The sequence below is a fragment of the Nuphar pumila genome, chromosome 4, assembly GCF_984573655.1.
Source record: "Nuphar pumila chromosome 4, dmNupPumi1.hap1.1, whole genome shotgun sequence".
NCBI classification, from domain to species: Eukaryota; Viridiplantae; Streptophyta; class Magnoliopsida; order Nymphaeales; family Nymphaeaceae; genus Nuphar; species Nuphar pumila.
This window is the reverse complement of record NC_143252.1, coordinates 132,658,461-132,802,639: the sequence shown is the minus strand read 5'-3', so window position 1 is coordinate 132,802,639 and position 144,179 is coordinate 132,658,461. Positions and strand designations below refer to the sequence as shown.

General features: G+C 37.8%; 6 protein-coding genes, 1 long non-coding RNA gene and 1 pseudogene across 7 annotated transcripts in view; 4 read left to right on the top strand and 4 right to left on the bottom strand.

The window, feature by feature from the left end:
- The first annotated feature begins 5,078 nt into the window (after nt 1-5,078).
- On the top strand, nt 5,079-6,272 carry LOC149841120 (protein BIG GRAIN 1-like A). The gene has a single exon (XM_090005194.1). It carries the CDS (start codon nt 5,079-5,081, stop codon nt 6,270-6,272), a length of 1,194 nt encoding a protein of 397 aa, XP_089861320.1.
- Nucleotides 6,273-28,962: 22,690 nt separating this feature from the next.
- LOC149841119 (GDSL esterase/lipase At4g10955 pseudogene) lies at nt 28,963-33,033 on the top strand (annotated as a pseudogene).
- Nucleotides 33,034-41,489: 8,456 nt separating this feature from the next.
- Nucleotides 41,490-73,550, top strand: LOC149841117 (ribosome biogenesis protein BOP1 homolog). The gene is made up of 17 exons (XM_090003596.1): nt 41,490-41,562; nt 41,776-41,874; nt 41,961-42,115; nt 67,625-67,742; nt 67,886-67,987; nt 68,113-68,272; nt 68,657-68,765; nt 68,876-68,978; nt 69,128-69,278; nt 69,380-69,512; nt 69,593-69,699; nt 69,772-69,842; nt 69,958-70,018; nt 71,579-71,806; nt 71,881-71,965; nt 72,218-72,396; nt 73,091-73,550. The coding sequence occupies exons 1-17, from the start codon at nt 41,560-41,562 to the stop codon at nt 73,174-73,176; spliced, it is 1,950 nt and encodes a 649-aa protein (XP_089859722.1). The 5' UTR covers nt 41,490-41,559; the 3' UTR covers nt 73,177-73,550.
- On the bottom strand, nt 47,563-48,041 carry LOC149841118 (uncharacterized). The gene is made up of 2 exons (XR_016431426.1): nt 47,970-48,041; nt 47,563-47,877 (listed from the first exon to the last, which is right to left on the bottom strand). It is a non-coding gene; the product is annotated as an uncharacterized LOC149841118 (long non-coding RNA).
- A 1,806-nt stretch (nt 73,551-75,356) lies between the features above and the next one.
- Nucleotides 75,357-113,941, bottom strand: LOC149841116 (short-chain dehydrogenase ptmH-like). Its single transcript, XM_090003597.1, has 3 exons — nt 113,496-113,941; nt 92,870-93,029; nt 75,357-75,889 (listed from the first exon to the last, which is right to left on the bottom strand). The coding sequence occupies exons 1-3, from the start codon at nt 113,839-113,841 to the stop codon at nt 75,553-75,555; spliced, it is 843 nt and encodes a 280-aa protein (XP_089859723.1). The 5' UTR covers nt 113,842-113,941; the 3' UTR covers nt 75,357-75,552.
- Nucleotides 113,942-123,581: 9,640 nt separating this feature from the next.
- LOC149841115 (short-chain dehydrogenase ptmH-like) lies at nt 123,582-126,717 on the bottom strand. Its single transcript, XM_090005193.1, has 3 exons — nt 126,369-126,717; nt 125,989-126,148; nt 123,582-123,918 (listed from the first exon to the last, which is right to left on the bottom strand). Exons 1-3 carry the CDS (start codon nt 126,715-126,717, stop codon nt 123,582-123,584), a joined length of 846 nt encoding a protein of 281 aa, XP_089861319.1.
- Nucleotides 126,718-130,030: 3,313 nt separating this feature from the next.
- LOC149841114 (short-chain dehydrogenase ptmH-like) lies at nt 130,031-134,173 on the bottom strand. The gene is made up of 3 exons (XM_090005192.1): nt 133,825-134,173; nt 133,473-133,632; nt 130,031-130,367 (listed from the first exon to the last, which is right to left on the bottom strand). Exons 1-3 carry the CDS (start codon nt 134,171-134,173, stop codon nt 130,031-130,033), a joined length of 846 nt encoding a protein of 281 aa, XP_089861318.1.
- Nucleotides 134,174-142,394: 8,221 nt separating this feature from the next.
- LOC149841113 (phosphoribosylamine--glycine ligase-like) overlaps nt 142,395-144,179 on the top strand; it is a 21,306-nt gene continuing 19,521 nt past the window's right edge. Inside the window, exons 1-2 of the mRNA XM_090004672.1 lie at nt 142,395-142,736; nt 143,150-143,523. Coding sequence (XP_089860798.1) covers nt 142,517-142,736; nt 143,150-143,523 — 594 coding nt within the window. The 5' untranslated portion in view covers nt 142,395-142,516. The remainder of the gene's footprint in view (nt 142,737-143,149; nt 143,524-144,179) is intronic.

Here is a 144,179-nt window from a genome sequence, read left to right as displayed (position 1 = left end):
TTAACATTTAGGTTTAAGGCTTTTTGTGTTTTTTCCTCTAATTAGCATTTAGGTTTTTAATGAGGTGAATATTAATTAGTTATTTATATATTTGTTATTCAGCATTATACATAATCCACATGCCTCTTTTGTTTCAATTAGTGTATGCATGAAAACTATGAATGATGTTTGATAGGATTAATGTTTTTATTTAGTTTTTTTAAATAACATGAATATTTAATTAGGCTTTAGAGTTTTTTGTATTTTTAATAAAAATTGATTTTTATTTTAATTTTAAATAATATGAATATTAATTAAAGTATTTTTATGTTTTTAAATTAACATTAAACATGATTTTAGATGCTTGAATAACATAAATTCGCAATTGATAATGTAAAAATTGGGGTTTTGATTATCATTTAAGTTTAAGGCTTTGCAATTTTTTCCCAAATTAGCATTTAGATTATACTTTTAGGATGTTATGTATTTTTTCTTTTTAGTACTTGCCTTTGATTAGAACTTAGAATTGTAGGTTCTTTTTGTTCCAATTAGCATATATGAGAATTTTAGTTTTTTTTTTCAATTAGTGTGTATTTATCTTTTTTGTTTCAATTAGCATGTATTTTAGGTTATTAAATATTGTTGATGATCCTTTTCATTTTGAGTGGCTTATATTTTTCTAATTATTTATAAAACATTTATGATGTCCTTTTAGATTTTTGAAAGATTGACTAATTTATTGGGTATTTATCTGTAAGGTATTTATATTTCCTTCGCTACGTCTTATTAAATGCATTTCCAGATTGAAACTTAAGCTTACTCACACTACATTATCTATGAAAGGTACTTTATTTGGTCTTTATATTAAACAAAGCTAAATTTTGAAGTATATATGTATGTTATTATAATACTTTATAGCTTTTAAATTATTTTTTTATTACTTAAAACATGTTTAGTTTTAAGCAAGGTTCCTAATTATGAATATGACACTTTATAGTTTCTTAATTTTTTTTGCACTTGATAGTTTAGTTTATTTTCATATAAATTATTTTTCTATATCGAGAAAGACATATTTGACACTGTTAGTAATGAATCAATTATAAATGATTTTCAAAATATGAGAAATTGATTAGGCTAATTGTAAAAGGTATTCATTAGAGTAACTATTTGATCTTTTTTTTTAAAATGTTAGTATATTTTAGTTTTAAATTAGTTTTATTATCTCTTGTTCATTGGGTTAGTTATTTCATTTATTGACCTTATCATAAAGATAAAATAGTAAAAGACATAAAATTTTTAAATATATGTTATATTTTTCTTTTTTGAGTGGCTTGTACTTTTTTTAATTATTTATAAAACATTTATGATGACCTTTATAGATTTTTTGAAAGATTAACTAATTAAATTATTATTTATTTGCAAGATGTTTGTGTTTCTTTGCCATGTCTTGTTTAATCATTTTAAGATCGAAGCTTGAGCTTAGTCACACTGCATTATTCATAAAAGATTTTTTAAATGAATGGGTTTGTGTTTGAACTTTGAATGTTTGAATAAATTTATAAGGACTAAATTTATATTTTAGAATGAATTGATGGGGCACGTTATTAAGTTACATGTTTGATACAAAAAATAAAATGTGTTTGAATGAATTTACATTTGCATTTAAATACTATAAGAAATTTATGTTTGTGTTTGAATTATATGTGTTTGTGTTTGAACTTTGAATGTTTGAAAGGATTTATAAGCAGAGAATAAATTTATATTTTTGAATGAATTGTTGTGCAAGTTATCAAGTTACATGTTTGAATGTTTGATGGACATATTAGAATGTGTTAGAGTGAATTTAAGTTTATGTTTCTATGTTAGTAGAAGGAATTTATCTTTGTATTTGAATTATATAAGTTTGTGTTTGAACTTTGAATGCTTAAAGGAATTTATGAGAACAAAATAAATTTTATAATTTTGAATGAATTGATGATCATACTATGAAGTTACATGTTTGAATGTTTGATGGACATGTTAAAATGTGTTTGAATAAATTTATGAATGTTGAAAGCAAGATTGAAGTTAAAATGAGTTTTGTGGATGTTGTTAGACTGTATAGTTGAAGAGATTAGTTTAACTATTTGATACTTCATATTTTTGTTAATAAATGACTATATGCAATTAGCGGAGTCACTAAGTTGACTCTACTGATTCATGAGTCACTAGTGGGCGAGGAGAATCTCAGGTCACTATGCATTTATGCCCACCTTAGCTTAAATTATTGGCTCCGCCCTTCTTTCATGGTGTGTCATGAATCAAAATTTTGAAGCAGATCTTTGATTAATTTTCAGATGAGTGGTAGCCAATTTAGTCAAGCAGTGGTTGGCAGGGGAAATTGCATTCATATTGGACATGAGTAGTTTTCAAGAAAGGTAAATTGGTCTTGACTCTTAAAGAATTTAATAATGGATTCAAAATGACAAAAAAAACAACCTAAAAATTACAAGAAAAACACTATCAAAATCATAATGTGTCATAATATCTTTTGTGCATGATGTTACAATGCACAAATGGTTGTGGTTAGTAACTTTTCCATATATATATATATATATATATATATATATATATATATACCGATTCTTCTGACTCATTTTGAAAAAACGGTTTGCTTCAAAAATCAATTCTGGCAATACTAGTGTGATTTATAGCAAACAAATCATGTTGAACATAACTATGTTTTAGTGAGAACTAGTCAAAAGGGGATTTTCATCAGTGCCACTCTCACCCTCTTTCTCTCCCAAACTTTATTGTAGGTACCACCGACTGTAAGGGCCTGTTTGCAATCTTGGAACTGAGATAGGAGTTAATGAATTGTGCAATCAAACCACCACCTGGTGGCTGTTTGGAAACTAGTAGCTGGGATGGGAGTTAATGCATTTGGGATGAGAAGAAAAGTGTATTTACACTGAATCATGGAATTGACAGCTGTAGCTGTCAAATCCAAGATTTGGCAGCTGTCACTTCCTGAAATGCCACTTACTAGTTTCCAAACAGGGTGACTTTCATTAGTTTGGACATAAATGTGCAACAATTGTTTGCAGTTGGGATCTCACTGTCATTAATTAGGATATATTTTGCGACAGTTGTTAGTAGTTGTGATCTCACTATGCAAGTCAATTTGACTCAACATAATCTCACAGACATGTTTAGCATAGTTGGTTTGCTAAGGATCGACTCTTGGATCATGTTTTTTCAATAAAAAAAAAAATATGTTAAGTTGCCAGGACAGTGATTGTAAGCCGAGCCATGGCTAGGTCTCTCATCTTGGGGGCTGAGAAAAAGTCAAATTTAGGTAACGTGACCTGGACATGGTATGCTAAGTTGCTAGCATGACTCCAATACGTCGAGACATTATTTTAATATCTTTAATAGTTTTTTAATAAATTTAAATAAAGTGGTAAGGTGGGGCAATGCAAATCCTTTCTCCTCCTGTTCGAATCCATGTGTGGCCTCCTGATCAATTTTTAATAAAAAATACACTTTATGGTTTATGCATTTCAATAATTTATTTTCTATTGATTAAAAAAATACTGTAGCATGTTCTTATTTTTCAAAATGACTTTTAGACTTGCGTGTTGTACTCGTGCTGCGTGTCGGGTCGTACACCGTACTTTTGTGACGTAATAGTATGCGTTGTCTACAGCTTTTATAAAAGCCGCCGTATGCAGCAACCCTAAATGCAGCATACTTATCATTTATAACATCAATAGTAGAGCCAGATTCTGCTGCATGCTCTTTTTTCGTAAAATACTATTCGCCCCCCTTTAGTTGCGAGGTAATTGGTTGGCTATTACATTCAAATAACTGGATGTTGGCTAAACGGATTTGGATTTGGATTTGAATAATGTCAAGGATGAGGGCATTGCTCCGTTTATCTCACCATACATGCACGGTTAAACTTCTTAGGTGTGACCAGTAGAGAAAGAAAAAAATGATATTGAGATTAGAGAATTCTAATAAAAATAAAAGGAGAGAGATGATGACCTCTACTTATAGATGTTGTCAGCTATGATTTTGGCTTATCAAATGTAACTCAATGGAATCTAAATTATCGTCATATATTATATTAAGAGTAATGTTACCGTGAGCACTTACTCCCACCTTCTAGAAATTATAGTTTTGGGTTAGGAATCATGTTTTGGATCATCAAAATAGGGTTTTTTAAGTTATGAACAGTTGATATTTGAAGATCTTAAAAACCCTACATGTATATTATAGTCACATGAAATCAAATTCATTGACATCCTTACAAATCAAATCAATCCGAAAAAAGAAGAAAATTTCACCAAAAAGAAACTCTAGATTCAACTCTCAAAACTGAGAAAACAGCTACGGAAAATACAAAGTACACCAGAGGTTCTAAGGTCGCAGCATGTCATCATCAACCAAGACCAACGGGCACGCACCTTTTCCCACGCCCGCCGTGAAAATCGCGAGGGAATTCGTTTTCCAAAAAACTCCCCCACCCCTTCTTTCCTTTTCACTTTATTATCGAGTGACAAGCCTTGGGAAAAAACACTGGGGAAATCAACACCCGCCCCGTCAAACGTAGAAAGCACAGCGTTGGGACGGGGAAAGACACCCCTTCTTCGTCCACTGACCGAATATTTTTCGTAGGACCAAAGAACAGTGGGAACAATTTCGTCATTTCATGGAGGCCTTGTGTAAAATTTAAGAAAAGAAAGGAACAAAAAACGTTTATATATGCTAAAAAGGAAAAGGAAGAACGCGATCACACTCGATCTTAAAAAAGGACGAAGGCGTGAGCCTCTGCTTTTATTATTACGACGCCTCTCTCCCCCTCTCTCTGTCTCGCGGCATACTCTGTCTGGTGAGGCTCATCGATTGCGCTCTGTATCTCGATGGCGTAACCTTCTCTCTCTCTCTCTCTCTCTCTCTCTGACCACAGTGCAAGGAAATATAGACGCAAGGATGTCTCACTCATCCTCTCTCCAATTCCCACCGCGGAACAACTCTCTGCAGCTTTTGATTCTCTCTTAGCAGACAGCATATCTCTCTCTCTCTCTGGATATATATATTTTTAAGGCAAGAGGATGGAGAGATGGAGGTCGGAAATGAAAGAGGAAAGGTACCCGAGAAACCCATCCTTTTCTTCTGCTCTGCTTGACGCCATCTACAGGTCCACCGACGACGTCGACGGGGAACTCTACCTTTACCGCAACACCACCACCGGCATGCGAGACAAGCAAGCCCCACAAGTCGACAAATGGGCGACGACCCACGAGAAGAAAGCAACCGAGAAGCTCGACCTCCGCCGGAAGGCCTCCGAGCTCGGCGTCTTCGACGCTGGTGGGTACAGATTTAACTCCAAACCAGCCACCTTCACCACTTACTCACGCTCCGCCCGCCCCAACTCCACCACCACTACCTCGTCGTCTTCCGAGTCGAGCAGTCTCTCCTCTTCCGAGACTGAGTCGGTCTACCTCTCCAAACCATCGGGAAAGAAGCACCACCACCAATCTCAAGGCCACCACCCTCCTCCGCTGGTCATCCCTCCAAAGAAGCACCCGTCTGCCACCGATTTCTTCCCGAGTCGGAAGCCCGAGGAACTCGGGAAGAGCCGAGGAATTCGCGCGTCGAAGCTCTACAACGAGCTGAAGAAGGCGAAGCAGCCCATCTCCCCCGGCAGCCGAATCGCCAGCTTCCTCAACTCTCTGTTCGCCACCGCCAAGAAGGCCAAGCTCTCCTCCACCACCACCACCAACAACAACAACAACAACCCGTCTCCCTTCATCACAGACACGTTCGACCGCGGGACGTACGCGTCATCCACGACCTCCACCACCACGACGCCGTCGTCGAGGTCGTGTCTGAGTAAGACGCCTTCGACGAGGGGGCAAGGAGGAGTTAGGAGGTCGGTCCGGTTCTACCCGATGAGCGTCATCGTGGGGGAGGACTCACGTCCGTGCGGCCACAAATGCCTTTACGCCGCCGGAGAAAAGCCGGAGAAGGCGCCGCCGACGGTGATCATGAGCGAGAGGGCGAGGGCGAGGGACCTCATCGCCGAGTACCAGCGGAAATCGGCCGCCCTGCTCGTCGACCTCTCGCCCATTACCAAATTGGACGATGACGATGATGAGAGCGACGACGACGACGCGGCGAGCTATTCGAGCTCCGATCTGTTCGAGCTCGAGAATCTGACGGCTGTGGGCTTCAAGGACCTTCCCGTCTACGAGACCACCAGCCTCAAGACGAACCACGCCATCGCCAAGGGGTTGCTTCTGTAATTACGGGTAGGATAGGGGTTGGTTATTTTCTCCTTTATTTATTTTTCTTTTTCCCTCTAATTGGTGATCTTTTTCTCTTCTTTTATGGGCTTGGTCTTGGGGATAAACATTGTGGTTAGGGTTTAATAATATTTGAGTACTTATTGAGGGGGGTTTTTGAATGAGGTTTTTAGAGTTTTATCTTATATTTTGTAGTTAAGAAAACTATGGTAAATACATCTCTCTCTCTTGGTGAAGGGCATTTTGGTCATCATCACAACTGGTGGTTGATTGGCAAAAGGGGTGTCAGGTTGGTAGATGTTTGCTTTAAAATCTGAATAATTGAGGGAATATTGATTGCATGACAGATCTTAAAGTAAAAATGTGAAAAAATAAGAGAATTTGTAAGGTTCCAGATGGTGTTCAGACATAGTCTGACCGTTTAATAGGACAGGGAGACTGAGTGAATATCACGTCAGAGCCCCCCGATTGAAATCGACTCGCTTCTCGTCTTTTGACAAATGTTGTCAGTATCGGAATCGGACCTGTATCGTTTGGCCAACGATACAGGTGAATCGGATCGGCCATGCCGATTCTCAAGTGAATCGTTCCGGCCAAAAAAATACTTAAAGAATATTATGTGTCAATCAGAATGTAATTAACACGTGTTAAATCCAATAAAATAATATTAAAAAATTAATTTTAAGTATTTTTTATGTTATTAAAAAATAGCTAATTCAAATCAGTATTGTATAGATTTTCTGGAGATACGATACTTATCGGCCGATTCATGACAACACAGCTTTTGACGTTTTGAGATCAAGGGAATTGTGATGTTTGGGCATTAAGCAGTGTTAAAAGAGTTGATCTGCCCAAGCTCGTGATTAGGGATGAAAATGGTTCGGATCCGAGATGGTGGTTTTAAGATATTTGGCTGTTCCGGATCTGACCTGATCCACTCTCTCTCATGTATTTGGCTGGTCTGGATCTGACCCGTTTGCATAATGACTTTGGCCATGTTTCTTTTTTGTAAATGTGTCTTCAAGTGTCCACTAAGGCACTATTCATCGGGCTAGGGGAAGGTCCCGAGGTTTTAAGTTGAAAGGATGTTGTGAGTTCGATGCCCGATGTGTGCAGAGCATAGTGACAAATATCACGAGATCTATGAAAATCTTGCGATAATATCACAAGAAATTGCTTGAAAGTTTAAAACAGCAATTTCTCGTGAGATTTTCAAAGTATTATGAGATTTATGAAAAAACATAAAATACTGCTATTTAAATGTGAGGTTTACATTTTAAACGGTTATTTATCTTTAAAAAACCGTGTATTTTTATTTTAAAATAATTTTTATTAATATTTTCTTATAATTTTTTTTTATATTTTTTAATTTATTTTTTTATTGCCAAGATTTTGCCAAAAAAATTGTTTGTCACCATGGGTGCAGAGAACTTGAATGGGTGTTTGATTCGCAGACCTGCCTCGACAAGATAGTGCATCCTGTCATGTACCATCCGCGAACAGGATAGGAGCATTGTTCTTCTCTGTCTAACACTTAAAAAAAAGAATTTTTCTCATGCACTGTCCAGCCTGTCCAGCTCCGTACCTCCTTGTTCCGTTCCGTTTGAGGGGGATGGGGTGGGGATGGAACAGCAGCAGATGCCTGCATCCCGCAGACAGCGATGCAAACTAGGGCCCAACCCATACCAAAACTTATAGGGTCCGGGTATGGTGATAAATAAGAAGACCCAATTAAGACCCGGGTACATGGATCCGGGTATAGTTTGTAAAATTTTATACCAGACCCGAGCCCGACCCAAGTTCCCATTAACACCCTTAATTTTTCAATGTAAAAATGATAAAAAAAAAAATAGTCCTTTACCAGGTATGGTTTGGGACTGGTTCATATAGTTCTTATCATGTATGGGTATGGGTTGTCTTATGGTAAGTTCGATTAAACCCTAATCCAGACCCTATACCATACCTGAAAATGGATGACAGGTCTGGTTCCTCCAGGCTCTGACCCAAACCCGACCCGTTGATACCCCTAATGCCCCCTGTGGCGAATAGAGCAAAAAAAGATTGCATTTTTGCAAGTGAAGGATAAGCGATTCTGAACGTAAGCATTATTACCCACGCAGTCGTATGGGTAAATAAGTCAGTAAATTAAGAAGGGAAAGAGAGGCTTGGTAGATGAATCACACAGTGTTAGTATTAAGTAATACGCTTCCGAACGTGCGCAAATTCTTTTCTTAACTAGTCAAAAAGAGTTTCTTTCTTTTTCTTTTTTCTCGATTTCTTTTTCTTCTGTTCTTCAAGTCCCTCATTAATAATCATTCCATCCCCAAATTTGCCAAAAGAAGAAGAAGAATGAGATGATAAGAATGTGCACAGCAGCACAGTGATGGTCAGAATACAAATGAAATCAAGCCATTTTCTTATTAAAAACGAAGCTGCTGCCATTGCTAGCTATTAGGGATGCACACAAGTCGAGCCTGGGCTGTTCGAAGTAGGTTCGGTTCAAAATCACTTTGTCCAAGCTCAGAGCCGAGCTTGTAAGGTGTCCGAACTCGGCTCGGTTCCGAGTTTGAGCTGAGCCGAGCTTAAATAAGATTTTATTAAAATATTTTTTTGCAAGAAAAGATTTGATCCCTTGACCTCCTTATTGAGGACCAAAGGACCTACCGTTAAGCCAAAACATATCTTTTAATTATTATTATTGAAAAATTTGTATACAAATAAAATTCAAACCCAGCATGTTTTTAATAAAGACTAACACCCCACTCATTACAGTAATAATAGAGTTCTAATTTTTTTTCAAAAATATTATATATATGGGGTTTGCAATGAACCGAGCCTTATGGACCATGTCTCAGTCTAATAAAGCTCAACAGATCGTTCAAGCTCGGCTCGATAGCTCGTCCGAGCTTCATACCCCTGGTTGAAGCTTGGCTCATTTACTAAATAGACCAGCCCAAACCAAGCTTTAACCGAGCCGAGCCCGAGCCAGCACCGTTAGGTGTACATCTCCCTACTAGCTATACTATTCTTATCGCTTGTTATTTTTATTGTTATATTCTTGCCATTATTAATATCATAGAATGGTCTAAATAGAAATTGCCCTACGGTTGGTTAGGGGAAGAAGGATGGGCCTAATGATGGAGGGCTACGACCCTAGGTCAGAGACCACCCTACCCTACACCACATTGGCGTTGACCTAGACCCACTTGTGAGGGCCGTAACTAATTATTCCCCTAATTATTAAGACCGTGCGATGCTTTGGCATAATTAAATTGGGAGAACAGGCTAGCCCTTAAACATTAAGATAAAGTCAAGGGCAGGCGAGTGCGGTGGCAGTTTATCATGGTTGGCTTTTTCGTTTGGTGAAAATGGTTTCATATTCCCCCTTCTCAAGAATGCTTGGAGTCTCAGATGACTTCGGCAAAAAGTTCAACTACCTCCTCATCTCCTCAGTGAACTGCAACAAAGACGACCTCGGCCTACTCATCTGCAAGGTCTTCAGTTCTGGGAAGCCCAATCACCTCCTCCATCAGCTTTGCCCGCTCCAAGAAGGGCTTCGAGAATTGCGAGAGCCGAGAGGAGAGGGACCGAAATCGCTCGAAATAGGGCTTCTTATCGGCTTAGGGTTTCCGTTTTAAAAATTAAAACAAGAAAGAACACTCAAAAGTCTATATTTTTTAGCTTGAATCGGACAAGTTTTGGTTTACAGTGAGTGAGTCATACATGGTTTTTGGCTCGGATATGTGCCGATCGATCCGAGTTGTCTTGGTCGAGTCCTGAGTCAACTCGATAAGAAATCCAACCATGGTTGCGATTGGTTCCTGGTTGCTCTCTCTTTCTCTCTTGAGGATGTAAATGGATCAGACTCAGGTCGGGTCTAAATATTACCAAGCCCAACTTAATCGGATCTAGCATAAACCAGTTCAGTTTTAGATTCAGAGTAAAATTGGAGATTAGCCAAAACCAAATCCAGATCCAGTTTGCTTAAAATCTGACATTTACATGTATTCAGATGCAAAACTCAAAATTGAATCTGGATTTGAGAATTAAACGGATCCCTTTTTGGATATCAAATCCGACTAAATGGATTCAAGACTCAAGTTGGGTATCTGGTTTGAATCCTAATATTTTACATCCCTTCTCTCTCCTTTTTTTCATTATGTTCACCATTTTTCCATTCATAGTTACAGTACAACTGGCTTCTTAAAAATCTTGAAATCTCGCTTCTAAGGAAGCTCACTCGGAAATTGTGAAACTATAAGCTTTTAAGTGCGCGTTTAGGCCCCCCCTTCCCCCACTCTAGCTGGGTCAAATATACACATAGTTTTCAAGGTTTTAGGGATCCACCAATATGGGATCTCCAATTTGCTTGAACATGAGACCCATTCCAAATTGCTGGTTTTGCAAGCCGATAGACGGCGGTTTGGATTTTGGATCACAAAATACATTGGGGAGTTGGACCAATTTGGATTTTAGAACCACCAAAATTTGCAAAAGCCCCATCCTGAATCCAACCTGTTCCGTTGGCAACCCTACAAGCAGAGGACACAGATTCGGATTTTGGATCACAAAATACATTGGGGGGTTGGACCAAATTGGATTTTAGAACAACCAAAATTTGGACCTCATATCTTTGGGTTTCAAATCATTAGATTTGAGTTCCTCCAAAGTTCCCAACTCCCTAAACACTTCCATCTTTGATCCGATTTTTGAGGTATCAAATCAATGTAATGCTAATAATAATACAAGGAGGTGAGATCTCCTGGAATAGCATTGTCATGTGCTTACCACTTTGATCTTAGTTTAATACAAATTATTTTTTAGTCCAAAAAAGGGTGCTGGACCCGAAACCCCATCACATGCACAGCTATTCACTGTACTTGTGTTCCCAGGACACACGTGCGGCCAGCCCACTTTTGTAACTTGCAGCAGACTGGTCTGTGCACGTGTGGAAGTAGTTAGTGAGCAGAGCTTAGCGTGTTCATGAGGTCGTTTCCTCTTACCGTGCTTCCAAAAAGAGCACATGCAACACCCTCCTTAGAGAGTGTACTGCCATCCCCTCCTTTTGAGGTTTCACATTCGCCCAATGTGAAACCAAAGAATTGAATTTTTTTTTTTTATGTAGGCCCCGGGGCAGGGTCCTAGCTTCGGAGTTTTGCGCCCGCCGGCACGACCGCTGTAGGTCTGAGTCAGGGCGACTAGGTCTTCATGCCGGGTGCGGTTTCTTGGGGTTATAAATCCGAAAAAATAAAGGTTCCCCCTTCTTTTGCATGATAATATGTATGTACTAGTTCAAACTTGCCTTCAATGGGATGCTCAATATGGTAAATAAAAGCATATGAATTTCATCCGGATGCACAACACATTAACAAAAGCATGGATGGTATCAACTGGTTTATTTATTTAGAAGTCCATTAAACAGGTACAGATAAAGCTTGTAAACAGTGAAGATGGATTGTTCACCAAGGAGCCGGTACACTGATCGACTAGAGTGGTGTGTGTGTGTGTGTGTGTGTCAATGTTGCCAGAATCGGTATCAAACCCGAATCGATTTTCAAAATGATCCAGAGAATCAGCTGATTCAAGCTCTAATTGGTGGATTTATTTATTTTTTTTAATTCAAAAAATGAAAAAGGAAGATTCAACTCTGGATCAGTTTTAATCTGGCCAATGCTGCCAAGTGCCAAATCGGGGTAGAATCGGATGATTTTTTTCAGTATGGCCCGATTTGATCTTGAAGTGAATCTATTTGGGGCTGACTTGATTCGAATCTGACTGATTCAGCCTGATTGGATTCAATTCTGACAACGTTCATATGCCTATGACAGGCAACATACTGGAGCACCATATCACATGCAGCAAAAAAAGAAACGGAGCATCCAAGTTTTTATATCAAAAAGTACGTACATGTATGTAAGATCTGTGTTTGTTTCTTGGAACCATAGGGAAAAGGAAACTTGTGCATACTTCTAGATTATTTTTTTCCTTTTTTCTTATTTAAAAATAAAAAATTGATGTGGAGAACAGCTCAACTGAATGACAACGGAAAAGAAGAAGATACCACCTTGAGAGAAAAAGAGAATGAAAAACAGAGGAAGAAATGAAAGGTAAAAAGGACGAGAATTCTCAGAATGGAAGAAGGAGCTTGTAAGTTCTAAATTCAAATAACAACAGCAGGAGAGAATGGCAGCTTTAGTTGCAGGTAAAGGAGATAAAGGAAGAAAAATAAAATTAGATTCTCTCCCTCGATATATTCCTTGATGACTGGTGCACTTACGTAGAGAGAGATGGGTTTCCTTTTTCCTTTTATTTTTTTTCTTTTTTCTTCTTATCTTTTTGAAGATCCCGAGAGAAGGAGGGAGATGTGGGAGTGTTGGGGTTGCTGGTGTCTCTCTTTCATTTTTTGGGATCCTGTGCCGGACAAGGACAGGTTGTGATCATGCCTGTTGGGGTCCCTCACCTGCCTCGTATGCCACTGCACTCATTAATTGTGGGGAGGGGGGGGAGTGATTGTGACTCAACCTGCCCTTCAATCAATTGGACCCTCCCCAGCCTTTTGTCTTGAGATGGGATCTGGTGAAGAATGGGATGCCCATCGCTTGGATGGGCTCTAATCTTTTTTTTATCGATGTCGGATGAACGGCATCGGAATGGCTTAAAATGAACGGCTCACGATGAGCTTGTTCATTGTTTTTATGGGTGCCGTTCATTTTTTAGATGAACGACATGCAAGGGGCCTCTGACGTGATTCTCTCTCCTTTGTCTTGAGGGAGTCTTTACTCTTTAGTCACTCTCTTTGAGGGCATTCCCTTAGCTTTCTTCTTCTTTCTTTGGATGCTTTTAAGGATCGTAGCTCATCATCCGGACAGACCAGTGGTTGTCCTCAGGGCTCTGACTGTGGGGAGGGTGGTGGGGGCCTACTGCCCTTGTTTTATGTGTTCATTTATTACGGGGCGTATAAAGGATTCACTACAAGAAAATTGTTAATTAGCGACGGAAATTAGCGACGGAAAACATCCATCGCTAATTAGCGACAGATTAGCTAGAGATAGAATCTGTCGCTAATTCGCGACGGATTAGCGAAGAAACAAATTTTATCGCTAATCTGTCGCTACTTAGCGACGGATTAGCGACTAAATTTTTTGTCGCTACTTTTTATTACAAGAACACCATTTTAGCGATGGATTTAGAGAGGGAACTCTGTCGTCGCTAATTCGTCGCTAATTAGCGACGGAGTAGCGACAGTATATATTCCGTCGCGGTTTTTGTATTTTGATTTAGCGACGGCTTAGCGACGGAATGTTTCCGTCGCTAAGCCGTCGCTAAATATCGCGTAAATCCCTAATCTCATCCCTCTTTCTCTTTTTCCTGTTTCGCTGTATTGCTCCCGCCCGCCGCCCTCTCCCTCCCGTCGCCCGTCGGCTCTCGCCACCGTCCGGCCGCCGCCGCCGCCTCGCCGACGATCCTCGCTGCCGACCTCCCTGCTTGGCTAGCGGCTGCGCCAGGGACCCCGAGCACCGGCGACCCGCCGCCGACCTCTTCCTCCTCCCTGCTGTTCCTCTGTGGCTGCTGCCGGGAGGTGTTGTCTCCCCTTCGCCGGCGACTCGCAACCGGCGTCCTCAGCCGCCGACGACCGACGATCCTCCCTGCAGCCACCTCTTCGCCTCCGCTCTGAGTTCCGGCGACCCAGTGGCCCCCGAGCTTCGCTCCAGGTCTCCCCCTCTCTGCTGTCGACTGCGCCGGCCACCGGCGACCTCGCCAGCCGCCGCTCCCCGTGCTTTCCGGCAGGGGGGTCGACCCCCTGCGTTTCCGGCAGGGGTGGTCGACCCCCTGCCGGAAAGGCATGGGGGGTCGACCCCCTGCCGAAAACGCAGGGGGTCGACCCCCCCTGCCGTAAAGGCACGGCAGGGGGTCAACCCCCCATGCCGGAACTGCCTTTCCGGCAGGGGGTTTAACCACCTTCCCTGCCGGAAAGGCAGGTGGTTTAACTGGCTAGGTTGAGATTTAAAATTCAAAAAAAAATTTAATTATAAAAAAAAAATTCAAATCGAAATCAACTGGCTAGGTTGAGATTTAATCAACTGTGGTTAGTTAGAGTATTTCATAAATTTTTATCAATTTGTTAGTTTGTTCTAGTTAGAGTAGTTCATAAATTTTTATCAATTTGTTAGTTTGTTAATGTCTACTGGTAGTTAGTTTTACTTCAATTTGTTTTCTTGAAATCTGGTTAGTTAGAGTATTTCAATCTATTAGTCTTTTATAATTATATTTTTCTTAGATAGATTGGTATTTAATGTTCTAACAATCAGTTAGTTAGATTAGGGCTATTTGAATTCTTTATGATAGTGGTGGTTAAACGGAGTTCACATCTTTTCTAGTAAACTAATTGATTGATTTACTATTCCTTTGCTAAGTAGTTCAGATTAGAAATTGTCTATGACTTTATGTTAGTCGACTGGTTCAACATGTTATAGCTGGTTTGTTAAATTAGCATCTTCTAGTTAGATTTGGCTTAACATATATACTATTTTTCTTTTCTCTTCTTTCAATTAGTTAGAGTTGTTTTAATTTGTTTTAATTTTTTTAGTTAGTGTTTCATCTTGTTTCATGATTAGTTAGTTTGTTACTTAATTTGTTTTGTTTTTGTGCAGATTTTTCAACGGAACCAACTCGTGCTCGGCCACCTGTGGTAAGTAAATGACAAAAACAATGCAAATCGGGTAAATACCCGTGGTGAGTAAGTGATGCAAACGTATCACATGTTATTTAATTTATTGAATGCAACACTTTATTGTTCACACACTCACTTAGTTGTTGATATCTAGGACTGCTTTGTTGGAGTTCGGAGATCATGCTGAGCATGATTTTAATGTAGAAATATGGAAGTGTTCTTATTTTTGGAGTACGGAGTCCATGCTAAGCATGGTAGTAGTTAGTGAGATATTGAAGTGTGTTTGCTGCAGGTACATGTTTGCCATTTATTTGATATGAATGATTATGATGTATTGCAATGTTTGATGTAATTGTATCCATGCTTGCATGTAGTTACTTTCAATTTGATTTTGACTTCCATGTGAAATTTTATAATAAAAGCATGCTTCAAATGATTGTATCATGTCATTAATAGTTTGCACATGAAAATATTAAGTTATCAATGCATGCATCAAAATTCTTGTTATTGTTTGACATAGTATATTGCATGATAAATTTGTTATTTTCTTCATCGTAGCATTCTGATTGTTTTTTTCTTAATTCGTTAGGATACTATTCGTAACATCATACGACAGAATGACTGCAAACCGTGAATGGATGTACCGTAGGATAGTGGACAATGAGTTATCGCATGAATATATGGATGGTGTCGATAGTTTTATTGAATTTGCAACGGCGAGTGTCAGTACGGTAGATCCCACAGGTCGGATTAGGTGTCCCTGCAAGATTTGTAAGAATAATCGATTTGTAGAACCTCATGGCGTTAGACATCACCTATACAGGAAGGGTTTTGTGAGTGATTATCAGAACTGGGCGTTTCATGGAGAAGAATTTAGAAACGATTTTGATGCACAGGTGAATGTGGTGCACGATAATCCATATACGAATTTGATATTTGATGCTGCAGGAACAGAACTGGGTTCTGCTATGAGTTCTAGTGATGTAAGAACTGTCGTAGATGAAGAATCACCAAACAATGCAGCTAGTAGATTTTATGATTTACTTAAAGATGCTGATGAGTCACTTTGGAACGGTTGTGAGAGTCACACTATCTTGTCTGCAGTTCTTCAACTAATGAATTTGAAGTCCGAGTATAATTTGAGTCAATCATGTTTTGACCGTTTGTGCATGATTGTGAAGAGTATGTTGCCTAAAGATGAGAAATTGCCACAAAATTTCTATCGTGCGAAAGTTATGGTCAACGCTCTAGGTATGGGTTACAAAAAGATTGATGCTTTTCCAAATCACTGCATGTTGTATTTCAAGGAGCAGGAAAACGACATATCATGCCCGTCATGTGGGCATCCTCGGTTCAAGCCAAAGACAAGAGGCAATGGTAGCACGAGATCAAAGGAAGTTTCATACAAGTCACTCTGCTACTTTCCTATCACTCCTAGATTGCAGCGATTGTATATGTCTTCAAAGACAGCTAAACACATGAGATGGCATGCAAATAAAGTTCGACACGATGAAAACAAGATCACGCATCCTGTTGACGCTGAAGCTTGGAAGCACTTTGATCGTACTCATCAGAACTTCGCAATGGAAGTGCGAAATGTTAGACTCGGTCTATGTACAGATGGATTTAATCCATTTGGGGGTAGATCAACTCCATACTCATGCTGGCCAGTATTTGTAACTCCATACAACCTTCCACCAAGCTTGTGTATGAAACGTCCAAATCTTTTCTTGTCTCTGTTGATCCCTGGTCCGACCTCACCTGGCCAAAATCTTGATGTATATCTAAGGCCATTGATTGATGAATTAAAAGTACTGTGGGATGACGGTGTTACCACGTATGATGCCCACAAAAAACAAAATTTCAACATGAAGGCCGCTGTTCTATGGACAATCAGTGACTTCCCTGCATATGGTATGTTATCTGGTTGGAGCACACATGGGAGGTTGGCTTATCCGTACTGCATGGAGGATTCCAAAGCTTTTAGATTGAGGCATGTAAGGAAGCCTTGCTGGTTTGATTGCCATCGTCGATTTCTACCCAGCGATCATCCGTTCCGACGTCAAAAGAATGCATTTACAGCAGGCACAACTGAAATGGAAGGTCCATCCTCAAGATTGTCTGGCATAGAGATTTTAAGAAGATTGCGATACTTTCCAGATGTATTAACAGATGCTCGCAGTCCTACACCCTTCCGTGGATTTGGGAAGGAACACAATTGGACGAAAAAATCTATTTTTTGGGAACTACCGTATTGGCCGACCCTATTGATACGACATAATTTGGATGTGATGCATGTAGAGAAAAATGTGTTTGATAATGTGTTCAATACAGTAATGAATATTAAAGGAAAAACGAAGGATAATCCGAAGGCCCGTATGGATTTAAAATTAATATGTAAAAGACCAGAATTGGAACTCAAAGAGTATAATGGCAAAGTACTGAAACCAAAGGCGAAGTACGTGCTCGGACCTAATCAAATAAAACATGTATGTCAATGGTTGAGACAACTGAGATTTCCAGATGGATATGTCTCTAACATTGCTCGGGCTGTGAAGATTGACGATGGACAGTTATATGGGTTGAAGAGCCATGATTGTCATATCTTTATGCAACGATTGATACCCCTAGCATTCCATGATATGTTAGACAAACCTATATGGGGGGTATTGTCTGAGTTGAGCGGATTTTTCAGAACATTGTGCGCATCGGAGGTCATTGTATCAGATGTAAAGAATCTCGAGGACTCTGTCATCACCACTGTTTGTCTGTTAGAAAAGATATTTACGCCAGCATTTTTCGATGTTATGGAACATTTGATCATACATTTGCCATATGAACTAAGGGTTGGTGGCCCTGTGCAATATCGATGGATGTACCCATTTGAAAGGTATATGTTTTTTTATATTTGTCTCTTTAATGACAGATATTTAAAATTTGAAATGTATATTCTTGTCAGATGCATGTTCGACCTAAAAAAAAAGGTTCGTAATAAAGCAAGAGTAGAAGGCTCTATTTGTGAGGCGTACACTTTAGAAGAGATTTCAAATTTCTCATCTATGTACTTCGAACCTCATATTTCAACACGTTACACATGCCCGCCCCGTAACGATGATGGAGAACAAGTAACTGTAGCTGACAAGCTGTCGATATTTCAACGACTTGGGCATGCATTTGGTAGTTGCCGATCAAGGCTATTGACAGATCAAGAGCAAGATGCAGCACACATCTATATTCTTTTTAATTGTTCAGCGATCGACCCATACATCGAGTAAGTATATGTATATGCAACTCAATTATAAATCCTTTTATGTTCTATATGTAGATACATGGCTCGGTAATATAAGTATTTGTGGTTTGCAGACGATTTGATCTGGAGTTGCAAAGCAAAGTTTCACATCTCACTAATGCAGAAGTACAAAAAGAACGTGAAACTAAGTTTGTGGAGTGGTTGAAACAGTTGGTAAAGAAGCTAACATAAATTTTGTACTTATAAACAACACTAAGTTACTTAATTGATCGTGATCACAATAATTGTTTATGTCTGTGCGTAGGTTCGCCATGGTGATGTTAAAGATCAAGGAATATGTGATTTAGAAAATGGTCCGACCAAAGTTGTGCAATGCTACAACGGGTATATCGTAAATGGTTATCGATTCCATACAAAAGACTACGGTATAAACAAATCAACGATAAATAGTGGCGTGTGTGTCAAGGGTAGCAGCTACGGTGAAAATGAACATGATTACTACGGTGTTATAGAGGAAATAATGGAGTTGACTTACTTAGGCATGAATAACAGGGTTACGGTATTCAAGTGTCATTGGTTTGATCCAACTGCAACAAGACTCGACAAAGCTTCAGGCATTGTGGAGGTGAATCATAAATCCAGGTTTGGAACATATGAACCATTCATATTGGCCTCGCAAGCTCAACAAGTTTATTATACTTCATATCCGAGTATAAAAAAGTCAGATAGAAATGAATGGTGGGCAGTTTGCAAGGTGAAATCCAAACTATACCCCGAGTATGATCAGTTACAAGAAGATGAGTTAGCTGAAGACAGTGATTACTATCAATCAGATGATGTCTGTGACTTCGCTTATGGTCACGATGTTGCGCATGATATGCATGTCATATCTCCATTGGCTGATGAAACATTCATAGAGGAATGTGATCCAAATGATGTACCAAGTGGATGGGCAAACAATGAAGAAGAAGAAGAAGAAGAAGAAGAAGAAGAAGAAGAAGAAGAAAGTCAAACTAGTGACGAGGAAGAATTCTCAAGCTAGTGAGCAAAATCTTATACTACAAACCTCTATTTAAATGCATTGTAATACTTGATGTGAGTTGTATTGCAATACTTGGTGTGAATGATTAAAAATTTTATTTCAATGTAATGTAATACTTGATACGAATGATTCGAATGCATTGTAATACTTGATGTGAATGATTTCAATTATCTGAATGTATTATAATTTATGCAATTAACGAATGATTTGAATTAGTGCAATACTTGATGTCAATGATTTGAATTATTTGAATGCATTGCAATGCTTGATGTGAATGACTTGAATGCATTGTAATACTTGATGTGAATTATTTGAATGTATTGTATGACATATGTTATTTGTTAGAATATGGTTCGTGGAGGTTATAGTGGTCGCTCATCCAGTAGTAGCCAGGTTCAACCTTCATCTTCACGGGCTCCTGTGATAGGTATATCATATAACTAATTAGATGCTTGATTAGTTCAAATGCACATTCTGAGAACTTGGTGTGTATCTTCACGGGCTCCTGTGATAGGTATATCAAATAACATATAGAGTTTTTTAACTGCCTTAGAACACATATGAACATGTTATATATCATTTATGATAGAATCACATATAAAATTTTTGGCTTTGCCTGCCTTAGAGCACATATGAGCATGCTATATTCACATATTCAATTTTTTTACTGCCTTAGCACACATACGAGCATGATCGAATCACATATATAGTTTTTTGCCTGCCTTAAAGCACATCTGAGCATGGTAGAATCACATATAGAGTTTTTTTATATGCCTTAGAACACATATGAACATGCTATAATCACATATTCAATTTTTTGACTGCCTTAGCACACATATGAGCATGATAGAATCACATATAGAGTTTTTTTATTGCCTTAGATCACACATGAGCACATGATAGAATCACATATAGTGTGTAATTTATTTCATTATATTTTGTTTATCAATACTGACTGTTCTTTTCTTGTGTAGGCTGCTAGCGATAATCAGGGTAGTGGAGCTGAAGGGACAGATAATGACAATGAACAAGAAGACGCACAAAATCTTGGCGATGATTAGAGGACTGTGTTGAAGAAGTTCTATTTTTTTTATTTTTCCTAATTGTAATTGTTGAATTGTAAATAATTAAACTTCTTAGTTTTAAGGTGGAACGATTAATTATTATAGATACTTGTTATATGATTTTTTTGTGTGGTTTGTTTTTTATTTACAGGAAATATAAATTGTACAGTTCTCGGTAATTAATTTTTAAATAAATTTTTTTTTTCGTTTTTGTGACGGATTAGCGACGGATGATTCCGTCGCTATTCATATTAATCTAGCGACGGCTTAGCGACTGAATTAAATCCGTCGCCACGCCGTGGTCGCCGTTTAGTACCGGCGGATTGGCGACGAAATATAGCGCTCGTTATTCCGTCGCAACTAGCGACGGACTTGGCGACGGAATTATTCCGTCGCCAGTTAGCGTCGAAATATTCGCGACGTAAGCATACTGTCGCCGCGTTGTCGCTAATCTGTCGCTAACATGGTTAGCGACGGATTAGCGACGGAATGTGGTCGTCGCTAATCTACTGCTTTGTTGTAGTGATTCCTCCCCTCCCCCCTAGGGATGACAGTGCGGCGGGGGACAAGGTTTCCACCCCCGCCCCGCCTCAAAATTTTATCCTCCACCCCCGCCCCGCCTCCGCGGCGGGGATGGATTTTATCCTCCACCCCCGCCTCCATCCCCGTTTCATACCCTTCATCCCCGGTCCAAACGGGGATGAGGCGGGGCGGGGCGGGGATATTGCGGGGAAAAGTGGTCGGGGCGGGGTTGGGGCGGGGATCGTGGCGGGGATGGGGCGGGGAAAAGTGCACGTCCACCCCCGCCCCGCCTCCACGGCGGGGATGGATTTTATCCTCCACCCCTGCCTCCATCCCCGTTTCATACCCTTCATCCACGGTCCAAACGGGGTGGGGGCCCGCTTTCCCCCGGTCCACTGCCATCCCTACTCCCCCCCCCCCCACCCCCACTTGCTTCGCCAGTCGGGAGGTTGATGGGCCTTGACCCTTTGGCATTAACACTGTGCCCTTAAGCCTTTAGACTAAGGGTGTCAACAGGTTGAGTTTACCTGGACCCAACCCAAACCAAACCTTATAGGGTCTTGGTATGGTGATAAATAAGAAGACTCGATTAAGACCCGGGTATGGACTCAAAGGCCTGATTAATACATGAACCAGAGTATAATTTGTGAAAATTTTCACCAGACCCGAACCCGACCTGAATTTCAATTAAGACCCACAAATTTTCAATGTAAAAATGATAAAAAAAATATAGTTTCAACAGGTTTGGTTCACGTAGTTCTTATCGAGTCCGATTATGGTTTTTTTTATAGTGGACCCGATTATAATCGCCCCCAGACATACCCAAAAATTTGGTTCAAGTCTGGTTCCACCTGAATCCCAACAAAATCCAAACCAAGCCATCAAATTCGTGTCCATTAAGTACAATAACAGTGCTCAATCCGGATGGCTTAATTCTCTCATAACTTCTTTCAAAGGTAATGCTGCATGGTTGGAGAGGATGTTGGTAAGGCGGTTGGGAAATTCAAGAGCTATGCCTTGTCCGGAGCATAAATAACATAAACAATATTGCCCACATTCTCAGGATTCATTGTAGATCAGAACCCAATGCTAGTCCATTCAATTGAGACCACTATGTTCAGTGGAATCCATTCACTTGTTCAAGTCTGTATGGACCTCAAATCCTGCCCAATCCTTCTTCACAGGGTCCATCCAGGACTTTCTTATGGATCCAGCCTTACAAAATCAAGCAGCCCGGTTAAAAAATATGTGAATTAGGATTGGTCTATTCGAGTCTGGATAAGGTGCAATCACATGGCACAAAATTTGTGCATTAAGCACGGACGGGATCGCCCTTCATCGGGCCTTGAGCCTCACAACTGACAGCCCCCGACCCAAAGATAGAGTGTGATCAAGTGCTTAATGCATAAATATTTGTGCAATCATATTGCACCTTAGTACTTTACAAAGCCAAGCATTGTTGCTAAGAGTTAATTCCGGAGCAGATCCTAATGATCGGGCCTGAGTACTTTAAAAAGTACTTGGGTCACACAAAAACACAGAAAATCTCTGCACGTTTAGCAATTTTCTCCATCGCATGCAGCAATTTTCTGTATTGTGTTTACACATATAAATTGGCTCTATATATATATGTACAATGATTTTCTGTATTTCGTATGACCCCAATCACCAAACCCTCTCGAGTTTCTTCCCCCAAATCCCATCCATACAAGAGATCCTTATGTTGGTCTCACTCACCAATGCTGCAAATCTTGTTCTCGAAAAAATATCGTCTGGGAAATATTTGTTAATTCTGATTTATTTAAAAACTCTCGGGAAAATAACATATAAAAATATACATAAATATGGTATAAAATATAAATAATTTAAGAATATTACAAATTTTTTGCACTAAATTGTGATAAGATATTTTAAAATGAAGTGCACTACAAGAAGTTATATTTTTACTGGCGCAGCTGTTGCGTCAGTAAAAGCCTTTACTTGTGCAATATTTGCGCCAGTAAAAGTTTCGCCGGTAAAGGTTTTACCGGCACAATTTACATTCGCCAGTGAAAAGTAGTTTTGCTGGCGGGAAAACTGCGCCAATGAAAATAGTTTCACTGCCGCAGATTTTGCGCCAGTGAAATTTTTTCACTGGCACTGAATTTGCGCCAGTGAAAATCCTGGACTTTGAAAGTAGTTTTCATTGGCGCAGGCAGTGCGCCAGTGAATCTTGGACTTTGAAAAAAAAAAACAGATTAACAATAATTTCGGACTTTTAGAACCACATATTACAGCAAGGTCTTCCACGTAGTTTTTGCCATGGAAAGAAGAATAGCTTACCACAAGCTTTTTCGCAAAATTAGATTACCAACAATGACAAGAGAAAAGATCAAGGTGTTTACGTGATCACCGCAGGAAGACCCAAATATAGGGTTTCAAGGCCACCATCAACTTCCCTTTCCACTATTGCAGTATGCTTTTCTTTATCCAACACAATCCGAGGAGCATGGCAATGACAAAGTTATGCATAAGAATTAATATCGATATTGAAACAAGTCTTCATCCACAAACTAACTGCAATATTTAAAGTACATATAAAGATGCTTAACAAGCAAAATCAATAAATCTAGTAGGCGTCCACTACCACTCACTAGGCTTATGAAAGAGTCCTTGATAGCTTCAGCAAATATGAAGGAGCAGAATAAATGGAGCCCAAGGTAAAAGAGAGGTGTAGTATACATATATACATGTAAACAAATATGCAAGCATAAGTACAAAGTGCATATATGGTAATGCTTCCAGCAAGACAATTTCTTATGAGAAAATTTTTAGAACCCACAAGTGTGAATTTTCCAAATTATCTATCATAAAGATACAGCCCTAGTGTTTTTACATAGACCTAGTTATTTAGGTCTGAATGGAAACCCTAGTGTATGAAGCACTACCTTTCACATCTATCTTTTTTCTTACCCCTCCTGAAGACACAATCTTCCTACTAGAGCAGGCATATATTCTACCAGTTCTTATGCATAGAACAAGTTCTTTAATTAGTACGTAGAATTTGACCATAGAATAAATTTTTTCTGGGAAACAACTTGCTAATGCTGGTCACATCATGAGGAACAATATCAGAGTGCCTATCACGGAGGAGAAATATCTCTTCAATAGTATGCAAAGATGCAATTTCACAATAGAAATATTTCATTGTTTTATTAAGTTGAACAAATGCTTTGAACTAAAGGAAGACTAATAACTACTCTTGTAAAATGATAGCAAGATTAGATACTAGAATTCAAATGGCAGCTAAAACATGATAATGAAATTCAAAGTTCAAGTCTTGCTAGTGTCACTCACAGCCAGTCAGCATCTAATTAAGATTTTTCTATATTTGCTTTTAGGTGAGATTTAAGACAAATCTTCTTTTAAAGGGGGTAAAACTATAAAACTTGTATCATGCACGATTAGAAAAAAAAGAATGTTAAAATTTTAAAAAGGTTGAGATAAACTTTAAAAAATCAATCCATAAATTGAGGAACAACTCTTCCTCAGGATTGAGGGGAGATCATGAGAGCCTCTCCCATGATTTGAGAAAGAGCGGGAGCAAGGGGGCTCCCACAGTTGTGAGGATTCCAGACCCGTCTACCCCATAGTATCCTTAGAAAAAAATAGAGAGAGGAAGTTGGAGAGAGTTGTGAGAGAGAGGGGGGGGGGAGCGACGCCACTATTGACAGGTAAAAAAAACCCTTCCCCCTTTTGTTGTTTAAGTGTGAATAGAGAGAGAGAGAGAGGACGAGACAAAGGGTGGGTACCCTCTGTCTCAATCACCAGCAACCGCCGAGTTGCTGGCATTGCCCATCATGGAAAAAAGATGGAGAGACAGAGGAGGGGAACTCTGTCTCAGCCGCAAGCAAACCACCTAGGTTGTTGGCATTGCTCAATCAAGAGAGAGAGGGTGGCGAGACAAAGGAGACACCCTCTATCTCGGCTTCTTGTAAAAGCCATAGACTGACTCAGTTTGGGTCTAAACCAGACCGAGTTGGCCATACTAGAATCGGTTTGGGTGCGAGCTTAGACCAAGTTCGGTTGGCTAAGGTCAGACCGACTCGATCTGAGAGAGACTCAAATTGAGTCTGGTTAAGATATATATTAATATAATAATAAAAAATAACAATTTTGACCATTTTCTGAAGAAGGTCCGACCGACTCGGTCTAGGCTGAACTAGACTGAGTCGGCCTAACCCGAATTAGTCTGGGTGTGAACCCAGACTAGGTTGGTCCAGGTTGAGAACCGACTTGGTCCGGGTTCAGCCCAGACCAAGCCTGGTCACTGAATAAAAAATGATGAGAATCAAGATGGGTTGGGCCATGTCTTTGTTCCTTGTGATAGATCTAGATTAAACTGGACTAGATTAGGTATGGGTTCAGTTTGATCTAGTTGGGCATATCTGGTCTAGGTTAGATCAAACCCAAACTGAACTAGGTCCAGATCCAGTTTGTACTTATGCAGGTCAGTTCTAGATCTAGGTCAGAACTGAACTGGATTCAGACCAGTCTATCTCTGATTGGAACTGAACTTGATCCAATTTAGTTTGTCCTTGACTAGAACTGAACCAGCTCAGTCTGTTCCCATTGGAAAAGATTGAGTCCAACGTAGTTACACTAAACTGGGTATGGACCTGCATCACTTAGTGAGCGAATTCACTATAGGACTTATAGGGTTTAGTTGACTCGAATCCAATTGGGCCCAGAATAGGTCAGTAATCTAATTATACTAAACTTAGACCGATCTCAGCCTGACCTGGGTTGAGTCAACTCAAATCGTAATGAGTTGAAATGACCAAATTACTCTTATATGTGTCACCTGATATTTAATTACAAAAAGGGTCATAACTTTACACCCATAACTTAGAATTGAGTGAGGTTTAGTATATTGGATTCATGATGCAGAGAGAAATCAGCTTGTCTTATGGTTCTGACCAAACAGTGGACACAGAAATTGAGGTCTGACAGACCACCTCAAGAGGGGCATTTTGATAATTTTGATAAAGTATAGATAATATATGTTTTATTAATATAAACATAATTGTCTGATTATTAGATCCTACTGTTACTACTATAAGAGACTTGACTGCATATTAGAGTTTAACATTTTTGTTTGAGGTAAGAGATATAATAATTATGTCTAGTTAATAATAAACAATGCTTTTGTTTGCATGTATGAGATTGTTGCATAAAATTATATATACTTGAGAATGTTGTCTTCACCTTGCATGTCATGTAGCTGTAAATTATGCATTATTAAGAGAATGAATGATTGCATAGAAGTTAGCTACCATACAGAAAATGATATTTTCATGTATTCCTGAGCTTTAATATGATATGCATGATTAGAGAAATGTTGTATTTTAGACAAAAATACATATTTTGAGCTTGAGAACATAAAATTGCATGCATGGGTATAGAACTGAGTATTTAAGTAATTTTCTTGAGTCTCTTCTTTCAGTTATATTTATTGTGAGATTTGAGTTATTTTAGTATGCTAGGCTTAATCCCATAAATTTTGGAAGATGCGACAGATGAAAAGGGCTACCTGATAGCTATCAGTGTGAGAGTTGCCATAAGCATGGGCTACCAGTGATTTATTGATGTAGAGGCACAACATCGATGTAAAGACATTATATCTTCTTCATGCTTAGATATTTGTGAATAGTAGAACGCTAGAAATATTTTAAAATTTTTACTTGAGCTTGAAAGCAAATGAACTTGATGTAGTTTACGTGAGAAAACGAGAGTTGCATAAAATATCCTAGAAGTTATTTTCATATAATGAGTGGGACTCTAGGTAAATCAGGATGTAGCATAAACCACGAACCTTAAGGGCAGTTATAGCTCATTAGTCTCACTCTCTGGCTAGCTACCAGTGGGTCTTCTTTCACTACAGTGCCCAGTGATTTCAGTCGAAATCACTAAGAATGGTTCATAGTCTGGCCAACATCATAAAATTAAGGTATTTTATATGGGTTGCTATGCATATAATAGGCTATTACCGGTATAGTCAATCTAGTTTATTAGTTAGCATTGAGTGAATGCTAACTTGTAAGTTTGAGAAAGTTAATGAGAAATTAAAAGAGACAAACTTGTGTGTTTTGTAATGAAAACTAAACTAAGACTAGGGGCGTAGAGCTCACTACTTAAATTGTTTATAATTATTTCTTACTGAGTTTTAAACTCACTTTTTTAATAATTACAATTGTAGGTTTCAAAAAATCTACCTGAGGCAGGTCAACGTAGTTGCTTCTGTCCAGAGGCATTCATAGACCGCTAGAGAGTCATGGAGAGACTTTTACTTTACTTTTTTTATTTATTGAACCTTATATAAATGTGTTTTTGAGTTTGACGATATAGTTGACATGACCTTGGTTAATTATGAGATTATGATGTCTTAATTTAAAAAGAAATTATGCCATGTTTTTGCTGTGCTGACTTTGCATTTTTTCCTCTGAAAAGTAATACCCATGAACCTGACTCGAGGTGCCCTGGATCGGGGTGTTAGGCATGTGTTTTTTTTTTTGTGGCTCATCCAAAGAGTCGGTGGATCATTTATTCAGAGAATGCTCTTTTATTATAGAATTACTGAAGGCAGCGTGGTCCTGTCACAAATTTAAGGGATCTTCTTCTGGCAAATGAACTGGAGTGCAGGGTTAATAAATGATTGTTTTATGGAGGTAATGGCTGGTTTTGGCATTGAGAGAGGTATGGCTTCAGTGTTTCGGGAGGAAAAACTGAATTGGAGACTGCTGCTGTCTAGGATCCGATGGGAGCTAAAAAAATGACTGCATCTTTAAGTGCACTAAACAGGATTTCAGTAGGGTGGGGCACTTAAGAATTGCTGTAAAAAAAAAATGCCGTGATTTAATTAGACATCTAGGAATTGAATCCTCATGAATTCCTAGCTTGCTTTAATTCTTCCTATCCTGATATCAATAAAATTAATTCGTTCAAAAAAAAAAGTGGTATTCGTTGCTAGGTTATGTCCGCTTCGTGTTGCCTGTTTTTTTTCAGTTCTCTGTAAGATGTTTATTATATAATTTAAATGCTAGAGGATCATATATTATTTAAATGCCAGTCGATCATATATAATTTAAATGCAAGAGGATCATACTTACACGTTAAGAAAGTGAACTCCCTGCCTTCGAAACTTCTGCAGGTCAACCTTCACTCCTTTGTTTCCTATTTCTGAAACCTCCTTCAGAAGTCCCTCTTTTCTTCGAGCGTATCGTTAGCAAGACTCTCTCTCTCTCTCTCTCTCTCTCTCTCTCTCTCTCGTGTATCAAAGAAACTTCTCTTTCCTCTTTCTTTTCAGGGGAAGCATCAACAGGAAAAGTTGGTTTTTTATTGCACTTGCTAATAATCTAGTGACTTCTAAAACTGAAGGCTTAGCAAATACAAGGGTGACTTTAGTTGGTTAGAGGTACGTTATGGCTTACTGATCTTTATTTCTTTAATTGCTATTGCTGCATCTTTTAATTTGGAAATGAAGTTGATTGATGGGTTTAGCATCAAGGATTTGTTGGATAGGTGGAGAAAACAAGATGTTTTGTTTTTGCTCCTGGGTTAAGTTTTGGTTCTTAAGATAGTAATCTTCTTTGAGCCTAAGAAACTAAATCATAAACAGAAATCAGCAAATGATCTTTAACAGCTAGTTCTCATCTCTTGTAGTTTTTTACTGACATCATCTTCCTTTGTGAATTACATGCTTGCAATTAATCTTTAACAGGGAAATGGAACCCAACAAGGACGATTTCAGACAGTCAGGACCTGCACACTTGACTCATATCGACTGGTCTCTCTCTCTCTCTCTCTCTCTCTCTCTCTCTCTCTCTCTCTCTCTCTCTCTCTCTCTCTCTGTGCCTGCATGAAATCCTTCATTACATCTCATGAGTGGCGCTTAGGCCATGGGTTCCTCTATTATCTTAAGCTTCTTTTATGGGAAACTTTGAAAGTAGATCTATTGAAATTTTGGGGTTGGTCAAGGGAGTATTTTTTCATAAATAATCCCAATAGACCCATGTAAATTACCAAGGAACTAAGTTTAATCTAAAAGAATATCAGCCTAAAGTTTCAAAGCATCAGCCATTCAAAGTGCCTCCTAAAAAGGGATGCAGAACGCCACCAGTGTGTGCAGCACTGGGTGGTCGATCCTGGTTTAGCCAGCTAGCGTGGTTCTCTTCCAAATGAGCACAGAATATAAGTCAAAAAAAATAAAACGAAAGAAATCAGAGTGCCCTTTAACGTGCTATTCTAATAAATACAAGAATTAGAAATCAATGGTACACATTATTGATGCAATTTTGAATGCAATAAATATAATGAATTACAAATTAATTTGCCAATCTTCGTGTGAGATGCTGTCACTAGCTGGCCAAAAACTCTGCTCAGTTCATCAATTTTGTTGTCGGCCTAAAAAGTTTTGCTTTCATTCCAGTGATCGATTGTCTCTATTATAATAATAGGCTGTTGAAACGAGCCATCAAAGCATTCCATTACTTTCTTACCGTTTATTTCCTTTTTCTCCTTCTCAGGCGAAACCCTCACCACCAGCGATCAGTTGCGGCCAGTTTAGTTAATGGTGTTTACGTTCTCGAACACTATCGCCTAAACAATCACAATGGCAAACATGCTCTTGCTGGAAGATGGTGGGAATCTTTCGGCTTCAAATTACACCAAACTCTCGTTGATGATTCCGACAATTCATTCTTGGGAGCCATCTACAAACTCAGCAGCAATGCACAATCACACCCCTCAGCTCCAAAGGCAGGAGAGGGTGGTGTATGTTCGCCCCCGATGATTCACTGAATCCCACGTCTGTGTTTGGGGCTTTGAATGAGTACCACGTATACAAACACATGAGGCTCGTATTCCCGTGTATGTTGACATAACTTTGCATCGGACTCTGGTGTTGTTGCAAAGACTTAAGTACCCTTTCTTGCTATTCTTCTCATAAAGTGATGGTTTGAGAAAATGACAAAAATGCCCTTCATTCAAAAAAGAAAAAACAAACAGTTCAAAAAAAGGACAAACATGTCCTCCATCCAGAAAGTCGAGGATGATATTGACTCTTCAAAGTCTTCTTCTTTTTTCTCCGTTCAAAAAAATGACAAACATGTCCTCCATCCAGAAAGTCGAGGATAATGTTGACTCTTCAAAGTCTTCTTCTTCTTTCTCCGTAAAACCCTCTCTCTCTCTCTAGAGAAGAAATCAAGGGAGGCAAAGAGTTCTCCCTGGAGAAGGCCATGAACATCAACCCTCTCACTCTCTCTCCCTTCTCTCTCTACTTCAGTGCACATCTAACAAACGATCCTACATTGCTTCATCGTCATCTTCTTCTTCTTCCTTCTCCGTAAAACACTGTAAAACCCTCTCTCTCTCTAGAGAAGAAATCAAGGGAGTCAAAAAGTTCTCCCTGGAAAAGGCCATGAACATCAACCCTCTCACTCTCTCTCCCTTCTCTCTCTACTTCTGTGCACATCCAACAGACGATCCTACATTGCTCCATCGCCATCTTCTTCTTCTTTCACTCTCTCTCCATTCTCTCTCTACTTCTGTGCCTGATTTAGAGTTTTTGCCCTTACAGAAGAGGGGTCCGGGGGCTCCCCCCCGGCGCGGCTCCGGACCAAATTTTTTTTGGGCCTTCCAACAACAATTTGTAGTATTATCAGGTTTTCCTACATCAATTTGTAGCATTTTCGGGTCTTCAACGAAACGCTATAGTGATTTGCGGAAGACACTACAAATCGCTATAGCGATTTACGGAAGACACTACAAATCGCAAATCGCTATAGCGATTTGTAGTATTTTCCGTAAATCACTATAGCGATTTGTAGTGTCTTCCGCAAATCACTATAGCGATTTGTAGTGTTATTCAGTAAGCAAATCACTGTAAATCGCTACCCGAATTAAGACAAAGTTGTCAGGGCCATATCTCCCTAACCGGAGGTCATATTCTAAATTCGTAAAAAGTGGTGTCTTCGTTATTGAGTCTAGTTTATTTTTATAAATTTTCAGCGATTTCTATTGTCATTTCATTCCTCATTTTAACTAAAAACTAGACCCCTATTATTTTGTATTATTTGAGTTGCACAACACCATTCTCGCTTGACATCCACATCTTGATTCTGGCATGCTCCTTGTTGGATTTTCCATTGATTTCTTTCAATCAGGCTCCACAACAGTCAATGTGCAGGTCAGCCGGTGCTTGATGGAGCAATGTAAGATCTTCTGTTGGATGTGCATAGAAGCAGAAAGAGAAGGGAGAGAGAGGGAGTGGGAGGGTTGATGTTCATGGCCTCCTCTAGAGGAGATTTCTTTCTCAGATAATCCTGCAGTGCAGAGACTGGGTCTTACATAATCATCTTCGGGACACAAAAATATGTCTTTCTCACCACGATACCCTGTGCATTTTTTGACCACGACACCCGGGATCCGTGTCGGGGGGAGCCCCCGGACCCCCCTCCTGTAAGGGCAAAAACTCTAAATCAGGCTTCATAACGAATCAAGTTGAATGATGCTACCCACGCTGGGAGGAGCCCCAAACCCTCCTTCTATAAGGGCAAAAACTCTAAATCAAGCTCCACAATGAATCAAGTTGAACAATGCTATCCACGCTGGGAGGAGCCCCCAAACCCTCCTCCTATAAAGGCAAAAACTCTAAATCAAGCTCCACAATGAATCAAGTTGAACGATGTTATCCACGCTGGGAGGAGCCCCCAAACCCTCCTCCTATAAGGGCAAAAACTCTGAATCAGACTCCAGAACTCATCAAGTTGAATGATGCTACCCACGCTGGGAGGAGCCCTCAGACCCCCCTTTCTGTAAGGGTAAAAACTCTGAATCAGACTCCACAACTCTTCAAGTTGAATGATGCTACTCACATTGGGAGGAGCCCCCAGACCCATCTCCTGTAAGGGCAAAAACTCTGAATCAGGCTCCACAACGAATCAAGTTGAATGATGCTACCCACGCTGGGAGGAACCCCCAAACCCTCCTCCTGTAAGGGTAAAAACTCTGAATCAGGCTCCACAACAGTCAATGTGCAGGTCAGCCGGTGCTTGATAGAGCAATGTAAGATCTTCTGTTGGATGTGCATAGAAGCAGAAAGAGAAGGGAGAGAGAGAGAGAGTGAGAGTGAGAGGGTTGATGTTCATGGCCTCCTTCAGGGGAAATTTATTTCTCAGATAATACTGCAGTGCAGAGACTGAGTCTTAAATAATCATCTTCGGGGCACTTAAGTCTTTACAACCACTCCTTTTCAAGAATCATCATTTTTTTTTGCACCAATGGAGGAGAGGGTACTTAAGTCTTTGCAATCGCATCAAACTTCAATGCTAATTAATGCTGACAAACATGGGGATACGAGACACACATGCTTACATACGTGGTGCTCTTTGGGACCCCCGAACATGAGATGTAGCTAATTGTCCTGTTCGGGGGGGGAACATATAACCTGCTTTGCAAAGGCAGTGATAGCCTTCCGTGGCACAATCACAGAGCCAGACTCTTTGCCATGCGACTATGAGCTGAACCTCTCCCTGCTCTCAAATGGGCTTCATTCAACTTTCCATTTTAGGATCGCAATGCAAGCTGTCGAAGGCCTAGCTCGCACAAATAGAGACCAATTCTGGCTGTGTGGCCATTCTCTTGGCTCCGCCGTCGCTATGCTCGCTGGAAAATGCATGGCAAAGCAAGGAATTCACATTGATGCATTTCTGTTCAATCCACCATTTGCTTCAATACCTATAGAAACGATAATCAATCGGATTTCCGGTGCCAACTCATTGTTAGTAAGCATGTTGGCAGCCGTCCCATCTATGCTTGTGAGGGCATTTAGCGGCACTTTAGAGCCTGCTGAATCATTTTCTGATCTCTGTTCATGGGCTTCACGCTTGTTTGTGAATCCCAAAGATTTGATATGTTCTGGTTACGTAAGCTTCTTTGAGAAAATGGAACTCATGAATGAATTGGCCATGGGTGAGGCTGGCTTGTTGCTGGCACATCACTCTCTCATTGATTTGTTCATGCAAAACGGAGGTTCTCAACCTATTCATGCAATCCCATCTGCAAACTTGATTATCAATTTGAGCCAAACATCAAGTTTCCAAGAGGCTCATGGGCTGAGTCAGTGGTGGAGCGCAGATTTAGACCTGCGGAATAAGCTTGTACTCTATGGATGAGCAACATTTTCTGAAGGTTCTGTCCTCTGTTTGTGAGTTTTTTTTTCTTTAGCTTGCTGAATACTTGGTGTGTGCTTTTCATGGAACTCTTAGCTGATTTGTTTGCTGAGAAGTCTAGAGACCTATTTTTTTTTGCAGACTAACTGAGGCAGTTGCAAGTTATTTCTTTTCATTTAGTATATTGATTGGGTGACCAAGAGGTTAATCTATAAATCAAGCAGTTAATTTGGTGTTGCTATGTCTACGTAATCGCTGCTGACATTGGCAATTGACATGGTTATTGGTTGTTCATACATAATGGGGGAAATCTGACAAAACCCAAGTGATTTTTGCTGGTGCTCATATTCAATCTTCTAGACAACTTTTTCATTACCATCAAAAATAAAATAAGGAGAGGTAGGATCTCTTATCTAATGCGACGTGAACTTGTGAATTTATTACTAGGAAAGCATCAGGTGAAACTCATAAGGATGGAAGCCCAAAAGAAGAAGAGAGTTCTTCAAAAAACTTTAAGGAGATGGTACCTAGGCTGTTTGATGGGCAGCCTAGGTTCAAATCCCATGGGCGTCACCCCCTGCATAAACCGAGGCTTGGCGACTCCTTGGAGTTAAAGGGTAAGCCTCAGAGTTTTCGGCTGACATGACAACCATCATAAGTATGTTGCAGTGTGGAATAAAAACTTTGATTTAGACAAGGACGGTAAATGCCTTTGTCATACCTGATTAGCTGCATTAGCATGCTTTAAATCGTAGCCATGAATATCGACTATTTTATAATAACTTGTGATTTTATCATGAGATTTTTAAAAACTACTATCATCCCACAAAGACGTGATATTTTAAGCATGTCACCTCTTTTAAAGATGTCCAGTTTTTATCATGATATTATCATGTTGTTAATGTAATATTTATATTTTTCAAAATTTTAAAGTGTTTATTATATTTTATACTTTTCTTATATATTTTAAAATTTAAAATATATCAATATTTTTTCAAAAAATTTGTAACACAATAATTTATGACCTCAAGAGTTCGAGTCTGGTTGGTATTACTTTTTAAAGAAAAAACATGCAAAGTTCACACAGAGAAAACATGACTAAATTATTTTTTCCATTCTTTTTCTAATAACTCACTTTCTTTCATAAAGGTCATCATTCATAATATAAGAAAATAACAAGTACATGAATGTTCAATGACAAGAAAATAAAAACTAGCAAGTACTCTGCTGTCGTAGTCGATCACGTCCTGCCTGCGCTAGTGTGCTTGAAACCTATAGTTATAATTATAAAAGGGGAGAGTTTATAACCCAATAAGAAATATTTATAAGTAAATAAAGACTTTAACTTACACTTGTAGTGAGCCCTAAGCCCCTAGTCTGATTTTAGTTTTCTATACACCACACAAGGTTTGTATGTTTTAATTATCTTCCTTTAAACTTTCTCAAACATTCACTTACACCAAACTAAAATACTAGGTTGGTTATATTGATCATAGTCATCTATGGGTGTAGCAACCCACGTAGAACACTCTAATTCTATATGTTGGTCAGGCTATGAACCATACACTCTCAGTGATTCTCGGATCACCAGGCACTGCAGTGAAACAAAAAGGGGACCCCACCGGTAGCTAACCGAGAGGTCAGGCTCAAACTCAATCTCGGCATGGTTTATGCTACATCCTAACCATGATGGCTTTCAACCATTCATGGTTGTCTAGAATCCCAAACACTGTGTGAATATAACCCTAAGTCATATTTTAAGTTCATTGCATTAAACTATATTCTCAAGCTTATGTTTCACTTATTCTCTCATAAGTGATATCGTGAAATGATCACGATAGATCTCATTCTTAATCTTAGAGTGACATTAGGGTTCACACTTATCTCATACTAAGCACACAATGATGTAGAATTTCTACATCGTTAAATCACCAGCGGCCCACTCTTTATGGTGGATGCACTATGGCTGCGAACCAGGTAGGTCTTTCCACAGGTTATCACTTCCAAGATTTAAGAGGTTATGTATGCTAATCTCAATATAAAAGTCATATGACATGACTAGAATAAAAGAGCTCAAGTCTAATGTCTAATATATGTATATGATAATTTCATTGCAATAATTTTATACATGATCATTTTATTCATATCATGTTCACACTCAAAAGCTATCTTTCCAATCATGCTAATACACATCAACAATAATATACAACACCAAAATATTTATTCATAATTAAAATTACTTATAATATCTCTTACCTCAAATACGAATGTTGTGATCTAGTCACAATCGAGTCTCAATATACTCTAACAGTAGGATTTGATCACCACACAAGCATGTTCATATTAATATAGATAACTTTTCATATTTTGATAAAATTATTAAAATACCCCTCCCAAGTTGATACATCGGATCTTAATTTTTGTGTCTCTTATTTGACCAAAACCAGGAGACAAGAAAATTCTCCTTTACGATACAAGTCCAACGCACCAAGCTTCATTCAATTCTGAGTTCGGAGTGAAAAGTTATGCCCATTTTACTTAATTGAATCTTGAGTACACACAAGAGTACTTTGGTCATTTCGACAATTATGATTTGACCTGACTCATCCTAAGTCAAAATAGGTTTGGTCAGAGCTTTGAGCACTAGGTTTACCAAACCTAGTCTCGATCCATCTGGGTCAGGTTCAAAACTCAATTAGATTCTCAAAAATCGTAACTACTCATAAATTGGATCTAAATCTATTTCTGATCTAGATCCAAAACTGTTAGACTGGAACCAGACCTAGTCCTGCTTTGAATCTAGAACTGATTCATCTAGTTTGGATCTAAATTCAGCTCTGATCTGGATCTAGAACTGTCAGATTGGATCCAAACACAATTCTGATCTGGATCCAGAACTGATCCATTCAGTTAGATCTAGATCTAGCACTGATTCGAATATAATCCAATTCTAATCCAGACTAGATTCAAATTCAGACTCAGCTTTGTCTGGATCTAGTATAATTTGGATCGATTCAGACTGACTAGATCGAACTGGATCCAGATTCAATCTGATCCAGATCAGACCGGATCCAAACTAAGAACCGAGACCCAGTCAGACTTAACTATGTTTGGTTCACACCCAAACTGGTTTGGTCTGACTAAGTCTGTATGAACCGATCGATCTGAACCAGTTCAATATGAACCGATTCGATCTGAACGATCTTAACCGATTCAACCTGGTACCTAAATAAATATATTTTTTTTATTTTTTTCCTACCTGATTGGGTCTAGGTGCGACCATATATAAAAAATAGGGTAAAACATCCATCGTTTTCTTCTCAAACGTAGAGGGGCAAACCCTCTCTTTGTTGCAAAAGGGTCGGCCACCGGCACCGGTTGGCCAACCCCCTCTCTCTCTCTCTCTTTGTTGATTCGAATATATATATTGTTTTTTTAATTACTCCCCCCAACGATTTTGTCGGGGGTGCTTTTACAAATTTCTTGAGAAAAACAAATCTGTTTAATTTATTGTGAGATTTTCCTTTGCTGGGAAAATCCCAATAATGAAATTTATGACGGATTTAAATAGTAATCAAACTTCATTTTTTCCCATATTTGGATGTGAAAAGCCAAAACCAAAGTTGACGTATTTAGCTACTTGGATTTTGAGGGATGTATTGTATCCAGCGTAGGTTGGTTGGATATCCAACCCAAACACAATCTTTTGGTATCAATCAACTAGGACCGCAACATTTGTGACTAGCAGTATTTTTTATGATTGATTTACTAGAATTTGACACTTGAATCATACATTTTGGATGAAAAAAAAGCATTTGGAGCTTTGAAAATTTATGAAAATTGTATGATATTGAGTTTTGAAACTTTATAAAAACCTATCGATGCATCTGAATCAAATGCTTTAAGAAGTGATTCCTATAAAAAAAAAGCATAGAGATTACATCTTTATGGTTAGAATTTCGAAAAAAAAACACCAAAAAACCAATAGCATGTTTCATTTAGCACTGTGCCCATTTTGTAGGTTTTTATTTCTCAAAAAGCAAGGCCTATTTTTTTAGCTCTTTGGAACTTGGAAGAAAATTGGTTACCAAGGGTCTCTATATCAACGTTCTATTTTTATCTTGCATAAAATATGGTAAAAATAGAAATGAGTGGGACTGAAAAACTTGCTATGGGATTCATATGAATATGGGCATCCTCGCCTCTTTGAGATTCAAACAGTGGGACTCATGTTTTTACATATGAGACAGTATGTTTCATATGAAAATGAGGTCCCAACCTGCGCACAAAGGATGGGGAAGCACTTTCCCGCGAGTGTGTGTTTCATATGAGACGCTTCCTGCAGGTCCGTTTTTAACAAATGCACCACAGAAGTAATAGTCTCATTTGCCTCAATCTTAGACTTGGTTAAGCTCGAGAGTCTGCATTCGAACTTAGGTTCAAGCCAACTTTTAGTAACAATTATTTGGGCCTTGGGGGCTGTATAATGGACCTTCTCATTTTAAACATTTTGTAACCTGTAAACTAATCTGCAATGTGGGCTTGTCCAAGGATTAGTGATACTACCAATTCCGTTGGTTCCATTTGATGAGAAGATGTCGACAGCCCCCAAACCATACATAATCAATTTAGTCTCTGTAATAAACATTCATTCATAATTAGTTCAGTAATGGAGTTTTTTTTTTTTGATGAAGAACACTTGCCGAAGCGAGAGAAAACCCCAGGTGGGACCCCACGACCACCCCGCCTTACGTGGCCCGCCTCTGAAAGTTCGGTAATGGAGTTGCTAGACGGTTCCCAAATCTGTAGTCCATAAAAATCTGAATTCTGTGATGTCTGATTTTATTTGTAAAATTTGAACAACCAAAGATACAGGCTATTAGAATTGATGAACCTGAGCCTGGGCTTGATGAACTGAGCTCTTTTAAAATGTATAAGAACTGAGCTGGGCTCGAATTGAACTCGAGCTTGGCTTGGATGAGGCTCGGCTCGAGTCAAACCCAAGCTTGGGTCAGGTGAGGGTGCTTTCTAATTGTAAAAAACCGCGTGTGTGTGCATCTTTCGGTTCAATTCAATATGAACTAATTAAGCCTTCTTTGGTCTCTCACCCTCCTCCCCTCTTCCCAGATGCAAACTGGTCACGGAACAGCAAAATACATGAGAAGTCGGATCAGGATTGGATCTGAAATAGCCAAAAATTGCAAAACTTCCATTCTGGATCCAACCCATTTGCATCCTGAGAGAGAGAGAGAGTCTTTCACCCTCAATTATGATAAACAATTTCATTTAACCTCTACTTTTTGCATATTATTCTTAAGAGTGCCTTTGAGAGCCTTAGATCCATGGTTTCCTGGTTTGAGACTTAGATCCAAGGGCATCTTATAAGAGGGAAAAATTAGGAAAGATTGATGTGAGAAAAACTGTCATTTTTTCCAAAGGTTCCAAACAAAAGAAAAAATTTCTAAAACCGTGCAACTTTTTACGAAAAAAAATCATTTTGAGGGTTCACACGCCATCATCCACACACTAACCAAATTTAGGGTTGTCAATGGATCAGGTTTATATCTGATAACTGACCCGACCTGAACCTTCATACCATGGTATGAGCATAAAAAATGCCGACCTGAGTATTATTTGGTTCGACTTTAGTATTATTTAGGTTGAGCTGAACAACTTCAGTAATATGTAGGTCATGTCTGGGTTATGATTTTTGTAGGATATCTCATCCGAGCTCGCTTGAGCTGAGCATTTTATAGGTATTTTTTTAATGAAATTAAGATCCTTTAAATTAGGGTTAACATTTTCTTAGGTTTCCATTACTTACAAATGGTTTTTTTCCCTTTGACTTTTGGTTGTTTTTCATGAAACTAACCTTACAGATGTGATCTAAATCGTTTGGTTAGTGGGAAGACTCTTAAATCGCCCTATTATGATACATAGGCATGCTTTTATAAGACTTGAAAAATCAAGGTGTGATATTTTTTAGGCTCATAAAATCCTTTTTCTTTCATCAAAAAGACATGATCCAAAAGTTGGTTCCTAACATTTGGATCATGCTGAATCCATTTATAAGGTTTGATTGAGTCGATTCATCCCACGCCTGTGATTTTTACTCATTTAGGTGGTCAGGTCGACATAATCAAACCTTACCCCCTCAAATTATATGAATTCCGGTTTGAGATCTCATTTTCTTGACTTGACAAAACCCAAACACAAACCACTAGTTATTTGGGTGGGTTTGGATTTGGATTTAATGCCCTAATGGGCCAGCTACCCAACCCATTGGTAGCCATAGGCTGAGTTTTGTGGATGCCACCTGCTTCCTCTCCATCCACATTGCTAGTTCCTTTCCACATAGGGGTGTCAATCGGTTGGGTTTGAATTGGATTGGGCTTGTACTAAACCCTATAGGGTCAGGGTCTGGTGATAAAAAAATGAGGTCTCATTAAAATCCAGACCCTAAGGGTTCGGTTAATATATGGAGTCTAGTATGTTTTTTAAAGTTTCATACCAGCCCCAGGTTTGACCCTAGTTTCAATTAAGATCTATAATTTTTTAACGTAAAAAAGATAAAAATATATCATTTTGCTGGGTATGAACTAGGTCTGGTTCATGTAATCCTTATAGGACTGGGGTATCGTTTTTCTTGTGGCATCTCAACATCTGGGTTCGGACCCACCTGAGTATTGACACCCTATTTCCATCCTCGGAGAGAGAGAGAGACTGTTCTCTCTGGATGTCATGGTATGTGTTTGGGATTTAGCAAAGGGTTAGGGAAGCGGTGGCTTAGATATGAGAGAGGGAGGGACAGCAGTTGATAGTCCTGCACTTCATGGCTATGGTAAATAGTGTTGCTTTCTGTGTCAATGTTGGTATCATAAGTTGCTGAACATGAGCGTTTTTGCTCATGCCGACATCGTGGCCGTCTGTTTGCATTTTGGATGAATGCCACGTGGTTTTGATCCGATGACCACGATGTCGGTATGAGAAAAAACGCTCATGTTCAGCATGACCTGATCTGCTTCCATCATAGGCAATAAGGCAAGCATGTGTATTCTGCTTGTAAATTAAGGGTATGTTAGATGACTTGTCCAGGGTTAGACCAAATGAACAAAAAAGATGGAACAGAAGGTTCTTAACAACTGTTCCAAGTTTAACGTTTGTTTGGACCGTACTCAGATGCTATGTTTCGTTGTTTGATGTCCAGTACCCTTTTTCTTCCCAGCGCCATTCCCGTATGAATCCTTCTGCTTATCTGTTTCGGCATCCCTCTTATCACCACCCACCCCTTCCTCTTGGACGACCATCCTCCTCCCGAACCGAACTGTTCCGGTCGTCCAGCCCATCCCTTCCGAGTAATCATTCCAGGGAAAACAGAAGAAAATGCAAGAAACCACAAAATCAATCTGTGACCATGTTTTGTGTTCCAATTGTGCTTAATGCTTCTTCTTTTTTGATGTCTAGGGTGATTACTAGTTCTTCAGGAAAAAAATAAGGAGCCCCATTGACTAGTAATTTGAGTGCTCCAATCACTTTCAACTTTTGTTGTACACAGAGTTTGAATCATTCAGTGGAGAAGACGAATGATGGAACTAAATGATTTTTGTTGTATTGCTTTCATTGAGTGATGAATCCGATTTGGTGCCTGGTATCCTCTGATGAACACTAATTTGTGGGACTATTAAATTCTTGAATCAAACACAAGAAATGTGCTATTGAAAATTTGAGTTAAATAATTTAAATAGATCTTAAGTGCAACTTTTTCAAACATCGTGTGAATAATCTGAACATGCAAGATTTGAAATGGACTGTCAAGTGCAAGATTTCATGAAGAGTGTTTTTCCAACCTCAATTTTTTTTGACACACAAATGAAGTAAACAATTTTCATACAAATTTTCTAGCCCATTTTCTCATGTCACACAAACATGTGATTTTTTTTATGAAGAGAAGTTTTGAACGGAAAAGTTCTTATATCCAAAGATTTCTTTTTCTAAGAGATTTTTTTTTTTAATTCCATACGTGCCCTAAACAAAATGCCACATTACCACAATTAGGGATGTCAACAAATTGGATTTTACCCGATATCCAACAGAATTAGGTTTTGTTTGTTCAGATTTGATGAGCCAACACCATATCTTATTATAATTTGGGTGCAGCTAAGATTTTGTTTTTTTTTGTTCCAGATTTGATGAATCCAATTACATGTAAAGGGCTGAGTTGGTATGCATCTTTCACCATCCGATCCATGAAGGCAACATTCTATTAGTCAGACTGGTATTGGTCACATCGGACCTGAATCCCAACGCTTACATCCCTACCCCCAATGGGCCAATCCATATTTGCTCCGGGTTTGGACACAATTCTGAACCCATCCAAACTCGGGTAAAAATGGAGATCCGGAACCCGGAACCGATCCACTTGCGCCCTTATATTTGCGTTGCTTTCAAAGGGTTTTAACAGTTAGGGTTTTAGGGTCCATCTCTGTTTGCAAGTTGGTGGCTTTGTGGAGTGTTTGATCGGACGGGAAAATGGTTCCATTCGTTCTCCTTTCATTTGATTTTTTCAATTCTTTTTTGCTAATTGTTTATCGGAACGGAGTTTCTGGCTTTTATTCGATGCATCAGAAACTAAAACCCTAATTTTCATGGTGTATTTGTTCCCAATTCCTCGTTCTCTAGGGTTTATGGTGTGTTCTGATGCAGTCGTTAGAATTTCTTACTGTTTCTGTTGTGTTTCTATTGTAGGTTGCTGCCGAGAGTGTTGACGTTCGAGAAGAAAATGGCGGTGTTGATGAAGATGAAACGCATCCTAATGTCGAAGAGAGCGATTCTTCGGAGGATGAGGTAAATAGGAGATTGATGGCAATACATTCACCCTGTTCATGATTTTTCCTTTTATTGTTTTTTAATTCTTTCCCTTTCCTCTCCAGGTTCCATCTAGAAATACCATTGGAGATGTCCCGCTGAAATGGTATGAGGATGAGGAACACGTTGGTTATGATATATCCGGTAAGAAGATAAAGAAGCACCCTCGAAAGGATAAGCTTGACGCGTTCCTAGCAGACACCGATGATTCAAAGAATTGGTAAGTTGCATTTTATGCTCCATAGTTATATCTGGATGTCGTAACGTTACTTGTGGCGAAATTTTGGTAATTGGTGTGTTTTATTCATTTATGGGGACATTAGATTCCTGATGAGCTTATTTTCTAATGATATTTGATGCCATTGTCTTGTTTTTTAATGAAATTCACCACAATTATTTGTTTTTCAGTTCCCTTGTCTGAGTGGTCTGATGCTGTATTTTATTTGGTAGGTCTTTTGTGGGGTGTTTTTGTTTCGGTTGTTTTGTCCGTTGAATATTGGTAGTCAATGAGTCTAGCTACACGTTACTTCATTGGACAAATTGTCCCCTGAAGAACCCTCCATCGTCTGGCCATTGTGGAGAGGGTTCCTTGGTTTCATTGTGCAGTGGATTCTTTAATTGTTAATAACATTGAACGTGGTTCGAGAGCAGCATGGCTTCCTACCCTAAATTTGTTTAAAGTGTACTACTGTCTACAAGCGAGCACAATAAATTGATATGTTAAAGGTCCGCAAATTTTAAACTGCTATTTCCATATCTAGGACCAATAGGATGACCCATTGGATTCTCTCACTTGGATGTTCTTGCTCCATGTTAGTGTCCATGGCCGACAACATTTGGCTACGTCTCCACTGAAACTGACACTTGTAGAAACTCTAGCTTTTGTTTAATCTAAGGTTCAAGTCTTCTTTGCCAATGCCCTTTTAGAGCTTTTGGAGTCTAAACATGCTTTTTATGGTTATTTTATGGTTTTTTTTTCTAAAATGCTCATCTTGATGACTTTTTTTTGCCATATTTTTATGTTTTTAGTAATAAAAAACAAATTATTGTATAAAATATTAGTCCGTACATTTCCCTACTAATTGACAGACCCTCTCTTTGAGTTTAGTCGTCAAACTTGCTTTATCCTCACTCTTTACAGTTCAATGCTAAAATGTGTTTTGTCCTCTCATTGTAGTTTGAAATCCAAGCAAGTCTTACTCTCTTGTGTGCATGTGTATGAGCCTTGATGTTCTGATACTCTGTAGACTGTACTTGTGTCTGATATTGGTTTCCATATCTGCTTTTAAATTATAGAGCTGGTGCATGAGAGTCTCTGGAAGATTTAATCATCATTTGGACTTTTTAATAAGCTATTCACCAGCTTATTGCCTGAATGAAGGCTACCTGGGTATCTGGTGATAGGTCCACACTAGGATTGTCTATAGATGGCTCCAATTGACCCTTGCAAGAGTGCGCAAACCGGTTGCCTTCCAAGTAGATCCAAATCAAATTGCCTAACTCGGTTCTTCCTTTGTGCTTAGCCTTTTAAGTTCTTCAAAATCTCCAGTTCACCTTCAATTAAACTCATACAAGACCCTTACAACTCGATCGGGTTGCATACAACTCAGTACAATTCAATTAGGCTCAAATTTACAAAGATCGAACACTTGGTGAACTTACAAGTGCTTTGTACAACACAATACAAAATGTGTATATCTCAAAATACAAAGGCTTTGAGGCCCAAAATTTATAGACACACTATCCAATCTACAATCAAACACCACAAAATATCATATAAAACACACACGTAGATTCAGAAACATTGATGCGTGAAGTTGGCCAAAAATAAGATTGTTCTGTTCCTACTGAACAGTCTCCAACTGCAGTTCGCTGCACCCAAACGTTGACACTTCCACCAGCGCTTCCTTCACCAGATCCTTCTCGACACTTCAAAGCCTTTGTGGACCAAAATTGAGGCCCAATGCACGAGTCGATTCACCAAAATTGTGATTCAAAGTGTCGCTAACCTTATTTGCATAGGAACCGAGTTGCTAACTCTGCAGATCGTCGGGACTAACTCTGCAGATCTTCGGGAATTGATCGTCACCATCAAAATTTGAGACAATTTCTCTGTGCTCCTTGTGCAGTCTTCAAGCACACATCTCAAAGTTTCCAATGCCACTAAAAACGCGTAGAAACTCCACCGGAATGGTCGGGAATTGCGTCCACAAGTGGCCAGAAATTTTGTGCAACAAGATTCTGCAGAGTTACATAGATCCACCGAAGAGTCATCGGAAAACGAGAATTTCTGGGCTACTCACCCAAATTCGACAAAGTGAAGCTCCAAATAGGGTCTAGGGGTGATGGATCACCGAAACTTGCGGCGGGAAATTGGTTGGAATTTGATCGAAAAATTCAGATCTCAACTAGAACAACTGGAGTGAGTTAGAAAATGAGCTAGTTACTCGATTTATACTCAATTTCAAGTGGTTTACCTAGCAAATCGATTCAGTTGACTCTAATAAACGTAGATCTATAGATCTAGAGTCAATTTGGAGTTTGATCTACTGAAATTTACCAAAAATAGGTAAGCAATTGCCGGATCTCATCTTTTAGTCGCCAGATCAAGCTAGAACGACTCTTCAAGAGTGCAATCTACTCAATTATGTTGATTGCTTGATCCAATCTTCAGATGCTCGTTCGAAATTGACGAAGCCTGAGCTGAACCACATTTTTACCGAACTTTCCGTCCATGGGTCGAATTGGCAAAGTGACACCGGAAAAATTCATGCCGGTTCAGCCTATACGACAACAAGCTTCACGCACACACTTTGCTTGTGTGCAACTTTCTAGAGGTGAGCTTGCAATCCACATCTCTAGCCTAGATCTAAGTTGATCAGATATCTAAGTGAGAGAGAGGAGAAAAGAGCGAAAGTTTAAGAGAAAAAAATCAGATTCTTCAGTTCACATCCAAGTTGACATCAATCATGAGTTTATATAGACCCACACATGGATCTAAGTGGATCCGAGTCTAAATGCATGCAATCATATTCTCATGGCTCACATACACCTTTTTATGCTAAATGCATGTGAAATGAAACTAAATGCAATGAAAATGCATCAATGATCATGAAATACACTAAGTCATAAAGCCTGAGGCTTTTGCAAGACCAAGGGGTTCAAGGCCGCGTGGGCTGAACTCACCCTTGTGCGCACCCATAGGCGTGTAGTAGGGATGAACCTTAACATTCAACCTACTTGGAAGGCTATTGGTTTGCACACTATTATGAGGGTCAATTGGAGCCATTTATAGACGATCTTAGTGTGGGCCTATCAACTGGTATTCAAAGCTATATTAGACCCTCAAATGGCTACATCGAGCTCACATGAGGTTCATAAATCCTAGGGTGGAGCCTAGTCAATACGAGAAGGAAACTAGGTTTATGTTGGAGGGTATGCACATGGACCTAAAGAATGAGCTCAAGGAGGTTGCTATGTTGACCAAGGCAGACATGGAGGCTGTGAAGACTCTCTCCTACACTGCAAGACCATGTCTGGCACCACAAGGATAAACCAGCCATGACACAATGCTCGACTGCAAGACCTTACTCCCTTCCTTTATGGCTGATGGACCAAGGGATTGGCTCCTCAAAGCCAGTCCCTTATGTGGATACTATGTCACATAGGTGCGGGTGCGGATGCGGCGATGTGGCACTTTAAAAAAACTTGGGGGCGGCGGTGCGGGGAGTATATATCTATATATATAATTTTTAACAGTTTTAAGTTAACACTACATGTATTTGTGTGCATTTATGTATTTATACATATAATATAGATAAAAATGGACTTGATTAGGGTTAACTGAATCTACTTTTGGATAGAAATGGACCTCACTGTGGTTGACTTCAACTAACACAAAGGAAGTTGTGTCCAAGTGTCGCACCCGCCCGGGTGCGGGTGCGGGTGCGGTGCCATGTTAGAAGAGTCTGTGTGACAGTGTGGATAGGGGATTGAATCCTCAAAGACAATCTCTACTTCATATACCATGAGGTCCCAAAAGAAAGCAAAGTTGATGTTGCAGTTGCTCATTTTGAGGGGAACGCCCATGGTAAAGGGCTAGCCCGATTGGGAGACCTTTGTCCTGGCCCTAATGGAAAGATTTGGCCTAACCATATTTGTGAATTACCATGTGACACTCAAACAACTTAAGCAAAAGGGTTCTTTAGAGGACTACCAAAACGAATTTGAAAACATTAGTGCCATGCTCCCTTGTGTGGATAGGGAGACACTCTTTGGTTGCTATGTGGAAGGACTCAGAGATGACCTTAGAATTGAGGCCTTATCAGCTAGTGTGAGCACTCTAGAGGATGCTTACAAGGTGGCTAAGGTGTGTGAAGAGAAGGCCAAACACTTGGGCCAAGTTAGAAAGCCAAGTCGGTTTCCCGAATTCCAAAAGAAAGGCACTTTCCAAGGCAAACACGGATCAGTTGAGACGTCCCAAGACTTCAAGCCCAAAGTGGAGACTTTGACTAAGCCTCAACATGAAGAGAAGAGGGCCACAGCCCTATGCTTTCATTGCGATGAGAAATGGCATATCAGGCACAAATGTAAGAATTTGTGGGTTTTCATGGTTGTGTGGAGGTGTGCCAAGATGCACCTCTTAAGTCGAGTGATGCAGAGTTCAAAGTGGACCTCTATTTGCTTCACATGAAAGGGGTAGATATTGTGCTCGGCATGGCATTACTTTGAGAAATTGGTGAAATCACTTGGGATTTCAAGTGGATGGAGATGAACTTCATAAATGGTTCAAACTTCATTCATTTAAGGGCCCAATGCCTGTAATGAGAGCAACAACGAGGCACAAGTATTCCAATAGAGGCTTCAAGAGAGCACAAAGAACAAGGGTCACTTATGGACCAGACACAATCAAGAGATATAATACCTCACAAGAGAACAAAACACAAAAAAAATGATATTATTGAAGAGCAATGCTGTAAAAACCATAATGGGTTATAATGGGGTTCAAACCCTATAAATAGACCAACACAACTGCTGGACCAGCCCAATGGTTATAAATATAGCCGTTGGGACCAGTCCAACAGCTAGTTGAACTGGTCAACCAGCTATATGAAACAAAAAAATAAGAAAAATAAGAAATAAAAAAACATTTTACAAGTCAGCCCCTAGTGGGCCGACGCCTATTACATATAAGGACTGAAATACTCCTTATTGGTATTTCAGTTTACAATCAGCTTAAATATATATATATATATATATATATATATATATATATATATATATATATATCGGTACAATATCTTAACACCCCCACCCAGTGTTGTTAAAAGCGTTGAGGCGTAGCGAGGCGCTTCACCAAAATCTGAGGCGAGGCGTAAGCCTCGAGGCGCAAAGCGTAAGCCTAAAAAAAAAAATTTTAACTTAAAAAAAACTATAAAAATGATCTAAAATTATAAATAAATAAGAAATGCTTTATTGATGAAGCGCCAACCAACACGAAATAAAAAATCTCAAATAAATACGAAAAAAATATGAGATTAACATGTAAAAGTAGCATTAATGCAACAACTTGATCTATATAAGTATCTAATTGCATAAATATGAGCATTCATTCAATAAAAAACTAACATTAACAACAAAATGCATATTAGCACTAACAACATCATGTCATAATTAAAAAATGCATGTTAACATTAACAACCAAATGTTAATGTATTTGTCCAGAATTCTTCAAAATGAGAGTGTTAACATTCACAATTACAACTGAAAGTCCCAAAAAACATATAAATGGCCAATAGCTCTATGATATGAATTAGGGCCTAGGCTCTTGTTGTGTCTCGTCATCATCAATATTTAAGTCTTCAATATCATCATCTGAAGAATCCATATAAATAGGTTCTTCTTCATCTTCATTCTCTGACTCTTCATCATCTACACTTTCTTCATCCACGTCCTCAATTACTTCTTTTGCTTTTCTTTTTCCTTCAATAAAAAAACATGTATTAAATATTTAGGTTATGTAATTAAAAAAATACATTTATATTCATAGCTAGGTAAAAGGAATATAACTTTACCTCGATCTCTTGAAGACATGTCTTGCCTAGAACCACTTTGTGAAACATGAGGTGAAGTGACTTTTTCAATAGAAACATGCTCAATGGCATTTATGTTGAATCCTCCAACCAATTGGGATCACTTGGCAACACTAGATCTTCCTTCTCCACAATCCACTCATCGTCTGAGTCTATATGATCTAGACATATAGGGTCTTTGGTAGCCCTCCTCTTCATATTTCTCTCTCTTAATTTCATATTGTACATTACAAAAACCAATGCATTCATCTTCTCTTGTTCAAGTCTATTCCTTCGTTTTGTATGCACCTATAATTTCAAATCATTGATAATCAAATATAAGATAATTAAAATATAAAAATGTATTTCAAAAATAAAATACAAAGTCACAAACCAATGAGAAAGTACTTCAATTCCTCTCACAGCCCGATGCACTGCATGTCAAACTTAAAATTCGAATTGCAAAATTCATCAACTCAGGATTTTCGTGCCCAAATGAACTCCACCAATCAGCTGCATTCAAATAAAATAATAAAAAATTGATAAAAACATTAAGAATGTCATAATTAACAAAAACATAAAAAAATATTGACAAATAACAACATAATTGCAAACTTACCAGGACTTTTTAATTTTCTTGTTGTAACAGCTGCCTCTCTGCCAAACAAGCCATTTGCCTTTTTAAATGCATCGATTTGTGTTGTAATTTTCAACCGAATATTTGCATCAGAAACTAATTTTTCAACATAATCATAAAAGCCACCCATAACTTCTCCATCAGGGTTGAAGTTGTTAGCATAATGAAAATGTGGATTTAAATAATAGGCAGCTGCATGCAAAGGCTTGTGAAGTTGCAAGTCCCATCGTCTATCAATGATATCCCAAATAAGTTTATATTTTCTTTGGACATTGTCAAGGTTTGAAGCAATTTTCTCCTTCGCTCTATCCATTGTCTCATACAAAAATCCCATAACAGGTTCGTCTGCATCAACGAGTCGCAACACTTTGACGAGAGGTAGTGTAGCTTTAATTGCATATGATATGGCAGCCCAAAACTTATGATCATTAAGAACAATACAAGAAATGTTCTTAGCATCAGATTTCTCATAGTAATTTAGATGTTCTAAAATTTGAAGATAAGAACATCGACTTTAACTCTTTCTTATAACATCCAATACTATGAAGTGTAAGATATGTTGTGGCAAAACGAGTGACGGCTGGACGCAGAAGTTTTTTCTTCTTTGTGAATTTTCTCATTAAATTTAATACCCATGCATGACTATAAATGTATCTTGTAATTTTTTTTGTCTTTTCCACTGTATCTTTAAAAATTGATATCTTTCTAATATCTTCTAACATAAGATCCAAGCAGTGGGCTGCACATGGTGTCCAAAAACATGTTTTTCCTGCTGTTAACATATTTCCAGCTGCCACATAATTTGGTGCATTATCTGTAATGAATTGCACCACATTACTTTCACCAACTTCTTTAACAACTTCTTCAAACAACTGACACAAATTTGCACCAGTTTTTTCCATGTCGCTAATGTCAACGGACTTCAAAAATATTGTCCCAGATGAGCTGTTCACAGGAAAATTAATTAAGTTTCTTCCTTTCCCATCAGTCCAACCATCTGCCATAATACTGCAACCAACCTTTGGCCACTCTTTTTTGAACTCTTTCAAAATTTCATGAGTACAATCTACCTCGTCCTTCAAAATCCACGTTCTGATCTCATGATAAGAAGGTGGTTTGAACCATCGCCCATAATTTGCAATAGCTTCTACCATTGCACCAAAATATGGATTGTTACAAAGATTAAATGATAAGGCATTTGCATAAAAAAATCTACCAATGGCACGACATGCATTTTTTCTTTCATCCCTTTTGAAAGCAGTGTTTATTGTGGTTTGCCGTGCTTCTTTGTTCACAAAAAGGTCCATAGGACCAGCTGCACTTGTTTTTGCATCACTACCTGATCCACTAGCTTCTTTATTCACATTATCGCCGGTTGATGATCCAAAATAAACACTTCTCCCGATATCCAACTTGGTTTGCTCTAACTCTTCTTTCTTTAGCCTCTGATCCTTTAGATAAACAACAACAACAACAACAACTACGCCTTCATCCCAAAACAATTGGGGTCAGCGATATGAACCAAAAAAGAAATTCATTTTGGGTCTTCTACATGAATCCTTTTCCTCCAATCATTTCTATCCAACGCCATGTCCTCGGTGAGGTTCAAAGCATTCATATCATTTCCTATCATCTCCATCCAAGTCTTCCTAGGCCTACCCCGACCTCTTTTAACTAATATATTTTCCCATTTCTCCAACCTTCTAACTAGAGCATCATTAGGCCTTCGCCGAATATGTCCAAACCACCGTAAACGATTCTCTCGCATCTTATTTTCAATGGGTGCAACACCTACCTTCTTACGTATCTCTTCGTTCCGAATCTTATCTTTTATTGTATTTCCACACATCCATCTAAGCATCCGCATCTCAGCTACACTCATTTTTTGAATATGATGTCTCTTGGCAGCCCAACATTCCGTACCATATAGTAAAGCGGGTCTAATAGTCGTCCTATAAAACTTTCCCTTCAACCGCAATGGCATTCTACGATCGCACAGCACTCCAGTAGCACTTTTCCATTTCATCCACCCAACCTTTATCCTATGATTTACATCTCCATCAATTTCTCCATACTTTTGAATGATGGATCTCAAATATTTGAAATAATCATTCACCGGTATATCTTGCTCACCAAGCTTCACTACACTCCCATCCCTACTTCGTTGCTTACTAAACCGACATTCCATATATTCAGTCTTACTCTTACTCAACTTAAAACCTCTAGCTTCCAATGTCTGTCTCCATAATTCTAACTTAGCATTAACCCCAGCTCTAGACTCATCAATCAAAACAATATCATCAGCAAACAACATACACCACGGTACATTTTCTTGAATTGATCTCGTAAGCTCATCCATCACTATCGCAAATAGAAAAGGGCTTAAAGCAGATCCTTGATGTAACCCAACCGTTATCGGAAAATTGGTTGTCACCCCTCCACAAGTGCGGACATTGGTTACTACTCCTTCATACATATCTTTAATTATACTAATGTACTTGAGAGAAACACCTTTCTTCATCAATGTCCACCAGAGAACGTCCCTAGGTACTCTATCGTATGCCTTCTCTAAATCAATAAAAACCATATGCAAATCTTTGTTCCTCTCTCTATATCTTTCAATAAGTTGTCTAAGAAGATGTATAGCTTCCATAGTTCCTCTGATCCTTTAGATGATTCTGAAAAAATCTTTTCACGTCAGGTGGAACCGCTTCGCACATGCTTACACCATACTTTGTGCCAGCTAAGTGATGTTTTAGCCTATAGATGCCTCCTGTAGTCTGTTTATGACAGTAATTGCAAATTACATGTCCTACAAGTTTGGGATGTTTAGTAGGATTTGGAACTTTAACTCCATGATCCCATCCTACATCTTTTGCCATTTTTCAACTGCAAAAATACATAACACAAAATATATATTAACATCATGCATTCTGCTGACTACATTACATGAAAACAAATGCAAAATAGACAATCTTGGTGTATAAGCTATATACGAATCCTAGAAAAAAAACATAATTGACGAGAAAAAAATAATAAATATAATTAGGTCAGTTTTTTAATTGGGTCTCAAAGTTCATTCAATAATGCACACTTATAGCCACACACACATAGTAGAGATAGAGTGGAGGTGGTTTGGATCCCAGATTTCTTCTCAAAAACAAAAAGAAAACACCAACCAACTCCGGAAATCAACCCCAAGAAATTGTGAAAATGCCGAAAAAAAAACATATATTGAATATGCTAAACAGAGGTCACCATTATGTTTGAATATTTCAATTGTGTGTTCTATCTCAGTTTACACAGTAGTGAAAAGAAACCTACAACCCCACAATTTGTTTTAGTTTGCTTCATTATCCTATTGTAAAAGCACTCAAAACTGAGACTGTTTTCATACTCAAAGATGTGAGCCAATAAAAATCACAAATTAATTCAATTAAAATGGGTTATAGTGTAAAATATCCTATGGATCAACATCTAGATAGACCTAATACCATCTTGAGAGATCCTTAAATAGTCAGTTTGAAGAAAAAGTTGCTTTTTATTGTTTCATTCAATAAATTTATTTCCAAAATGTAGGTCGGGTGGGCTCCTATACATCAAAAACTGATTGAAATAACCATACAACTGCTCCTTTATGTCCAACTTTTATCTTCAAGAGAAGTTGCGCTGAAGTGACCACCAACATGACAAGGGATACAAGTTCCATAAGAGCCTTTTCAGTTCCTTTCTTTTCAAAGCAGATTGATATTCGCCACCATGAAAAGCAAATGATGCTTTCCAAAAGAATAATAAAATATGCAAATTTAGCAGCAAGGAATTAATTTTTGGACTGTATTCTGCACAAGATGTCCAGGCTCTCTCTCTCTCTCTCTCATATGCCTCAAGTAAGCAAGCATTATTGACGAAAAACCAAATCAATGCATGCTTAAACAATTCAGGACATCGCATATTTGATTTCACACCAAGAAATCATCATCGCTACAGTTATATGGACAAAAAAGGAAAACAAGGGACCACAGTCATATGGACAAAAAATGGCTACAATTATTAATAAAAATCTATTTCATATGGACAAATCAAACTATTTGTTGCAGTCAGGGCTGGGCTAGGACTGGGCTGAGCTACAAAAATGGATAAAAATCTATTTCATATGGAATCAGGGTTGGGGTAAGACTGGGCTTTTAAAAAAAAAAAAAATTAACTGTTTCGGGAGGCAGCCCAGTCCTGCCCCCCCCTAGCTACGCCCCTGGTTAATAAAAAAAAAACGAAAAAGCCATACCTGAAGGAAAACGATGATCGGCAACGGGTGGTGGCCGGCGGCGAGTGGTCGCACTGCGAGTGATCCCTTCTCAGCAGAGGCGGTGATCGGCGAGTGGTGGCCGACAGCGAGTGGTGGCCGGCGGCGAGCAGTGGCGGTGGACGAAAGGGGACGGAGTGATGAGAGAAGGGGCGAGGGCTTTCCCTCTCCCCGAAGCGCCTGTGTCTTTTTTAAAGACACAGGTTCTCGATCTTTCGAGAATACGGGCCCGGATCCAGGTCGAACTCGGGTCCGGGCCATCCGATGTTTAATGCGCGCCTCGCCTCAAGGCGCATGAGGCGTACGCCTTGAGGCTGTTGCGCTTTTTACGTGCGCCTCAAGGCGAAAAGGGCCTCGCCTCGAGGCGAGGCGCGCTTTTTGCGCCTTGAGGCGCGCTTTTAACAACACTGCCCCCACCCCTCAAACTCACGGTGCAACAACCGAGAGTTTGCTAAGGAGAAAGTGAAATTTGGGGTGATGGGAGCGCTTTGGTGAAGAAATTTGTTTGATACTCTGATGGAACATATGGCAACGTAATGGTCTTCTTCAAAAACTCTTCACGAACGTAACGACAATCCATTTAAATGTGCTTGGTTCTTTCATGAAATGTATGATTGCTTGCTGTTTATATTGCGCTCTTATTGTCACAACACAATCTTGAGGGTTCTACTATGTGACCTCTCAACTCTCCTAACCAAGGTTGTAAGTATCACATCATAACCTTAATCAGTCGGGCCCAAAATAAGATATGTATCGTATCGTATTATAAAAAATCACAAATTTTGAAAAAAAAATTAAAAAAAAATTAAAAAAAATCAGGAAAAATAACAAAAAATCTAAAAAATCATAACACACAAAACAATGATGAAATGCACAAAATGCAACTATAAAATCATGTATGAAGCATTTATGTCTCTATGAGTTGCATAAGACATCATCGAACATCAACTATTTCACAAGAACAATGCAAAATATTAAATATCTTGCAATTAAGAACATGCCACAAGACTCATATTTTCATATTACATAAACAAAAATATTATGACAATAGTTGCACTCTATCTTCAATCGGTTTTCACTCATTACTTGAGTGCCCCATTGCCATGTTGGATCATTTGATGCCATCTTTATTGGAGGAGTGTGGCGCCTGATTTCTACCTTGATATAAATCTTTAATTTTTTTAGATCCAACTTTGCGGTAAGTTGACGAAGGGTTGTAAATATTGATACGATACGCATCGTACCGTATTGTACGATACGATATAGACAATATTGCTTCTAACAACTGTCTTAACCATACAAATTCAGAAGTAGTTGTTGTCATGGCATGATACTCTGCTTCTGTGGAAGAAATAAAAACCTTCTTTTGCTTATTGCATCTCCACGAGATCAGAGAATCAACTACAAAGATACAAAAACCGGTGGTTGAGCGTCTATCATTCACACCTTCTTTTCTTCAATCAGAGACAGAATATGCAATAACTTATAACGGGAAGGAAAATGAAAAAAATAAACCACAATTTATAGTATTTTTTAATATATCTAATAATCCTCATTACAACACTCATATGTACTGTAGTAGGAGCATGCTAAAATTGACTAATAGAGTAAATTGCATGAGCAATACTAGGATGAGTAATAGAAAGATAAGATAGGGCTCCAATCATTTGTCTATATGGAGTTGGGTCCTTCATAGGTTCTCCTTTGTTCTAGCGTTGATGACCTCTAGAGTATTAACACTCTTTTCATCAGAAAGCCTGAATCGCTCTATTTTCTCGGCATTAATTGAACCCCATAATTTGGGGATGACATACGGATGGGACCTTTAGAGACTAGGATGAGAGGGTTATAATTAGTCTTTCTCCATTTCAAACTTAAATTCTAGCATTTGAAAAAGTTTGAAATGATGGAAGAGAAAGTCTAATTCTAGCATTTGAAAAAGTTCTAGCATTGATGACCTCTAGTGTATTAACTCTCTTCTCATCGGAAAGCCCGAATCACTCTATTTTCTCGGCAAATTGAACCCCATAATTTGGGGATGACATATGGATGGGATCTTTAGAGACTAGGATGAGAGGGTTATGATTAGTCTTTCTCCTCCATCATTTCGAACTTAAATTCTAGCATTTGAAAAAGTTTGTGACTTCTGGAACCATTGTCTTTTATGATCTCTTTGACTTCAAAGCTTTTGAAGTTATGCATAAAGTTTTGTTTTGCAATCAGAAATGGCCTTTTTGCACATCAAAGCCCTCAAGTTTGAACCTCAGTGCCAGATCCTTTGTTCCACAAATTTTGAAGTGCTTACTATTGCGGTCTTAAAAAGTAAACTTAACAATGAAATGCCTCAAAATTATTTTTAGAATTTAATATGTATTTTCTATAGGATCTTGAATTGTTGCTAGGGAATTTTTGTTTCAAAATGAGGACAAGCATCACTTATTAAGTGTCACTGATAAGACCTTGTCTGTATGGAATTTATGAAAGATCTCCCTGATGTCATGTTTGCAGAACTCCCAATGCTTTTTAAAAACGCAATTGCGTGAAAAGACAACTGTGGGAAGGCAGTGCATGATGGGAATGTTATCCTCTCTGAAGCAGATTCCAGTTTTTCTTAACTCACAGTTTCCAACAAGTCTCCAGTTTGGGGTGTTGCTCGAACTTCTCAAAAATAGTATGTGCCTCTTTTAAAGGATACTCTTCTTTATCTATGATTTTTTCTTGGATTGTTTGGACTTGGAGTAGTGATCTTATTCTCCCTCATTGCCAATGCCATGTTTGGGAACATCACTTTATGAGAAAACCTATGCAAACAAGTATTTTTGATGACCTTGAAAACAATGAGTATCTTACTTCTCAAATAACCAATCAAACTTACTCACCAAAGCATCAAGGCCAACATTCCTGAAAAGGGCCTCTTAGTTATGTTTCTTATTTGCTCTATTGTGATTCCCATGCGATTGCATCATTGCTTACTCCATGATTATAGCTACTAGGGTGAGTAGCAATGGACAGTCTAGGTCAGATCTTAATCAATTCATTGTTAACTTTATGTACTATCAATGATTACCCAAAGCACTCGTGCAATGAAAAGGAGATAACAATAAGTATTGAGGCTGCAATCCCACACGTCCCAACAGGGCAACATGTGCTCTTCTATTCCCTTTATATTGATGTATATGACATATTACAAACTTAGTTGTTAAAGGAACCACCTAGGCGATCTAGGTGCAGCCCCACTGCCTGGGCGACCAAGTCTGGGTGGTGGGGCCTTATATCACCGCCTAGGCTTTTTTTTAAGTTTTTTTTAAGACTTTTTTTTTAAAACATACCATTTGTTTTCTTCTTCGATGAGGAAAAGAAGAAGAAGAAAGAGAAGACATGTTATTTGTCTATTGCTTGTATTATATATATTGTTGAGAAGAATAAGACATATTATTTGTCTATTGCTTGTATTATGTCTATTGTTGTTGAGAAGAAGAAGACATTTGTCTATTGTTTGTATTATGTCTATTGTTGGTAATTTTTTTTATACATGATTTTATTTTTTGTGTATTGTTCTTTCACATTGTTATTGTATGGTTTGTTTATTCAATTGTTAATTTATTCTTAATTTGTTTGAGCAAGTTAAGGTTATGTAATCTAATTTTTTTACAGTGTTCAACGACATATTATTTGTCTATTGCTTATTATTGATTGATTTTATGTTGTATACGTGTTTCTTATTATGTTTTTTTTGTTTTTTTATTTTGGGTACCGCCTAGGCCTTTTTAGGGGCTCACCGCCTAGCGCCTATGACAACTAAGATTACAAAAATGCCCTCAAGAGCATAATACAACAAAATAAAACATTAAGGGCAAAAGAGACAAACAAATAAAGAATAAATAAAACATAACATACAACTCAGATCTGTATTAGAATCTTGACTCAATCCAAGGTCATGTCTCAACAACTTCCCTCAATTTTACATGGTCATTATCAAGGACAACTTGCCCTTTGTGTAGTGAGCCTTTTTGTAAACAAATCCACAATCTGATTTTTTGTTCCAACATATCTTGCTGCAATTTTCTGATCTTCTGTTTTCTTCTTGATTTCAATTTGCTTAGTTCTTTCATGTTGAACAAGATTTAACGAAATCTTGATTTCATTTTGATTATCCCAAAACAAGATGGACACTGGAATCATCTTACCTAATTCTGTTAGAAGATGTCTGATCCGTGTTACTTCTGACGTAATTGTTGCCATGGATACTCAACTTCTGTGTTGGACCGAGCTACGACCTTTTGTTTTCTGTTGCACCATGACATCAAGTTTATCCCTACAAATACACAATATCTAGATACTATCCTTCTTTCATTTGGATGTCTTGCCCAATCAGCATCAAAGAAGGCCATCACCATTAATATGTCCTCATTGGAATCATCTCACCTAATTCAGTTAGAAGATGTCTGATCCATGTTACTTCTGACGTGATTGCTGCCATGGATCTATACTCAACTTTTGTGCTAGACCGAGCTACGACCTTTTATTTTCTGTTGCACCATAACACCAGGTTTCTCCCCCACAAACATGTAATAAAGTAAGCAGAAATAGATATAAGGAATGCTAAAGCATACCCAATGTCATATAACGAACAACCACAAGTGCAATCACAATGAACAAGTCCACAAGGGACAAATACAAAAGCCAACAAAGGCTTACAAATAAAAAGAGGATATTATTGAGCATAAGGGCTTGGAAAAAGCCTATTTTACAAAGGGGGTCACCCCTATTTATACAACTAAAAGGGAGGCCATTGGGGGGCTCCCACTAAGAGTCGGTGGGAGCCCCCAACAGTCATATTAATGACCATTGGGGGTCCCAACGACTCTTAGTTGGGACCCCAATGCAACCCAATAAAGATAAAAGAAAAAAAGAAAAAGTATAAAAAAATAAAAATAAAGAAGAAAAAGAAACTAAAATAAATGACTGAAATGCCCTTTTTGGGCAGAAATACAAGAGTACCGTTTATCGGGTATGATACATGTTTTAACACCTCCCTCAAGCTTTGCGGGGAGATGACCGAAAGCTTGTTAAGTAGAAAGATAAAGCAAGGAGCATCAAGGGCTTTGGTGAAGAAGTCCGCCAATTGGTACTCGAATGTAACGTATGGCAATGTGATAGTCCCTCTTAGATATTCATCACGTACATAGTGACAGTCCATCTCAATGTGTTTAGTACGCTCGTAGAAGGTGTGGTTGCTTGCAATATAAATGGTGCTTTTATTGTCACAACACATCTTCGAAGGTGCAGAGATGACTATGCTCATATCACTAAGAAGGTTGCGAAGCCATACAAGCTCGATGTTGTAGTGGTCATTGCACGATATTCAGCTTTTGTTGAGGACAAAGATACTTTGTGCTGCTTCTTGCATCTCCAGGAAATCATAGTCACATAAAAACACACATAAACCTGTAGTTGAGACTCTATCATTGGGATTTTCTCCCCAATCAGCATCAGTATAAGCAATTAAATCAAGTGACGAAGATGAGGAAAGAAAAACTCTCTTGGCTATAGTGTTTTTAATGTATCTGATGATTCTTAAGACTGCACTCATGTGCACCATTGTAGGTGCATGTTGAAACTGACTGAATGAATGAACTGCATGAGCAATGTCTAGCCGACTATGTCACATGGGTGCGGGTGCGACACGAGTGCGGCACAATTTTAAAATTTTTGGACACGGGGACTCGGCAAAAAAAAAAAAAAATATATATATATATATATATATATATATATATATATATATATATATAAAATATATATATATATATATATATAATTTTATATATATAATTTTATATATATATAATTTTTTTTTTAAATGCCACAGCACAGTCTGTTTTACTGTGCACAGTCCACAGCACTGTGCGACTGTGCACAGTCCATAGCACTGTGACTGTGCGACTGTGCACAGTCACACAGTCACAGACTGTGCACTGTGCACAGTCACAGTTTTTATATATATATTTTTAAATAAAAAATATAAAAAAATGGTTTTTAGGGACATTTTTGGACTCGGTCAAAGTTGACCGAGTCCAAAATGTGGATGGACTCGGCCTGGACTCGTTGACCGAGTCCGACTCTGCGTTGACCGAGTCCGGGCCGAGTCCGAAGCCGCACCCGAGTCCGCACCCGTGTCGGGGCGTGTCGACTCGGGTGCGGCACCTCCTTAGCCGAGTCCGTGTGACATAGCTAGCCGAGTGATGGATAAGTATGTTAGAGACCCGACAAGTTGACGGTAGGGAGTAGGATCTTCAAGAAGAGTTTCATCTTTCAATCTTAATTTGGCATTGATAACTTCAGGGGGTTTTGTCTTCTTGTCGTCGGAAATATTGGACTTTGAACAAATGTCAGCTGCAAGTTTCATTTGAGAAAGAATGTACCCTCTGGGCGAGTATGCCACTTTAATACCTAAAAAATATCTTAAGAATCCAAGATCAGACATGTCAAAAATTTTCTTTTAAAACTTTTTTGATATCATTAATTCTCTGCTTATCACTTTCAGTGATAATCATATCATTTACGTAAAGCAGGAGAATAGCCACCAAAGACCTTGTACTTTTCACAAAAAGAGCAGTGTCAGTATAGCATGAATGAAAACTCAAACATGTCATTACATTGCCAAGCTTTTGGGGCTTGTTTTAATCCATATAAAGCTTTGTTGAGTTTAAGAATTTTATCATTACCAATACATACCCCTGGTGGTGGATCCATGTAAACCTCTTCATTTAGTTCACCATTTAAAAATGCATTTTTAATATATAATTGATAAATATGCCATCTTTTAATAGAAGCAACAATAATAAGGGTCCTGACACTGGTCATTCTAGAAACAGGGGCAAAGGTTTCCTCATAATCAATACCGTATTCTTGAGAGTATCATTTAGCTACTAACCTAGTTTTGTAGCGTTCTCAGGACCCATCGTTCTTAGTTTTGACTTTATAGACCCATCTCCGTCCTATAGATTTCTTTCCCATAGGTAATGAAGTTATTTCCCAAGTTTTTGCTTTTTCAAGGGCACTAAGTTCTAAGTTCATGGCTTCAACCCATTGGGGAAAATTCTTAGTCTCATTATAGTGGGATGGTTTATGGAATGAGTGTAACGCAATTAGGCATGACATATATTTTGGTGTTAGTTAATCATAGGAAACAAACCTGTTAGGGGGATTGGAGATACGACTTGATCTTCTAAGTGAAGTTTCCTCTATGCTAGAATCCTCAGAGTATTTTTCCAATGCATTCATGGGAACTTGTTGACCACGCCAAATATAGGTTTGAATTGGTCTACTATCAATAATATTGTTTTCATCAACATTTTCATTTTCAATATTGTTAAGAGGAGTGTCCTCTTGGTCATTCACCGAATTTTCATTAGGAATCACTTCTTCTTGAGGAAAAAGATCAAACAAGAAAGCATATTTGTTTTCATTAATGTGTTTAGTTTTCTCAAAACCATTTTCATTTTCCAAAAAGGTTACATCTTTAGACATATATAGTTTGTTATTTTTGAAGTCGAAGCATCTAAATCCTTTTTTATTTTCTCCATAACCTAAGAATACACATTCAATATCTTTTGGTGATAATTTATCTCTTTTATGTGAAAAAAACATTTACAACAAAAAATTCTTAACCTATTGAAATCGGGTATTCTTTCAAATAGTTTTTCATAGGGAGATATATTTTGCAAAGATGATGAGATCATTCTATTTATCAAATAAATTGATGCTAGAGCGGCTTCGGCCCAAAAACTTTTTGGAATTTCTTTTGAAATAAGAAGAGTCCTAGTAGTTTCCAAAATGTGTCTGTTGTCTTTCGGCTAAACCATTTTTTTAAGGAGTTCTAGGACAAGATTTTTTATGGCAAATTTCATTGGTTTCTAGATAATTTTGAAACTCTTTTGACAAGTATTCTCCACCCGAATCGGACCTAAGGATAGAGATATTACTTAAAAATTGATTTTTGATAATCATTTGAAATTTCTTAAAGAATGAGAAGACATCAGATTTTAAGTTAAGAAAATAAATCCATACATATCTAGTAAAGTCATCAATAAAAGTAACATAATATGAATATCCTTCCTTTGATATGACAGGAGAAGGCCCCCATACGTCCGAATGAACTAATTCAAAAGGCCTCTTAGACACAAAAGTTCTATTTGGAAAAGGAGTGGATTTCATTTTTCCAAAAATACAATCCTTACAAACAAAATTTTTCTTATTACAAATTTTTTTTTCAAAGGGAAAATAATACATTTTTGATAAACTTGGATGTCCAAGTCTTTTGTGCCAAGTATCAAAATTTTTATCTTAGACATAATTACAAAAAGAGTTGGTGGGGAGTTTCAAGTAGTTCATGTAATAGAGATCCCCCATCCTATGGCCTTGCCCAATTTGCTTTCCGGACCGGAGATCTTGCACAGATCAACCCTTATTTGAGAAGGAGATTTCACATCCATGATCGGAAATTTGAGAAATGGAGAGAAGGTTTAAATTTAGTTGTGGAACAACTCTAACATTTGGCACAAGAAAATTTTTAAAAGAGCTTAATGTTCCAACACTTTTGATTTGTAAAGATGTTCCATCAACAGTTGAAACATAGGAGGTTTTTGAATTAGAACATAAGTCGGATAACCCATTTTCAATCGGTGTCATATGAAAAGAAGCTCCTGAGTCAAGGATCTAGGAAGACATACCTGGAAGAGAGGAAGAGGCAATGACAGCGCCGGATGTAGATGGAGATTTGAGTAGAATTTGAAGCACCTCCGATAGTTGAGCAAGAGAAAATGAATCTTTTTCTTTGGTTGAATCTTCCTTCCTTGGTATGGTTTCTTCAATGGAAGCAACTCTAGGTTTGGGAGCTTCATTTATCTTGGGACAATTTGGTCTTATGTGTCCCGGTTCTTGACAATGATGGCATATGGCCTTCTTATAGTTACCATTATAGCCATTTTGCTTCCCAAAATGTGGAGGCTTGTAGATCTTAACATGGTTGCCGGGTTTGGATACGGCTAAGACTTCATCTCCTCGTTTTATCATGCCAAGATGGGTTTCTTCTTGGCATATTTCGGCAACCGCGTCTTCTAGGAAAGAGGCTTAGATCTATAAAGGAGAGACTAACTTGCTCGTAATCGGGCCTAAGCCCATGTAAAAATTGAAAAAAGTGTTCTTTTTCCATTTGTTCTCTTCTAAGCTCTACATCTTCACTAGCCACCCACTTGGGTTCTAGGAGAGAGAGCTCATCCCATAAGGGACTAAGAGAGCTAAAGTAGTCACGAACACACATGTCCTCTTGCTTAATGATGTGAATCTTTTCTTGAAGAAAGAATTGTCTAGCGAGGTCTTTTTGTGTGTACATACCTTTCATGAAGAACTATGCCTCGTTAGCTTTACGGAATTTGGCAATGTTCGCACAAATTTTTAACTCCACATTATTCATAAACCATGCAAGTACCTTTGCATGTTTACTCTCTCAATCCTCAATCTTGGATTGATATTCTTCAATCTCCTTGATTCGTGTACCTCCTTTCAAAGCCTTTTCTCGATCTTCTTCCATTTTGGTAAGTTGAAGTTGAGGTTCCGGAATGGTGCCCATCACATAACCCCAAAGCTTTTTGCCTTTGAGGTTGTTTTCCATAGCGGATGCCCATTATAAATAGTTTGAACCATGTAGCTTGAAAGAAAGATCTATCTTTTGTTCACCCTCCATGGTGATTAAGAGAGAGGAGCAAGAAGAGAGATACAAGAAAAGCAAATACAACTTTAACAAGAATCAAGAGCACAACCTTGCTCTGATACCATGTAATAAAGTAAGCGAAAATATATATAAGGCATGCTAAAGCATACCCAATGTCCTATAACGGACAACCACAAGTGCAATCACAATGAACAAGTCCACATGGGACAAATACAAAAGCCAACGAAGGCTTACAAATAAAAAGAGGATGTTATTGAGCATAAGGGCTTGGAAAAAGCCTATTTTACAAAGGGGTGAACATCCCTATTTATACAACTAAAAGGGAGGCCATTGGTGGGCTCCCACTAAGAGTCGTTGGGAGCCCCCAACGGTCATATTAATGACCGTTTGGGGGTCCCAACGACTCTTAGTTGGGACCCCCAATGCAACCCAATAAAGACAAAAGAAAAAAAAAGAAAAAGTACAAAAAAATAAAAATAAAAATAAAGAAGAAAAAGAAACTAAAATAAATGACTGAAATGCCCCTATTGGGCAGAAATACAAAAATACCCTTTATCGGGTATGACATGTTTTAACAAAACACACAATATCTAGATACTATCCTTCTTTCATCTGGATGTCTTGCCCAATCCGCATCAAATAAGGCCATCACCATTAACATGTCCTCATTGGAATCATCTCACCTAATTCAGTTAGAAGATGTCTGATCCATGCTACTTCTGACGTGATTGCTGCCATGGATCTATACTCAACTTTTGTGTTAGACCGAGCTATGACTTTTTGTTTTTTGTTGCACCATAACACCAAGTTTCTCCCCACAAACACACAATATCTAGATACTATCCTTCTTTCATCTGGATCTCTTGCCCAATTGGCATCAAAGAAAGCCATCACCATCAACATGTCCTCATTTTGTGCTCTTTTCTTGTACACCAATCCATCTCCAAGAGTTCCTTTCAAGTACCACATGATTCTTTTGACAGCTTCCATATGTCCTGTTTTAGACTCACGCATATATTGTGACACTTGATTCACTTCCTAAATTATGTCAGTTCTGGTAAAAGTCAATATTGGATCATGCCCACTACACTTCTATACTTAGTTGGGTCATCATATAAATATCCATCATTGACACTCAATCTTCAATGAATTGGACCCAAAGTAGCTGCTGGTTTGTATTCTTTCATTCTTGTTTTACTCAACAAGTCTAAAGTGTATTTATGTTGGGTCAAAACAAGTTCATTAATTCTCTCCCCTTCAGCGTACGTCTTATTCGTGAGAAGATTCTTCACATACACAAAAGAGGGAGTGAAACCAACAAAGGAATTTGTATCATCAACAAGTTTAGCGATAAAGATTAAAAAAAATTATATTAGAAACACACAAGACATTAGATAAAGGTTACAAATTAAAATTGGAAAAATTAATGGTTGTATTTCCGATGTGAGATATAGAGTGATGAGTATTGTCTCCAGTAATGACTTTATTCCTACCAAAATAAGGAATCAATTCAGATAACTTTCCTACATCACCCATAGTATGACTAGCTGCTCCAGAATCAATATACCAAATGCCCTCTTCGTTCTTTTTGAAATTCAATCCTGCAAGGGCAACAATGAGAGCCTCTTTATCCCCATAATTTTGAGAACTAGATCCATCGTGTCCTTTCTTTTGACCCTGATTCTTATTTTGTGCAACTCACTTCAGAATTATAATTGGTGTCATTTTTTAACCAACAATTGGCTTTGACATGTCTTGGCTTCTTGCATATGTAACAAGTGGGGATAGATTGTCGTCTCTGAACATTTAGAAGAATATTCAGAGTAGGGAGGATGCCTCTACCCCCCTGACCATTTACTTTGCCACGTCCTCTACCACCTCTGAATGAGCCTCTTCCTCTTCCACAATACGTATTCGTCACCAGCACCTCCTAAGTATCATGGGAAGAATCAATGTCTCCACTGAGAGACGTCTTTTAATGCAATATCTTTGTTGTCAATTCGTCAATTGTGGGCAGCTTCAGGAGATACTGCAAAGTGGTAGAAATAACATGAAATTCATATATGAGTCCGTTAAGAGCTTGTTGAACCTTTTCTTTGTCTTGGACTTCACATCCCACCATAGCCAATTGATTTGTGATAGAGGCTTGATCTCTTTTCATCAATGCCACATATTCAAGGTTCCTTGAATGAATGATGGAAATAACTACCCCTTTGTCATCTTTATTTTCATGCATGAGATACTTTGGCGGGATTTGGATTGACCCATCCAAGTGTCCAGCAAGATCCTGACTTTTGATGAAAGGCGTGATTTGCCTTTTTCAGGTAAGGAAATTCTAATGATTTAGTTTCTCAGAAACTAATTGAGGAAGGAAAGTGAAGGACAATGGAGTATGACTGTTTGGATCCATTATCGGAATGAAATGTAAAGAATGTGCGAAACACAGGAAGAAAGAGATTCACGAAAAGAATCTGATATCACTAAGTAAAATGGACATGTATCTCAATAACTCCAGTAAAACTTAAATACGAAATCATAAAGTAATTGTCAAGCTCCACAAGAAAAAAATATCTGAATCTGCTTTTTTTCTTTGCAAATCAGAGCAGCAGCAGCAAAACACTTCCAACAATGAAGATCAACTACCTCCCAAGCAATGGAAGGCCAACCATAATGCAGATAGGCCTTTGATCAATCACCTCTCTATAGGTGATGTGGTAGTAGCTATGTCAGAAGGACTTGGCAAAAGGGCCCTCGCACCCACATTGACGCTGGTGCGGCTGCCGGTGCATCAAACACGTCAGAGAGAGAGAGAGAGAGAGCAAACTGCCCCCCACTGAACCCTCGACTCTCTCCCCCTGGTCTCACTCCCCAAACCCTCGTCCCCCCCCCCCTCTCTCGTCTTCTCCCCTCTCAATTTTCCTCTCTCTCGCGGTTCCCCTCTTTCCCTTTCTTTGGTTTGGAAAACCAGAGAGAGGGAAACAAAACTAGAGAGAGGGAAGGAGAAAAAGAAACGAAGGAAGTGATAGAGAGAGAGATGAGGGGGGATGTGTACCTGACTTCCTCTTCTATCGGTGCTGGAGGGAGAGATCCTCCTTCACAGGCAGCGGCAGCGGGGTACCCGGCGGAGCTCTCTCTCTCTCATAACACTTGGCACAAACCAGGTGTTTATGACAAGGTCTGAATGGACCCCAGTCTTATTTGGGTCCATTCAGACCTGAGCCAGATTCGGATCTGTTTCAACATAGGTTTGGACCCGAACCAAAATCACAATGGAGTTTCTATCTTGGGATTCATGTCAAAATACATGTATGGATTCAGATTTTAGGTCCAACCAAATCCAATCCATTTCACATTTAACCATACTTCATCTTATCAAACATGAGCCTCACCTTAACCCCTGCCAAGCAGAGTCAACCCAGCTCACAACATGCAAAACTCGTCCCTAGACAATGGCTGAACAACATGCATCCGACTAGCGGACAGTAGGATTTGAACCCAATCTAACATGAATAGCTGATTCACATTGAATGGGCCATTTGTCCAAGCAATACAATGGTCGATCTGGCCCAAAATGAGGCGATCTTTGGTCTAATTAGCAGAACTGGCCCAAATCAAGCTGATTCTACCCTGAATCGATTCACCTAGATGTTATATATATATATATATATATATATATATATATATATATATATATATATTAAAAAATAAAATAAAGTAAAGCCCAATCTTTGAAATGGGTCCGATTAAAAAACGATCTAATTTGAAAATATTTTACTGTTTTGTTGAAAAAACAATTCGCTTAGTAAGCCAGTTAAAACTGTTAAAAAAATTATATATATATACATATCCCGCACCTGTACCCACAACCGCACCCGCACCTATGTGACATAGGGTACTAGGTATTGTGCCACACAAAAAAGCAGGTTGTGAATGTAGAGAGAGAATATCAGACAAGAAGAGAAACAACAGATTAAGAGAGAAAAAATCAGATTAAGGGACGACCTGATATAAGATAACTCACAGCCCAAGAAAATAGTAGAGAAAAAGCGCGTTTTCAGAAACCAGAGAAAGACAATATGCAGCCAATATATGATTTCAAGTAGGACAAAGAAAATAGAGGAAGAAGGATTTGTGAAGAAGAATATTTGAAAAGGTAGACAAGGAAGAATAAAGAAGGCAAGAAGAAAGAGAAGGGAATAATCTAGATCTTTGGACTTACCTGAACAAGACAATCTTAATCCAGCTGATCTGATACCATGTTAACTTTTGATACTGTCAATGATTGCCCAAAGCACTCGTGCAATGAAAAGGAGATGACAAGAAGTATTGAGGCTGCAATCCTACACGTCCCAACAACAGGGCAACGTGTGCTCTTGTATTCCCTTTATCTTGATGTATATGACATTGAAAAATTGCCCTCATGAGCATAATACAACAAAATAAAACATTAAGGGCAAAAGAGACAGACAAATAAAGAATAAATAAAACATAACATACAACTCGGATCTGGATTAGAATCCAGACTCGATCCAGGGTCACGTCTCAACATTCATTTCTTGTTATGTTGCAAGTCAGTCATTTTGCTGTATTTGGAATGAAATAGTTTTATCAAGTATGGTTTATTTCTCTTCAGGCTCATTTTGACCATTTTTCTTTCAAATCAACAGCTTTTTATCATTGCTGATTTGTGATGACCAAATTTAGGAGTTACCTCACAAATATCACTGATATTTAGAAAATATTGGTGATTTTAATGGATATTTTCAGCAGCTGATTATACGAAGAATAACACAACATTTAAGAAAAAATGCCAATATTGAAGCTATCATGTTTTTAATACTTTTCTAAATTTTTACACCACAGTTATACTTTCTGGATCAGGAAGGCTGCATATCCAGTTTGCCCTCTCAAGAATAAATCTGTTGTAAAATTTATATGCTTTAAGAGGAAAGCTTTTGATGCCTCTGGAGTATTATGACTATTTTCAGGCGAAAGATATATGATGAGTACAATGACGAAGAGGTGGAACTGACAAAAGAAGAGACCAAGATTATACGTAGATTGTTAAGAGGAAAGACTCCACATAGTAATGTCAATCCATATGAGGTTTGTGTTTAATCTTGTTTTCACAGATCCATGTTCGTTTAGCGTGTTCGCTTTCCATGTCTGTCCTAGTTAGCTTCTGTAGTTTTGCTTTAATCAATATCTTACATTTTTCTCCCGCATAATTCTTTGGTAAAATTATGCAGCCTTATGTTGACTGGTTTGATTGGGATGGAAAGGGGCATCCATTATCTGACGCTCCAGAGCCAAAACGACGTTTTATCCCATCAAAGTGGGAGCATAAAAAGGTAAATTTTAATTGTATGCTGTATAGTGTCTTTGCTGAGGGCTTTGTAAAGATTAGATAACACCAACTGTGGTTGACTTGTGAGGTATTCGTTCCAATAGAACTGACTTTTTGTCATGGTTTCAGGTGGTTGAATATGTTAGAGCAATTAGGAAAGGATTAATAAAATTTGATCAACCGAAGGAGGAGCCTCATTTTTATTTGCTATGGGGAGATGATTCCAAGCCTAATGAGACTGCATCAAATGGCTTAAGCTATATTCCAGCCCCCAAACCAAAATTTGCTGGTATCTTTTTATTTCTTTTGATTCATATATCTTAATTGAGTAGCAAATCTAGGTTATTATTATGTGTTCATCTCTCTGGCATTTACCTCAGTCATGTCGAAAGCTTCAGCATATGGAGTAGGATTCCATTTTTTCTATTTATTTTAGTGAATTTCATTTGTCCTTTTTATTGAATGACATGCCACTATTTATACATTTTCAAGATTGTGTCACTTATCTGCAATTTAGTTCTCATTATCTGGGAACTTGTCTTAACTTTCCCTTTTTCTTATTCATTTTTTGCCATATTCATGGGTGGTCCATTTGTTTCATGAGAACTGCTGTTGTGAGGTTGAAAATAACTTTTCCTCATTCTGTATGGATTGAATTTTACCTTTTGCACAGGGCATGACGAGTCATACAATCCTTCTGTGGAATATATTCCTACACAGGAAGAAATAAATTCTTACCAGCTCATGTATGAGGAGGACCGCCCAAAATTTATCCCAAGGAGGTATAATTATGTTTCCTAGTACAGATCATATATGATAAGAAAGTGACTTGTTTGTTGTGATTGCTGCTGTTTCTTGACATTCTCCATCCCTTTCTTATTTGTCTTGGCAGATATGAGTCCCTTAGACAAATTCCTGCTTATGAGAATTCCCTCAAGGAACGTTTTGAACGATGTCTTGACCTTTACCTATGCCCAAGGACTCGAAAAAAGCGGGTGGGTTTGGATATACATTCAATGATGAAAAACTTCTTATATTCGTTCTGTTGCTGATGCAGCTATATCGACATTGTTTCTCTGCTTATTTGTTGGATGACATAAAACTTTTGTTATCTGATGTATATTATCACTTTTTCAATCAACAGCTCAACATCAATCCTGAAGCTTTAAAGCCTAAGCTTCCCAGCAGGAAGGATTTAAGGCCGTACCCGTTGATGTGTTTTCTGGAGTACAGGGGCCACAGTGGGCCTGTTACATCAATTTCTGTTGAGCCATCTGGCCGATTGATTGCTTCTGGTCTGAGATATAACACATCTGGCAAATGGATTTTTTTATAATTTTGGAAATAATTATCATATTAAACAGTTAACATGAATGATTATACACTGTGTTTAAAGGGTCAACTGATGGAACCGTGCGGATTTGGGAGGTAGAAACTGGTAGATGTCTGATAGACTGGAATGTTGACCAACCAGTCCAGCATGTTGCGTGGAATCCAGTTCCTGAGCTTCCTATCTTAGCTGTTGTTGTGTGAGTGAAATTGTTCTATTTATTTAAATATGTTTGCAAGAAACAACTTATTTCTGAATCTAGCATCCTTCTTTGTTAAGGGAGCAAGATGTGCTTCTTTTAAACACAAGTCTTGGAAACGCCGAGGATGAAGAAAAGGTGAAAGAGCTTCTGCATGTGGCACCACCTGCAGGGACAGATGAATCAAGTAAGAAAATCATGCCAATCTTTTAATTTAGTCACGCTTCTTTAAGTTGTCCTAATATTTTCCTTATGCAAGGTGGCAAAACTCCAATTGTGAGCTGGCAACCGCATGATGCACATGATGGCATCAAGTTGAGACACTTCAAGGTATCACCACTCTTTTCAATGATCTTGTGAAACTTTTATGTATGGTATTACTACCATCCAAATATCAAGTTTAATAATAGTATAGTACTGACTAAATTTTGTGAACTGGTGGCAGGCTGTGTCTTCAGTTGAATGGCATCGTAAAGGTGACTACTTCACAACAGTTGTACCGGATGATATCCTTGAGATGAAATTAGTTTTCTGCTAAAAGTTCTATGTTTTCTAAGCTTCAAATGCGATGCAGAACATTGTTTTTTGTTGGGTAATATAATCCAATCTTTTCTCTATAATCTTTTGGTGGAAAGTATGGCCTACTTCTTCTTTTGCTTGATTTTGGTGGCAGATAGCATGTGGTAAATGTTATAAAGATTCTACCACACTGGGTTTTTATTTGTTTTGACCTGCTTTGATGCCTTGAATTTATTGTGCTCATCCATGTTGCATGATTTATTTGAAATTGAATGGTGTGACTGCACCTGCTTCTTGGGTGATTGTCATCCTTTTGTGAGAAGGGAGAATGACTTTCTCATTAATGCATAAACTTTGAAGACGTGTTTTAGGATAGGTAACCAGTGAAAGACCCAAAGCTGCATGTCAAAGTGAAACTCACATGGAAAAATTGTGGAAAATGTGTCGGGTTATGTAACTGTATGCCACATATGTCTGGTTGCTGGATAATAGCAGCTGGTTGGGCTTCAAGTTGCTGTTATCTAGAAATTTTTAATCATCCCTTGTCAATAGGATCATATGTGGCACTAGATCTGCTGTTGTTGCTTGCAGTCGGTGTCGTGTAAAGACTTAATTAATGTTGATCTCTAGTCTATCTGATGCTGTCAAGGTTTGATACTGGAGGAGGCTGTCATAGATGACATCTTGTGCTGCTGCTTTGTGTTTGTTCTTTTCTATCACTTTACTGCTATATGCATATATATATATATATATATATATATATATATATATATATATATATATATTAGTGGGAGAGAGAGTAATTTGTCCCCCCTAATCAGGTTAAGATGTGTGCACCAATTAATGTTCAGTGCATGTTCTGTAAGTCATAATGTTTATAGTTTATTTAGTACAGATGTATTAGATTAAAAAATTGTGTTAGACAGGTTTTAAAGAAATCCAAAAATCAACTACTAATATTTGCATGGAGACTGTCCAGTAGGCTTAGATTAAGCATGTGAGATTGAAGCTAATTGGTCCATTCTTTAGCCCATTCCTAACCCGGTTTGGATATACCAGGTTTGGGTTGGTGGTCATCATGGATAGTAGCACCATTACCCTTTCTAACTAGAAAAATTCATAGTAATGCTAGTCTACCCAAAATTTTCCAATTTGTAGGTCAACTTGATATTATATCAGCCATGGATTACACCTACAATCTTTATGATTATTGCCATTTGAGACCCATTAGCATTAAGTAAACTATGGATTCCTTTTGTTGCCTTCTGCTCTACTTCTAAGCTCCTAAATCTCTTGGAAGGTCACAGACTTGGTGACAGTTTTTCCTTCAGTGAGGAAAATGAACAAGTTATATGTCTCTAAGCTATAACCTGCTTTATAATGAATGAATAATTTGCATGCAAGAAATCAATGATCACTTTGCAAGTGATCTGTTCAAAGTTTAGGTTTGTTGACATACTTGCAGTGATTTGGTTGCATATTTTTTTATGGATATATGGGCCTCATTTATCCTTTTGTAATTGTAATCCCTTGACTTGTTTCTGCACGGGATTCCAGATCAATACTCATACACCAACTCTCAAAAAAACTAACTCAAAACCCATTCAAGAAGTTGCATGGGCTTGCTGTTTCGGCTGTTTTTCACCCTTCTCGCTCAATCTTCTTTGTTTCGACAAAGAAGAATGTCCGTGTATATGATCTTTTGAAACAGAAGCTCATTAAGAAGCTTGAAACAGGACTTCGAGAAGTGTCCTCTATTGCAATTCATCCTGCAGGTTTGCATCCTCCATGTTTGTTGTTGTCACTTTCATGGCAACACTAGTTCCTTACACGCATCTGGCTGCTACAGGTGACAATGTGATAGTTGGGAGCAAAGAAGGAAAACTTTGTTGGTTTGACATGGATCTCTCATCTCAACCTTACAGAACTTTGAGGTATGGAAACCACTGAGAACTTTCCATTTTTTTTCTAATGCCCTTTGCTATTGAAAATAAGCAAACTATTTCCAGATATCTGTTATTAGGTAGGTGCAGTACTGCCAATGCATATTGACTCCTATCTCTAGGGTTCATTTTCTAAAAATGGATTTACATTACCATCACCAATTGACACAAAAAGAACGCCAAATAGTATCAGTAAGGTTGCAATCCTGATGTCAGTGTTACTTTTTATGTGCAAATTTGCAGGAACCATTCTAAGGACATCACTAGTGTAGCCTTCCATCGATCATATCCCCTGTTTGCTTCATGTTCGGATGATTGCACAGCATATGTTTTTCATGGCATGGTGTATTCAGATCTTAATGAGAATCCTCTTATTGTGCCACTTGAGATTCTTCGAGGACATGGAAGCTCAAATGGCAGAGGTGTGTTTTTCACCTTTTTCTTTTAATATTTTGTTTTGGTTTGCCTTGAAAGCTATTGTGTGGACATAAAGTATGGAGTTCATACCATGATTTGACTCGTGCTTGGTCACATCCAGTAGGTAATGAATCTCCTACAGGTGCTTAAACATTTAGCTTTTGCCAGAAGTCATCCTTTGTAATTTAAATGGGTACTGTTTCCAATAGCATGTTCGACTCAGAGTCTTCTTTTACTTGTTGCCAGAAAAGATGTTAACAGTGAAAAGTCTTTCTGAGCATATTAGGAATGTTGGATAGGTCTGGTCTTAATATTCTTAGCAAGATGGACGCCTGGGTTTTCCAGTTGGTTATATGGATAAACTCACTACGGCATCACCAACTTGACGCCTGCTATCTTTACATTTAATGCCAAAATGAAATTAAAAAAAAAACTCTTTTTAATATGTTTAAAGCTTTGGAAAGGTCCAGTCTTTTGATATTTTTAGTAGGGGTGGGTGCTCTTATGTTAGTTCTCAAGGTCTGGTATGCATATGTTTTTTGTTTCTAATTATGAGTTACTTGAAGTCTTGGTGAATCTTCTGCTGGTCACTCGGAATAAATTTCTGTACCCTGTTCATGGTTCATACTTCATCGTTTTGACCTTTCTAGTCAGTCATCATACACCAATTGAGACCGACCTGTTTGTCTGTCTGTACAGGAGTTTTGGATTGTAAGTTCCACCCTAGGCAGCCTTGGCTGTTCACAGCTGGTGCTGATTCGATAATTAAGCTTTACTGTCACTAAATTCCTGAACAAGCTAATGTACGAAGAGAATGCACATTCCCAACTGCTGCTCTTGAATGAGAAGGCCGAGGCATCAAAGTTTTGGATTGCAAGTTCTAATGTATTGGTGCTTTCTGGTGGCTGCTTTCACTGTATTTCAAATGATCTGTAACGGAAGATAATGGACAAGAACTTTTTAAGATGAGACCCGGTCACCTCCACAGTTTCAAGCGATGCTTATAATGGTTTGACAAAGAGGGTGCAGATATTATGGAGTCCTCTTCAAGCTCGGGGTGAAGGGGTGCAGTGAGAAAATATTTATTGAAAATTGGAAAACAAATTCTTGGCATTTTGAAATTAGTGGCCATTATTTATACTACAAAAGCTAGTTTCTATGTTGCACCTGGTCGCTTCTGCTGGGTACTGTTCTTTCCTTTACTTTCTCTTCTTGATAGGCCTGAGTGTATTTCATATTCAACAGCCTTGTGTGTACCTTTTAGACTTTTTTTTTTTCAAAATGATAATTTCTGCTTCAAGGCAGAAATGACGCAGAATCTTGGTATTGTTTTCGACAGTTGCTCTCTCTCTCTCTCTCTCTCTCTCTCTGCGGGTGTTGAAAATGTGACGATTGTCTCGACTTTTGTCTGGCCACTGCATGGATCCGGTTGGGTCACCTTTGCTCAAATGCAGGAATAACTCATCCAGAGTTGCTCGGTCTGATGGAGATCAACATTGATCGGTACTACACGGACAAGAGCCAGGAGTATGTGATTTATGAAGATTAGAACACAAAGAAATTTATTTTTAAAATATATAACTATAAAATTATTATTCTCTATTTCTTTTATCATCAGCATCTTCATGATGAAGCTCTAACCCAGCTGGCTACATGGAACCGGCTTTATGATATACTCGATAATGGGTAGATAATATTCATTATGTTTACGAACTAAGGATTAAACTCAAAATTGTTGAGAAAGCACAAAGATAATAGTAAAAGATAAAAGAAAAAGAAAATGTTCAAAATGGCTTAATATTCGGTGCTACTGAAGGTACTGAACTATTATGTATAAACCTTTTCATATTTTTTTTAATCTTTCTGTTCTTTTTGTAAAACGTAACTTATGAATGTGTCCGACAAGGTTTGTTCAGTAGAAAATGAGTTTTGAATCATGTGATTGTGACATTAAGCGGGGTCTACAATGCACTACAATTATGGCTTGAAAAATCAAAATTTTATATTAAAATAACATTATTCAAGGTTTGATCCTTAGCAAAACACATTTATGTGGTCAGATTGAGTCGATAAAGTTTGAACCTATGATTTTCAGCTCAATAGTTCTTGGCCTTTCAATAGCACCAAATATTAACCCATTCAAAATATAGCCCAAGGGGGTTGGTGTAATGGGGTTGGGCCTTAGCTATCAGGCAGGTGATCAAGGTTCGATTCCTGTAGGCATCACCTCCTGCAGCCAGCATAGGCCCTGGAGGTGAGTCTTACCCTCGAAGTTTCACACTTCTGGGACAATTACCATAGTTATGGCAAGTTAAGCCAGCACGACCAGGTCTTCCATCCTAGATGTGGTTTCTTCAAGTAACAAATAAAAAAAAATTAAAATATGCACATCTGCTACTCCCAAACATTTCAAATATCAACTAAGAAATTATTACAAATTTTATGTTAAATATTGCAAGTTCTTCGAGTAACAAATAAAAAAAATCAAAATATGCACAACTTCCACTCCCGTATATTTCAAATATCAAAAATCAAGAAATTATTACAAATTTTATGTTAAATATTGCAATTCGTATAGTCCTTTAATGCAATATTTGCATATAGTTATTTACATTTCTTATATTTTCAGATATTATATACCTCAAATTTTCTCAAAAAATTGCCATTAGAGAATGAGAGTTGTAACCATGTTGCCAACTAGGTTGTTGATTCAAGGTGGTGGGGGCATGTAAGTAGGTAAGAAATGAACTTGGTAGCTCGTCCCCTCAGGCCCATCACCAATTAGTTTTCCGTCCATCATGCTTGGCTGGCGGTTGGACTTAAGATCAGAGGCAACCAAAACGTCCCCCCACACATCTTTTTCTAACAGCAATTCTTCTAAGGGAGCAGAAGACTCACAATCCCTTCTTAATACAACTTATGATCAATGTGCACAAAAGGCCTCGCACAGACCAGGAACAAACAATGGCAGCCCGGGGCCAAGAATTTTTAGTTTATTTTATTAATTAATGAAGCCAAAAACACTTGACTGAGCTCAAGCTGCAACTAATTATGCTAAAAACAGTGGTGGTCTACCATCACAAAATACCTGATAAGCAATACTTCTATCACAATATTGCATAAGATATATAGGAATGGACTAAATCAGTACATCCACGTACTCAACATTTCATTATCAGTCTGAAAAGGAAATCTCGCACCCAAAGAGGAAGATAGTATGCAATGGCAAATATTGTGGAGTACTGACCATATGAGAACCAAGCTGGTGTATTTTTTCCAAGTATAACAGCCACAGTCTTCTCTGCAAACTCTTTTGTTGGAGTAGATTTCTGGCCTTGTGAATACTGGGCTCTCGATCGAATGACCTCTTCAAATGGTTTGTAGAGCTTCCACTCTGGCAACTTCATGTAGTTAGTTAATGAATTGTTTCCAAGATTTGATTTGATCCCTCCAGGCACGACAGTAATTACATCGATGTTGAAACTCTTCAGTTCCATTCTACAATGAGAAAAATAAATAGGTTTTTGCTCAGTAACAATAGGTCCACAAGGACAAAAGTGGTAAGATGGCATCTTGTAGGCAACTAAGCTAAAAGAATAAAGTAAATTTCTTATCAAATATGTAATAATGACTTCATTTATTTTAAAGTATTCATCCAGCCCGAGATATGCCACCATATAAATAAATAAATAACCCTAGTCTGCCAACATTGGTGCATTGAGATAACCATGAACCCCATCTAATCAAATAATAATCAAGAGTACAAGGAATACAAGACGGCTATAAGCAAAGAACACACACCACTAAGGGCAATACAAATGCACCAAGGCAAAGAGAAGAGAGCAACACTTAAAAATATATATTTTATTGATGAATAATACTCACAAAAGGTATAGAATACAATGGGCAGGCTGCCCATATATACATACACAAAATGGGAGGAAGAGAGACAGCCAACTAGCCATTAGATGTCTAACTAGCTGTTAGACATGCCTAAAGGTTAGCTGGCTCTAACAGCTAGACAATATACATATGTATACGTAATGAAACGGTGGTCTTCCACAAAAGCACGAGAAATCTTCAAGGAGTGCCTATTGGAGACATCTCAAACACAACCCATAAAAGGATAAAAATGAAAGAACGCACTAAAATAATAAATCTTTATTTCTTCACAAGAAATGCTTAAAAAGCACTGATACATTATTGAGGGGGATCACCCCTATTTATACAAGTGGGAGAGAGATAAAAGAGAGATCTTTTAGAGCGATCCTTGAGAGTCGTTGGACCAGAGTTACTAGAAGCTTCTTAGGTAGGTGGGAAGCTCGCTTCTCAGAAACTCGCTTCGGAAGCATGATACCCCTCGCTTCCGAAAATTCATAGGAAGCTCGATTCCCCCACGCTTCTTCTATGCTTCTCATACACATGGTCTATGCATATTATATGCTTTTCTCACGTTTCTTTTCATCTTTTTCATGTATTTTCTCTCATGCTTTCACTCACTTTCCATGTACTTTCTTTAAATTGGTAACCATCATTGTTAGATTTTAACAAAAAATTAATTCTTTTATAGAAAAATCATCAAATATAAGAATAATCAATTTTATTTTAGTTTTTATTTGTTTCTTGTTTGATTCCATATTGCTTCATTTTTTATTCATATTTTGCTTTTAAATTGAAACTTTGCTTCCCGCTTTGTATAAATTTTAAAATACATCGCTTCTCGCTTCCGCTTCCCGTATCGTTTCTCGCTTCCGCTTCCTAGTTTGGCAACCTTGTGTTGGACCTAGTCCAACGACTCTAAATATAGCCTTTAGACTAGGTCCAATGACTATATCCTAGTCAAGTCCTAGTTGGGACTTGACTAGATTATAAAATCTAGTTTAAAATGAACTAGATAATAAAACAAAAAATAAAAATAAAATAAAATAAAATAAATATATATATAATAATAATATAATATTATATTATTATTATATATGTTACATTTTACATTTTAACATTTTTCCTCAAACTTACGGTACAATGAGCGAAAGTTTTTTTAAGAGGAAGTGAAACCTGGGAGCAACAAGAGGTTTGGTGAATAAGTCTGCTAATTAATATTCTAATGTAACATATAGCAGATCAATGGTTCCATGTAGATATTTCTCTCTGACATGGTGATAGTCCATCTCAATATGTTTAGTGCATTTATGAAATGTCTGGTTGCTCGCAATATAGATCGCACTCTTGTTGTCACAACACATTCTTGAAGCTTGTGTTGCTTTAGCTCCCATGTCAGCGAGCAGACATATGAGCCAAACTACTTTCATTGTCGTGGTGGCAATGGATCTATATTCAGCTTCAGTGGAGGGGAGAGAGAGACCTTCTATTGTTTTTTGCATCTTCACGAAATTAAGGATTCACCTAAGAAAACGCAAAAACCAATAGTTAAGTGTCTATTATTAGGATCACCTTGTCAGTCAGCATCAGTACAGGCAATTAAATCTAATGACGATGAAGCAGATAAAAAGAGGCCTCGTAAAAGAGAGGGTTTTATATATCTAATAATGTGCAAAACTGCTCACATATGAACAGAAGTGGGAGCATGTTGAAATTGGCTAACTGTGTGTACAACATATGTTATATCTAACTTAGTAATGGACAGATAGGAAAGTGCTCTGATAAGTTGTGCTATATCTAACTTAGTAATGAACAGATAGGAAAGTGCTCTGATAAGTTGTCTCTAAGGAGTGGGATCATCAAGAGGTTCTCCATCATCAATTTTCATTTTAATGTTGACAACTTCTGGAGTGTCCACTTTCTTATTATCTGTAATTCTAGACCTAAAAACAATATCAAAGGCAAATTTAGATTGAGATATTAAATACCCACGAGAAAAATAAGCAACTTCAATTCCTAAAAAAATATCTTAATAAACCTAAGTCAGTCATTTCAAAACGAGTTTTAAAAAAAAATTGAATGCTTTTAACTCCCTATTTGTTGCCTCTGGTGATGATCATATCATTCACATAGAAAAGGAGAACAATAATTCCTACATCAGAATTCTTAATAAACAAAGCAGTATCAGACAAACAAGATTGAAAACCAATATCAAGCATAACATGACTAAATCTGTCATACCAGGCTTTTGGTGTCTGTTTAAGACTATAAAGAGCTTTTTCTAAACGAAGAGCTTTATCCTTAGTGATACTAATACCTGGTAGGGCTTCCATGTAAATTTCTTCAACTAGATTTTCATTGAGAAAAACATTTTTGACATCTAATTGAAATATAGGTCATTTTCTAATAGAGGCCAAGGCTATTAATGTTCTGACAGTGGTTATACGAGCAACTAGGGCAAAAGTTTCTTCAATATTGATGCCATACTCTTGGGCATACCCTTTGGCCACTAATTGGGCTTTATACCTTTCAAGAGTTTCATCACTCTTATTTTTTACTTTGTAAACCTATCGACAACATATAGGTTTCTTACCTAGACGAATATCTTGAATAGTCCAAGTGTTAGCCTTTTCTAATGCGCCTAATTCTGCCTTCATAGCTTCTACCCATTCTATATGATTTTTAGCTTGAGAATATGATGACGGTTGATATATGATTGTATTAATGCAATAATTGCCATGTACGTAGGTGAAAAAGATTTGTATGACAGGAGGTCTAGAAATTTTGGATGACCTAATTGGTACTTCGAAATATTTTTTTAATACACATGGAAGATTTGACTCTCTACGTCTTAAATATTGTAGACTAATGTCCCTATGGGTTTGCTCTTTATTATGAACATTATGTTCAAAATCAATAGTACTTTGATTATTGTCAAAATCACATTCATTCGATTTTGAAGTCAAATCTATTAAAAATGAATATTCAATGGCTTCCATGGGTTTTTCAAATTCAAAAAAACTTTCTTTCTCTAGGAAAGTTACATTTCTTGATACATATAATTTTCTATTTTGAAAATCAAAACACCTATAACCTTTTTTATTATCAACATATCCTAAGAAGGCACAAGGAATCGCACGGGAAGAGAGTTTGTCATTCTTGTCGGTGAAAACAAAACACTTGCATCCAAAGACTCTTAATCTAAAATAATCAGGAGATAAGTTAACAAGTTTTTCAATTGGAGTTATATTTTTCAAAGAAGAAGATGGCATTCGATTAATAAGATAGGTAGCAATTAGGGCAGCTTCTGCCCAAAATTCTTTTAGAACTTGATTTGCTATTAATAAAGTCCTAGTGGTTTCCATGATGTGTCGATATTTACTTTCGGTCAGGCCATTTTTTTGTGGTGTGTGTGGACAAGATCTTTGATGTGTGATGCCATATAAGTTGAGATAGTCTTTGAATTTTTTAGACATAAATTCTCTCCTTGAATCAGTGCGAAAAATGAAAATATTATTTTGAAATTTATTTTTGACCATTTTATGAAATGTTTGAAAGTGTGAAAAAACCTCAGATTTATACTTAAGTAAATCCAAGTATGCTTAGAAAAGTCATCGACCAAAATTACATAATATGCATATTCACCTTTTGAAATAACTCGTGCAAGACCCCAAACATCTGAATGTATTAATTCAAGTGGTCTAGAGAAAACAAAAGTTCTATCTTGAAATAGTAATCTTTTCATTTTGCCAAAGATATAATCTTTACAAGTAAAACTTTTAGAATTACAAAAATTTTCTAAACTTGAAAAATGTTGGATTTTAGACATACGAAGATGACCAAGTCTTTTGTTCCACAAATCCAACTCTATTTTCTGAACATTATAACAAAAAGCATTCTTAAGAAATTCCAATAAATCCATGTAATAGAGTCATCATTCTCTATGGCCTTCCCTAATCAGCTTCCCTAACTCGTGATCCTGTACCCAACAACCATGAGAAGAGAATGAGATATTACACCCATAATCAGATATTTGAGAAACAGATAAAATGTTTAAATTTAGTTTAAGAATATATCCAACCTCGGGGATAAAAAATTTCTTTGTTTTATGAAGTTTTTTAAAATTTCCTATTCCTTCTATTTCAAGAGAGGTACCATTAGGTCTGAAAACTTTTGACACACTTGAGTTATTTTTAAGACATTCTGATAAGCTATTGACATTTGGGGTCATATGGAAATAAGCATCAAAGTCAAGGAGTCAAGGAAAGTTACCGAAATCGGAGAATGATGAAATAACTGCTCCAGTTGAGGCTTTAGTTGAGGAGGATGCTCCTTTTAGAAAAGGTTGAAGGATCTCCATTAATTAAGCCATAGATATCGGTGCATCTTGATCTTTTGATTCCAATCCGAAAGATGCAACTTTCTTTTCTTCTCTTCTTTTTAGCTTGGGACATTGAGGCCTATAGTACCTCGACTCATGACGGTGGTGGCAAATGACTTTTCTTTTGTCAAAATCATAATTTTGTCTACCGAGATGAGGTGGCCTATAAGTGCGCACATAGTTACCTGGTCTAGACACAGCTAGAATGGAATCATCTTCAGGTTTTTAAATATTCTCCTAAGTCTGTTTTCCTCCATAGTCAGTTCCTTTATAATATCAATGATAAAGGAAACCTTTCCTCGATGTAAAAAAGCTGATATGGTCGACTCAAATTCCGCTCTTATACCGTTTATAAATTAATAAAAGTGTTCCATATCAAGTTGCCTTTGGCAAAGCTTAATATCTTCGGAATAATACCATTTTGGCTCAAGAAGAGTCAATTCCTCCCAAAGTTCGGATAACTCATTGTAATATTCCCTAATAGTTTTATCCTTTTAAGTCATCGTCCGAACTTTGTCTTGCAAATTGCACACATGTGCAATATCTTTAAGGAAATACATATTTCTAAGATATTCCCAAGCTTTATTAGCATGCTCAAATTTAGCAAGGCTAGAGTATTTCTTAATGTCAACGCTATTATTTAACCATGACATAATTTTGGCGTGCCCTATCCTCCACTCTTTTCATTTTTTCTCATATGTCGCCAACGCCTTATTCTTCTCTCTTTTCGTGAGAGGTACTTTGTCATTCTCAATTTTTGTGAGAATTAATTTTGGTTCCAAATTGGAACCATCCACTATACCCCACAACCCTTTTTCCTAAATGTGATGCTTCATGATTGAAGCACACATCACATAGTTGGTATCATTTAATTTCATGGGTATGATGGTGATCTTATCATTGTCATCCATCTTTTATAAGGGTGAGAAAAAAAGAGAATAGATGAGAGAAGAAAAAAAAGAAAGAGAAAGATAAGAGAGGAGAAGAATGAGCACAATTACAAAATTCTATAGCCAAGCTTCCTCCAAATGCTTTCCTTCTTCAAAAAAAGTCTCTTGAGTCACGAACAAGAGCATAAATCACTCTTTGCAAAGGAGGCACGAAAAACAAGATGAGAATCTTCAAGATCCAAAGGTCTTCAAGGCTCTGATACCATGTAATGAAATGGTGGTCATCCACAAAAGCACGAAAAATCTTCAAGGAGTGTCTATTGGAGATACCTCAAATACAACCCATAAAGGGGTAAAAATGAAAGAACACACTAAAATAATAAATCTTTATTTTTTCACAAGAAATGCTTAAAAAGCATTGATACATTATTGAGGGGGATCACCACTATTTATACAAGTGGGAGAGAGATGAAGGAGAACTCTTTTGCCGTTGGACTAGGTCCAACGACTATATCCTAGTCAAGTCCTAGTTGGGACTTGACTAGATTATAAAATCTAGTTCAAAATGAACTAGATAATAAAACAAAAAATAAAAAGGAAAGAAAAGAAAAGAAAATTAAAAATATATATAGTAATATAATATAATATTATTATTATATATATTATATATGTTACATTTTACATTTTAACAGTATATACATGCATATATAATTATACATATATAATATATACATATATAAATATCTATATATACAATAATATTTAACACTCTCCCTCAAACTTACAGTGAGATCACCGAAAGTTTACTAAGGAAAAAACATCGCAGTAGAGGTAAGGCTTTGGTAAAAAAATCCATGATTTGATATTTAGAAAGAACATAAGACAACTCAAGAGTTCCTTTCAAATACTCCTCTTGAACGTCGTGATGGTCCATTTGAATATGTTTGGTTCATTTGTGAAAGGTATGATTGTTGATAATATATATGTGTGTGTGTGTGTGGTGTTCTTGTTAACACAACACAACTTTGATAATTCTAAAACATCAACTCCCATATCTTCAAGAAAAGTCCACATCTTAACGATCTCATTTGTAGCAGTGGTCATAGCCTTACACTCAACTTCCGTAAAAGATAATGATACTTTTTATTGTTTTTTACATCACTAAGATATAAAGGAATCACCTAGGAATACATAGAAACCAGTGGCTGAGTGTCGATTATTAAGATTTTCTCCTCAATTTGAATCAGTATAAGCAACAAGGTTTAAAGAGGAAGAAGAGGATAAGAAAAGCCTTTTGAAATTTGTATTTTTTATATATTTGATTATAACACCGCATTCATGTGAATTGACGTTAGTGCATACTGAAATTGACTTATGGTATGTGTGGCATGTGCAATATTTGGTCGAGTAATGGACAAGTAGGTCAAGGAACCAATAAATTGTCGGTATGGTGTTGGGTCTTCTAACAAGACTCCATCTCCAACTCTCATCTTAGCATTAACAACTTTCGGTGTGTCCGCACTTTTATCATTCGTGATTCCCGAATGAGCAACAATATCAGTTGTAAAGTTCATTTAAGATAAAATATACCCTCTTGATGAGTAATCTACTTCAATACCTAAAAAATATCTCCAATAACTAAGAGCAGATATATCAAAACTTTTTTTAAGCATAGATTTAATTTGTTTAATGTCTTTTTTATCACTTTCAGTAATAATCATATCATCCACGTATAAGATCAATATGACAATAGTGAATATCAAAACTTTTTTTAAGCATAGATTTAATTTGTTTAATGTCTTTTTTATCACTTTCAGTAATAATCATATCATCCACGTATAAGATCAATATGACAATACTGAAACCTGTAGATCTTATAAAAAGAGTAGTGTCAATATAACGTGATTTAAAACCAAGATTCAACATAGTTTTACTTAACATATCATACCACACTTTTGAGACTTGCTTAAGCCCATACAAAGCCTTATGAGGACGAAGAACCTTACCCTTCTTGACATTAAGACTGGAAGGAGGATCCTAGTACACCTCTTTATTTAAATCTCCATTTAGGAAGGCATTTTAACATCTAATTGGTATATATCAATTCCTAATGGAGGCCACCGCAATAAGGATCTTAACACTAATTATACGAGCAACATGAGCAAAGATTTTTTCATAATCTATCTTATTCTTGGGAATAACCTCTGACAACTGGCCTAGCTTTATATATTTCTAACAATCTGTCACTTTTGGTCTCAACTTTAAATACCCACCTACATCCTAGTCTTTTTTCCTTTAGGTAAAGGTTGAATTTCTCACATTTTAGCTTTATAGAGAGCTTCTAATTCTATGTTTATAGCATCTACCCACTCCCCTATATCCTTGGTTTCACTATAGGTGAAGGTTTATGATATGAGTGAATAGATATGAGGCAAGCTCTATAATTGAGTAAAAATGACTCATAGGAAGGGGTCTAGAGATATGCTCATATCTTCTAAGACTAGGTTCTTCTAACTCATGAGATTGGCTATATCTATCAAGGGCACATAAAGGATTCTCATCATTACATCAAGAGCAACATTAAAGTTCATGAGTAGGTTCAATATCATTATTGGATTCAAGAATAGGTTCAATATTAATGCCATTAGAAACATCATCATCATGCTCACTAGAATCACAATCAATAATTTTGTCATCATTATTTTTGGGCAACAAATCAAACAAGAAGGCATACTCACTTCCTTAGATTCCTTAGATTCCTTAGCATCAAATCCTTTTACATTTTAAAGAAATGTAACATTTCTAGAAATGTAGAGCTTGTCATTTTCCAAATCATAGCATCCATAGCAGTGTTTAAAAACTCATTGAGTCAAGTTCAGATCACCCATCTATTGGGATAACCCAATGGGCAAACTCGTCTAGACCAAAATTATTAAAGATCTTGAAGTTCAATTCAGTTTCTTGATAGTTAATGACTAGGTGTGGCTTAGTTGTAACTTATCATGATGTTTTTATTTATTTAGTGATTTTAGAAGTAATCATGGTTTTCTGTAGTTTTCTTGTATTTATTTGATTAATATACATCAATTTTATATAAAATCAAAAAAGTTAACAAAACTCGGACAAGACACAGAGTTGACCTGCTCGAGTCACGAGACACTATCGGACGAGCCGATTCTCGAGTCACTAGATTTTCAAACCATAATCTATACCCTTTTTGGTTATCAACATATCCAACAAATGCAGACTCTATAGCTTTGGGTAGGGATGGCAGTGGACCGGGAGACAACGGGGCCCCGCCTCGCCCCGTTTGGACTGGGGATGAGGGGCATGAAACGGGGATGGAGGCGGGGATGAAGGTTAAAACCTATCCCCGTACGAGGATGGACTTACGCTTTCCCCCGCCCCGTCCCCGTCTCAATCCCCGCCTTTCCCCACCCCATCCCCAATCCTTTAAGGAATGACTATAGACTAAGAGGAAACGGGGCTCCGCCCCGCCTCACCCCCGTTTGGACCGGGGATGGAGGATATGAAACGAGGATGGAGGCAGGGTGGAGGTTAAAATCCATCCCCGTGCAGGGATGGAGACGGGGATGAAGGTTGAGATTTTGAAACGGGGCGGGGTGGAGACCTTGTCCCCCGCCCCGGTCCACTGCCATCCCTAGCTTTGGGAGAAAGTTTCTCATGTTTTTTAATAACAACAAAACACATGAATCCAAACACTCTCAATATTTTAAAATTCGGACTAATTTTAAAAAGTTTTTCTATAGGAAAATTATTTTTCAAAGTTGATGAAGGCAGCGGCTTCAATCCAAAAAAATTTAGGAACTTCCTTTGAAATAAGAAAAGTTCTAGTATTTTCAATAACATGTTAGTGTTTTCTTTCTGCAATTTCATTTTGTTGAGATGTTCTTGGGAAAGATTTTTGACGTAAAACCCCATGACACTTTAAATAATTTTGAAAATCATTAGATAAAAATTCTCCCCCTAAATCGGTGTGAAAAATTTTGATACTGGTTTTTAATTTATTTTTAACTATATTATGAAATTCTTTAAAACATGCAAAAACTTTGGATTTGAATCTAAGGAAATAAATCCAAGTATATCTACTATAATCATCTATAAAAACAATATAATAAGAGAACCCCTCTTTTGACATAACTGGAGCTGGTCTCCATACATCTGAGTGCACCAATTAAAAAGGTTCTTTTTGAGATAAAAGTTCTAGTTCCAAAAGGAAGCATTTTCATTGTTCCAAGTATATAATCATTATAAACAAAGTCTTTCCCCTTATAATATTTCTCCAAAAAAGGAAAAAATGAAATTTTAATACACTTGGGTTGTAATATCTTGTAAAATTTTCCTATATTTTCAAGTTCATAAATATAATTTCTAATTAAATAATTATATTTTATGTCTAAAATTGAAAATAATGAATTATTATATATGGGCTAACGTTAATATGGGACTGGACATGGTCCAGGGCCCATTGACGACATCCATATATGTATATATATAGAGGTTGACGTTAATATGGATCTGGACCTAGTCCAGGATCCATATCGAAAAAAAAAATAAACCCATGTGTGTGTGTGTGTGTGTGTGTGTGTGTGTGTGTGTATATATATATATATGGGCTGAAATCCGAGTGGATTTGGGTCATGGGTCCAGCCCAGACCCACAACCCATCTATAAATCCTTAAAATAAAAAGAATGAATTTAAAACTTTAACATATATATATATATAATAAAAGGGGGTAGTCAAGTTACGGAAGAGTTCTATGTCAAATAGAACTCTATCCTAACTTAATTAGGGGGGGCTGTCACCCCCTAGAAGAGTCTTTCTCCTATAAAGAGAGAGGCTAAGCCTCTCTCTCTCAAAAATGTTGGAAAAAGAAGAGAGGGAAAGAGAGAGGGAGAGGAAAAAGAGAGAAAGAGAAGGGTGTCACTTTCACCACCTTCTTCTTTTATTCTTTTCGTGTTTTGCAACAGTAGGGTGCGGGTTCTTCTCTTTTTCTGATAAAATAAGGATTTGGCATGGCCTAAATCGTATGGGTTTAAGGGAAAATCATGTCTGCAAAATTTTGCATGCATACCATGTATATTTTTAGTGTTCTTGATGTTCAAATCTGATTTTCTGCATCCCTAATCATGTCTGCAAATTTCTGCATGCATACCATATATATTTTTAGTGTTTTTGATGCTTAAATCTGATTTTCTGCATCCCTGAACATGTCTGCAAATTTTTGCATGCATATCACATGTATTATTAGTGTTCTTGATGCTTAAATCTGATTTTCTGCATCCCTAAAACATGTCTGCAAATTTCTGCATGCATAAAATGTGTATTTTTAGTGGTCTTGATACTTAAATCTGATTTTCTGAATCCCTGAACATGTCTGCAGATTTTTGCATGCATATCACATGTATTTTTAGTATTCTTGATGCTTAAATCTGATTTTCTGCATCCCTAAATATGTATGTAAATTTCTGCATGCATAACACACGTATTTTTAGCTATGTCACACAGACTCGGCTAGGATGTCGACACACCCGTGTCGACACGCCCCGACATGGGTGCGGCTTCGGACATGGAGCAGACTCGGTCAACAAGTGTCGGACTCGGTCAATGCACCGAGGCCGAGTTCATCCACTTTATAGACTCGGTCAACTTTGACTGAGCCTATTGTTGTCCATATTTAAAATGTATTTTAGACTCGGGTCGGGTCGGTCTGGATCCGGACCCGGACCCGACCCGGATCCAAAATGTTTATCGGGTTTGTGTTGTTACTTCAATAGAATTATTTTTTCATTTTTGCTTTAAAATTTACAATCTTATTATTAATTTATTGTTATATATATAATTATATATATATATATTTTTTTTTAAATATATATAGAGCTGAGTTACGGTGTCCAAAATTTTTGAAATTGTGCCGCACCCGCACCCATGTGACATAGATTTTTAGTGTTCTTGATGTTTAAATCTGATTTTCTGTATCCCTGAACATGTCTGCAAATTTCTGCATGCATATCACATGTATTTTTAGTGTTCTTGATGCTTAAATTTGATTTTCTGCATCCCTAAACATGTCTGCAAAATTTTACATGCATACCACATGTATTTTTAGCGTTCTTGATGTTTAAATCTGACTTTCTGCATCCCTGAACATGTCTGCAATTTTCTGTGTGCACACTATATGTATTTTTTATATTCTTGATGTTTTTACTTGATCTTCAACATGCCTGTGATTTTCTGCATGTGTTATTGTGTTTACTACAGATTTCAGCAGAATATGTATATATATATATATATATATATATATATATATATATATATATATATGCTGTCCACGTTGTGTTGTTTGCACATGCTGTCCAAGTTGTGCTGTTTGCACATGCTATCCACGCTATGTTGTTTGCATATGCTGTTTACCATATGTTGTTTGGGCTATGTTGTCTACATTATGTTGTTTGCACTATGTTGTCTACATTATGCTGTTTGCGCTATACTATCTATGTTATCCTATTTGTGTAATGCTATCTATGTTATCCTATTTGTGTTATGCTGTCTGCAATGTGTTGTCTGTATTTTTTATCAGATTCGCAGAACAGGACATATCAATATGTGTTGTCTGCGTTCTTGAGTAGATTTACAACACATGACATTCTGATTAATTATGTGTTTCATGTTCACTGAAAAATCTTGCAATGCTAATTTATTGTGGTAATGTCTGATCCATTGATGGGCCGTTGAGGCTCTAAGCATGTGTTGCTTACGAAATATTAAATTGTAATTTTTGCATTGCAAAATTATTCTGTCAAAAATTATTATTTTTTAATTAATTACACTGCTGAATTTGATAGGGCAAAGGCCCAAATTTGTTATTGCATGTTGATTTGCATGATTGTTCTTGTGTAAATAACTCTTAATTAATTAAGATGGTAAAAGAAACCAAACAGTGAGAACCTTTGATGGCGGTCATGAGAGACCATGAGGATAGTAAATATTGTATGCATTTGTTGTCTCCAAGAACCCGTCGTGTGGTTCGTGTTCTCAATCACGATTGTAGGGAACTTTCAACCACTAAGCCTAGGGTGTTGTTGTTGACTCAGCTGTAGTTATTGGTACACCAACAAAGTGATGTCAATAAATGTTGATTTACTTATCATCCTAGCATCAGGTAATGATTCTTAATGTTCCGATTGATGGTGATGATTACTTATATCGGTCAAGGAACAAGTGTAAAACCCAATAATTAAAATACAAATTTTGTGTTAAACTACGATTGGGAACTGCCTTAAACCTCGAGAATTTTGCCCGTTTTGAGTATCTGTGGGTTTGCAAGAAAGTAAAAATTAAATTTGTGTGTATTAAATAGGGACATGCATGCAAAAGCAATTATGATAATTTAACTTAAAAAGTTATTCATGCATATTGCATTGATTCATGCATCCCTAAATATTTAACATTGATTTAATACATCCCTAAATGTTTAATTTAACATAAAATTGTTGATTGTTTGCTTGAATTGCTTAGATGGTAAGTTTGTTCTGATGATATGTTACTTGTGATCCCTCTTAAACTTGTGCTTGATTTACTTTATGCTATTTCCTTATTGTTGAAAATTTAGAGGGTCTCGTACGAGGACATTGGTTCTTACCCGCTTTCAAAAAAATATTTTTCAGGTACCAAGACATTATGATTGAGAGATCAGCTGGTTGGAGTACTTGAGGGTTATGGATTTGGTGGCCCCGGTTCTGACATACTTGAGATATTGTGTTTTGGGAAAACTTGTGAACCCTTAATGAGAACTATTTAATATAATTAAATTTAATTTTAATTCATAATTTGATTTATGTTATGTATGGAGTTATTGTTGGGTTGTGTTAATTAAATCTGTAATGTGCCCTAGTCCTTGGGAGGTTTTTCGCAATTGTTTTAAAGGAAAAAAATTTGCATTTTTCGAGGGTCGGTTTGGGGTCGTTACATGAGTGTCCTAATCTTCTATGCCAAAGAACGAGATTTGTTTCTTGGGCATAGTTACAAAAGAAAACTTTTGGTAGACAAAGAAAATTCATATAATAAATATCTTTTCTTTTGTGGTCATGCCAAATCAACTTTTCTGACTAGAGATCTTGAACCCAACAAGCCTTAGATGTGAAGGAGATCTCACACCCATAATCCGATATTTGAGAAACTGAAAAAAGGTTTAAATTGAAGTTTTGAAATCACTCTAACATTTGGGACAAAAAGCAAGTTTCACACGACCCTGCTGGTATTTGGGCAACCAGATAGAGAAGAAAGAGAGGAGTGAAGTCGTGAAATGCTTTATTGAGTTATCAAATGAGAGTTACAACAAAATAAAGGGAGTCAACCCCCATAGGGCTCACTACAAGACAAAAAGTAAAAAGAAAGCTATATTACAAAGATACCCCTAATATGTAATGTATGTATAAAGAGATACATTCGGAGGTATTACTAGGGTTACGGGAAGCGCCATAGAGCATGGGGAAGCGCGCTTCCCCAAAGCATGTTTCGGAAGCGCGAAATATGGTGCTTCTGAAATGTGTTGGGAAGCGCTAAAATAAATTGGAAAGCGCACTTCCCAATCTAGGGGAAGCTCACTTCCCCTTCTTTTTTCATTTTTTTGTATTTTCATTTTTATTTTTATTTATTTTTCTCTTTTTCGCCTCCCCCTCGCTTCCTAGGTCGCTTCCGGCTCACTTCTAAAACTATTCCTAGTTCGCTTCTAAGTCGTCCCGCGCTTCTCGCTTCCTAAAATTTTGGAAGTGCCTCGCTTCCTGAATCGCTTCCCCGACTAGCAACTCGGGGTATTACAAAAAGAAATATGGCATTTCCTCAATACTCCCCCTCAAGCTTGAGGTGATGAGAACACAATCAATCCAAGCTTGAACAAGAATGATTAGAAATCCTTCAATGACAAATTTTTTGTAAAACTATTAGTTATTTGGCTCTAAGTCTCAATGTATGCCAAAGATATAACTACATCCAGATATGCCTGACGAGTAAAGTGACAATCTATCTCAATGTGCTTAGTCCTCTCATGAAATTCTGGATTTTTGGCGATGTGAATAGCACTCTGATTGTCACAATGCAAAGTAGTGGCTGAGTCTATGTTTACACCCATGTCCAACAATAACCACCTCAACCAAATGATTTATGCAATTACTTGAGCCATAGCACGATATTCTACCTCCGTAGTGGACAAGGCTATCCTTTGTTGCTTCTCGATCTTCCATGATATTAATGATTCTCCTAAAAACATACATAACCCTAAGTGTAGAATGCATATCCTGAGAAGCTCCCTAAAAATCTGCATCACAGTATGCTTTCAACTGCAACGATGATCAACGATGATGTAGCAGAAAAGAACAATCCAGGACCCTTGAGAAGGCTGCAGCAGCTCTATAGATGGAAGTCAGACCCTATATTGGTTTTGGTTGTTTCAACACATAGACCTACTTGGTAAGCATTGACTTGGGGATCTATAGGTGGCCTCTTGCTGATCTTATCCACTCTTAAACTTCCCTATTCAACCAACTCAACCAAATCTGAATCCAGAATACCTTCACAGAATATGATTAAGACCTCTCATATCCTTATGCATGCCCATCTAGTTGAAGCACAATCTTGAAAGGTGTTTAAAGTTGTCAAAGATAAAAGCAATGGCATGCTCTATACAAAACTGAAAGTGACATTGTGGAATGGGTGTCCGAGTCATAAAGAAATCTTTCCATGAATTGATCCAAATCATAAAAAAAATTCAACTGCTTACAGGCAGCAGTTAACCAAGAAAAGGATCTCCCTCTAGCCTTATTTGAAAGAATATGATTACAGATGGATTCCCTCAAAGTTCAAGCACGGCCATGATATATATTCATAGGTTGAGTTGGAGTCAGCCTCACTGCTTGATGTTGACAATTCAAAGTACTCCTGTGTCCCTGATTTATAGGCTTGAATAACATCAAATAGTGTAACTTTTTGAGTTCTAGCTGACAAATTTCAACACCAATGGCAGTGCAAATACAAAGGATGCAAAAGAACAAGGAATAATAAAACCCCATTAAGGAATATGATGAGAACTGATTAAATGCCACAATATTTATTAATACACTTTGCTCTTCAAGCACACACGACACAACTTCAAAAGATCTTTTGTGAAAATACCTGCTACTTGTTCAGTCCCGATAAACTTGGCATAGAGAATAGGACTGGTAGCTTATGTAAGAGCACTTCGATTGTCCCAAAATACTGCTGAACATCAAATTGCCATTGAACTTCCTATCCCTATAATTTAAGAAGCATCTCCAGCTAATACATTGTATTCTGCTTCAATAGTTGATCTTTCTATGGCTTTCTCGCTCTATCATGAAATCAAATTCCTTGACAGCAACATATAATAACCCAAAACTAATTTTGATAATATGAATCACTTGCTAACCAATTTTGTTTGTCTACTTGTATGATCTATTTTATAATTAATATTTCTATTTCCAGCAGTTACTTCTTCATACCTTGTTTTTTTCCAGTGCTTGCTTCCATGTGCTTTTTTAGGTGCATGCAATGTATGACATATCAAGTGACCTGAGCAACACTCTGTTATGGTTCTATATTTGTTTGCATTGGCTCTTGCCAAATAAATTCATTGGTTGACAAGCTTCTTATTCATTATTGAGAATTGACAGTGGTTTATAGTTACCATTTTACACTTTTCAAAGCATATTAGCTGCATACTTCTATTGGGGAAAAATTATGTAATTTATTCTATTCTTAGGAAATATCTTAATTCTCCTAAGACTTTCATTTGAAGCGTTTTGTATATAAAATCTTCAACTTTGGCAATCACATCTACAGACATTCATTAGAACTATAGTTTATGCACTTGTGCTTGATTCTTGAAGACCTGTACCTAAAACTAAGAAAGTTCCAACTTGATTTTCTTTTTTGCAGTAGAAACATTTTCTAGCTTTGTGAGAATAGTTTTATATTTTTCTCTTTATTGATTGATGTAAAATCTCTGATCTAGATGTTTTCTCTTGCAAGAGTATTGATCATTAAAACCTCACTCATAAAATTGGAAAAGGGATATTAGAAATATTAGCTTCACATGGGAAACACATTTGGAAATTATGTCTAAAACATGTTATGTATCATTTTCAAAGCATTGGGTGAAGGACTGCCCTTAGGAAATCCAACTCCCATCACATGAAAAACACCCTTTTGTTAGGCTACATTGTGATCTCAGAAGAAATGCAAAGCATGAGCAACAGCAGAGAGAGAGAGAGAGATAGACTGCTGCAAACCTCAAGGTATCACTCAAAGCATGAACTGCAGCTTTAGATGCAGAATAAGCACCAGCCCAAGGTCCAGGTGCTAAGGCAACCACACTTCCAATATTTACTATCTTGCCCTTCCTTTTCATCACCATGTGTGGGACCACTGCCTGAACAAGTCTCATTGGGCCTGCAAAGAAAAATGTAAAGAGAAATGAAAATAAGAAACACAAACAAGGAACAATGAACAAAGATGCAAAAGGAAAAAGTGAATATCACAATGAACCACATCAAACAGAATATAAAACTCAAAGGTCAAGTGGTATTTATCCACATAGGTTCATTCAGCAAGCGCATTTCAAGGGACATATTGTCCATGGGGGGAACACCATTTTTTATCACCTAGATGATTTATCTATTTGAAGGGAAAACCCATGGGCATTTCATCAAAATCTACTACATAAAATGGTTTTGAAACTTCAGTAAGTAGACTGCCTTCCCTGGCGTATGCATCACTTAAGGACTTCTTTGTTTATCTTTATGCAAGGTGGACATGCTCTTACTTGGACTCAAACCCAAGAGCTGCTTGCCTAATATGGGATGAATTGCAATTCAATTGCCACATTTGAGAGTTGACATTTATAGCATTGCAGCTGTAATCTGTTAAGATATACATATACGTGTATATATATGTATATATACATGTATATGTATATATGTGTTTATTGTTAACTGAAATACCCATTAGGGGTATTTCAGTCTTTTCTCTGTAATAGGTGTCAGCCCATTAGGGGCTGACATTTCTGCATTTTATTTCATGTATTTATTTTTTTTCTTTTTCTTTTTCTTTTTCTTTTTCTTTTTCTTTTTCTTTTTCTTTTTTTACCTTTTTGTCTTTTTCAGATTTGATGGGACAACTCCGTATAGCTGTTGGAGCTGCCCCCAACAGCTATATTTATGACTGTTGAGTGCAGCCCCAACAGCCATATTGAGTTGCACCCCATTGGCTCCATTGTATTATAAATTGGCCTCTTGTGGCCTTGTATTCCTAACTCATTCTTGAGTGCTTCTATGCAATAACAAGTTTGTAGACCCTTGTGTGGGTGGTTTCGTGATTCAATCAAGTATTTTTACTTGATTGAAAGTGTGTTCTTGCATGTGTATCGAATTCAATCCACTTCATTACATGGTATCAGAGCTTTGGCGGTCCAAAGGCAAGTTTTTTGAAGAAAGTTCATGACAATATCAAGAGGAGAATCGTACGCTTAGGGGATACAACAAATCGAGGATTGTTGCATCGGGAAGTGTGCCATCTCTCAAATAAGTGCTCGTATTTCACTCTTTTTTCTTTCTTCTTCGTTCTATACCCTTTCTCTTAGCCTTGTAAGGAAATGAAGAATGAAAGAGAGGTAATGGTCTCCATTCCCGTATGTCTAAACGATACAAACTATGTGATGTGGGCATCCATAGTTAAACACAAAATATGGGAAAAAGGATTATGGGGTTTGGTGGACGGTACCGAAAGAGAACCCAAGCTCATTCTTACGAAAAATGAGAATGGGAAAGAGGTTGCTCTTCAAGGAGAGGAAATAGGTAAAGCTGTTTCCGATTACGAGAAAAAATGGAAAGAGTGGAGGATGGGCCACTCCAAAATAATTGGATGACTCATCAATAGTGTGAACATCCACAAAAGTTCTAGCTTAGCGAAATTTGATTTCGCTAATGATGCATGAAAATATCTTAAAGAAATGTATAGTCTTAAAGATATTGCACACATATGCAATGTCCAAAACAAGGTGAGAACCATGACCCAAAGAGAAATGAGTATTAGAGAATATTACAATGCACTTTCTCTCCTTTGGGATGAATTGGCTCTTCTTGAGCTAAAATGGCACTGTCCTCAAGATATAAAACTCCGTGAAAATCAAATTAAAACAGAGCATTTCTACCAATTTGTGAATGGGCTTAGGCCCGAATTTGAGAGAACTAAATTGGCTCTCCTTCATAGAGGAGGTGTGCCATCCATAGTCGAAACTCTTGAAGAATTGACTATGGAAGAAAATAAATTGAAAAAGCCATCCACTTCAAAGGATGAAGAAACCGTGTTTGCTATGTCAAAGCCCGATAATCATACTAGGGGTTATAAACCTCCTCACTTTGTGAAAAATGAGAATGGGAGAAATCCTAACAACTATGAGAAGAATGACAAAAAAGGTGGCAAAATCATATGCTATCATTGTTATGAACCGGGACACATCAAGCTGTTTTGTCCAAAAAGAAAGAAGGAAGATCACCGAGACGATAAGAGAGTTGCTTCGGTGGAAAGGAATGATGTTGACAACTCCAAATGCATTGGCTCCCTATCTTTAGCTCAATTAATAGAGGCGCTACAACCAATGTTCAAAACTCAAGCTTCTTCCTTTTCGAGGGCGGTCGTATCCACAAGTGGTGACCCTGGTAAGACTTCTTGGATTTTGAACTCCGGTGTCTCCTTTCATATGACTCCAAATGAGTCAATATTATCCGAATGTCATTCTAACTCAAATGATTCTTATGTTTCAATCGCCGACAGAACATCCTTAAAAATCAAAAGTTTTAGAATCTTTCAAAAACAACGAAACTTTCACATACCAAATATTAGGGTTGTGCCAAAATTAAATTTGAACCTTTTATCGGTTTCACAAATTACGGATCATGGTTGTAAAATTTTATTTTCTTCTAATGATTGTTTAATACAGGATCTCCAGTCCGAGAAACCGATTGGGCAAGGCCATAGAAGAGGAGATCTCTATGTAATGGACAATCTTGAGTTATCAAAACAATCTTTTTATAATTTTGTGGAAAAGAAATATATAGAAAATTGGCACAAAAGACTAGGACATCATAGTGTGACCAAATCACACTTGTTTTCATTTCTTATTATAAAGAAAAGAATTTGGTTTGTGAAGATTGCATTCTTAGGAAATGAAAGCTTTACCCTTTGGGCAAAGACAATTTATATCCAAAAATCCATTTGAGTCAATACATTCGGATGTATGGGGACCGGCTCCAGTTATATCTAAAGGCGGGGTATCTTACTATGTTATATTTGTAGATGATTATAGTAGACATTCTTGAATCTTTTTTCTTAAGCAAAAGTCAGAAGTACTTGATTGTTTTAAAAGATTTTTCTATTACGTAAAGACTCAATTCAAAACCAATATTCAAATTTTTAGATCCAATTCTGAGGGAGAATTTGTATCAAAAGAATTTAAAAAATTTCTTGATTCAAATGGCATCATTCATCAAAAATCTTTCCCTTACACTCCTCAACAAAATGGACTAGCTGAAAGAAAGTATAGACATATTGTTGAGACCACTAGAACACTTCTTGTATCAAAAAATGTTCCAAAAATGTTTTGGGCCGAAGCTGCTCTTACGGTAGTCTATTTGATAAATAGAATGCCCTCAAAAGCTATTGAAAATATATTCCTTATTGAAAAATTGCTTAAACTCCCCCCCGATTATAAAAGATTGAGAGTCTTTGGATGTAAGTGTTTTGTTCTTACCCATAAGAACGACAAACTTTACCCAAAAGCAATCTCTTATGTTTTTTTGGGCTATGCCGAAAATAAAAAAGGATATAGATGTTATGACAGGGAAAGGGACAAATTATATGTTTCACGAAATGTTACATTTCTTGAAAATGAAGATAATTTTAGCAAGGAAAAAACTCAAAAAAACTATGATTATTTGTTTCTTTTTTATCTCATCAATGAACATAAAGGGTATGAAAATCTTCATAATGAGCATGAAAGTGAACATGAAGATTCTGACTTTCATGATGCAAGTGAAAATATAGACAACAATCTTAACAATATCGACCCATCCCATAGTAACATACAAACATATACTAGGCGGACTGAAGAGCACCCACCATGTGCTTTAGAAAGATATTCTCAAAATCAAGATATTGATTCTGCTAGTATTAGAAAATCGGTAAGAATTTCAAAAGCCCCTAGTAGATTTGTATCCTATGATTCCTTTGAACCAAGATACCGAGCATGCTTAATGGCCATAGACTCATATTTTGAACCATCATCCTACTATGAAGCTAAAAATCATCAAGAATTGATTAAAGCAATGAACAATGAATTAGAAGCATTAGAAAAGGCAAAAACTTGAGAATTCAAACATTACCGAAAGGAAGGAAAACTATAGGATGTAGATGGGTTTACAAAATCAAAATCAAATGGGATGGGACATTAGAAAGATATAAAGCTAGACTAGTAGCTAAGGGATACAGTCAAGAATATGGAATTGACTATGATAAGACCTTTGCCCTAGTTGCTCGAATGACGACTGTCAGAACTCTCATCTCTATAGCATCAATCCAAAAATAGCCAATTTTTCAAATGGATGTGAAAAATGTCTTTTTAAATGGTAATCTGGATGAGGAGGTCTACATAGATCCTCCACCAAGTTTGAATTTAGCACATGGAAAAACTCTTCGTCTACGAAAAGCCTTGTATGGGTTAAAACAAGCTCCCAAAGCTTGGTATGATAGATTTAGTAATCTGATGACTCAACTGCATTTTAAATCTTGTTTTACTGACACTGCATTGTTTGTTAAGTCTTCCAATGCAAGGATGGTTATATTGTTGCTTTACGTAGATGATATGATAATCACAAGAGGTGATAAGCAGAGAGTAAACCATATCAAAGATGTGCTTAAAGACAACTTTGATATGACAGATCTTGGCTTTTTACGGTACTTCCTTGGAATTGAAGTAGCTCAATCACCTCGTGGTTATTTTTTGTTATAGACTAAGTATGCCGTAGAGATCATAGAGAGATCAGGACTCTCAGATGAAAAACGGGTTGACACTCCAGAGGTCATAAATGCAAAAATGAAGAAGGATGATGGAGAACCTCTGCAAGACCCAACCCCATACAGACAAATGATTGGAGTTTTGTCCTACCTTTCTATTACTCGTCCTAATATCTCTCATGTTATTCACTCTGCCAGTCAATTTCAGCATGCTCCCACTATAGTACATATGAGTGTTATAATGAGAATTATTAGATATATTAAGAATTCTATAAGTCATGGATTGTTTTTATCATCTTCTTGTAATGAAAAGAGACGGAAAAGCACTCTTTAAGAGTGACCTCAAGAGCCAAGAACACAAACACTAAAAGTGCACACACAAAACTCTCAAAAGTGGAAAATGACTTAAAGTCATAAGTTGGATTTATTGAAGAAAGGAAGAGAAGGGTGAAAACCCATTGATTTACAAGAGGAGAGACCTCCTCTATTTATAGAGGAGGGAGTGCAAAGGAAGGGACCACAAGGGGCTCCCATGTAGTCATTGGGAGCCCCAACGGTCAGAAATCTGACTGTTGGGGCCCCAACGACTACATGTGTGGGGCCCTTGTGGTCTTACAAAAAGGAGAAAATAAAAAAGAAAAAAGAAAAAAAGAAAAAAGAAAAAATGTAAAAGAGAAAAAGGTTACATATGGTTTTACAAGAATACCCCTATCGGGTATTTCAAGAAATGGAAAAATGTATATATATACATATATGTATATATATACTTATATATATACGTATGTATATATATAAGTATATGTATATATATACATATTTTAACACGCCCCCTCAAACTTTACGTGGAGAAGACCGAAAGTTTGCCAAGAAGAAACATAAATCGTGGAGTTGGGAACGCTTTGGTGAAGAAGTCAGCCAATTGATATTCTGAAGTGACGTATGGTAATGTGATAGTTCATCTGAGGTACTCATCTCGAACGTAGTGGCAATCCATCTCGATATGCTTGGTCCGTTAGTGAAACGTATGATTGCTTGCAATGTAGATCGCACTTTTGTTATCACAGCAGAGCTTGGTTGGGGAGGAAATGAGGACACCCATGTCACCAAGGAGTCCTCTGAGCCACACAATTTCCATTGTCGTCATTGCCATAGCCCGATATTCAGCTTCAGTGGATGATAGTGAGACCTTTTGCTGCTTCTTACATCTCCACGAGATGAGAGATTCACCTAAAAAAATGCAAAGACCAGTAGTTGAGATACGATCATTGGGATTTTCTCCCCAGTCAGCATCAGTAAAAGTAGTTAATTCAAGAGATGAGGAAGAGGATAAGAAGAGTCCCTTGGATATGGTATTTTTGATGTATCGCACAATTCTCATTACAGCCGCCATATGAACTGTAGTAGGTGCGTGCTGAAACTGGCTTACAGCATGAACTGCATGAGCTATGTCTGGACAGGTGATGGATAAGTAAGTGAGAGATCTAATTAATTGACGATAGGGAGTTGGATCCTCAAGAAGAACACCATCCTCAAGTCTCAGTTTTGCATTGATAACTTTGAGAGTCTCAACCTTCTTTTCATCAGATATTCCAGATTTGGTACAAATGTCAGCTGCCAATTTCATCTGAGATAAAATGTATCCTCGTGGGGAGTATGCCACTTCAATTCCTAAGAAATATCTCAAGAATCCAAGGTCAGACATATCAAAAGTTTCTTTTAACATAGACTTTACATCATTTACCCCCTTTTTGTCATTCCCAGTGATGATCATATCATCAACATATAATAGAAGAATAACGATGAGATTACCTGTTTTCTTAACAAAAAGAGCAGTGTCAGTATAGCAAGAAGTAAATCCAAAATTGATTAAAACACTACTAAACTTATCATACCAAGCTTTAGAAGCTTGCTTAAGACCATATAGGGCCTTTTTCAATTTCAAAATTTTACCATTTAAATTCATACCCGGAAGTGGTTCTATGTAAACTTCTTCATTTAAATTTTCATTTAAAAAGGCATTTTTGACATCTAATTGAAAAATTGGCCATTTTTTAGCAGAGGCTATTGCAATAAGAGCTCGAACACTAGTCATTCGAGCAACAGGGGCAAAGGTTTCATCATAATCTATCTCATACTCTTGGGCATATCCCTTGGCCACTAACCTAGCCTTATATCTTTTCAATGAACCATCACACTTAGTTTTTACTTTAAAAACCCATCTACTATCAGATTTTTATATCTGGTACAGCGTCTACAAGTAATAGGGCGAGAGAGAGAGAGAAACCAATGGCTGGGGCGGCTCATAATGCTCGACCACCAAGCCCTAACCATTTTATATATAACAACAAATATACAACAATCCTTGTAATATCAGAGATATTACAAGGATGCCATTAATGAGAGTAAAGCAGCATGTGTTTCATTAACATACCATGCATATGGATCTGGATCCAGATCCATACGCAAGCTATATTTTAACACCCTCCCTCAAGTTGTACGTGATTTTGGATCATGTACAACTTGCTCTTCAATAGCCAAAATTGACGTCCTGTTAACCCCTTGGTAAACAAGTCTGCCACTTGATCTTATGTTTGAACATGACGTAGTTCTATCTCCTTCATCTCGACTTTCTGCCGTATGAAATGTTGATCAATCTCAATGTGCTTCGTTCTGCTATGCTGGATAGGATTACATGCAATGTTTATTGCGCTTTGATTGTCACATAGAAAAAAAGATCGAATAATTGTCTCCCCAAGATCACTCAATAAGTGTCTAATCCATGTGGCTTCTGCCGTGCCTGCAGCCATCGATCTGTATTCAGCCTCTGTACTCGATCGTGCCACTGCCTTTTGTTTTCTACTGCTCCAGGACACTAAATTGTGTCGAATATATACACAATATCCAGAGATAGATCGTCTCTCATCTGGATCCCCTGCCCAATCTGCATCTATATAAGTGATGAGTTCATGTCCTCTATGCAAATTATCATTCTTGCGATAAACAAGTCTGTCTCCTATAGTTCCTTTTAAATAACGTAGAATGCGCTTCACAACTTCCATATGACCCTCCGTTGGAGCATGCATAAACTGGGATACCTGATTGACAGCATAAACTATATCAGGTCTGGTAAAGTTCAAGTACTGTAACATTCCCATGAGACTTCTATACATTGTAGGGTTGACACAAAGATGACCATCTTCAGAGCTCAGCCTTTGATGTAATACACTAGGAGTACTGACTGGTTTGCAATTCGTCATCCCGGCTCTTTCCAGAAGGTCAAGAGTGTATTTTTGTTGCATGAGTGTCAATGTGTCTTGTTGTCTGTCAACTTCCACACCAAGAAAGTACCCCAACTCCCCTAAATCTTTCATTTTGAAAGTTTTCATTAAAAACTGCTTCACGTCTTGCACATGATTATCTGAACTCCCAGTGATCACAATGTCATCAACATATATAAGAAGTATAACAATGTCTGCCTTTTGGCAAATAAAGAGTGAATGATCCAGAGAGCATCTTCTAAAACCATAACTCTGAATTTGCATAGAGAAACTTTCAAACCAGGAACGGGACGCCTGTTTCAACCCATACAGAGATTTCCTTAGTTTGCACACCCAGGCAGTAGGGTCCTTCTCGGCATAACCAGGAGGTTGCTCCATATACACTTCTTCCTTTAAAGTTTCATGCAAAAATGCATTTTTAACATCCATCTGGCTAAGGCTCCAACCTCGATCGATTGCTAGGGATATGATGACACGAATAGTACCCATTTTGACTACCGGACTAAAAGTTTCATCGTAGTCTTCACCATATTGTTGTGTGAATCCTCGAGCAACAAGTCGTGCCTTATATCTGTCAATGCTTCCTTCAGGCTTATACTTTGTTTTATAAACCCATTTTGAACCAACTACATTCTTTCCTTCTAGCCGAGGGACTATTTCCCAAGTCTGGCATTCATGAAGGGCTTCCATTTCTTCATTCATAGCTTCAGTCCAATGACGGGATTGAAGAGCTTGATTAAAACAAGTGGGTTCAGCCTATTTTGTGAGCTGAGACATAAACAACTGGAAATCAAGGGAGAAGGTCTCATAACTTACCCATCGTTGAATAGGATGCTTAATGCGTGACGGCCTTTGAGCCGGATCATTGGCGATGCTTTCCACATTCCTCGACTCTGTATTTTTATCCCGTCTAGTGTATACCTGCCCAGAGAAGCGTTCTACTGGGGGTAGCTCAACTGGAGATGATTCAACATGTATTTGTGAGTCATTCAACTCCCTACTCAAGCCGAAGGAAGGACAATTTGTCTGACATGTTTCTCCTGTATTAGCAAAAAGATTTGCGCTCATCCATGGATCATATACTTCTAATTCTCGAGATGACACCGCTGCAGAGTCATTGACCTGAAAATTCCGTTCGTCAAAAACAACATATCTGGAAGTCCTAATACGTTTTGTAGTAGGATCATAGCATCGATAACCTTTGTATTCATCTGCATACCCAACAAATCTGCACTTGACAGCCTTGTCCTGAAACTTATTTCGCAGAGATGAATCAATATGTACATAACATACACAACCAAAAACACGCAGCTCATCGTAAGAGGGATGTTGCCCGAACAAAGTATAATAGGGAGATTTACGATCCAAAAGTGCCATAGGAAGACGATTTATGATATGAACAGATGTGTGAAAAACTTTTGTCCAGAGACTAACGGGCACATTGCTATCATGTAACATGCTCATCGCGCTCTCAACAATATGCCTGTGTTTCCTCTCTACAACCCCATTTTGTTGAGGAGTATGAGGGCAAGAAACCTGTCGACTTATTCATTTATCCCGAAGAAAGGCAATAAACTCGTTCGATGAATACTCTCCTCCACCATCACATTGTAAATGCACAATATCACAAGCAAACTTTGTTTTGACCATCGAATGGAATTCCCGAAATATTTGAAAAACTTCATGCTTGTGTTTTAAGAAATATATCCAAGTATAACGGGAATAGGAATCAATAAGGATAACATAGTAACGACTGCCAGAAAGAGAAGGAATAGGTGCGGGTCCCCAAACATCAGAACAAATAATCTCAAATGGCTTTGAAGCTCTTTTATTTATAATATGAAAAGGAAGAACATGACTTTTGCAGAGTTCGCATGAGGAACATTTATTATTATTATCAAAAAATGAACATAAACTAGACTATGGAAGGAGGCCATCAGATACAAGGTTTTCAACGAAACCTCGATTACAATGTCCCAAACGACTATGCCAAATATCTGGCTTATTACAATGAGATGAATTAAAAACTGCCAATGAAGGAAAAAACAAAGACTCTGAAGGCGAAGACACTGAAGAATGCTTGGACGACTTCAACTGGAGGACTGGGACTGAAGATGAAGACACTGAAGGAATCTCCCTGAAGACGTACATGTTTCCTTGTCGCTCCCCCTTAGCAAACGTCTCCTTCGTTCGTAGATCCTTAACATAAACAGAAGAGGGAGTAAATTCGACAGAAGAATTCATATCGTCAACAAGTTTAGCTACAGAAACAATGTTCTTTTTAATATTAGGAGCAAGAAGGACATTGGACAAGTGAAGTGAGGACTTTGACATAGGGATATGTGCATTGCCAGTATGACTAATGGAGTGATAAGTTCCATCTCCCGTAACTATACTACCTTTTTCAAAATAAGGCAATAAGTGAGATAACTTACCCGCATTACCCGTAACATGCATGGCGGCACCTGAATCAACATACCATTCGCCTTGTTCATTTTGCTTGATCGTCATCTGTGACAATGCTGATAACAAAAGTTGTTGCACATCTGTGGATGGCCCTTTTGTGTCCACAGCAGTAGCAGATTTATTTTCAATTTTGTTTATTTTTCCTCTATTCTGTAGATTGAACCAACAATCAGCTTTCACATGTCCTCTTTTGTTACATAAGAAACAAGTGGGCACTCTCCTCTGATTCCCGGTGTTAAAACCCCCTGAAATATTAGGTGTAGGCAAGATACCACGTCCTCCCTGCCCAAAACGTCCGCGGCCTCTGCCTCCTTGATGCCCGTCATTCCATCGTCCAAAACCTACAGAAGTGTCCATGGCCAAAACTGAATGAGGACGAGCTGATTCATTTCCTTCTGCCCTTTGCTTCATAATCATCTCATGCTGAAGAAGTTTCGCTTGGAGGTCGTCAAAAGTGGGCAAGTGAGGAAGGCATGATAAAGCTGTAGTAAACATGTCAAAATCAGGACCCAATCCATTGAGGAGTTGTTGAACTTTATCTTTATCTGCAATAGCACTTCCAACAACAGCCAATTGATCAGTAATACTCTTCAAGCGGCATATGTATTCCATGACTGTCATGGAGCCTTTCTTCAAACTTTGAAATTCATTTTTTAAGAACATAACTCGGGATTCTGATATCTGAGAGTAAGTCTGTGACAGCTTACTCCATAGATCTGCCGCAGTGCAATCATCTGAAATAGTAACCAACACTTCTTGAGAGAGTGTTGACGTAATATAAGCAACTAAAGACTGATCCCGCTTCCTCCAAACTGTATACTCTGGATTCTTAATGGAAATGGTAATTGTGACACCTTTCTCATCCTTGGTTTCCTGCAAAATAAGTCATGGTGGTATAGGCACTAAACCATCAAAATGTTCATCGAGATCCTCACCCCGTATAAAAGGAAGGATTTGCCTTTCCCACGTCAAAAAATTAGAATGAGTAAGTTTTTCTGTAACAAGCTGACTCAAGAAATTGGCGGAGGGACCGGATGATGAAGACGAAGAGTAATCCATATCAGTAGAGTAATGAATAAGCAAACAAGATGAATGAAAAGAAATAAACAGATTTGAGACCACTTAATCAATCAGAAAAACTGTAATAAGGCATATACTTGTACGACCAAAAAATGTTGCACAAAGAACATTAAAACAGCAATAAAGGAAGGAAAGGAAACTTGTGGAATCAAAACTGATTTGAAATAAAAAAGGGAAACAGCAGTCGATGATGTGTTAAAAAAAAATGGGAACCAACACAGATGATAGTAACAGAAAAGAGAAAACTTAGGATGAACACAGTCGATGAGCACGCTGAAGGAGGAACACGTTGTTGTTGTTCCAGAGATTTCAAAAGAAGGAGATATGCTGTTAGAAGGAACACGCTACTGCTGTTTCAGAAGAGGGAGATACGCTGCTGCTGTTTCAGAAGAGGGAGATACGCTGCTGTTGTTTCAGAAGAAGGAGATATGCTGCTGATGTTTCAGAACTTCTTCACGCACAGGGAGTTCAGCTGTTCACGTTGACCCCATCTCGATGAACACGCTGAAAGAGGATACGTTGTTTCAGAAGATTCTTCACGCACAGGATGGCCTGTGCTCTGATACCATATCAGATTTTTATATCTGGTACAGCGTCTACAAGTAACAGGGCGCGAGAGAGAGAGAGAGAGAAACCAATGGCTGGGGCGGCTCATAATGCTCGACCACCAAGCCCTAACCATTTTATATATAACAGCAAATATATAACTATCCTTGTAATATCAGAGATATTACAAGGATGCCATTAATGAGAGTAAAGCAGCATGTGTTTCATTAACATACCATGCGTATGGATCTGGATCCAGATCCATACGCAAGCTATATTTTAACATCTACATCCAATGGGTTTCTTGCCATTGGGAGGATCAATGATTTCCCAAGTTTGTGCCTTTTTAAGAGCATTAAGTTCTAGTTCCATAGCTTCATTCCAATGAGCATACTGTTTAGCATCATTGTAATGAGATGGTTCATGAAATGAGTGAAAAGCAAGTAGACATGCTCGAAAGTTGGGAGAAAAAGAATCATAAGAAACAAATCTATTTGGTACTTTTAAAATACGATTTGATCTTCTTTGAGAGGTTTCTTCGATCGACTCACTTTGAGAGAATTTTTCAAGGGCACAAGGTGGATTTCTTTCATTTCTTCTAGAGTAGACTTGTATTTGTCTTGACATATTTTCTTCTAAATTTTGATCATCATTTGGATGTTCAAAATGATCTTCAATGAGGGGTTCACTAGGATCAATATGATCATCTATGATGTTTTCTTGAGGCAACAAGTCAAATAAGAATGAATAATCAATGTTTTCATTTGGTTGGTGCGAAAAACCATTTTCTTCTTCTAGGAATGTGACATCCTTTGAGATATAAAGTTTGTTTTTGAGTATGTCAAAACATCGATACCCTTTTTGTTTTTCGCCATATCCTAAGAAAATGCATTCAATAGCCCTAGGAGAAAGTTTATCATTTTTGTGAGTTAGAACAAAGCATTTACATCCAAAAATTCTTAGTCTTTTATAATCGGGTGACATATTGTAAAGTTTTTCAAATGGAGAGAGATTTTTCAAAGAAGATGAAGGGGTTCTATTGATAAGGTATGTTAAGGTTAGAACTGCTTCGGCCCAAAAGGATTTTGGAATATTTTTTGAAATTAATAACGTTATTGTGGTTTCTATTATGTGTCTATGCTTTCTTTCCGCAAGACCATTTTGTTGCGGAGTGTTGGGACAAGAACGTTGATGACAAATTCCGTTTTCTTTTAAATAGTTTTGAAAATCATTGGACATGTATTCGCCTCCCGAATCGGACCTAAGAATAGATAAGTTTCCCAAGAATTGATTTTTAACCATCGCATGGAATTCTTTAAAGAAGGAGAAAACTTCGGATTTGCGACTTAGGAAGTAAATCCATGTAAATCGAGTGAAGTCATCAATAAAGACCACATAGTACGAAAATCCTCCTTTAGACAAAATAGGGGAAGGTCCCAATACATCGGAATGAACAAGTTCAAATGGCCGAGTGGTAAAGTAACTTCTTTGAGGAAATGGAGTAGCTTTAGATTTTCCAAAAATGCAAGCTTTACAAGTCATGTGATTGTCTTTACAAGTATTGTTCAAAAACGGAAAAAGAGACATTTTTACAAAATTTGGATGATCAAGTCTCTCATGCCAAATTCCAATACTTTTGTCTTTTACAAGATTGCAAGATGACTTAGATGGAAGAGTCAAAAAGTCCATAAAATAGAGATCACCCCTTCTATGGCCTTGCCCAATCAGCTTCTCTGACTGGAGATCCTGCATGGTGCAATCTTTAGGTGAAAAAGAGACTTGGCATCCATGATCGGTGATTTGAGAAACGGAAAAAAGATTTAAATTAATTTTTGGAACGATTCTTACTTTAGGAACGAAAAAGTTTTGAGAATTTTTAAAATCAAGTGTTCCAATACTTTCAATTTTCAATGATGTTCCATCGGCCGTTGAAACATAAGAGGATATGGGTTCAGAAAAAACATTTGAAAGAGAGTTTTTATGAGATGTCATATGAAAAGAAGCACCGGAGTCTAGTATCCACATACCTGGAGGTGATGAAGAATAGGCGATGGCGGCTCCGGATGTTGAAGAAGAAGTCTTGAGAAGATGTTGGAGAACTTCGGAGATATGATTAAGAGTCTCTTTGATATCTCCCTCTTTGGCACTTTCTTCTTCCTTCTTTGTAGAATTTTCTCCAACCGCGGCTACTTTTCCCTTAAGTTTGGGACAAACCGGTCTAATGTGTCCCGGTTCATTACAATAATGGCATATTATTCCCTTTCTAGGCCCATTATTATTTTTGTTAAAGTGAGGAGGTCTATAGGCTTTAACATTTGATCCGGGCCTAGTAACGGCCAAAACTTCATCACTCTTAACGCTTAAGCCAAGTCGAGTTTCCTCTTGGCATATATCGGCAAGGGCGTCTTCAATAGGTAGGGCTTTGCTTCTATGGATAAGAGATGCCCTAACTTGTTCAAATTCCAGGCGAAGACCATGAAGAAATTGAAAAAAGTGCTCATTTTCAATTTGTTCCCTTCTTAATTCAATATCTTCCGGAGCCACCCATTTAGGCTCAAGAAGAGCAAGTTCATCCCAAAGAGGGGTTAGAGAGCTAAAATAGTCCCGGACACTCATATCCATTTGTTTGGTGGAACGGATTTTTTCTTGACAAAAAAATTGTCGAGCAAGATCATTTTGGGTATACATACCCATAAGGAAAAACCATGCCTCATTGGCCCTTCTAAATTTGGCAATATTAGCACAATTTTTAAGGTCTACATTGTTCATAAACCATGCCAAAATTTTGGCATGGTTACTTTCCCAATCCTCAACTTTGGATTGATGGTCATTGATAGCTTTGATGCGCTCATCGCCATCTAAAGCTTTTTCAACCTCATTTTCGATTTTAGTGAGAACAAGAGAGGGTTCGGGGGTAGTTCCCATAACAAAACCCCAAAGTTTCTTACCTCTTAGATGATTTTCCATAGTGGAGGCCCACATGAGATAGTTGGACCCATTTAGCTTAAAAGAAAGCTCCACTTTAGAATCACGTTCCATCGACACCAAATATCCTTCCTTTCTTCTTAAAATTTGAGAGGCACACGTTCCAAGATAACAAAGAGAAGCCCAATCACCAACCGAGCTCTGATACCATGTAATGAAAAGAGGCGGAAGCACCAATAGAGCAAAAACACTCTTTAAGAGTAACCTCAAGAGCCAAGAACACAAACACTAAAAGTTCACACACAAAACTCTCAAAAGTGGAAAATAACTTAAAGTCATGAGTTGGATTTATTGAAGAAAGGAAGAGAAGGGTGAAAACCCATTGCTTTACAAGAGGAGAGACCTCCTCTATTTATAGAGGAGGGAGTGCAAAGGAAGGGACCACAAGGGGCTCCCATGTAGTTATTGGGAGCCCCAACGGTCAGAAATCTAACCGTTGGGGCCCCAACGACTACATGTGTGGGGCCCTTGTGGTCTTACAAAAAGGAGAAAATAAAAAAGAAAAAAGAAAAAAAGAAAAAAAGAAAAAAGAAAAAATGTAAAAGAGAAAAAGGTTACATGTGGTTTTACAAGAATACCCCTATCGGGTATTTCAAGAAATGGAAAAATGTATATATATACATATATGTATATATATACATATATGTATATATATACATATATGTATATATATACTTATATATATATATATGTATGTATGTATATATATATAAGTATATGTATATATATATATATATATTTTAACACTTCTTCCTCATTAGAAGTCATTACATACTCAGATTCTGACTGGGAGGGGATGTGAATGATAGACGCTCAACTACTGATTTGTGTGTTTTTGTAGGTGGCTTCCTAATCTCCTGGCGATGCAAGAAGCAACAAAAGGTATCTCTCTCCTCAACTGAAGCTGAGTATCGCGTCATGGCAACGACTACATCTGAGTTAGTATGGTTGTGACAACTACTAGAGGATTTGGGAATTCACACCATAGAACCTTCCAGATTATGCTGTGACAACAAGAGTGCTATATATATCGCGAGCAATCATACGTTTCATGAGAGGACAAAACACATTAAAATGGATTGCCACTATGTTCGGGAAGAATTTCTGCGGAAGACTATCACACTGCCTTATGTTCCATCAAAGTATCAACTCGCAGACTTCTTCACCAAAGCACTTCCTTCACCCAGATTTCACTTCCTACTTGGCAAACTCTCGATTGTTGCACCATGAGTTTGAGGGGGGTGTTAAGATATACATATATGTATATATACATGTATATGTATATATGTGTTTATTGTTAACTGAAATACCCATTAGGGGTATTTCGGTCTTTTCTTTGTAATAGGTGTCAGTCCATTAGGGGCTGACATTTCTGCATTTTATTTCATGTATTTATTTTTGTCTTTTTCTTTTTTTACCTTTTTGTTTTTTTCAGATTTGATGGGACAACTCCATATAGCTGTTGGAGCTGCCCCAAAAGCTATATTTATGACTGTTGAGTGCAGCCCCAACAGCCATATTGAGTTGCACCCCATTGGCTCTATTGTATTATAAATTGGCCTCTTATGGCCTTGTATTCCTAACTCATTCTTGAGTGCTTCTATGCAATAACAAGTTTGCAGACCCTTGTGTGGGTGGTTTCGTGATTCAATCAAGTATTTTTACTTGATTGAAAGTGTGTTCTTGCAGGTGTATCGGATTCAATCCACTTCATTACATAATCTACCTTTGAACCAATAAAATTTGGGGACATATTCCCAGCCAATACATGCATACCTACATGAGTACCTATCTATGTGCCTATGGACAAGAACTCTAAAAAAAGTCATTTTGTCATGATAGCCATCAGATCTCCGAAATCAAAATATCCTAATACCTTGCACATTAGAATAGTTTTGGTTGTGCATTTGCCTTTCCCAAATTTTCTGAAAGTTTCTAACCTAAATTTAGCAAACAAGTAAAAAACAAAATCTCTCTCTCTCTCTCTCTCTCTCTCTCTCTCTCTCTCTCTCTCTCTCTCTCTATATATATATATATATATATATATATATATATATATATATATATACACACACACACACACATCCATGTTAAATGAAATATGCTAAATGGGTTTTTTGGACTTTTTTCGTTTTATTTTTAAATTATGATCGTACTGATGTGATCTATGTACTTGATTTTATAGGGATTAGCTCTTTAAGTGTTCGATTCTAACACATGGGTGAGTTTTTATAAGGTTTGAAAAAACAACGGTCCAAAATCTTTGTAAATTTTCGAGGTTACAAATATCATTTTTTCGAATCTAGATGTGGATTCCTAGTAAATTGTCCATGCCCAACACATTTATGAGGTCGGGACCGTGAAAAAAACTCTAGAAAAGCAGAAAACCCCATTTAGCTTGTTTCATTTAGCATATTTCATCTAGTACAGATTATATATATATATATATATATATATATATGAGCCACTAGAATATGAGAACTAGAAATATGTACATTTCCATTGCTTTTTTTCAAATCCAACCATGTAGACGTGTTCTGCATGGTAAATTTGCTAGGAATCAACTGTTGGATTGTGTATTTTCAATGAAAAAATGTGATTTTTGAATGCTTGAATATTTATGAAGATTATAAACTATTGATTTTAAAGCCTGAAAAAATCTCGTTTATGCATCATAATCGGATGATTCAAGAGCTTGTCCTTATAAAACCAAGCATGTAGATCACATCCATACGGTTAGATTCAAGAGAAAAGAATAAAAAAACCATGAAAATCACAATTCTGACAGTAGTTCTCATATTTTCAGTTCTCATATTCTAGTCTCTCTCTCTCTCTCTCTCTCTCTCTCTCTCTCTCTCTCTCTCTCTCTCTCTCTCTCTCTCTGCATAATACACTCATGCTAAATGGGCACGGTGCTAAATGAAACATGCTATTAGATTTTTAGGGTTTTTTTCTAAATTCTGACCGTACATATGTGATTTATATGCTTGTTTTTATAGGAATCAGTTCTTGGAGCATTTGATTCTGATGCATGGATAGGTTTTTATAAGATTTCAAAAATCATCGGCCTATAACTTTCATAAATTTTTTAGGCTCCAAATACCATTTTTTTTATCCAAAATGCATGATCCAAGTGTCAATTTCTAGTAAATCAATCATAATGAACACATCTATGGGGTTGGAATTGCGAAAAAAACACCGAAAATCAGATAGCATGTTTCATTTAGCACCATACTCATTTAGCACGGATGTATTACCCTATATACTATGTCACATGGGTGCGGGTGCGGGTGCGGGTGCGGGGGTGCGGCACTTTCAAAAAACTTGGGTGCGAGGGTGCGGCAAACAAATATATATATATATATATATATATATATATATATATATATATATAATTTGTGCAGGGGAGGAGCCGAGCCCCTTCCCTGCGCCCTCTTTGTGCAGGGGAGGGGTCGCGCTGATGAGTTGTGGAGCCTGATTCAGAGTTTTTCCCCAGGAAAGAAACGGGAGTCCGGGGGCTCCCCCCCCCCGGCGCAGGTCCCGCTGCGCGTTCAGCGGGCAGGGGTCCAGGGGGGGCGGTCAACGCACCCAGGGTCGGGTTGACCACACCGGGTGCCGCACCCGCGTCGCGTCACGTCGACGCGGGTGCGGCACCCGGTTTGCCGAGTCCCTGTGACATAGCCTATATATATGAGTGCTTTTATTGTGAAACTGTATCACCACCATAACTTATAGTGGTACACACTTTATTTATATAGATCTAAGCTCCAAAAGCAAAATTTACCCTTTGGATCATGTTTAGCATGTTTTATTTAGTATTTTCATGTGTTAAAGTTGAATAAAAAATGAATCTTGTAGTGTATTACCAATTTACCCATGATAAAACCTACTAACATAGTATATATGCCATGTTAAAGACATCTATACGGTTATATCTAACATTTGGTGGATAGATCTATACAAACAAGAGTGTGTACCATTGTAAGGTATCATGGTACAAAATGACCATATATATATATATATATATATATATATATATATTATGGATTAATATTTGGTGTTATCGAAGGTACCAAATTATATGGAACTATTGAGCTGGAAATCATAGGTTCATGCATTATCAACTCAATCTGACCACATAGATGTGTTCAGGGAGGGCTTTTTTTTGCTAAGGATCAAACCTTGGATTGTGTTATTTTGATCTAGAAATGTGATTTTTTGAGTCATGAAATTTTAGTGCATTGTGGGCTGTTAATTTTTGAAGCCCTTAAAAAACCTGCCTATGTGTCACAATCAAATGATTCAAAACTCATTTCCCACTAAACAAACCTTGTAGATCACATCCATAAGATTTCATTTATAAAAAAATTGAAAATGTATGATTTCCAGCTCAATAGTGCCATAGAATTTGGTGGCTTCAATAGCACTAAATATTAACCCTATATATATATATATATATATATATATATATATATATATATATATATATATATATAAATGAAGGTGCAAAACTATTGAGTTGGAAATCATAGGGGCAAGCTGTATCGACTCAATCTAACCACATAGATGTGATCAGAATGGATTGTTTACCAAGGATCAGACCTTTGATTGTGTTTCTTATATGACTCATAAAATTGATTTTTTGACCCATAAAATTTTAGCACATCGTGGGCCATTGATTTTTGAAGCTCTTAAAAAAGAGCTTAAATGTGGCAATCACATGATTCAAAATCCATTTTCCAACTAAACAAACCTTCTGGATCACATCTATAGGGTTCGGTCAACAAAAGAAAAATCTAAAAGAATATGAAAAGTAGGTGATTTGTACTAAATAGTTGTGTGCCTTCATTCATTTATGAGGGTTGAATTTTAAAGTTATATTTGAACTAGTGCTTCGAATTTAATCCACCGGCCCAGATGATATAACAGATGCTGTCTGTAAAGTTGGTCGAGTGTTCTTCCTTCCCTATATGTGTGTGTGTGTGACCTTTCAACTGATATGATCCACATCCACTTCAGTGGAAGAATGTGTTTAACTTCACTCCCAAGCTTCAGCATATCCAAAAACCTTTCTCTTCTGTTGACCATAAAGTAAGTGGTTATTAGGTTGGGCATTCTTAAAACAACCAAAAGAAGAAGCTAAAAGTGGAACCCATCGCCTTGCAAGTAAATAATGGAAGCAATCAAATACTGGAAATTAGTCTGAGGTGAGATGCTAAAAATCTGAGTCCTAAATTGCGATCACTAACCTGAATCCCTAAAAAGTTTCCCAACCCTTCATTTACTAAAAACAGTTCTCCACAAGTAAGCATCTAAGAGGTACAAAATAAATGCCAAAAGTCAAAAGAGCACAGGAATTAAATCATAGGATAAGTTGGCAATCAAACCTTTGAACTGAAACGGTTACGCAGAGGAAAACACCAAAATGTAAGGTTAGTGGTCAAGAAGAATGGATTAGAGAGAAAGAGAGGGAGAGGGAGATGGGTTGTACCAAACACGTTGGTATCGAAGACGTTCACCAAAGCTTGTAAGGGAAGCTCGACGAGAGGGGCGACGGAGTGAACGCCGGCGTTGTTAACGAGCACGTCGACCTTGCCGTACCTCTGGACGACGTTCCTCACCGCCCGATCGATGCTCTCCTGCGACGAAACGTCCAGCTCTTCCAGAGAAACGCCGGGGCAGCGGTCGAGGCCGTCCATGGAGGCGAGCGACCTGCTGGTGGCCACCACTGCGCAATCCCTCGCAGCAAAGGCCAGCGCCAAAGCGTGGCCTATGCCACCGAGTGAACACCCCGTTATCAGCACCACCAACTCCCCCCGAGAAGAAACGCCATCCATTTGGTAATTATGATTTATGCCCCTGTTGCAGAAAAGAAAACAGAGAACCTCTCTCTCTCTCTCTCTCTCTCTTCTCGGCGTGAGCCTGTTTTATTTGTCTGATGTTCTTTTCTCTTGTGCTTTTTTTATTTGTTTTTAGCTTTTGCTCTTGTTCAGTTCATGGGTTCAACAGTTGTTGATCTTCATGAGTGGTAATGTTGAATTACTTTCGGCTCTCTCTCTCTTTTCTCTTTGTCTCATCTGTTGTGAAGTAAGTTATTGACCTACTTTTCTTTCGTTTGGTACATAAGATTAGATTTTTCGAGTTGAAGATTTCAAAGGTACAGGATTTTTCAAATGTTTTATCTGTTTGAGAAAGAGAATTTGGATTGTATTACCATATTGGGCATATCATTCTCAAACCAGTGTGGCAGAGCCAGGGGTGGGCATGGGCATATCATTCTCAAACCGGTGGCGGAGCCTGGGGTGGGCATGGCCCCAAAATTAGAAACCGAAAATAGTTTTTTGCACATTATCCAATAATTCTGTTACTTTACCTTATATTTTTACATACATTAGCTTAAAAGAGTCTTTGATTAGCCCATAAATGAATTGATTCGGACCTAAATTCACGCGGGTCTGGACTGTAGTCCGACCTGTATGCAACCTTAGACTCTCTTTCGCCCTCTCTATATGTCTCTCTCCCTCTGCCACCAAGGCCGAAATAGAACAGGCAAAGACGACCATCTCTCTCTCTGAAACCGATGACCTGCAGCATCAATTTTCGGCGTCTAGATGAAGGGTTGGGAGACCAGAACAGCAACAAGCGGAAGAGATCGGCTGCCGACGACGGTGGTCAGCCCCTCACCATGGAGATCGACGACCACCCATCTTCGAAGAGGGCGGCCCTCCCTTCCGCTGAGGACCCAGACAGACCCACCTTCGGCACGCCCACCTACGATGGAGTCATCACCGGGAACTTCTGGCATTGTCCCTAAGACCCGAAGTTTGCCCACCCAACGAAAAACTTCTGGCTCTGCCACTGTCTCAAACAATGTTATCAGTATCGGTGCAAATTCGTATCGTATCGACAGAAAATATACTAACCTGAAACAGCTATTTTTTACTAAATATAAAAAAATTACTTACAATTATTTTTTTTAATATTATTTTAATGACTTTAACACGGGTCATGTTTTAATATTTTTTAAACGATTCAGAACAATTCACTTGTTAGCCAAACGATACGATTTTGACAGCATTGTTATCAACGACAAGTATCAAACTATTACGTAAGAGCACCCAAGAAAAGAGGAACGAATATTTAATGATTAAGAGAACCTTACAGTATTAGAAGACCAAATATTTAATGTATGTCCCCAGATTCGATGGCTATATCCTTCTCACTGGAGAGGGTGGTGTATGTTCTCCCCCGATGATTCACTGAATCCCACGTCTGTGTTCGGGGGGATGAATGAGCGCCACGTATTTACGCACATGGGGCTCGTATTCCCACGTATAACTTTGCATCGGACTCTGGTGTTGTTGCAAAAACTTAAGTACCCTTTCTTGCTATTCTTGCCATAAAACGACGGTTTGAGAAAATGACAAAAATGTCCATTCAAAAAAAAGAAAACAAACGGTTCAAAAAAAGAACAAACATGTCCTCCATCCAGAAAGTCTCTGCACTGCAGGATTATCTGAGAAAGGAATCCCCCCTGAAGAAAGCCATGAACATCAACCCTCTCTCTCTCCCTTCTCTTTCTGCTTCTGTGGACATCTAGCAGCCGATCCTACACTGCTCCAGCAAGCATCGACTAACCTACACACTAACTGTAGCATGGTTCAACTTGATGAGTTGTGGAGCCAGATTCTGAGATTTTGCCCTTACAGGAGGGGGGTTTGGGGGCTCCCATCGATGTGGGTAGCATCGTTCAACTTAATAAGTTGTGGAGCCAGATTCAAAGATTTTGCCCCTACAGGAGGGGGGTTTGGGGGCTTCTCCCGGTGCAATAAAGTGTTTTGTTTAATCGTGGTGCTCATGTTTCCTTTGGTTGTTTCTTGCTTAAGGTTTTCGTAACACCCTTTCCCACGATTTTTCTGTTCTTTTTTCTGGTTTGAAGATGGTGACTTCTGAAAGTTACTCTTCAATTTCAGAAAATGAACTTGTTATAGAGATCGGATTTCAAATCCGTAAAAAACGGTGTCTTTCTTATTGAGTCTAGTTTATTTCTCACAATTTTCAATAATTTTTATGGTCATTTCATTCCCCATTTTGATTAAAAACCAGACCCCTATTATTCTGCATTATTTGAGTTGCACATGTTTTTAGTTCATTTGACAAGAGTCATATCTCTTCAACGGGAGATCATTTTCCAAATATGCAAAAAAGGTTTTCTTCTTTTATTTGTCTAGTTTATATCTAAAAAAATTTATAACTTTTTATACATATTTGATATTTTAAATTTGTTAAAAATCGGGATTGGTTACAGATTAATCTTATTTCACCATGATTAAACAAAATAGTTTCAGTTTTTTAAAATTTTGTAATATCAAATAAATATATAAAGTTATAAAAAAATTCAGATATAAACTAAACAAATAAATAAATAAAAAACTTTTTACATATTTGGAAAATGATCTCCCATTGGGGTGATATGACTCTTGCAAAACGAACAAAAAACCTGAGTATCTAAAACGATATAGAGTGTGACAGGGTCTTGGTTTTCGATAAAAAATAGCTATGAAATTACCATAAAAATTGCTGAAAATTGACAGAAATAAACTAGACTCAATAACGAAGATGCCGCTTTTTACGAATCGGAAATCCAATCTCCGGTTAGGGAGATACAGCCCCGACAATTTGGCCTTGATTCAAATAGCGATTTACGCGTGACGGCTTACTGAATAACACTACAAATCGCTATTGAGTAAGCCGTCATGCGTAAATCGCTATTTGAATCAAGACCACCTTGTCGGGGGCGTATCTCTCTAACCGGAGATCGGATTTCCGATCCGTAAAAAGCGGCATCTTTGTTATTGAGTCTAGTTTATTTCTGTCAATTTTCAGCAATTTTTATAGTAATTTCATACCTATTTTTGGTTGAAAACCAAGACCATGTCACACTCTATATCGTTTGAGTTACTCATGTTTTTTAGTTCATTTTGCAAGAGTCATATCTCCCCAATGGGAGATCATTTTTCAAATCTGTAAAAGGGTTTTTTTGCTTTATTTGTATAGTTTATATCTGAATTTTTTTATAACTTAATATATTTATTTGATATTTCAAATATATAAAAAATCGGAACTATTTTATTTAATCATGGTTAAATAAGATTAATCTGTAATCAGTCCTGAATTTTAACAAATTTAAAATATCAAATATGTATAAACAATTATAAAAATTTACAGATATAAACTAGACACATAAAGAAAGAAAGCATTTTTTATAGACTTAAAAATGATAGTTCATTGGGGTGATATGACTCTCGCAAAATGAATAAAAAATATGTGCAACTTAAATAATGCAGAATAATAGGGGTCTGGTTTTTAATCAAAATGAGAAAACAAATGACCATAAAAATTGCTAAAAATTGACAGAAATAAACTAGACTCAATAAGAAAGACACCGCTTTTTACGGATTTAAAATCCGATCTTCGGTTAGGGAGATACGCCCCCGATAAGTTGGTCTTAATTCAAATAGCGTTTTACGCGTGACGGCTTACTGAATAGCGATTTGTAGTGTTATTCAGTAAGCCGTCACGCGTAAATCACTATTTGAATCAAGACCAACTTGTTGGGAGCGTATCTCCCTAACCGGAGATCAAATTTCCGATCCGTAAAAAGCGACATCTTTGTTATTGAGTCTAGTTTATTTCTGTCAATTTTCAATAATTTTTATAGTAATTTCATACCTATTTTTGGTCGAAAAACAAGACCATGTCACACTCTATATCGTTTGAGTTACTCATGTTTTTAGTTCATTTTGCAAGAGTCATATCTCCCCAACGGGAGATCATTTTTTAAATCTGTAAAAAGGTTTTTTTTGCTTTATTTGTCTAGTTTATATCTGGAAATTTTTATAACTTTATATATTTATTTGATATTTCAAATATATAAAAAACTGGAACTATTTTGTTTAATCATGGTTAAATAAGATTAATCTGTAACCAGCCCTGAATTTTAACAAATTTAAAATATCAAATATATATAAACAGTTATAAAAATTTCAGATATAAACTAAACACATAAAGAAAGAAAACCTTTTTTACAGATTTGGAAAATGATATTTCATTGGGGAGATATGACTCTCGCAAAATGAACTAAAAATATGTGCAACTTAAATAATGCATAATAATAGGAATCTGGTTTTTAATCAAAATGGGAAAACAAATGACCATAAAAATTGCTAAAAATTGACCGAAATAAACTAGACTCAATAAGAAAGACACCGCTTTTTACGGATTTGAAATCTGATCTCCGGTTAGGGAGATATGCCCCTGACCAGTTGGTCCTAATTTAGGTAGCGATTTATTGAAAATACTACAAGTCACAATAGCGATTTACACATAATGATTTACTGAACAACACCATAAATCGCTATAGTGACTCATGAGTAATTCAGTAAGCCGTTACGCGTAAATCGCTATTTAAATCAAGACCAACTTGTCGGGGGCGTATCTCCATAACCGGGGATCAGATTTCCAATCCGTAAAAAATGGCATCTTCGTTATTGAGTCTAGTTTATTTCTGTCAATTTTCAGCATTTTTTAAGGTAATTTCATACCTGTTTTTGGTCGAAAACTAAGACCTTGTCACACTCTATATCGTTTTAGATACTCAGGTTTTTTGTTCATTTTGCAAGAGTCATATCTCCCCAACGGAAGATCATTTTTCAAATCTGTAAAAAGGGTTTTCTTTTTTTACTTAGCTAGTTTATATTTGGAAATTTTTATAACTTTATAAACTCATTTGATATTTCAAATTTGTTAAAAACCGAATCTGGTTACAGAATTTCTGGTTCTGTACCAGGTTCATTTTCTGAAATTGAACGGTAACTTTCAGAAGTCACCATCTTCAAACCAGAAAAAAAAAACAGAAAAATCGTAAGAAAGGGTGTTACAAAAACCTTTAGCAAGAAACAACCGAAGGAAACATGAGCACCATGATTAAACAAAGCACTTTATTGCGCCGGGAGAAGCCCCCAAACCCCCCTCCTGTAAGGGCAAAATCTCTGAATCAGGCTCCACAACTCATCAAGTTGAACCATGCTACAGTCAGTTTGTAGGTCAGTCGATGCTTGATGGAGCAGTGTAAGATTGTCTGCTAGATGTGCACAGAAGTAGAAAGAGAAGGGAGAAAAAGAGGGTTGATGTTCATGGCCTTCTCCAGGGGGGATTCCTTTCTCGGATAATCCTGCAGTGCATCAAGTTGAATGATGCTACCCATGTTGGGAAGAGCCCCCAAACCCCCCTCCTGTAAGGGAAAAAACTCTCAATCAGACTCCACATCTCATCAAGTTGAATGATGCTACCCACGCTGGGAAGATCCCCCAAACCCCCCTCCTGTAAGGGCAAAAACTATGCTACCCACGCTGGGAGGAGCCCCTGTAAGGGCAAAAACTCTAAATCAGGCTCCACAACTCATCAAGTTGATTGATGCTACCCACGTTGGGAGGAGCCCTCAGACTCCCCTTTTGTAAGAGTAAAAAATCTGAATCAGGCTCCACAACTCTTCAAGTTGAATGATGCTACCCACGCTGGGAGGAGTCCCCAGACCCCTCTCCTGTAAGGGTAAAAACTCTGAATCAGGATCCACAACTCATTTAGTTGAATGATGCTACCCACGCTGGGAGGAGCCCCCAAACCCTACTCTTGTAAGGGTAAAAACTCTTAATCAGGCTCCACAACAGTCAATGTGCAGGTCAGTCGGTGTTTGATGGAGCAATGTAGGATCTTTTGTTGGATGTGCACAGAAGCAGAAAGAGAAGTGAGAGAGAGAGTGAGAGGGTTGATGTTCATGGCCTCCTCCAGGGGAGATTTCTTTCTCGGATAATCTTGCAGTGCAGAGACTGGGTCTTAAATAATCATCTTCGGGGCACTTAAGTCTTTACAACCACTTCTTTTCTAGAATCGTCATTTTTTTTGGCACCAATGGAGGAGAGGGTACTTAAGTCTTTGCAATTGCATCAAACTCCAACGCTAATTAATGCTGACAAATATGGGAATACGAGACACACATGCTTACATACGTGGTGCTCTTTGGGACCCCCCGAACATGAGATGTAGCTAACTGCCCTGTTCGGAGGGGGAACATATAACCTGCTTTGTTCTCATTGGATTCAAGAGATGAGAGCATCAACTGTCATCTCATCTCTCGGGTTTGCAAATATAAGTGCACCCAAACAATGAATGGTGATGGCGACTCCATGAATCAACCCCCAAGCCTCCATCTATGGGCTTCCAAACATGACCTAATTTCTGAACATCTGCACGCCAGAGTATTTTTGGTCGGCTCATTCAATGTTGATTCACTGTAAGTATGGAAGCAAATGGATTCAGAACAACCCAAAATTACAAAACCTTCAACTTGGATCCGATCCATTTGTATTGCTAACTGTCTCAGAGCAGAAAACACCTTTCTGTTGGATGTATATTTGCTGTTGTCTACTTTACGTAGAGGTGTAGTTGAAAAATCGTAGGAGCAAGTTGTATTTATTCATTCAATGTGACTTGATAAAACGTGTACAGCATGATTTGTTTGCTGGGATTGTATTTTGAATAATTTTTTTATATGTAGCGGTTTGCCTAACTAACCCCAGCTTTCTCTATTGAAAAAAGAAAAAAAAATGTTGTTATCTGGCCTCTATCCTTTGCACCCTCACATTCTAACGTAAGAAAGGATTTTCTTTATACAATCTTTTGGCATATCATTCCTTGCAGCATATGTCGATTCTAACTGTCCAACCGATGCATTCTCACGGCTAGGATCAGTCCACATGCCGGGTGAAAATGTAGACTAAGATGGATCCTATATCTCCTATCATGCGCCAGTGAAATGTTGTTTTGTTGTAATCTCTCTCTCTCTCTCATGGTAACGTAGTTTTGCCCGGACACTACGGCTTCATTTGGTTCACTCATTTTACCATGAAAATGCGTAGTTTACATATGAAACCCTCCATTTTAGTATGCAGGTGAAGCAAACATTTCAACTCCATTCTCTTGCACGGCTCACAGTCAACAAGGGTTTCTTTTCGCGTTGATCATGTATTTAATACGTAAATTGATTCACACCACCCCCTGCGAATGTATTTAGGTATGAATTTTTTTTCACACATGCGATGGCCTTCTCATGGTGGGATGCCTTTCCCATGGTAGTCTTTTTTTTATTGGTGGACACGAAACAAACTACGCTTAAAAATGTTTTTTGAATATTTGTTATGGTTTTTATTTAGAATTTTTTAGACTTTTGGATTCAGTTATAACAATAATGGCGTGAGTTTTTTTTTTGAAAGGCAAACTGGGGTTAGGCAGACCCGGGTGGCAATCGGGTCGGGTTGGCGGGTTGACCTGGCGGGTTGGCGGGTCAGCATACCTCAACCCAAACCCGACCCGTTTATTAAACGGGTCGGCTGTGGCAAACACGAACCCGACCCATTTATTAAACGGGTAACCCGACACGACCCGCCAACCTGTTTAATAAACGGGTTGGGTCGGGTAAACGGGTTGGCGGGTTGACCCGTCCGCCCAACCCAATTATTAAATGGGTCAGCCGGGTTGGCATACCCCTAACACGAACCCAACCCGTTTAATAAACGGGTTAGGCGACCCGTTTATTAAACGGGTTAGTTTAAGCCCAACCCGAACCCGCCTAAGAGGCGGCGGGACCTGTCAGGTTTTGCCACCCCTACTTACCAGTTATACAACTATATCATTGGGTTGGGTTTTGAACCTTCAACGTCTCAACACAAGGTGACGTACACTAGCTACTCTTACCAGACAAGCGGAGCCCCCGTTGGACATGGCATGAGATTTTTGTGGTACTAAATTCGTTAAAAATTTGTAAAAGCTATTGATTTTCATGTGGAATAGGTCTTTTAAACACAATGATCATTGGATTGGGCCGGTCAAGCTCCATTGAATTTTCTTTTGCTCGTACCCAAATCCAGCCACTTTCCTTCTCAGGCCACATTAGGCCCGATTATTTTTCGAGCTTGAGGCTGTGTGGGCAACCCAAATCTAGTCCATTTGGTTAGTATCCGATTGCCCAACCTGATATCCACCCTTATTGATAATTAAGTAAATACTAAAAGATTTAGGTAATCGTTTGAAAAGTAACATGACTTTAGTCATTTCCAATGGATCCAGTAACCAGATCGAGAAATGTATACTAAGATACAAGTTATAGAATCATTCTTAGGGCTGATAAACAAGTCAAACTAACCGAACATGAGGTGTACAAGCCTGGCTCGTTTTTGTGACGAGTTGAGCCATGCTCAAGCTCGTGACTAGTTTGACCTAGATGAGCCAAGTTCGAGCTGGCTCATTTACAAAAAAGCACATCTTTTCAAAATCGAAATTACTAGGATCTGAACTTTAGACAACTTGGATGGAATTCAAGCTGACAATATGACTTGAATTCGAAACCTATTCCTTGTAAGGAAAACACTTGGAATATTTATTCTACAGAATATTATATGATATAAATATATTGAAAATATACTTGTTACTACTTAACAATCCTGATGAACCCAGCCGAACACCTATTGTTCATAATTGGCTTGCTGAGCCTATTCTATGAGTTTGATCTTTATGAGCCAAGCACGAGCTGAACCACAAGTAACTCATCTCGTTTTGCGGCCCTAGTTGTTCTACTTAAAATCAGAGGAAAACAAACATTCACATTAATTTATTTTTCCTTGATAAAACAAAGGGAGGCAGAAGACCCAAAATGCCATCTTCTTAACAGAGCAATGTCCACAAAGGATCTCTAAGCTAAAAAATGCAACCGATTAAGTTAAAAAATAGTGGTCTAGCAACACAAAATATCTAATAAGTAATACGCTTATCGCAATATGTACACTCATATATTGATACATACATGTACCCATATCACATAGATACTATATTTTGGCCGCTTATCGTGTACCCTTCCATATTAATCATATTGAAAACTTCATAAAAACAGTTGTATGTAACATAGACACTTGTATACACACATACAAATATATAAGAAGAGACTAAATGAGTATATCCCAAGGTTGCCATACTAAGAAGCGGAAGCAAGAAACGATACGGAAAGTGTAAGCGAGAAACGATACGGAAAGCGTAAGCGAGAAGCGATGCATTTTAAAATGTATAGGAAAAGGAAAGCGAGGAATTAAAAAAAAACAATATATGAATTGAATGAAAATTGAAATGGAATGCAAATAAAAACTAAAACAAAAGCGATTATTGTTAAATGTCATGATTTTTTAGTGTAAGAATTAAATTTTTAATAAAATCTAAAAATAAAGACTACTAATTTAGAGAAAGCACATGCAAGTGAGTGAGCAGCATGAGAGAAAACACATAAAAACACGAAAAGTAGAGTGAGATGACATATAAGGAGAATAGATGAAGTATGTGAAAAGCATAAAAGAAGAGTGGGAGAATCGAGATTCTCATCAAATTTCGAAAGCAAGGAGTATCACACTTTCAAAGCGAGTTTATGGGAAGCAAACTTCTAAGAAGCTTCCAGTAGCTCTGGTATATTACATATTCAACACTTCAATATCAGTCTAAAAATGAAATCTCGCACCCAAAGAGGAAGATGGTATAGAACAGCAAATATTGTGGAGTATTGGCCGTACGAGAACCAAGCTGGTGGATTATTTCCAAGAATAGTAGCCACTGTCTTCTCTGCAAACTCTTTTGTTGGAGTAGATTTCTGGCCTTGTGATTTCATGGCTCTTGCACGAATGGCCTCTTCAAATGCCTTGTACAACTTCCACTCTGGCAACTTACTGTAATTAGCTAATGCATTGTTTCCAAGATTTGATTTGATCGCTCCAGGGGCCACAATGATGACATCAATGTTGAAACTCTTTAGTTCCATTCTGTGATCAAATTATAGGGAACATAAGAACCCCTAATCATAAATTGGATCTGAGATAGATCCATTACATAATTAAGATTTAAATCTAAAAAAAAAACTCAAATAAAACCTAAACTAAAAGCTGGATCCAAATGGATCTCTTGAACCCTGATTTCTCTCTGCTTCACTCCTGCATCAGAAGCATATGCTACAAGGAAAAAAGTGGTAAGACGTAGCAAGTTGTAAGCAAGTAAGCATTCTACTGTCTTGTAAAAAAGGGAAAAGACATGAATAAAGTAAATTTCTTACTGAATTATGTCATAAGGATTGCATTGTTTTATTTATTCAACTAGCCTAAAAAGTCTAAGTCACCATTCTTAGTGTCTAGAGCTATCACAATCTATGTCACATAGATATGGACACGACAAGGGTATACAATGCTGACTTTCTTGGTGTGGTGCAACGGTTCTTAAAAATTAGAAAACAGGAACATGACTGTACACACAGAGGTTTATGTTGAAGAACTATCCTAAATCACTATAATTAAAAGCATCAAGTAATAAAACTAAGTTAAAATCGAAACATAATGTAATTGATGACAAATTTTAAAAGAAAAAGAATATGGTAAATTCAAAATTAATGACATAGTGTTGACTGTGTCCAACACTAGTTTGACTGTATCCATGAAGTGTCCTGGTGTACCCTAGGGCCATGTTGTGTTGACACGTGATATGAATGCCAAGTGTCCATGTGATATAGACCATGATCCCCACCATCAAGCATTGAAGCAAAGCTACTATATAACTGCAGGTTTTTAATTTCCAACAAACATTTTATAATTGAAACCTGATCCATTCTGATTTTTCTGACCATGACAACGGAAGTTCAGTTAAAATGCACCCTTTGCAGATTGCAAGCTGTTAGATTTCCAAAATAACCGGGATACAAATATTAAAGACACAGTTGTGATCCCAGATAGAATCAGATGTACAGTATAAAATTTGTCATAGTCACAGTATCCCTACTATCAAGCAATGATACATGATATTGCAGGTAGAGCAAAGATATTTCAAATTCAAAACAAACATTTTCCATTTAAAACCATATTTAATTTGACTAAAACATTGGGGATAATAACAATCAAATTAATAGGTTTCTCAAAACAAACACAGAAGAAAAATGAAAATGGATTTTTTTAAAATCTTGCATTTTCAAACATGGTTTATCATTCCTTTTAAAAATAAATGAGTAAAATGCTACAGGAGGTACAAGGGGAACTGAATATAACATGCTACATGTTTTGCACCTTTGTACAGAAAATCTTCAACTTTGGCAATCACATCTACAGAGATTCATTACAAACTATAGTTTATGCAGTTGTGAATATCTGTACCTAAAACTAAGAAAGTTTCATCTTGATTTTTTTTGTAGTTATTTTCTACCTTTGTCAAAATACTTTTCTCTCTTTTCTCTTTAATATTTGATGTAGAATTATTACCCTAGGTGCTTTCTCCCGCAACTGTGCAGCTTAGTATGTTGGTCGCCATGACCTTATTCATAAAATTGGAAGAGGGATAGTAGAAATATTAGTTGCACATGTGAAACACGTTTCCAAGGAAACCATGTCTGAAACGTATTTTGTGTTATTTTCAAAACATTGGGATGACACCCTTTACGGCGAGGGGAAGGGTCTCCCATAAGAAAGGTTTCTAAAAACTCTTGTCAACTCAACTCTCCCATAAAAGTCCTTTCCTTATCAAGGAATCTATATAAGAAAAGGGAAGGGGTGGGAAAAATTGGGTCCAACTTGTGCCAATATGAAAGTTTCCCGAGATGGTGCTCGGCTATTTATTTCACCTATGATGGGAAAGAGTTGCTGAGCTCAGCAATCTTTCATGAAAATTACATAAAACAAACAGGTTGTTATGAAACTTGTCTCCATCACATGGAAAACATGTTCCAGGTGGGCAACATTAGCAATGAAGACAAGTTGTGTCAATGACATCCATATTAAATGAAATGAATTAACAATATCATGAGAGAGAGAGAGAGAGAGCAATGAATGAAAAGCAAGGGACTGATGTGCTCTCACCTCAAGGTATCAGACAAAGCATGAAGTGCAGCTTTAGATGCGGAATAAGCACCTGCCCAAGGCCCAGGTGCCAAACCAGCCACACTCCCAACGTTCACTATCTTGCCCTTCCTTCTCATCATCATGTGTGGGACCACCGTTTGAACAAGTCTCATTGGTCCTGTAGAAGAAATGTAAAAACAAATGAAAATAACAAACACAAACAAGAAACAATGAACATATATAGATGTAACAGGAGAAAGGCAATTTCATAGATAAAATAAATCACATCATACAGTATGAAACTCAAAGGTCAAGTGGCATTTATCCATAGGTTTAGTCAAGAAAAATGGAGAGAGAGAGAGAGAGAGAGAGAGAGAGAGAGAGAGAGAGAGAGAGACCAAACACGTTGGTATCAAAGGTGTTCTCAAGAGCTTGCGAGGGGAGCTCGGCTAGGGGACCGACGGAGTGAACGCCGGCGTTGTTAACGAGCACGTCGATCTTGCCGTACCTCTGAACGGCTTTCCTCACCGCCCGATCGATGCTCTCCTGCGACGAAACGTCCAGCTCTTCCACAGAAACGCCGGGGCAGCGGTCGAGGCCGTCCATGGAGCCCAGAGACCTGCTGGTGGCCACCACCCTGCAGCCCCTCGCAGCAAAGGCCAGCGCCAGAGCGTGGCCTATGCCACCGAGCGAACAGCCCGTTATCAGCACCACCACCAACTCCTCCCCAGAAGCAACAACATCCATTTGGCAATTGTGATTCTGTCTCTATTGCAGAAAACAGAGAACCTCTCTCTCTCTCTCTCTCCTATATATCAGCGTGTTCGCCACAAATGTGTGTGAGACTTTTTGGGCCCACGATATGGAGGTTGTTTCATGGAGACTTGGGCTCAGTTAAGGCCATCACGCGTGGGGATGGCCTTAAGCTTTTCTTTTGTGGCCCCTCATCCGCCTTGCGTTATGGCTGATGATTTTGAACATCGTTAGGAGGATTGCAGCAGATTCGGTATGCACCATTCATTTTAATGTTGACTGTGACGGCCAACCAAAACGAACCACCCTTTTGTTTTATGCTCAAATTGTATTTGAAGAAAACGGCTAGACTATGAGCTATTTACCACCCACTTATAAAAATATCAGATATTACGAAAAGAATAATGCTATGCAGACCCCGCAATCGGAAGCAGATCCAGTGTACTTTGTGCGGCGCTCCCTTAAGATTTGCTTTGGAAAATTAGATTGCTTGCCTCATTGTCCAATGTGTAGGCTTGTAGAGGAGTCGTTAAGCCATGTCATTATTCACTGCCCAATTGCAAAACAAATATGGTGACGTGTAGTTAAGACATTTTGGCGTGAGGCAAGTGCCTAACCAAGATATTAGGAAGTTTGGTATTTTTGTGTGCAAAAAGCTTTGGGTGCGAATTTTGTTCAAATTACATGCAATTTGAGCATTTTAGAGTTATTTTAAAGCGGTTGGAGTGAAGATTCGGAGTCAAGATCTAAATTCTACATGCTTCAATCTCAAATCTAATTGTGCAAAGGTTAAAAAGTCTAAAATAACCTTTTATAGGGAGCGTCACTTTGGAATTGTTATGAAATAATGGTATTTGTAGTATAATTTTAGAAATAAGTATTCATTTTGAATGCTTTTTTAAATAAGAATGTTAGAAGTGTTTTTAAGAATTTAGAAATTAATAAAGTTAAAATAGTAAATAGATTAGAAAACCTAAGTATAAGCTGATTTTTCCTTTAGGAGTTGTCGCCCCTTCTCTTTCCTCCTCTTCCTTCCCAACGTGGAAAACTCTTTCTCCCTCTTTCTTCTTCTATCTTCTTTTCTTCTTTTCTTCTTTTCTTCTTTCTGCTTTCTTCTTCCCTTCCTCTTCTCCACGTGAGTTTCATATGCAGCGGCCAAGAGCTTGACGTGACATCACAAATTATGTTGTGGGCAACCTTTGAAACACAGCACCATCATAGGAGAGATTCACTCTTTTCTCAACCCAATCTAAAATCGAGAATCGTCACCGGTAAGTTTTTTCTTCTACCCCTTTTTTAGATTTTTATGGTTTCTTGTATATAGATCAGATTTTATTTTATTTTTCTTACATATTTAGATATACTCTCTTTGATTTTTATGTATTAGAATTGTTTAGGATCGCTTAGACTCATTGTTTTAAATTTTTATTTTAGCCAAAAAATATTTTCCTTTATTGGCTAAATTTTTTGTGTTAGACCTGGATTTTCTGGTCTGATGAACAGATTATTTTGGCCAATCTAGAAGGAATTTAAGGCTTAAATTTTAGTATGTGTTATTTGTACATATCTAGAGTATTTTTTAAAAATTTTATCTCAATCTGAAAAGGGGTTGAAATTTTACAACCATTTTACTGAAGTCGGTTTTCTAATCCTACGAAAATCTGACCTCTGGTTGTAGTTGCAGTGATTTTTTGAAATGAATTTTATTTTTATTTTTTTGTAAGTAACTGTCAAGTTTTTCTTACCTGGGTGTGATTAGACATGTTTAGAAAGTATCTAAATGTTTTTGCTTGTTTTTTAGATTTGCTTAATTTTAATTTTGGAAGGCTCAAGAAAAAAAAGAGTCCTCTTTTTTTACTTTTCTTTCTTGAACTTTCTATTTTTTTAAATTGAAAAGTTCAACTTGAAAATCTTTTCCTTTCCCTTTTCCTAAATTATTTTTTTCTTTTAAGACCCCTTTCATTCTACTCGAATAATTCACACCCAATTGTTAAGTCTTAGAGTTACGCAGAACGCACACCAGCCGATGGATGGGCTAAGGCAAATGTTTATAGCTTATGCTCTCATGTTTCCTAATGATCATGGCAGGTGGGATTTATTTACTGACAGATCGACCATGAGGGATGGAACTTGTGCCTTGGTTGGTTTTCGTACAAAGTGCAAAGAAGATGATTGCCAAAAGGAATGGGTAGCATTGAAGGAGGTGTTGGGGCTAATTCCTTGCTGTTGCTTTTTGATTATTGAATCATCCCGATGAGACAGTGTGGCTGCCACCATAAGGTTGTTCTAGGGAAGAGGCTGACATACTTATGGAATGAGACTTTTGGAAACTTGTTACTGAATTAAGTTTTGAACGTATCAAATGTATTCATGTCGACAAGTTCATGAATTATTGGGTTTCGCTACTTTGCTCGATTTGGCTTTGGGGGTCGAGATAGGTTTTGGAACAATGTTATCAGTATTGGCACATAGTATCGGGGCTATTTTTTAATCAATATAAAAAATACTAAAATTTAAATTCTTTAATATTTTTTTTAATTTTTTAAACATGTGTCACGTTAACGATTGACACATAATTTTTTATTATTTTTAGGTTGAAACAGAATGATTCAGTTGAGTATCGGTATCAGTGGATCTAGCTGAATCGGTGGCCAAACCATTCAGGGCAGATACCGATACTGACAACATTGGTTTGAAAAGATAAGCCACCTTACTGGTTCCTTAGTTTATTTGATTTGTAATTTGAGTTTATTTGCTTGTAACTGGTAGGGGTCGGCCTAACCCCATCTTGAAAATATATATGTATAAGAAGTGACTAAATGAGTATATCCCAAGGTTGCCATACTAAGAAGCGAAAGCGAGAAAAGATACGGAAAGTGTAAGTGAGAAACGATACGGAAAGCGTAAGCGAGAAGCGATGCATTTTAAAATGTATAGGAAAAGGAAAGCGAGGAATTAAAAAAAAAAACAATATAAGAATTGAATGAAAATAAAAATGGAATGCAAATAAAAGCTAAAACAAAATCGATTATTGTTAAATTTCATGATTTTTTAGTGTAAGAATTAAATTTTTAACAAAATCCAAAAATGAAGACTACTAATTTAGAGAAAGCACATGCAAGTGAGTGAGCAGCATGAGAGAAAACACATAAAAAACACAAAAAGTAGAGTGTGAAAAGCATAACAGAATCGTGGGAGAATCGAGATTCTCATCAAATTTCGAAAGCAAGGAGTATCACGCTTTCAAAGCGAGTTTATGGGAAGCAAACTTCTAAGAAGCTTCCAGTAACTCTGGTATATTACATATTCAACACTTCAATATCAGTCTAAAAATGAAATCTCGCACCCAAAGAGGAAGATGGTATAGAACAGCAAATATTGTGGAGTATTGGCCGTACGAGAACCAAGCTGGTGGATTATTTCCAAGAATAGTAGCCACTGTCTTCTCTGCAAACTCTTTTGTTGGAGTAGATTTCTGGCCTTGTGATTTCATGGCTCTTGCACGAATGGCCTCTTCAAATGCCTTGTAGAACTTCCACTCTGGCAACTTACTGTAATTAGCTAATGCATTGTTTTCAAGATTTGATTTGATCGCTCCAGGGGCCACAATGATGACATCAATGTTGAAACACTTTAGTTCCATTCTGTGATCAAATTATAGGGAACATAAGAACCCTTAATCATAAATTGGATCTGAGATAGATCCATTACATAATTAAGATCTAAATCTAAAAAAAAAACTCAAATAAAACCTAAACTAAAAGCTGGATCCAAATGGATCTCTTGAACCCAGATTTCTCTCTGCTTCACTCCTGCATCAGAAGCATATGCTACAAGGAAAAAAGTGGTAAGACGTAGCAAGTTGTAAGCAAGTAAGCATTCTACTGTCTTGTAAAAAAGGGAAAAGACATGAATAAAGTAAATTTCTTACTGAATTATTTCATAAGGATTGCATTGTTTTATTTATTCAACTAGCCTCAAGTAAAAAGTCTAAGTCACCATTCTTAGTGTCTAGAGCTATCACAATCTATGTCACATAGATATGGACACGACAAGGGTATACAATGCTGACTTTCTTGGTGTGGTGCAACGGTTCTTAAAAATTAGAAAACAGGAACATGACTGTACACACAGAGGTTTATGTTGAAGAACTATCCTAAATCACTATAATTAAAAGCATCAAGTAATAAAACTACGTTAAAATCGAAACATAATGTAATTGATGACAAATTTTAAAAGAAAAAGAATATGGTAAATTCAAAATTAATGACATAGTGTTGACTGTGTCCAACACTAGTTTGACTGTATCCATGAAGTGTCCTGGTGTACCCTAGGGCCATGTTGTGTTGACACGTGATATGAATGCTAAGTGTCCATGTGATATAGACCATGATCCCCACCATCAAGCATTGAAGCAAAGCTACTATATAACTGCAGGTTTTTAATTTCCAACAAACATTTTATAATTGAAACCTGATCCATTCTGATTTTTCTGACCATGACAACGGAAGTTCAGTTAAAATGCACCCTTTGCAGATTGCAAGCTGTTAGATTTCCAAAATAACCGCGATAAAAATATTAAAGACACAGATGTGATCCCAGATAGAATCAGATGTACAGTATAAAAAATTGTCATAGTCACAGTACCCCTACTATCAAGCAATGATACATGATATTGCAGGTAGAGCAAAGATATTTCAAATTCAAAACAAACATTTTCCATTTAAAACCATATTTAATTTGACTAAAACATTGGGGATAATAACAATCAAATTAATAGGTTTCTCAAAACAAACACAGAAGAAAAATGAAAATGGATTTTTTTTAAATCTTGCATTTTCAAACATGGTTTATCATTCCTTTTAAAAATAAATGAGTAAAATGCTACAGGAGGTACAAGGGGAACTGAATATAACATGCTACATGTTTTGCACCTTTGTACAGAAAATCTTCAACTTTGGCAATCACATCTACAGAGATTCATTACAAACTATAGTTTATGTAGTTGTGAATATCTGTACCTAAAACTAAGAAAGTTTCATCTTGATTTTTTTTTGTAGTTATTTTCTTCCATTGTCAAAATACTTTTCTCTCTTTTCTCTTTATTCTTCGATGTAGAATTATTACCCTAGGTGCTTTCTCCCGCAACTGTGCAGCTTAGTATATTGGTCGTCATGACCTTATTCATAAAATTGGAAGAGGGATAGTAGAAATATTAGTTGCACATGTGAAACACGTTTCCAAGGAAACCATGTCTGAAACGTGTTTTGTGTTATTTTCAAAGCATTGGGAGGACCACTACAAGAAAATCGTGGATTAGCGACGGCTTATATCCATCGTTAATCCGTCGCTAAACTGTTTAGCGACGGATTAGCGTTGGATAGAGGCCATCGCGAATTTTTGCTCGCTAATTAGCGGAAAAACTTATCTGTCGTTAATTCCGTCGTTAATTTGCGACAGATTAGCGACAGACATTATCCATCGCTAAAATTAAAAAAAAAATAAAAAAAAATGATCCCTGTCGGCCGGTATTCCGGCACCAATAAGCCGGACTTATACCGCACCCGACAGGCATTGCACAGAATGATCGCTCTGCCTCGTCGCCGGACTTGTATCGTCCTCCATGAACCGGTGCTCTCTGGCATCGCCGTCCTCCTTGAACGGGCGTCGTCGTCCTCCGTGGACCGGCATCGCCGTTCTCCATGAACCGTCCTTCGTGAACCGATGCTCTCTGGCGTCGCCGTCCTCCATGAACCGACGCCGTCATCTTTCGTGAACCGGCGTCGCCGTCATCCTCCGTGAACCAGCGTCGCCGTCCTCCATGAACCGGCGTTGTCATCTTTCGTGAACCGGCATCGCCGTCATCCTCCGTGAACCAGCGTCGCCGTCCTCCGTGAACCGGCGCCGACGTCTTCCAACGATCGCCGACCGTCCTCCGGCGTCGCCGTCCTCCACTCTCATGTACATGCTCTCCGATGTCACTGTCCTCCGAAGAAGTCGGTTTAAATCGAACGCGATTGATTTAAATTTCGAACGGGGAGAGAGGGAAAATTTCGCGCTCGGTTTAAATCGAAAATTAGCGAGAGATTTAGCGAGGGAATTTTTCCGTCGCTAATCCGTCTCTAATTAGCGACGGATTAACGACAGAAAAATTCCCTCGCTAAATCCCTCGCTAAAATGTTTTTCTTGTATTGAGAATTAGCGACGAAACAATTGTTGTCGTTAATCCGTCGCTAATTAGCGACAAATTCATGAAGAAAGTTTTCTTTAGCTAATTTGTCACACATTCGCGATGAAAAAAATCCGTCGCGAATTTCCGTCGCTAATTAACATTTTTCTTGTAGTGGATACCCTTTATGGCAAAGGGAAGGGTCTCCCTCTTGTCAACTCAACTCTCCCATAAAAGTCCTTTCGTTATCAAGGAATCTATATAAGAAAAGGAAAGGGGTGGGAAAATTTGGGTCCCACTTGTGCCAATATGAAAGTTTCCCCAGATGGTGCTCGGCTATTTATTTCACCTATGATGGGAAAGAGTTGCTGAGCTCAGCAATCTTTCATGAAAATTACATAAAACAAACAGGTTGTTATGAAACTTGTCTCCATCACATGGAAAACATGTTCCAGGTGGGCAACATTAGCAATGAAGACAAGTTGTGTCAATGACATCCATATTAAATGAAATGAATTAACAATATCATGAGAGAGAGAGAGAGAAATGAATGAAAAGCAAGGGACTGATGTGCTCTCACCTCAAGGTATCAGACAAAGCATGAAGTGCAGCTTTAGATGCGGAATAAGCACCTGCCCAAGGCCCAGGTGCCAAACCAGCCACACTCCCAACGTTCACTATCTTGCCCTTCCTTCTCATCATCATGTGTGGGACCACCGTTTGAACAAGTCTCATTGGTCCTGTAGAAGAAATGTAAAAACAAATGAAAATAACAAACACAAACAAGAAACAATGAACATATATAGATGTAACAGGAGAAAGGCAATTTCATAGATAAAATAAATCACATCATACAGTATGAAACTCAAAGGTCAAGTGACATTTATCCATAGGTTTAGTAAAGAAAAATGGAGAGAGAGAGAGAGAGAGACCAAACACGTTGGTATCAAAGGTGTTCTCAAGAGCTTGCGAGGGGAGCTCGGCGAGGGGACCGACGGAGTGAACGCCGGCGTTGTTAACGAGCACGTCGATCTTGCCGTACCTCTGAACGGCTTTCCTCACCGCCCGATCGATGCTCTCCTGCGACGAAACGTCCAGCTCTTCCACAGAAACGCCGGGGCAGCGGTCGAGGCCGTCCATGGAGCCCAGAGACCTGCTGGTGGCCACCACCCAGCAACCCCTCGCAGCAAAGGCCAGCGCCAGAGCGTGGCCTATGCCACCGAGCGAACAGCCCGTTATCAGCACCACCACCAACTCCTCCCCAGAAGCAACAACATCCATTTGGCAATTGTGATTCTGTCTCTATTGCAGAAAACAGAGAACCTCTCTCTCTCTCTCTCTATCTCTCTCAACTATATATCAGTGTGTTCGCCACAAATGTGTGTGAGACTTTTTGGGCCCACGATATGGAGGTTGTTTCATGGAGACTTGGGCTCAGTTAAGGCCATCACGCGTGGGGATGGCCTTAAGCTTTTCTTTTGTGGCCCCTCATCCGCCTTGCGTTATGGCTGATGATTTTGAACATCGTTAGGAGGATTGCAGCAGATTCGGTATGCACCATTCATTTTAATGTTGACTGTGGCGGCCAATTCCAAAACAAACCACCCTTTTGTTTTATGCTCAAATTGTATTTGAAAAAAACGGCTAGACTATGGGCTATTTACCACCCACTTATAAAAATATCAGATATTAATTAGAAAAGAATAATGCTATGAAGACCCCGCAATCGGAAGCAGATCCAGTGTTCTTGTCTTGCCATAGTGGTCAAGTACTTTGTGCAGCGCTCCCTTAAGATTTGCTTTGGAAAAATAGATTGCTTCCAATGGACATGATGTTACGCCTCATTGTCCAATGTGTAGGATTGTAGAGGAGTCATTAAGCCATGTCATGATTCACTGCCCAATTGGAAAACAAATATGGTGACGAGTAGTTAAGACTTTTTGGCGTGAGGCAAGTGCCTAACCAAGATATTAGAGACTCACTAAAGCTTTGGGGGGAGCATGAATTTAAAGACAGGAGCATCAGTATAGCTTGGATTGTTTATTTTTATATCATTGTCATTACGGGGAAGTTGTGGGAAGTAAGGTGATCATGCATAAATTACATATATTTTTATATAATTATTGCATGAATTTCATTGATTTTAATGTTAAAATAATCATGGTTAATGAATTTTGGTATTTTTGTGTGAAAAAGCTTTTGGTGCAAATTTTGTTCAAATCAAGTGCAATTTGAGCATTTTAGAGTTATTTCAAAGCTGTTGGAGTGAAGATCCGGAGTCAAGATCTAAATTTCACGTGCTTCAATCTCAAATTCAATTGTGCAAAGGTTAAAAAGTCTAAAAATAGGGGCGTCACTTTGAAATTATTATAAAATAATGGTATTTGTAGTGTAGTTTTAGAAATAAGTATTCATTTTGAGTGCTTTTTAAAATAAGAATGTTACAAGTGTTTTTAAGAATTTAGAAATTAATAAAGTTAAAATAGTAAATAGATTAGAAGCTGATATAGCTGAATCGGTGGCCAAACCATTCAGGGCAGATACCTATACTGACAACATTGGTTTGAAAAGATAAGCCACCTGACTGGTTCCCTAGTTTATTTGATTTGTAATTTGAGTTTATTTGCTTGTAACTGGTAGGGGTCGGCCTAACCCCATCTTGACAATCAAAAAAAAAAAATCAGCTGATGACTGGTGACTGGTTGGAATTTGAAAGTAGCCAAAAAAAATGACAGCATTTTTTTCCTTTTTATGGATGGCCAACCATTTTTTCAGCCACTTCACATGTCAGAAGATAATCACTATTTATTTATTTTTATAACATTCAATTATCTTTTCAGACAATGGCTAGTCCCCTTCTCTTTTTTAATTATCAATTTTTTTGAGGTTTTGCCAATCAAAAACCTGAATAACTGGGCTTTTGGTCATCCAAACATGTACAAAACAAAGTTTTGGCAAACTGGCTTCGTCAAAAACTTAGTTTTATGCAAAACCCTGATTTCTAATTAAAGGGCCTAAAATTTAACATGTATCGCTAAGCTTTAAACTAGTACATGTATAATTTGGATTATCAGTATTACGTAAACACCTCTCTCTATATATATATATATATATATCTATCTATCTATCTATCTATCTATCTATCTATCTATCTATATATATATATATATATATATATATATATATATATATATATATATATATATATATATATATTCACTTGTATTTTTTTGGGGTGAGGGTGGGGCCAAGGGTGAGGATAATCAAGTGAGACAATCAAAACCCTCACCTTTGAATTGATAGCTTAATGAGATAAAATTAATCCTTACAAGCCCTCTAATTAAGGGGGTAAATGTGCTTCCGTATCTTGTGAACAACTTCAAGCAGGGTTTAGAAAGAAATACATAGAAGTATGAATGCTATTTTACACCTATGCTTAACGGATGATGGGGGGAAAAGGTGCGAGCTAACTCTTCACTGCCCTTTTATCACTGCTTTGATCCAAAGACTCCATATGTTCGTGATTGGTGTATTGGAAGATTAAGTTTATGAAGATGTCCCACATCCATGAGGGCCTTCTCCAAGACAAGAGATTCTAGCACAACATTGTCAGATGCCCAAACGTTTTCTTCATACCATATTAATGTTTTGAGTGAAGGATACGTATACATGGCCGGCTGAATGTCCAACACAAACCCATCGAGCTAATGAGCCACCTCGTTTTATTTGCTTCTTTTTTTTTTTAAAGGCAAGCTGGGGTTAGGCAGACCCCTACCAGTTATACAACGGTACCATTGGGATTTGAACTTGCAGCGTCCCAACACAAGGTAATGTGCACTAGCTGCTCCTACCAGACGAGTGGAGCCCCCGTTGTTACCTCCATGTTTTCTTTTACTATCGAACTTACCAATCGAATTCATCATAACACTCATACCGAATGATTTTAAGAAAAATTCATTGGATTTCAGAGGCTTGCAGCATCGGCCTTAGTAAACCTCAATTCAATGCTTCCACTCCCCCATTCAAAGTCTTAACCCTTTAACTCGTTCTAATCCCTACTAAATGTTAAGAAATGATTTGGTGTTGAGCCTGCATGAAAGTAAAGATTTGGATTCTTCATCTCAGTAAGCTTTTAATCAATCTTTTTATTTGGGTGCAGCAAAAAGAACCCAAGGATCAGGTGCAATGTGATTGTACAAAAAACGTCTCCCAACCAACGGGTGTTCTGCGTGCTTGGTAGGAGCTGCCAGTGTAAGTCTTCTTGTGGTGGGAGGTTGCAGGTTCAAAACCCAGTGGTACGTTGAATCAACTGGTGGGTCTGCCTAACCGCTTGCCTTTTAAAAAAAAAGTGTCTCCCTTCTCCTTCTCATGTAAAGACACTTGTCTCATCTTGATTACGCCTGGCCCTTTCTCGCAAAAAAAGTATAAAGCAATGTTGTCAGAATGGTATCAGACCTGAATTGATTTGTTTTCAGACTTGAATTGATTTGAAAACAGATTCAGGAAATAGGCAGATTTCGTTCTAAACCGAATCGAGTTGAAGCTGCCAGTTTTTAACCAGCAGATAACACACGTCAGGAAAATTTTTAAAAAATATTATAAATATTAAAAATTAATTTAAATTTATTTAAAAATAAGTCAAATAAGTAGATTTTTTCTGTTGATACAATACAAATCGGCTGATTTGCAAGATCTAATGTAAAAGACAAAGACTGGAAGCACAGATTGACCTTCGTCTTTCTAAAGTTGAGCCAGCTAGAGCTCTATTTTAGCTTTTCTATCTTTCCATATTTTTTATAGGGACAGACAGTACACATTTCCCCATCAATATCCGCCATTTTAGAGTTTATTGAATAAAGATTGATTTTTAACCCTTCATACATGTTTTTAACTGAAATAATTAAAACAAAATAATAAGACCATTCAAACTTCTTTACTTAGTTTAGGCTCACCTTCAAACTTAGCTTGACCTTCTTCCTACCAAAGCATTTTCCCACCTTTCAGTCTTCCCTTATTCTTTCATAGGAACAGACAATGCAACCAAGGGGGTGGGGGTGGGGGTGGGGGTGCAGTTAGTGCACGTCACCTTGTGTTGAGACGTCGAATCCCTTTGGTATAGTTGTACAACTGGTAGGGGTCTGCCTAACCCCAGCTTTTTTTTTAGGAAAAAAAATGATGCGCCTTTCCCATCAATCTCTGTCACTTTAGACTTTGTTGAAGAAAGCTTGATTTTAAACCCCCCTACTACAGGGGTGGCCAAATCTGACACTACCCGCCAACCAGCTTCTTAGCCGGGTTCGGGTTTGGCTTAAACGGGTCGATCCGCCTAACCCGTTTATTAAACGGGTCGGGTTCGTGTTAGGGGTATGCCAACCCGCCAACCTGGCTGACCCGTTTAATAAATGGGTTAGGTGGGCGGGTCAACCCGTTTACCCGAATCCGACCCACCAACCCACCCGCTAACCCGTTTACCCATTTTCTCGAGCCCGACCCACCAACCCATTTAACTGAACCCAACCTGCCAACCCGCCAACCCGTTTACCCGACCCGACCTATTTATTAAACGGGTTAACCGTGTCATGTCGGGTTACCCCTTTAATAAATGGGTCGGGTTCATGTTTGCCACAGCTGACCCCTTTAATAAACGGGTCGAGTTCATGTTGAGGTATGCTGACCTACCGACCCGACCCGATTGCCACCCCTACCTCCCTACATGATTTTCTTTAGAATATGACCCATAGATTTTGGCCTTTTTCTAGAGTCTAGCCAACCAAAGCTATATATATTGGGTCTTTCCATCTTTTCATATCTCTTCGTAGGGTTAGACAATGGTGTTTGGTTTCACTCATCGCCTATGTCATCTCCCATATTCATACAACTTCTTAAATCTTATGATGCAAGTTGTTTTGATCAAATCTCACCCTATAGACATGGTAAGAATTGACCCTTGAATTGTATCCTTTTTTTACTAAAGAATAGGATTATTTAAATCACAAAATTTTGTGGTCTATCAGCCATTGATTTTTAAATCACCAAAAGATCCTGCACACAAGTCAGATTTTGGCAATTTGAATTATGATCTTTACTAAATGAATGATTACATCTAGAGTATCCAATTTGATTAAAACAACTTGAAGCAATGAAATCCCAGAGAAGGGTACGAAGATAGGGATGACTGTGGATGAGCAGAACCGATTTGTAGACAATGCTCTTCATCAACCTCCCTCGCTTCACAATCTATTGAAGAAAGTTTGATATTCACCCTCCTAACATGCTTTTCACATAAACAAAGAAAAGAAGAAAAGCAAATTGAGTCTTTTTCCCATTTTTAAATTACTCTTTTTTTGGTCTCTCAAGCCCACATGAATTATAAAAGATAGAACCAGCTATATAAGTTAGTCAGGTAAAGTTAATGATAATTGTGACAGTGTTAGTACCCGAAAAAAAAATACTACCGGAAAAAACAGTCATAGTGATTAAATCCTAACCTCGATTCAAGGTAGATGGCGACATGGATGGGAAAATTGATTCACCCAAAATTTACGGGTAAGATTTTCCCTGAGAAAATTTGTACCTGTGAAGGACTTCTATAAAGAAAGTGGACCTGTCATAACTAAGTTATAGAGAATGTGAACTTTTGCAGGTGATTAAGGTTACCATCACACAATTTCTTCCCAAACAGTGGTCAGAAATAAGTAAAAATGACACTTCTCTCTTTCTCTCTGTGTGGAATTATCTCTAGAGAATGGTTGAAAAACAGTTGAGGGTTAATGCTGTCCTTGTTGGGCAACACTTCTTTGCATTTCCAGCTGAAAGTAAAGCGAACAAAGTTTTGTGCGTACGTATTTTCTCTCTTTTTTGCGTGGCCATTAGGTGGCCCAAAATCGGACGTGAGAGAAGAAAAAACAATTGGGCACACCGTTTTGGCCAAGACCGGACACGCTAACATGGATACTGATCAAACAGATATTATTGATTATTTTGATACTTTTTCATGATATTTTGTGATTAGTAGATTTTATTGATTTAAAAATTGAAAATTAAAAACTAAAAATTAAAAATTTCTGTCCTCGTACCCCCTCATCTTCTAGAAAATTTCAAATCCACTAGTCTCATTGCATATCAGGGCTTTTTTTTGCTTTCAATACTTTATTCATTTGGATTGCTAGACTATTTATTATTATGAGCTCATCTTTTGCAAATGAAAATATTGTGATCAATGATTCAATAGATAATTTTTTTTTTTAAATTCAACTTGTGTTTTTAAATAGAAAATTGATGTTTTTATTGATTCCGTCAGGCTATCTAAATCTATTATATTACAATCTCATTTGTGTCTGATCAACAAATGTCTGTCTCAATTCTTGAGTATGGATCCCCTCAATCCACATAAGATGGGTTCTATCCTACATTTAATCCCAACTGTGTAATCAACGGCTGTCGTTGGTCCACTTTTTAACCTGGATGTGGACACCGACATAGGATGGAAACCATCCTATCTCAAAGGATAGGATCTTTTTTGTTTGAATAGTGGGACACAACAATCTGCCAGGACTTTTGTATCTCAAAATATGTGGGCCCAGCGGTGGCCAATCAAACACTGAACAAAAACTCCCCACCAAAATGGGACACAAGAATCTCTTGTCTCCTGTTTTAGTGGTACAAATTGTCAGATCCCAAGGGGTCCAATGGGGTTTGGCAATCTGTCCAGGACAAACTCATGCAGGACAAGCTGTTTTGGATGAATTGTCCTTGGTGGACTCTTTAGGATGTGTTTGATGCGCTAAACGAGTAGTCTTGGGGTTGTAAAAAACAAGGAATTTAGATCCCACCTATCAAATCAATGAAGGCCTTAGATCAAGAGAGTGAAATGAAACAGTCCTTCATAAGAAAGCTCTTGGCCCGGTCAGGGTGAAGCAGATCTGGTCATGCTGAACATGAGCGTTTTGGCTCATGCTGACATCGTGGCCATCCAATTTGCATATCACTCACCCAATGCTGTCACTACCTCGTGATATGTCCTTTGTCGCCCAAGATTGTCTCTCCTTTGTTCTAAAAAATTGGGGTGCGAGTTGAGACTCGTCCTGCATTATTTTTTTAAAGGCAAGCTGGGGTTAGGCAGACCCCTACCAGATATCTCTTAAAACCCATGTGGCAGAAGGATTCGAACCTGGGCCTTCAGCTGGGCACAGGACCCCGCTTACCACATGTCCGACTTGTCCTGCATTTGCTTTTACAGTAAGGCTCCCATAAAAAAAGGACACAACAGTTCTTGCGGATTGTTTCACCCCCGTTTGATACGCGCTGACAACCACATTGCGTAGAACCATTTCGACAAATATCCGGGATATTTTGAAAATATCACAAAAAAAAATGTGATATATTATCTTACCATTTTAAACTTCAAAATATCACGATATTTTTGATAAATAAATATTAATTTTTATCACTATATTTATGTTTTTATATCGAGATTTAAAATACAAAAAGAGACCCTTACTTTAAATTCATTTACAATGCATTTAAACAACATTATTTTCAAATGAATAAATTCTCATTAAACTATCTTTTAATTCATCTCTCTTTTAATAGTAATAAAACTTTTTTCTCATCCACCAAAAAAATAAAACGAGTTTCTCACGGCAGTTTTGGAAAGTATTGATAATAGAAAACGGTTTTCTAAAGTTTATCTTAGAAATTAAATGCTTTAAATGCGTTGAGAATATGAAAGGTCTCCTAAAGTTCAATGTGTAAATTAAACCCGAATTTTGAAGTTTTAAATGATTTTATTTAGAAGTTTCAATTCTGGACAAAGACCTTAAACCCATATCATTTTCTAAAATTTGTATTTTTTCACATTTATTAAATATTAAATAATTTATTTTTAGCAGAAATTTTCTTGAAAAAAACTCAAGATAAATAAAAAAATTCAAATTTTTAGGAGAAAATATTGACGATATTCTTTTAACTTTTTGTCACTGTTCTTAGAACACAACCCGTTCTATGCAGCTTATGTTTAACACCACCATGCGGGCTTCAGCGGGTTGGGTTTGGTTCGGAATCAGGTGGAACCAGACTTGGATTAGATTTTTGGGTATGGTATTGGGTCTAGACCCAGGTTTAATTGGGTCTTCTATAAGAGAAGCCATACCTGAACCCGATAAAAACTACATGAAATATACCCCGTAAAATAATATTTTTATATTAAAAAATTATGGGGCTTAATCTGAACTCGGGTGGGGCCGGGGTCTGGTATAAAATTTCACAAACTATATCTGGGTCCATGTATGTTGCTGCCGTTCCGGTCCGGATCCAGGTCTTAATTGGGTCTTCTTATTTGTAACCATACCCGAACCCTAAAGGGTTTGGTCCAGGTCGGGTCTGGGTAAACCCGATCCGTTGACACGCGGCGAGATGCACCTATCGCACCCCAACTTTCCCCCATCGCTTTAGAGAGAACCTTCTTGGCTTTAGATTCTCGTGAGCTCTTCTTTTTTGTCTTGTCATCTCTTTTGGTTTGTGGGGGAGAAAATTTGGAGTTCTTCTGATAGTAGAGGATTCTAATTTCTCCCCTGTTTTCGAACTGCGTTTTTTCAGTCAGACTCCCTTGGAACAGTCCTTTCGATGGCTTGCCTCTCCTACAACGTGAGGGTTCTCGGCTTCCACGGAGGCGGCACCTCTCGGAGCAATCGAGGAACGCTGCGTCACTCCCTGGCGTTCTTCGGCGAGGGCAGAGTCTCGTGTTTGGGGTTGAAGAGGTCGAAGTTTCAATGGGCGAGGTTCTCGGAGAGGGCGTCTGTGGATTTCTATGTGAATTCGGCGGCGAAGGACGGAGCCGCGACCGGTGAGTTGTCGTCGATCTTGTTTGGTTGCATGGATGCCGTGAACTGCGTCTGTTGTTTGCAATACCATCTGTTCTTTGTTCGTTGCCAATGCATGAATAAGACTTCCATCAGCTTGTGTATTGCAATGACACCGCTTGCTTAGGTGAGCAAGCCTCCCTCTAGAACCACTTATGCAGGAAACTAGGATAAGTTGGAACATTGCATTTATATCCAAGCTTATTCCAGTTTTCTGGATAAGTGGGGGAAATCGAGAAAGAAAGAAAGAAAAATGTTCTGGTTATGTTATCTAAAGTCATATTTGCTGTTCATTATTTTTCATGTTTGCTGTTGGTCCTCTTTTTCATTTTTGTTCTTTTTCCCCCATCTTCACCAATAAAACACAGATGATTAAATTTTGGCTGTTTGATTTCAGGAGAGAGGGTCGTTGCACTGGTGATTGGAGGCGGAGGTAGGGAACACGCCTTATGCTATGCATTGCAACGATCCCCATCTTGTGACGCGACCTTTTGTGCACCTGGTAATGCCGGCATTTCCACTTCAGGAAATGCTACTTGCGTCCCGGACCTAGATATTTCCGACAGCTCGGCCGTTATCTCGTTTTGCCAGAAGTGGTCAGTTGGGTTGGTTTTGGTGGGCCCAGAGGCTCCTTTGGTTGCTGGCCTTACAAATGATCTTGTTAAGGCCGGGATCCCAACTTTTGGTCCTTCATCGGAGGCTGCGGCTTTGGAAGGGTCAAAGGACTTCATGAAGAAGTTGTGTGATAAATATGGGATTCCTACTGCCAAGGTTTTATTTTTTACCTTCTAGCACGTGCTGTTCCTTCAAACAAAAAAAACAACAAATTGACAACAGAAAGGCCACACTTGGTGGTGTGTCTATTAGATGGTTTTTCTTCTTGTGTTCTGCTAGTCATTGGCTTTCTATTTCTAGTAATCAAACCTTTTGACTAAAACTGTATATTTTTCATGAACTGTATCCCCCATTATATTGTTTTTTATTCTGGTTTGCATTTATTTCAACCTCTTCATATAATATCTGGATCATCAGATACATGCATCTGTAATTATCTGTTTCTCACTTATCTGCATATCTCTGAGTTATGAAAAATGGTAAGATTAGAAAAATAAAAGAAGTAAGATTAGAAATGAGTATGTCAAAATGCATCTAGGAGTCCCACCAATAAAACAAAAGATTAGAGAATGTCATTTAAGTTGGTTTGGACATATTGCACGGCGACATATCATGGCACCAGTAACAAAGGTGGACATGGTACAAGTGGAAGGAATTAGGAAAAGAGGAACACCATTGAAGACTTACATGGAAGCAGTCAGAGGTGATATAAAGGATTGTAAAGTGATCAAAGTTGTAGCTATAGATGGAAAGGAACGAAAAAATAGGACTCATAATGCCAACCCTATGCCATTGGGATAAGGTGTGACAAT

Excerpts from the sequence above, each read along its gene's own strand:
- LOC149841120 (XM_090005194.1), top strand. The coding sequence starts at position 5,079 with ATGGAGAGATGGAGGTCGGAAATGAAAGAGGAAAGGTACCCGAGAAAC.
- LOC149841114 (XM_090005192.1), bottom strand. The coding sequence starts at position 134,173 with ATGGATGTTGTTGCTTCTGGGGAGGAGTTGGTGGTGGTGCTGATAACG. Across the intron at positions 133,633-133,824 it reads CTTTGATACCAACGTGTTTG|GACCAATGAGACTTGTTCAA; the intron begins GTCTCTCTCTCT and ends TTTCTTCTACAG. Across the intron at positions 130,368-133,472 it reads GCTTTGTCTGATACCTTGAG|AATGGAACTAAAGTGTTTCA; the intron begins GTGAGAGCACAT and ends ATTTGATCACAG.
- LOC149841115 (XM_090005193.1), bottom strand. The coding sequence starts at position 126,717 with ATGGATGTTGTTGCTTCTGGGGAGGAGTTGGTGGTGGTGCTGATAACG. Across the intron at positions 126,149-126,368 it reads CTTTGATACCAACGTGTTTG|GACCAATGAGACTTGTTCAA; the intron begins GTCTCTCTCTCT and ends TTTCTTCTACAG. Across the intron at positions 123,919-125,988 it reads GCTTTGTCTGATACCTTGAG|AATGGAACTAAAGAGTTTCA; the intron begins GTGAGAGCACAT and ends ATTTGATCACAG.
- LOC149841117 (XM_090003596.1), top strand. Across the intron at positions 67,743-67,885 it reads GTAATGTCAATCCATATGAG|CCTTATGTTGACTGGTTTGA; the intron begins GTTTGTGTTTAA and ends AAAATTATGCAG. Across the intron at positions 68,273-68,656 it reads CCCCAAACCAAAATTTGCTG|GGCATGACGAGTCATACAAT; the intron begins GTATCTTTTTAT and ends CCTTTTGCACAG.
- LOC149841116 (XM_090003597.1), bottom strand. The coding sequence starts at position 113,841 with ATGGATGGCGTTTCTTCTCGGGGGGAGTTGGTGGTGCTGATAACGGGG. Across the intron at positions 93,030-113,495 it reads CTTCGATACCAACGTGTTTG|GCCCAATGAGACTTGTTCAG; the intron begins GTACAACCCATC and ends TTTTCTTTGCAG. Across the intron at positions 75,890-92,869 it reads GCTTTGAGTGATACCTTGAG|AATGGAACTGAAGAGTTTCA; the intron begins GTTTGCAGCAGT and ends TTCTCATTGTAG.